Genomic DNA, 144,179 nt, shown 5'->3' with positions numbered 1-144,179 from the left:
AACAAGATAGAGAGCAGAATTCCACTTTGTAGAGTTGATTTTCCATCAACACCCTGGTCACATCTTTGAGAATAGAGTATGTTTATACAAGTAGACCAGCGATTACTACAGTCATTTCACATACTCTGCTATTCCTTTGGTAAAAGCATTCTGCTGAATTTATATCTCATTTTATGGCATAAAAACAACTAAAGGCTTCTAAATCACTATATATAGTTTTGTCCATAAGGAAGAAACTGTGCCACTGCTTTCCCTTCTTCCAAATATGGAGATTTCAGGTGGAAAAGATAGACCCTGACTTGCCCACATTTTAACAGAACAAGCATATAGCAAACCACCATCTGCGTTCCCCATCACAGTTCTATGTTTTGTAGGATACCTCACAGCAGAATCACTTCTTAAGGCTTATTTTAAATCTTAAACATTATCTTAGAAAATTGAATACAACTGAGTTACATTGTTGAAAACACAAAAGAATACAGATAAATTATGAAGGGCAGATCCTTTCCTTTTTTTTTATCAGAGCAGGCAGAAAAATTATCTTACATCATTTATACAAGATGACAAATGAAATATATTTGTCTCAAATTTTAAAGGGGTAGAGGGACAAATGTAAAAACTTACAGTAAAAGCACTACAAAGCAGCTAACAGTTTGGATTATTTAAACCTTGGTTCAGAAGAATTTATAAAAAAGCATTTCATGTGTCTTCAAAATATCCTTCCAAGTTCAGTATCAGTATTAATATTGCCATTAAAAAAATGGAGCTCAAGTAGCGCCTTCCTGGGACATCAGTCAGCAAACAAGCAGATTCAAGACCCAAAACCTTGTGTTGTGACCTCTAAACCCAATTTAATTTCCACTAGATGATTTGTCTTTTAAGGTAATAGGTCATATTAAAGAGATTAACCACTATGGAAATTCAAAGCATAGGTTAATTAGGAATAACGAGTTACATAATTTTGCCTTATGGAGCCCTGTTAGAAGTTTGGTGAGTTGGAAAACATTCATGGAGGATGATATAATCATCACATGTAAAAAATCTAATAGGCCCTCAATAAATGTGCGGAACTATTGCAGTCATTGTAGAAAATTCTGTGTGTATGGATAAAAAGGAAGTAGAGAACTGAGGTCATTTCTAAATAGTTCTGACTTTTTCCAGATATCAAAACTGAAATTTCCAGAGTTATTCCAAAAACGCTCGCGTTACCTCAAACCTTCATCTACTTCACAATAGTTTAATCCTTTGTGAGGCATTTTCAAATACCTCTGGGAAAGAGGTGAAACGGAAAAAGCCACCCACAATACTTTTCCAACTTCAGGTTACTGAAAAAGTGTTTTAGTCCTCATCTGATAATTGCTTATATATAACCTGGTTGCTATAAAATAAATTAGTATTTAGAGATAAGGAGAGGAATAGAAATGAAAGAAACATGAGTTGAGCAAGCACTAGCATCTTAATCAAAATAACTCAGGAAGGCTAAAAAGTCTATCCTCCTGGTCATATAATCAGAGTAAATCAGAAAGGGGAATACAGCTTTTCCTACCTTAAAGGGAAGAATGCAGAGTAAGAATGCAAACTGAGCAGCCTGTTTGAAAACCAAGGCCACAGAATTTATTCTTTACTAAAAAAGCATAGCATGAAGAGTTTATTTAAAAAATAAGAACAAGCCATTAATTACAAAAATGTTACCATTTGGCAAGAACAAATAATTTTCAGAATTTTACCCAAAGAATAACTAATGCTTTTATTTGGGGTTATTTTAATGACTGATTTGCATGTGCCAAGACTGAAGAGTGATCATTTCAATGATTTATTATTAATAATCCATTGCTGCCATTTGGTTTGGTAACCTTGTTTGAATGAAATCACTCCATATTCCCAATCTCTCTGCCTCCTCTTTCTCAAGGTTTGAGAAAGAAAATAATTTAATTTTTCAGAAATAGATGTAATGGGGAGTAAAATAAAATCTAAAGGTAGATGTAATGGTACTTTAGAAATGATAGACATGTGAGGTAAAACACACTTCTCCACCAAAGACAGCCAAAGACATAAAGACAATAAAATAACCAAAGAAACCAGAGAGGTTAGTTTAACACCAATTGGCATCTCTAAAATGTAATAGAAAGTCAGCATCTGATATTTGGCATAATATAGATTAAAAAGGCACGATCCATAGTTTCAGTACTTAAAAGGAAACCAATGAGCATTAGGGTAATTACAGAAAGAATGCTCAAGCACCAAGTAGCCTAGAGCAGCCCTCTCAAACATTAACAGCATATGAATCATCTAGAGATTTTGTTAAAATATGGATTCTGATTCATATGTCTGAGGTGGGGCCTGAAATGTTTGTGTCTCCAACAAGCTTCCAAGAGAGAAGGATGCTGCTGTTTGGAAACGCTTTGAGTAGCAGGGCACTATTACATGGAGTAGGAACATGTGCAGGGATGTTTTTTTGGTCCATTAGTTAACTAGTTAACCCAGAGCTGAGCAATCTGGGCAACTTCGGGCCTAAACAGTTCTCTTACTGTTATCATCCGAGGTGGACCACCACTAGACAAGAATAAAGTCAACAGGATTCTCTTGGAAACAGAAAAGATGACTAGCGTTCTGCCAAATACAAGACTGGGGAAATGACCATTTTGTAGGTAGTTTAGACTCATTTGTTTCAGGGGATTCAACTTGTTCCTAATAAATAAATCTGAGTCATATTCCATATACCCTTTCTCCTTTAAGGAACAGGGATGTCTTTTAACAGTTGGAAGAAGGGAAATTCATGATTAATTTAAATATAATCCAAGATTTGGAAAATAGAAGAATTAGAGGATTTCCAAAAAGCTGTTTGAATTTAATTTAAAATTAGATCTGATAATTTCTTGTTTTTATTAGTATTTTGTGTAAACCAAATTATATTATCTTTGCTTCAGCTTACCTTCTGATAAATAAAGTAAAAAACAGAACAAAGGCTGGTTTTGGTTAACTATGAATAGAGTTATATGAGAGAGAATGGGTATAGTTCTGCAGGTGACTTCACTATAATTCAATTTCTGCATGTTTATATGACCTACAGTTTATGCTATAATGTCAAGGAATAATCAGCGCTATCCTCCTGTCTCTTCACAAAATATATCACTGCCATAAATCATATCAGGTTGAGGTTCAAAATACATCACTTTGTTTAAAGAGGGTAACCTGTATTTGCAAAGTAATGTATTGTTGCGGTTTATTTGGGATAATAATTTTTGTCTAACCTTTGCTTGAAGTGTATACCTGCATCAATCTGGGAAATTCCAAATATTTGCATATTTGGAATTTTTTTTTTTTTTGTCCTTGGAGGTCTCATTTGTCTGCTTTGTATTACAGTACAAAGTGTTGTTTTTTTTTCATTGATAAAGGTAACTTTGGTCTAGTCTAAACCCTGTTTAAATAGAAAAAGAAATGAGTATACTCTACCTAAGCTCTTTTAGGAATTCCAATCATGTTTATACTATTGGGGAAAGAATAGAGGCTGCCATAATTTATGTGAGCTTAAGGAGATTAACCTACTTTTGTTACTCTTATTGGACTGCTTTCATTTGTCATTAATTTCTGGCACAGTGTCTTTAACAATTAACCAACAATAACAACAAAAAACACCCAAACAGCATATTTATCTTTTTACCATTTTTACATTAACAATTATATATACACATACATCTAATATGTATACATAATTAGATCTGTCACCTTTAGAATATTTTTAACAATAATAAGGCAATAATTTGGAGTACAAGAAACATCTGTCACATAGATTTTAAGGTACAATTAGGCCTGATGATAAACTATTTTTTCTTTAGTCTAATATCAGTTGTATTATCTATCAGTGCTCTAGAAGCAGGTATAGATTTTTCATGAAAGTCAAGAAACCTCGGGTAAGAATTTTTAAGAAGTCCCTGCTAAAAATCTCTTTACTGTCATATTTAGTTCAGCAATTTCTGTGATTTACATAATGTTCTAAAATACTATTTGGGTTATACAAGGATGAACTGAATTTATTTTCTTTTTTCATTTTTTCATGTTGGTGAGCATAGCAAACCTAGTTTGGAGAATAATCAAAGCTGCCTTCTGGGAACAGTGTGATAAGATCACTGCTCTACCCAGGGTGACTTAAGGGAAGGTGCTCACTAATGTGTTAGTCTTAAGCAGTCCAGTTCTGTTAGGAGCAAAAGAGAGACAGCACTTACAAACCCGAAAGTGATACCCTTCCTACATTCTCACCAATGCTGCAGGTTTTAGGTTCCCAACCATCCTACTATTTGCAAGACTTTCAAAAAACATATATGTTTTCATTATAATATATATATATATATATATATATATATATATTTACACAAAGCATACATATCCACATACATGTGGATATACACACTTTAAAAATGTACACATCTGTGTACGTATGTATAGTCATGCATACATCTGTATGGTTTACTCGGCTACACCAAGTCTTTTTGTTTACAGTTTTTTAAGTCTTTTGTTTGCTAGTTCTCTAGTATCCAGACACAGCATAGATCTTAGCATATGAGTCAATACATGGATCAGAGGAGGCATTTGCAAAGGCAAGAAACTGGAGCACAGCGGACTTCAGAACAAGCATCCAGGAGTTCCAAGAAAAAGTTTGGAAAGGGCTTCCAACTGCTAGACATCATGGATTTTGGGTTACTTTGGACCACCAATAGGAGCAGAAGGAGGGGAACAGCTTAGATAGGTGGCAAGAAACAGTCAGAAATGAATGTCTTTGAGGTGGAATTGCGATTTGCTGCTGCTTGTGCAGGAGGGGCCTGGAGAGGGAAGGAGGATTTCACCAGAACTGGTGTTTTGGCTCAACCATTGGGTGGATCCATGTTCTATTTGTAGAAATAGGAGCAAGGGCAATTGAAGGAAGAATATATATATATATAGATATATATATATATATATATATTATATATAAAAATTAACTACCATCTCTTTAGATGTGAAGTCCTTTTTTGATTGTGTCCCTTCCTACTATATCTTCATTCAGTTCTCTCAGATACAGACTGCAGATATAGATATTAGGATTTTTCCCCCTATCTTCTTGATCATTACATCAACCTTCAGTTACTTGCATCAGGGATCTGGGACTTTTTTCAGGCTTTCAGAAATCTAAGTTTAGCAAGAAGTAGGCAGATCAAATTTACCTTCCAAAACACAGTGTTAGAGTGTTGAGGTAAAAGGGCAAGCTAAAACTTCCATTTTTGTCTGCAACTTTACTGGGTCACTTTCCAGTTCCTTAGTCCTTGTGTTAGGGTGGCAGTGAGGAAGGGCCTGGGCATATTGGTTCCTAAAGGACCCTTAACTCTCCTGGAGTCTTCTGGGGACAAATCCTACATAAAAGGTACCAGAGATGTTTTGTTTTCCTTGTACATTTTCCTTTCTCTTTTCTCTCCTCTCAACACACAAACACATCCTTATCTCTAAAACAGAATTGCTTTCTTGAAGGCTGAAGGCATAGGGAGGCAGGAAGGGAAGGGTATTCAAATACAAGGTAGAAGACTTTATAGAGCAATGATGAATGACATGTGTGTGTAGGTTGTGTGTGTGTGCATGTTTCTTTTTGCACATTTATTACTTTAGGACAAATAAATGTTTTGCAATCTGCTTTATAAAAATAAATTATGTCTTTTTATTTTTTTATTTGTTAATTTTTTAATGTTTACTTATTTTTCGAGAGACTGCATGTGAGGAAGGGGCAGAGAGAGAGGGAGATACAGAATCCAAAGCAGGCTCCAGGCTCTGAGCTGTCAGCACAGGAGCCTGACATGGGGCTCAAACTCATGGAGTGTGAGATCATGACCTGAGCTGAAGTCAGATACTCAACCAACTGAGCCATCCAGGTGCCCTGAAATTATGTCTTTTTAATGCCAAATATGTCGTTGATTGATGCCATTTAAGAAATGTTTTGATTATTATTACATCACTATTCCTCTTATCCCTTTCGTCCTTCCTCCCTTCCCTAATTTTCTTTCGTTCATATTATCTCTTTCTTCTTTCTTTTCTCTTCCCTTCCTCCCCCTTCCTGCTTCCTTTCCTCCCTCCCTACCACCCCACTCTTTCTTTGTTTCTTTGTGTTCTATGTTCCTTTCTTCTTTCTCTTTCTTTCTTCCTGACATTTAGAAAATGGGTATCTGGAATGAATTGTAATATCTAATTGTAATATTGTTATACTGAATGAAGGCATTTTTAAAACTAGACTTTTGACCTTGTATATTACTTAAATGCAAAATACAATTTGACTTATAAAGTCTTTTATGCCTATATTCTATATAATAATAAAAGTTGTCTAATAGAAGTGACATAAACAGCATATTTTTAATATAGAAGAAAAATTACCTAATCTAATTGCTGTAAAAATGTAATTTTTGCCAACCATTTATTCCAGAGAAGTAACATAGCATTGGTTAAACTGAAGGGATGAAAGCAATGGCTCTCCTTCACATCCTCATTTTATTTGTATATTTTGTCTTTGACTTCTTCCCAGACTAAACAAATTCGAAGGATAGAACCACTTCTTTCTATAAGAATGGGCAAGTAAAATGTTCCAGCACTAAATTAATTCAGTCAACTGATCAAACTCAATTTCTCTGAAATTCAGCATCCCTTCCTCTAATGTTTTCCTGAAATTACATGCAGGTCGCATGTCACAGCTCTGAAGACCAGATGGCCATGATTTTCCCATAGTGGGCTGCTGCACTGTCTCAGGTATAAATTAGAGAACTCACGGAAGCACCATTTTCATCAAATTCCTAGAGATGCACAGAATTCAACTTGTGCAGCCATGTTCTGTGGCCTTACCAATTCATCCCTACCATAAATAGAACAACAACAAAAACAACTATAATTCTGATTTCCTGTTTTGATTCTTTCCACCCTCTGGTTACTTATTCTATGAGAATAGGATAATCTTTTTTCCCCCCTTGTTCCTTTGTTTCTTTGATGATGTAGGCAATAGGACCTATGATAAAATAGGATGGTTTTGTGAAAGGTCATGGTCCTTGGAATCAGATTTGGGTTTGAATCTGGCTCTGCCAGCTGCTACCTTTGTAATCACAAGTGTCTATGCTCCTCTGAGTTTCTTCTTTTGTAAAATGAGGATAACAAAACCTCCTCAGAACCACTGTAGGTGTTAAGTATATACAGTGCCTAACACAGAGTATCATAAATCCTTAGTAAATACTGATTTCCTCCTCCCTCACAGTTGCCAGTCTAGATTTGATTACTAAAACTGTAGGAAAATGAAGCATTAATAATACGTCACAAATTACCCCAAGATCACCCAATTTAACTGTAGCTGTGTCCCCAAAATATAAATATTGGACACACATATATTTTCTCTTTGTGTTTGTGGTCATAGGTGACTTGACAGAGATACTAGTGTCCTTAGGGTAGCTCGTGAGTCGGCTCCATTACCATCTTGGGGTTTCTCTTGGACCATTCCCTATATATACATTCTATTTGTATCTTCTCAATTTATAACAAGATGTTTAATTTTACCATAGTTTATAAAGGCTTTCTTAAAAATTAAAAACGTATAACTACATAAGTATTTCTTTTTTTTTTTTTTCAATGTTTTTATTTATTTTTGGGACAGAGAGAGACAGAGCATGAACGGGGGAGGGGCAGAGAGAGAGGGAGACACAGAATCGGAAACAAGCTCCAGGCTCCGAGCCATCATCAGCCCGGAGCCCGACGCGGGGCTCGAACTCACGGACCGCGAGATCGTGACCTGGCTGAAGTCGGACGCTTAACCGACTGCGCCACCCAGGCGCCCCCTACATAAGTATTTCTAAATAATATATTTAATATCTAAAAACAAAACAAATCCTAAATAAATTCCTTTCTATTCTCTAATCCTCCAAAATTTCATTATCTTACTCTCTTTTACTCTTTCCTCCAAGAATATAATCTCTTTACTTGAAAAACAGCACTAAGCATACACATTTTACATATAAACATTAATACACATTGAGCATGAATGTTATTTTTATTTTCCCCTTTTCCAAAAAGGAAAATAAGTAAATGAATGAGAAATGTATGTGTGTTTGTAAGTATAGGTAAGAACACTGTAAATTAAGAAAATATATAAAATGTGGACAAAGAACCATGCTTTACTTGATTTGAAACAACATACACACACACAAAATTATCCTATAAAAGAAATTTAAGTAGCTCAGTATTGCCTATAAATAAAATGATTCATGATATTTTATTTAGAACCTGTTTGGATAGGGCATAAAAAAGGATATTTTCTAAGCCATTATGTGGTACATGGACTTTAACATTTCTTTACTATTCTGTAGTGTTAAGGTAAACTGACTAGCAGAGAAATGAAATGGACCATGAACTAGTTAGTCTTGTTCTGACTGCAGAAACTATTTACCAAAGAATGTAAATACTAGGACCCAAATAGCATATTGACATATTATATGAAAAATCCCCAAAGAAGAAACACAAATGGCTAATAAATATGAGAAAATGTTCCATTTCAGTAGTAAACAAAACTATTCAAATTAAAATAACAATGACATTAATTAGCAATTTAAAATAAAATGATGATGGGGGCACCTCGGTGGCTAGTTCCAACTTTGGCTCAGGTCATGATCTTGAGGTTCGTGAGTTCGAGCCCCACATCCGGCTCTGTGCTGACAGCTCAGATCCTGCAGCCTGCTTTGGATTCTGTGTCTCCCTTTCTCTCTGCCCCTCCCCTGCTCACACACACACACACACACACACACACACACACTCTCTCTCAAAAATAAATAAAAATATATTAAATTTTTTTAATAAAATAAAATTATGATAAATGCACAAGACCAAAACTGATAAGAAGACAAGTTTTTAGAACATTTGCCCCATTCTTCTTTATACAAAGAATTTATCCCAAAAAGGTAATATAAAAGTTTTGTGCAAGGAAATATAACACTGAATGTTAGAAGTAACCAAAGTATTCACAATAAGTAAATGGCTAAGTAAATTAACAAACCTTAATAAATTATAAGATATAATTGTGTGATCATGAAATTAGGCATTTGTAAGAATAGGCATATATTGTAATAGTAATTAAAATTATGGTACATAATTATAGAGTATAATTAACATTATACTCTCATCAATATATTAAAGTATATGTAGGAGAAAGATAGGAAGCACAAAAATACATAATGGTCGTATCTAGATGGTAGCATTTTTTGTGAAGACAAATTTTTTTAGAGCAACATATATTATTCTTATTTTAGTGCATTTTTATTTATTGGAAGTAAGCCATGCACTATTTAAAGAAAAAATAATTTCATTAGACTTTCCTATCCTGGAAATATGCCTTAGTGACTGGCTTTAATAATGCAGTCCCTATTCTCACTGTTAGCTTAAATCTTCATATCTGATGTCTGGTCATTTATTTGGCTTAGTCTTAACACATTATAGAAAAATAAAAATAAAATGGCCGAATTATAAAGAGGTTCCACCCTTCCCTTAATCTTCAAGGTAACAAACATAGAAAGTGAGCATCAATTTCCAGACATGACCTTTCTTTCTGCTTGGACCCCCTTCATTTACTCTGCCATCTCCATCCCAGTTCACCCCCAAAACATTTGTGTTGAGCACCTCATAAGCCAAATAGAAGAGCTATTATTTAAAACTTTAACACGACATTGAGACTATTATTTGACATGCAAAACGTTGGGATTTTTATTTTGAAGTTAGTGCAGTTCATTTACTATATGGACTGTTGATGTCTGTATTTTTAGTAAGAGAAGGAAATAAAGTATGTAAGGCAAACAACAAAAATAATTAAATGAATAAAAACATGTTATCATAAAAACCCTGAAGTACTTGAAGTATCTAAAAATTCTTGTTCACATACGATTATTTGGCAGCATTTGAGCATTAGTGTTTCCTACTATGTACACCTATACTGAATACGCAGGCTAATCTGCTTAAGCATTTTGTAAGCAGAATTAATTTTCTATTTCCCACAAGATCGCCCAAAAAAAGAGCTTAAACCTTTGTGATCAAATCTGATGTGACTTAAATAATAGATGTTCAATTGAAAGAATAATTAAATATTGGAAAAGGTTTCCCATCAAGGTTGTAAAGCTCTGAAAGAGTAGTAAAAATAAGACAAACATTCAATAAGATGGATGGTTGCCTGAGTGCTATGCAGGCAGGAGGGTGGTAGGTGATTCAGACGAGCTTTTGGGTTTTCCTATATCCTTGATTCTCACAATTCTAGTATACCTGTTTCCCAGTCTCACTTAAAATGAACCTTAAATATCAAAGAAAATGGATCAGTCGACTAACAAAATGAAAATTTTTTTAAGGAATTATTGTAGCAGCATGTAATCCATTTGTATAGAGGTCACTTGCCCTTTCATTCTTTCCTTCAGAAGATGTTTAATAGGCACCTTTGTGTATCAAGCACTAATCTAGGAGCTGGGAAATCACAGAAATCCTATGTCCTCATGAAACATATATTCTAGCCAAGCAAACAGCAAAAAGAGATAAACAAAATTCATAATATATCAGGTACTGTGAAGTATAACAAACAAAAATAAACCCAGATAAGAGACAGAGAGACATGAGTACCACTGTAGTTAGCACTGGCCAGTGGTGGTAGTACCTATTTGAGAGGGGGATATGTGAGCAGAGACTGTAATAAAATGTGAGGGAGCAGGCTATGCATATATCTGAAGGAAGACAGTTCTAAGCAGAAAGAGCAGCAAAATCAATGTCACAGAGACTAGATCGGCTTCCTGTTAGGACAGAATGGGCAAGAGAGACTGGTAGCAGAAGTAAGGAGGGGGTTAGATCAAATAATGTCATGGAGCACAGTAAAGATTTTAGATATCATTTTGAATGGGATTCCACTAGAGAGCTGAGAGAAGTAGAGTGACATAATCTGCTTTGTGATTTAAAAGAATTGCTTCCGTCATTGTATGAAGACTTGGGAGTTAGGGTGGACACAGTGAGACCTTGTAAGAGGCTATAGAAATAATTCTGGTGATAAATAAAATGGTGACTCATACCAGAGTAGTAGCAACAAAGTGTAATGAGAAGTGCGTGGATTCTAGATATATCTTAAGGTATAACCAAGAGAATTTATCAAAGATCAGATTAGAAAAAAGGAGGGCATTAGGGATGATTCCAAGTGTTCTACCTTGAGCTACTAAGATGGGGGCAGCTATTGGTGATGTCCATTTGGAAGAGAGATCATGAGTTAAGTTTTTTTTTTTTTTTTTTCTAATTTTTTTTTCAACGTTTATTTATTTTTGGGACAGAGAGAGACAGAGCATGAACGGGGGAGGGGCAGAGAGAGAGGGAGACACAGAATCAGAAACAGGCTCCAGGCTCCGAGCCATCAGCCCAGAGCCTGACGCGGGGCTCGAACTCACAGACCGCGAGATCGTGACCTGGCTGAAGTCGGACGCTCAACCGACTGCGCCACCAGGCGCCCCATGAGTTAAGTTTTGAATCATGAGCTGAGTTTGCGTCTTCTATTAGGTGTCAAGGAAGTAAATGTTAAGGATATCATCTGTGGAGGTTTGGGCTAGAAGTATTAATTTGGGAGTTGCCAGTGTATAGATATTTTAAGATATGTGAAAAGAAAATTACCTATCAAGTAAGTGCAGATCTAGACGGAATCAAAGGTTTACCCTTGAAATATGCCAGCATTTAGAATTAGGGAGATGAGGAAAAACTAGTAATAAGAATGAAGATGGAACAGCTTGGGAAATAGGAGGAAAACTGGGAGGCTATATATCCTCGAGGCTAGGTAAAGGATTGGTTTGATAAGGATCAAATGATCAATGTGCCAAATCCTGTTGACAGGTCAAGTAGGATGAAAACTGAGCATGATAGGGGTTTCAATGAGGTGGAGACCACTGGAGACATTGATTAAAGCAGTTTCCATGGAGGGTAGGAAAGAAAATACAACTGAAATAAGATCAAGACATAAAGGCAGATAACAGAGAAGGTAGACAATTCTTTGGAAGAGTTTCACTGTAAAAGGGTCAGGGAAGAGAGAAGCAGATTTAGAGTCATGAGCACAAAGCTGGAAAACAGGAGACTCCTTAGGAATCCTAGAGATCTATGTTCAGAAAATAAGACAAAACATATCAAAAGCTATTCCAATAATTACCACCTTATTTGATGGAATAGTTTCTCTTTGTACTGTGCCATTATTGTGCAGACCTGCATTAATAAAAGAAGAATTAACGACAAAAAGAACTGCTTAAAGTATGCAGGTTTATTTCATGTAAGAGTACTTAGTCAAGGACATTTGATATGTGACAAAGCTCAGGCATAGAGAGAAAAGTGACTTGTCTAATGGCACACAACTATAAGCAGTAGAATTTCATGTAGGTTGTCTGGCTATAGAGCATACACTCTTGACATTAATCAATATTGTCTCTGAGGAGTAAACATGGGCCCTCCTCAACTGATCATAGAAAGTGCTGTGAAGAACGAGAACAGAACAAGGTGAGAGTGAATAAAGGGAGGAGGAGAGGCTCCCCTCATAGCGTAGCCAGAGACTCCAGAGGCACAAAACAGATCTAAGGATAAAAAGGAGCCAAAATAAGGAGTGGCCTGAGGGTAGAGTTCTCCAGATGGAAGAAATGCACATGCAAAGCCCTACCACAGGAAAAAGTTGACGTTTTCTTGGAAGAGAGTGAGGCCAACTCAAGTGAGAGTGGAAGAATGGGGTTAGAGAGACAGGCAAGGGCTGGCTCAGGTCTGGCTCATGGCCCACAGCAGGAAGGGTGGCTGCCATTCCAAGCACAGGTGAAAGATTATGTTTACTTCTTTGTGCTGGCTACTGAAAAGCTGAAAACAAAATGTGTGGCTCATCTCTCCATGCTACACAGTATTTTACAATATGCTTTTTCTTTTTCTATCCTCCTGACTTAAACTTCCCCTTCATACTCATCCGATTTCCTCTTTAACTGAAGATCAAAAAAGAACAACAATTTCTTGAATTCCTTTCTTTTTAAACACAATTCTGGGAATAACTTAACACACACACACACCACAGAAGTCTTTAAAAATATTCTTTTTCTGGTTAGAATGGGCAGACTTTAGGTTCTAAATTTGGTATCGCCAATACACAGCAGCAAATCCTAAAAACCACTTGACCTTATAATGTCTCCATTTCTGCAATTATTAGAAATGAAAAGCACAACAATGTTGTAAGGGGATAGGATGGGGTTTTAAATGAAAACAATCTTTTAAATTATATACAAATGAACAGTATTGCAATTATTATTGTGCTATAAAGCATCATGTAATATGGTCAAATCGATTTTGTTTGGATGAATACACCTGTAGTTTGGAAATAAAGTTCTATTATTTATGGTTTTGTGAAAAGGAAGTCAATTAGTTTAACAGTCAAACTCATCTGAATAAATGAATATTTATAACTAAATGACAAAATATGATCTTTAGTTTTAGTCTGCAAAAGTGATCATAAATTTATTAGCCTTTTTCTACTCTCATAAAGTGAGGTTGTAAATAAATAAATGGGGAGACTTATTTATATCAAGTATAATGGATGAAGATTTAATATCCTTAATATAAAGAAAATGGATTAAAATGAACCAAATACTAAAGTTCTAGTAGGAAAAAGTGAGAAAGTGAGAAAATATATAATAGATTCTTTCAAGATCATAACATTGACAGCATTGTGAGATGGGCAACTTCAAAAGCCATTAGTATGGCTGCAAATTGAAATTTTCAGAGAAATAAAATCTTGTAGTCTATATCAAAGGACATAAATATTTCATACAATTGACCATGGCACTTTCACATTTAGGAATTTCTTCCAAAAAAAAAAAAAAACAGAAATAGAAAAGTAGAAAGAATATAAATATGACATTACAGGATATGATTAAATAAATTATGATAAATTCATAAACTATAATAAAATCCAAACATTATGGAAATACTTAGAGAAATGTGCTCTATTTACCATCAATTAGAAATTTATAATATACTAAAGAGCATCCAAATGTATATTCAAAGAAAAAATTTTGGAAAGAACTACAACAAAATATTAACATGGCTCTGTGTAGGTGGTAGAAATATTGGTAATTGGTACTACATTCTCTTTATTTTACTTTCTAAAATATTAACAAGTACCATAAATTATTTTTATAGTAAGAAAGAAGAGTATATATAGTTAAAAATCATGAAATAACGCAAAGCAGGGAAAATATTTGAAGTTTCAAGGCCTTAACCGGCCACAATGAATTCCATCATTTGGAGGAGCCCTAAAGATAAAAATGCAAATGTCTTCATGTTCACATGCATGTGTCTGAGTTCTTGGGTACTTGTGCCTATGAGACACACATGCACACATTGTGTGTGACACAATGGCACATGGTGACACAAGACATATTTATAGGTACTTAAATGAAGAAAATAGGCTTAATTATTTTTTACAAGCATGAATATCTCAACTTCTGTTTACTCACTTTGTCTAATAATCTAATACAGGGGTTGGTAAACTACAGCCCATGGGCTAAGTCCGGTTGGTGTATTGTCTATGCCTGCTTTTGCACTGCAACGACAGAGTTGATTCATTGTGACAAAGACTTTATAACCTGCAAAACTCGAAGTATTTACTATCTGGCCCTTCACAGAAAATGTTTTCTAACTCCTGGTATAACAGTCCAACAGATCCATTATTTATCCTCTTAAGTAAAAGTTGATATTAAATTAACTGAAAAATATTTTTGAGATGATTTACATTGCATGCCCATTAGAATAAAGTCACAAATTGTTATAAGAACATAATAAATGTTTGTATGACAATATTATGTTTAAAAAGCTAATATAAAATTGTGTATATTACAGGATCAAAAGGTAACAATAACCCTATGAATAGAAAGATTAAATAAAATACATCAAAAAATTAAGAGAGGTAATTTTGAGAGGTAAGAATAGAAGTGATTTCCTTCTCTTTTTTTCTAAGTTTAGGGTATTTTTCTCAAATATGTCATAATGAATATACTTTGCTTTTACCATGGAGGAAATGTTAAGTGAATTCATTATAAAAATAGAATTGGAGACATAGCATCAAAACATCTATTTTCCACCAAACCCATAAGTTTAAAAAGGAAGGTTGATTTTTAGAAAAACAATAGGCTAAAAAATGGAAAAGCTGAATATTAAATAATTAGTTTAGAGAACTAAATGAACTAAAAGAACATGCTAGCTAGTTGGCTTTTTTGCCTTTTTGTTTTGTTTTGTTTTGTTTTTGCTAGCTAGTTTTATTATCAGGGTTTATTCTTGAGGGGAAATAGAGAAATTTAAATTGTCTATATTGGAACCATTAAGGACTCTACTGTGTAAGTTCATGTTTAAAAAAGTCAAGGGGAAGAAAGAATAGATGGATAATTCATGATCAGCAATTAACCTTCTAATTATTTGTCTACGATTCACAGTTCAGTATTTAGGTCTTAAATGGATACTTGACAGAAGCATAGTTTTGTTGCTTAAGGTAAAAAAGCTTCTACACTTCATGTAAAGAAGTAAGGATTTCCTTATTTTGCATAAACTAAGTTTAAAATCTATTATAGTTATGAGAATGCTAACCATAGAAGATATATCTGTAATACATATGAAGATACTTGTCAAACAAGAAGTCTCCCACTGGTTCACCACAGCTTAGTCCTGTTGTAATAAAAATTCAGTGCCATAACAGGTGTAGGACCTGGGTTATAAAGTATAGTAACTGCACTATGTGATTGAGGAGCAACTAATTTGCAGAAGATGCTGTGGTTGGCCCTGAGAATTAAGTAATTATGTGCAGAAGAAAATTTTACAAATGAAGACTGTCAGATGTTTTCCCTGTAGAAATGAAACTATCTCCTTATATGCTTTGAGTTAGGTTGGTTATAATGTTGGTGGAAGGTTTCTTTAAAATAGTTTTGCAGTAACTTACACTCTTCCTAGGATATATTCTGCTAAGAAAAGAGCCAGTAAAAAACAAAATACAAATCAGGCAAATACCAGTTCTCATGAATGTAAGCGAGATTTTTGGACACATATATGAAAATACAAGATTTGGGTACACAAAAGAGGTGGTAACACCTTTTTTATTATTTGGTTTGAAAAAATATTATTATATGCTCATCCATTCAGAGGATTGTGTATAAACTTATCCTCTAAGTAGAAAAAAAATAAGTCAAGTTAAAAAATGTTTTATCCAGAAGGTATAAAAGATTGATATATTTATCTTCATATACAAACATTTGCATGGATTAGTACATATATATGTATGTATAAATATAAATACACACACACACATACAAATACAGTCCAATGACAAACTGGAAACATATTTACAACTCACATCATGGATCAAAGGCTAATTTCCTTAGTGTAAAAAGTAATTACAAATTTATAAAAATTAGTAATAACTCAATTTTCAAATGTATGAAAAATATAATAGGTACTCAAAAGAAAAGCAAAATCAAATGTTTCTTAAACATATGAAAACATATTCAATCTCCTGGCTTATATAAAAAATGCAACTTAGAACTACAAAAAAATTGTACTTGCTAAGTTTCTCACATGGATATAGGTTAATAATTCTAAAAATGTTTTACATATACACTGGGGTTGAGCAAATAAGTAAACAGATGGTGGATAGTGAGGGCCAGAATAATCACACTGTCAGAGAGGGAAGTTATAGATAAATTAGAAAAGAAGATTTGAATGAACCCTTCACTGCCAGATTGGAATTGGAGACATGAACACAGACGCATGTTTACCTTAACACATGTACAGAGATACAGATAAGGAAATAATCACATATATACATATATAGTGTACATACATACATACATATACACATACAGACACACACATATTACTTAATTTGGTCCAGTGAGAGGGCCTTGAATCACTAACACTAGCAGCAACAATATACTCTGACTAGACTTCATTATTAGATAGTACCCTCCATTGAAGGAAATGGAGAAATGATGGTTTTGAGGCCGGGGCAAGGAAAATACAAGATGATCCTGGAGCATCTTGTATTAGAAAATAAGGATGTGCTCAACTAACAAAAGGTTTAGGCTATGTCAGAGGGACATAGGAGCCAACCTGAAAAACGCCCCAATGGCTAAATTTGGAAATTTTTGAGTAAAAAAAAATAATACTTTAGTGTTCGATTGATTATATCCTAAGATGTGAAACATACATGAGTCCATAATGATACAAATAAATGACTAAATAAATGAATGAGGAGCAAAAGACAAATGTGCTATCATTGCAATGCTTCTGTAAATTTAAAATTATTTCAAAATAATACGCTTATTTGAAAATGTTTATAAGGAATATTTAATAAGTGGGAAATGTTCTTAAAACGTAGACTGAAAAACTTGGTAATACAATTCCAATACAGCAAGCAACAAGGAAAATACGCTGAAACAAATCATAGCAAAACATGAATTCCTTTCTCTAATGCTGACAAATGTCAAACCATTGATAATCCAGAGTTGTTCAGTGTCTGAAGAAACAGGCAATGTCATAGAGATGTGTGGAGGTGGAAGTACAATTGGCATAAGGTGTCATGGTGGACAATTTAGCGACATTTGCCAATTGAAAATGCACCTACTAGTTTACCTAGGAATTCTCCTAATAATGTATCCTTTGTATATATTTTTACATATGGGAAATAGCATATGAACATGGAAATTCACTGCAGCATTTTTGGTAATATCCAATGTTTGCAAATAGCCTTGATGTCTATCAGTATAGACTAGAATATACACACCCAATAGAATGCTACATAGCTGTTTAAAAATGACATCATTTTATACTTACTGATATAAAAAGTCCTCCAAAATACATTGTCTAAGGGAACAAACGCAAGGTGCTGCTGGTGTGTCTATTTTGGCTTGATATACACACATTCCTGTGAGAAACTGGTGAAAAGTATTTGTCCTCTGGAAGAACTGGCTGATGGAGTATCGAGAAGGATGGGCAAGTACTTTCTCTGTACACTATTTTGTACTTAACTTTCAAAAAATGTTCATGAATTAGCCATTCTAAAAACTGAAAACTCAACATAATCTCTCTAAAAATGCAATTTTTTTTATTAGCATCCTGCTAACAAGTTAAACAATTAATATGGGATGTATTCGGAATGATACACAAGAAACTTCTAACAGTGGTTGTTCTTGAGTAGAATTGAATGACTAGAGGATAAGAGTGAGCCTTTTTATAATTGGTGTGATTTGAAGTATTGATCCAAAATATCTTTGACTACAAGATTATAATTCCCAGGGCGCCTGGGTGGCTCAGTTAAGCATCCTTCAGCTCAGGTCATGGTCTCATGGTTTGTGAATTTGAACCCCGCATCAGGCTTTGTGCTGACAGCTCAGCCTGGAGCCTGCTTCAGGTGCTGTGTCTCCCTCCCTCTCTGGTTCCTCCCGTGCTGGCATACTGTCTGTCTGTCTGTCTGTCTGTCTGTCTCTCTCTCTCTCTCTCTCAAAAATAAATAAAGATCTAATAATTTTTTTTATTCCTATTATAGAAATCAGTCTTTGGACATTAAGATGTTTTTTCTAAAAGTCTAAAACAATCTCAGTTTTAATAGCATGGAACTATGAATGAAATTAAATTCGGATAGGATTCAGGCTGGGGGAGGGGAACAGAAGAGGTGTGGTGTCTGAGTGCTCACAGGATGGTAGGGGCTTTTGATAGGGAGTCAGGAGTATTCAATAGCATGTAAGAGGAGGAAGGGCCAAGGGAAGAACAAACATGAACATTCCAAGTTACCATTAAGCTCTGGGCTAATCCTATATTGATAATCTCCCTCAAATACTTATGGAGTTCTTCCTACTTGAAAGTACTTTCCTGCTTTATAGTACTTCCACTATACATACTGTGGGGAATGTAGAAGCACACCTGAAGACCTCCAGTGAACTCTATTCTTTAATCTGAAAAGCATTGGAAAACATTTAAAATCTCACACTAATAACAATTGATGGAAACATTCCATTTTGAATTCAGAGAGATCAGGTAAGGCTTAATCCTTTTTTTTTTTTTTGTACTGTTTTCCTACTTCTGATTCTAAAAATATGTTTTCATTTGAAAGAAATGCTAAAAAATTTCTAACTGGCAAAATATTTTAAATTGAGAATGTAATACACAAGAAACACTGGGGAACTGGGTAATCATTCTTCCTTGATCAAATATATCTTTGGATAGTGAAAGATCACCCCAACACTGAAATTTTCATGAACATCTTGGGGTGTGACTATGAACAATAGAGACATCTGGAAGGTCTGTGAATCTGCTAATTACGTACTTTTAACGGAGTATGCTTTTCATCACAAGGGAGCAAAACTGGGGATAGAGGCAACCCTCTTCTGAGGTTGAGAAATGTGGTTGACTAACTCTGAAAAGAATTTGTACGTGTAGTTTGCCCTCTCAAAGAATCTTAATAGATTTTTCAGACCTATCCTCCAAGAGGCTGAGTATTTTCAAATACTCTACTCTTTAGTAAAAATACCAAAAGTTCGTCTCATAAAAGTTAGGTTGCTGCTTCCTTTCTAGAAATCTTATGGCAGAAGTCACATTACAGTCTCTCAATTTTGTGGTACAATGGCCATGTTAATAATACTTAATATCTGGGTCAACATTTAAATAATTTTCTCTTTTAAAACTCTCATACATATATCTGATCTATAATTTATCTATATTCATCAATTTACAAAAAACTAATATTGCTTTGTGGGTAGAATAGATCTTTCTAAGTAATACCTCCATGTTTTTGGTGCAATGAAATAAATATACATGAATTACATATCTTTTAAAACATAAATTGGCCTAAAAATAAAGGACATAGGAAGTAGATTCTAGGAATTACACAAAATTGTAGCAATTAATGATTTTCAAATTGAAACAGTAGATGTGGTAAGACTGTGAAGAATTGAGCACCCTTGTATTCTGATGGTGGTAGGATCAACTGGGGTAATTTAGGGGGGAGAGAAGAAATTTGGCATCTGTGATAAAAGACTTGAAAATATTCAAACCATTTATCCAATAACCTCAGTCCTAAGACTATCTAAAGAACCAATGTAGACTCTCTCATCTACATTGGCCAGATTTAGAAACAAAAATGTTCACTAAAGCATTATTTCAAATAACGAAAAAATGAACAATGATAAATCCTAAGGTTGGGTAATAGTTAAAATTACAGTATATAATTTAAGCTCTAAGTCATTAAAGCCCTATATAGTCATTAAAGTAGTGTTTTTGAAAAAACTGATAGGAAAGTGGGGGAAAGAACCAGGCTATAGTTTGCATCTATATTTCATTCTATTTTTCATATTGATACTTTTTTTGCATAAAAGGAAAAGAAACATAAAAGGAAATAATTGTGTTTACTGGCTGGGATTATGAATACATCATATATCCATTTTATTTGAAATTTTACATATTTTCCAAATTCCCTACAGTGACCACATATTTCTGTTAAAATAAAGCTATTGAGTTTTAACTTAAAAATCAAATAATTGAAGGCTAATTTAATATATTCATAACAAGCCTAAAATGAGGTTAAGTTTTTCAATTTTACTGTTAATATCCCAACAGCTGGCTAATATGCAGAAAACATATGGCACATATAAAATGTACTCACAATATCCATGTTGATTAGCTAAGATTTGCCATATCAGAAACAAACAAGGTAAAATAACATTTAATATAAGTGCTCATCTCAGTATATGTATCTAATAAAATATAAATATTTTCCAAGTTGGTATTACTCAGTTCGAGAGAACATATATAGCAATTAAGGAATAAGTCTTAATAATTGCTCTAGCAGGGGGCCATTTCTCAATTATTCTTTGCATTCTGCAGTTCTACTCTGTGCTCAGTATTCCCACTGATGCTAAGTGATTTCCAATGGTGCAGAGCTAAGGGAGAAATCAACTAAGTCCATACTCCACTTAAGTGTCCACTTAAATGCTGATATGTAGACTTATATAAAATGATGATGCTATTGTCCAGTTGACAAACTGCATGCTCTAAATTATTTTAACTTTTTCTACCTTATTTTTTTTAACCCAAGGAGAAAATCTTGCTTTACAACTCATATCCTGGGTCCTGTTTCATAAGAATTCCACTGGGGATCAAAATTATGGCCTTTGAATAGCTTTCTTCCATATAAGACTAATTGCCTTATATGGGAATCAAACCTGCAATTTTAATCTCATTAGCACCATATTCTAACCAATTTAGCTGACTCCTATTTACTTATTCAAAACCAGCAAATGGAAAATCATTTTCTTAAGCTTAATGTAAATTCACACTACTCATTTTATTCTTCCCAGCAAAAGGCTTATAATAATGAAAGATATTGAATTTACTAGACCCTTTCACATGCAGTTTGGAGTCTTACAAGAAATACAGGTACAAACTGATTTAAAGAATAACTGAATGAGCAAAGAAAATCTTTGGGAAATTAGGGTAAAATGTGACAGAGTTGAAGCGAGTAACTACTGAATATTGAATATTTGCTCTATCTAGGTAACAGAAAGCAAATGATTGGTAAGAATTCAGCAGTCAGTAACTGATACCAACAGCAACTTGTGCTTTTACAATGTTTTATCCCTCTTTGAAAGCTGGGTGTCTGTTATATTCAGATGAAAATCCAGAACAAAATCTCATGATTTACATCCAATCAATCAATCAATCAATTTCTTACTTTCCATTTGTTAGGATTTCCCAGTGTTTCGTAGTATGATGCACTTGAAGGAAAATAGTTAATGCCTGATTTTTCTCTTCTTACAGCCATAACCTTTCTCCCTGCCCCAGGAACTTCTCTTTTCATGCAAAGTCACTTAGGATCAAAATTCTATTGATGAAAGCACATTGAATCCTCTGACCAGTAAACCCCATGGCAAGGAGAGTTAGCAGATACTTGGATCAAATTAGGTTATATTGTTATAATAAAATAGTTTCTATAGACTTGAGTGTCACACAATCAGAGGTATGTTTCATAAAATTAAAGATAACGATTTTCTTCTAAAACTGTTTGGGACTAAGCAATAGACTAACATTTTGAAATGCCTGTTTTGCTTATGTAAATCCAGCATGGAGGAGCCTGTAGAATTATTCATAAATTCCTGTCAAGGAATGTAAAAGTGGATAATGATGGTAAATGGAAGAAGTTTATGTCCACTACAGAGCTAGTTTAAAGTTTCATTTTTAGTTGCCTGGTGACTGTTAAATCTTTAGAGAAATTTCCAGTTCACCTTAATTAAATTAGATAACGTAATTCATGGGTTGTTTCTGGACCACTGCTCTTCTCACTATAACGGAAATCAATGAAAAGTAAGAGGCTTACTTATAAAACAGAAAATAAAAAGTGCATATAAAACTTCAGAAGAGCACTTCTTGATTATATGGGCAGTACACCCACTGGCTAGAACTGGTTAACAGTAGCATCATGTTAGTATAAAATTTGCTGTATTTTTAACTCTTTCCAGACCAAAAACGGTTTTCCTTTGAGAAGATTTTCTTGTAACTCCTATAAAGAAACAGCATTTCCTTTAGAAAATACAAAAGCTTGCTCAGTAGGTGACCTGTTGCTGTTACTAATCTGTTATCTCTGAAGGGAAAGGTAGCTTCTATATATTGTATAATCTGATTTCCCTTTAAATGTGCAGTAAAAACATTGATATCATCTCAATGCAGAAAGTGATGGCATCATGTTTAAGCAAAGGGAAGAAAATTCATTTGAGGAGAATTTTTTATTTTTTTCCGTTTTGTCTACAAACATACCATCCTTCACATACCTGATCTCATCTTTGTCTCTGTTTCACAAAAGACAAATGTTCAATTATTTATCAAGCACTTAATATTATTGGCCTCTGTCCTGTTCATGGTACATAGATTTTAAAATATCTAAAACAACAAATTTCTGTCTTCAAACTGTTTATAATCTTGTAATGTAGATAGTCAAGAAGGTTAAATTTTATATGTTTAACTAAATATGGGGACATCTGCCTGGCTCACTCAGTAAAGCATGTAACTCTTGATCTCAGAGTCATGAGTTCGAGCCCTAAATTGGGTGTAGAGATTACTAAAAAAGTAAATTTTAATAAGTAAGTAAGTGGATGGCATCTATGACAAACAGGTAACCCATATGAGGAATGGTCACAAGATTGAAAAACGAAATAAATCTTGAAGAGCAAAAGAAAGTTATAGAGATAGACAAAGGAACACTCTGAGTATGATCAGATCGTTGTGGCTGCAGTATAACATGTGTTTGTACATGGGCTTGGTAATGCTGTTATAAGAAAAATGTTTTAAAAAGTAACAGTGGGGCACCTAAGTGTTTCAGTTGGTTGACCGTCCAACTTCGGCTCAGGTCATGATCTCACAGTTCATGGGTTTGAGTCTCACATCGGGATCCACACTGTCAGGTAGAGAGCCTGCTTGGGATTCTCACTCTCTCTTCTCTCTGACCCTCCCCTGCTCACACTTTCTCTCTCTCTCTCTCTCTCAAAAATAAATAAACTTTAAAAAAAGTAACAGCAACAACAAAATAATAATAGCTGAAGTTATATAGTTTCTACTTCATGCCAGTCACTGTTCTAAGCAGTTTACATATGTTAACTCATTTCAATCTCTTCAACAATAATGCCTTCTTCATTAACAGTACTATTATTTCCAACATTTCACAAATGAGAAAACAGAGGCCCACAGAGATTAAATGACTTGCCAAAGGTGACCCAGCTACCTAATTACAGATTAAGAATTTAAGCTTATTCTGATACTTTGGTCAGAATTCAAGATTAGAGTGATCAGCCTGGCCTTGTATGTCACAGGAAAGTTTAAAATTAATTCTGAAGGTACTATGGAAGCACTGAAAAATTATAAGCAAAAAAAATTTTAAAAATCAAATTTATGTCTTAGAGAACTTTCATACGCAGAAATATGAGGATGGTAGAAAGTAGCAGGACACCACGAAGGTAATCATTAAAGAAGTTCTTGTATCAGTCCAAACAAGAAATAAGGGCCTGCCAGAAGAAAGAGGTTGACAACAAATGTCCCTTGGAGATAGAAAAAAATTACATTGGATTTTTTTCAGCATAATTAAACAGAATCTTCTACCTCTGTATAGTATCACAGCAACTAAATAGGGTGGTCATAATAGGATGAAAGGGAAAAACCATAAATGGGCAAATATGATTTAAATTAATGGTTAATAGAAGATAAAATCCATTCTGCCTAACTTTGCTTCAGAATAGGAATTACTAGAATATGTTAAACACATATATAGGCAGACGTGGGAAATTTAGTAGTTTGTCTTGTGACCTAGTAAAGTTGGTTTTTAAAAGTCACTTGTTGACTAGAATGTTCTTTTTTTTTTAATTTTTATTAATTTATTTTGAGAGAGAGAGGAGAGAGAAAGAGAAAGAGACAGAGAGAGAGAGAAAGTGAGAGAGAGGGAGAGAGAAAGCAGCAAGCAGGCTCCTCGCTATTAGCTTGGAGCCTGACGCCAGGCTCAATCTCCCGAACCATGAGATCATGACCTGAGCTGATATCAAGAGTCAGATGCTTAACTGACTGAGCCACCCAGGCATCCCGCGACTAGAAAATTCTTTAACCATATAGCATAAAGTTATTTTAATAAAAAAAAATTTGATTCCCAAGAAAGGTTGAGCAGATTCACGAGATAAATACGTCCCAAAGAACATCTGAAATCTAAAGCAAATACACCATGCATTTTAGAAGAAAATTTTGAGGTAAACTTGCTTTATGAGGGCTTAATTTCCTAGAAAAAAAAGTAATTGAAGGTAGTAAGATCGAAAACAAAGATAATGTCAATATTCCATCCTAATGAACAAGAATGGAGGTGGCTTTGTATCCAGTACAAAGACAATGAAGAGCTGCACATCATCCTTGAAGCATTAACCTGTTGGCAGAGGCACTTTTCAGCATTTTGACTTATGCTTCACTATAAGCAGATGAGTGCTCAGCTAATGCTTCATCAGTAGGACTGTGTTAACTAACCCTAGTCAGTGGCACGTGGCTAAGGATTCCTTTGTAAACTCCAACATGAACACGAAGACAATCTGAAGAGAGCACCTTCTCCATGTCAACTGTGTCTCTTTTAAGATGCCTGATTGGCCTTAAACATACTAAAGGAAATAATAACATTTGAAGTAGATATGTACATCAAATCCATAGGTATCTAGCTAAATCTAGTTATCTTCTTACCTCCAGAGGAAAATCTCTTTTGTATCTCTGGGTTTTCCCAGCTATATTAGATTAACTCAAGCTGAAGACAATTATTTTTCTCCTCAGTATTATTTGGTTATTAAATGCAATATCATTAAAAGTGATAATTTGTAAAATGACTATATCAAAAATGGTAAATCAGTTGCGAAATTATCAGAATATTCATACTCACTTTTAAAAATAACTTTTGGTGTATTTTAAAGTTTATAAATCACAATGATGATAACGATAGCAAGATGATGATTATTAAAAAATTATAGCAGTTTGCATATGTGACCAGGCTACTCATTTACCCTTCACCTTTCTTCACAAGGGTAAAGAAACTACTTCATGAAGTAGATATGATTATTTTTTTTTTTAAAATTTTTTTTCAACGTTTTTTATTTATTTTTGGGACAGAGAGACAGAGCATGAACGGGGAGGGCAGAGAGAGGGAGACACAGAATCGGAAACAGGCTCCAGGCTCCGAGCCATCAGCCCAGAGCCCGACGCGGGGCTCGAACTCCCAGACCGCGAGATCGTGACCTGGCTGAAGTCGGACGCTTAAACGACTGCGCCACCCAGGCGCCCCTAGATATGATTATTATATACCAATGTTATGGATGAAAAGACAGTGGCTTGGAAAGTTTCAGTAATTTACCCACATTTGCACAAGTAGGAGCCAGGATTTAGCTGCTTTTAAAAAGTTTACATCCAGGGTGGCTGGGGGCTCAGTTGGTTGAGTATCCAACTCTTGATTTCAGCTCAGGTCATGATCCCAAGTGCTTGGAATCAAGCCCTGTGTGGGGCTCTCTGCAGGGCGTGGAGCCTGCTTGGGATTCTCCCTCTCTCTTTCTTTGTCTCTCTCCCTCCCCCCCCCTCTGTCTCCCCTGCTCACAACTCCCTCCCTCTCTCTCAAAATAATAATAAAGAATAATTGAATAAAATAAAATTAAAAGTCTACATTATTAGTCACTATTCTATACAGTTTACATAATTTGACTACACGTAACAAAAAATATTAGATCAAAATTACCACATAAAAACAGATACTCTGCTTTCCAGTTATCATTATTATACTCGGTCCAAATTTACTCATTTACACTCGGCTCTGTGAAGCTGGCTGGGACTCTGAACTTTATTTCTCCTTTCCCCCATGGCTTCCAATTAGATTCTTTCAATAGGACACATTAAAGAGAGATTGGAAGGCAAAAGAAAAGAGAAAAACAGTCCTTGTTCTTGTTACTACAGGGAACTGTTACTGGTCGACAATCCTCTAATGTTCAAAAATAATATTTTTTTAAAACTGCCATAAGTTTGCTCATTTGGTTCCAAATATGTATTTTCTTTTACAAAAACACATAATTGGTATTCTTTCTAAAATGTAGTAAATCTCTTTAAAAGTAGCTAGTAAAAACATACCAATTTTGAAAAATTCTCAAACTTTAAAATAAACCATGTACAGTAGGAAACAGGTATTTATTTATAGCAGCAGAAATAAGAGTGGAGCAAAAACTGTACATTTGTAAGCTGACAATACCTTTTTATTCTTTTTTTTATAAAACACTGAACTGTATGATACATTTCCAATATACACAAAGATAAAAATATAAGCCTATATATTACAGATAATTCAGTTTAATAACAGCTTGTTGATGTTCAAGTTTCCACAATGTCTCAAAATGTCTCCTGCAGTTGATTTGTTCAAATTAAAACCCAAGGGTGGAGAGGATGGGCTACATGGATGATGGACATTCAGGAGCACACTTGTTGGGATGAGCACTGGGTGTTATATGTCAGTGATTAATCACTGGGTTCTATTACTGAAACCAATACTACACTGTATGTTAACTAACTTGAGTTTAAATAAATAGATTTTAAAAAATTGAAAATTAAAAAAAGGAAAAAAATTAAAACTCAAATATGGCTTATGCTTGCATTTGTAACTAACTACTCCACCTTTCATTTTCCCTTTCTTACCAGGCAATAGAAAGTACTACTTGAAATAGAAGTTGTGATAGAAGATTTCAACTTTTACCTTTAAATATGATGAAAAAACAGGTCATTATCCTTTAAATTTTCTGCTATTTTATATATGGCTGATTACTTCTTCAGGTGTCATTTAACTTGTTCCTGAATCCCCTAAATTTTCTGTGAATTGGTAGTTACATCTGTAGGTTTGAAAAGATCCCACATGGGGCGCCTGGGTGGCTCATTGGCTAAGCGTCCGACTTCAGCTCAGGTCACGATCTCACAGTTCGTGGGTTCGAGCCCTGTGTCGGGCTCTGTGCTGACAGCTCAGAGCCTGGAGCCTGTTTCAGATTCTGTGTCTCCCTCTCTCTCTGACCCTCCCCCATTCATGCTCTATCTCTCTCTGTCTCAAAAATAAATAAACGTTAAAAAAAAATTAAAAAAAAAAAGAAAATCCCACATTATTTATTTACTTACTTTTAGCAAGAATGTGCCATAGATAGTCTGTGAATTCTTTCAAACATTTAAAGAAATAATAGGAATTATACACAATTTTTTCCCACTGAATATAATATATTTAAAATTATGCAAGTATATATTTATATAAATAACACACAGATTTCTATGGATATAAAATGCAACTTTGTGGGAAGGCTGGGTGGTTCAGTCAGTTAAGCGCCTGACTCTTGGTTTCAGCTCAGGTCATGATCTCCCACTTTCATGAGTTCAAGCCCCACGTTGGGCTCTGTGCTGGCAGTGTGGAGCCTGCTTGAGATTCACTCTCTCCATCTCTCTGCCCCTCCCCCACTCATGCTTTCTCTGTCTCTCTCAAAATAAATAAATAAACTTAAAAAATTTAAAATACAACTTTGCATCTATAATCCTCTATATGCATAAAATATTATTTAAGTTTATAGAATAAATATAATTAAACCAAAATGGGTTTATTCCAGGAATATTTTTGGTTTAACATTTGAAAATTATTTCATGCATTTTACCAGAGTGATGGAATAAAGAAGAAAAGCATGATTATCTCAATGGATATATAAAAATTTTGATAAAATTCAAAATTTATTCATGATAACAATTCATAGAACACTAGGAATATAAAGGATACCCTATAACCAATAAAAATTTTCTAGATAAGTATCTGTAGAAACATCATATTTAATAGTTGAAATATTAAAATCTTTTCACCTAATACTGGGAATGAGAAAAGGATTCTTGTTGTCTTAGCTTCTATTTCCAACTGCACTTTTAATTCAAAGTATGTCATTCATTTAACAACTTGCCCTCTATCCTGCTTCATTTGTCTTCATGGTACCTATCATTTGCTAACATATCTTATGTTTATTTTTGTATCTCTGTCTTGTCAAAATGTGAGCTCAACCATAGAAGGGACTTTGTCTTTTGTGTTTAGCACTGTATCTTTTTGGTGTACAATGATGGGTTCTCAATAAGAAACACATTTTGCATGAGTAAAGGTAGTAAGTTAAAAAATGTTCATTTTGGGGATGCCTGGGTGGCTCAGTTGGAGAGGGATCTGACCCTTGATTCCGGCTCAGGTCATGATCTCATGGTTCAGATCGACCCCTGCACTGGGTTCTGCAATTACTGTCTAGAGCCTGCTTGGGATTCTCTCTCTCCCGCTCTGTCTGCACCTCCCCTGATTGTGTTCTCTGTCTTTCTCTCTCTCAAAATAAATACACTTAAAAAATGTTCATTTTATTAATATTCAAGTCTATCTTATTGTCTTATGTTTTTCATGTCATTCATTGTTCCCTTCTTTTCAGATAACTTTTTTCCTCAACATATAATTTATGTAGAAAATTAAGAAAGTACAGAAGAGTTGAAAAAGGAAAACCTACCATTCAGCAATAATTGTTTCCTAACATTTAGATGACTCTCTAAATTAAAAAACAAATATGCAAAAATATTTTTCGCCTATCTAAAATCATGTAGATTCTTAATCTATTGCAGTTTTTATTTTCCATATATTTGTTCATTATTTTTAATAAATGAATGAATATAATAATTAACTACAGTCTATCATGTGTTGTTTTTAATGTCTTATTAAAATACACTATAGGGGTGCCTGGGTGGCTCAGTTGGTTAAGCGTCCGACTTCAGCTCAGGTCACGATCTTGCGGTCCGTGAGTTTGAACCCCGCGTCGGGCTCTGGGCTGATGGCTCAGAGCCTGGAGCCTGCTTCAGATTCTGTGTCTCCCTCTCTCTCTGCCCCTCCCCCATTCATGCTCTGTCTCTCTCTGTCTCAAAAATAATAAAACGTTAAAAAAAAATTAAAAAATAATAAATAAAAAAGTAAAATAACACTATAATAAATATTCTGTAATTCCATGATTATCACACACAGTACATTACTAAAACTAAATTTCTGAATATTATTTATTTTTTAGTAGTTAAGGCAGTCACATGGTTCAACATTTAGAAAATACAAAGTGTATTCAGCAAAAAGACTGTCTCTCATTTTTTCATTTTAACAATCTCCCCTCTCCTCCAGAGTCATAAGAATGATCAGCCTATTGTATGCTCTTCCTGATATATTCTTTTCACATATATGTAGATCTACCCATATTCCTTTTTTACATTTATACAGATGGCAGCATATCCTGCACACTGATCTGTCTCTTGCTTGTTCACTTCATATATTTGGAGATCTCTATATATCAGTATATAGAGAATATACTCCTTTTTATGGCTATATGCATTATGTTGCATAGTAACATTTAATAAATGTATTGTTAGTAAATTAATATTTACAATTTAACAATTCTACATTTAGTAAATGTACCTTTAATTTATTTATTTTTGTTAAATTAAGCATATTTCATTTTTTTTTTTTTTTTATTTACTATTTTTGACAGAGAGGGAGAGACAGAGCATGAGCAGGGGAGGGGCAGAGAGGAATGAGACACAGAATCCAAAGCAGGCTCCAGGCTCTGAGCTGTCAGCCACAGAGCCAACGCGGCGCTCAGACCCATGAACTGTGAGATCATGACCTGAGCTGAAGTTGGACGCTCAACCAACTGAGCCACCCAGGCACCCTATTGTACCTTAATTTAATTAACCATCCAGCTATCAATGGAAATTGAAGTAACCTATTCCTTTCTGATAAGCGATTTTCTTCCTATATATTTTTTTTTTTTAACATTTATTTATTTTTTGAGAGACAGAAAGAGACAGAGCTGAGCAAGGAGGGGCAGAGAGAGAGGGAGTCACAGAATACAAAGCAGGTTGCATGCTCTGAGCTGTCAGCAGAGTCCGATGTGGGGCTTGAATTCACAAACTGCGAGATCAGGACCTGAGCCGAAGTCTGACACTTAACTGACTGAGCCACTCAGGCTTCCCTCTATATTTTTCTTTATCAACAGTTTAAAAGAAAAGAGGTATCTGTATAGTCCTGTAATAGTCCTATAATTTGCCTCTGCATGAAAAGCAATCATAGTGAAAACAGAAAAAAATTGACCTTTAAATTTGAGATGATTTGAGATCCTAAAAACTAGCTAGTGCTTACCTTCACAGTTGACATATAGTCACTTACAATCTAATATTGAGCTACTTATAACTAATAGTAGGATATGGATTCTAGGCTAGACTTATATCCATTCTAATTCAATGTTCTACACCATCTCAGGAAATGATTATCACTAAGTAAATAAGGCCAGCTAAACAATACCAGGCACTCAATCTGTGGGCTTGGCACAAAATTAAGAAACTTCATTATGATTCAAGTATAGCTTTTAAATTCTGAGACTATTTTAACTTCTTCATGATTGCTGGCAATTAATCTGTAATGGAATTGTACCCACTGCGTATTAATCCAGGGAGCCAGAAAGTTCCTGATGATGAAGATTCAGTAGTTCTTTTGCTTGGTGGTTATTGATAACTCTCTGCTCTTTTTCATCAACCCAGCAGCATGCATTTACTGAACGCTGAATATGGGAAAAGCACCCTCACCTCAAAGATTTAAAGAAAAACCATCCTAGAATATAGGACAGCTATGGAAATGGAATCTATGTACAAAATAATGAAAACAAAGTGCACTTGAAATTTTAACACAAGAAGCCAATTCAGTTTTGGGTTACCAACCAGAAGGGCATCCAGGAATATAGAATGTTATTAGAGAGTTTGTATGATTTCTAAATTGGAATTCAGATAAAAAAAGTACTCTGGAGTGGAGTGGTCAGTGATGATATTATGAAGATCAAGTAGGCTTTTGAAGAATAGAAATTGGGAGGGGGCACTTTAGGTGGAGGAAATTTCTTGGAAGTGAGATAATTTAGGGTGCCATTAGGGGAAAAGTAAATGAACTACTTTGGCCAAAGCATACACTGTGTGTCACGAAATAAAGGGGAACGCGCTAGAAGTGTAGGTTGGAGATCACATTTACTATAAAGAGTTTTTATAGCCAAGCTACTGTATTTTGACATTATCACATAAAATACAGCAGCTATTGGAAGCTTTAAATAATCTAACATATTAAAACTTAGCAGTAAGCTTTTTTACTTTTTGCAGGTATTCAGGAACCAGCAGTAGCCCGGGTACTAGTCAGGTGAAAGGAAACTTCATGGCAGGTAGATAGATACTCTGCAGATCTTGAAGTATACACACCCATAAATTTTTCACAAATAATCGCTCATGAACACTCATCAGATCTATTCACTCCTTTAAATACTTATGTAATAGTTGAGTTAATCCATGAGGTTGGGGAGGAAGAAGGATTGTGAAGAAAAATGTAAGAAGTTTTAGTGGACAGTATGTCAAATATCTTAACTTTAAAAATATCTGAAAATGTTATAAAGCAGTAATTAAAATCTTATTCAATTACATTTATAGTCCTTTGGTTTTGTCCACTTTTGTTCAGGAAATATCTTAATGAATATATCCCTCGAACATTCAAATTGCTTTTTCCAGGATGTTCCCCTTCCCTTTAACTACCTTACTCCTGGATTTTCATGACCCTTTTATGGTAAGGCATGCTCTTATATGCACTCACCTCCTGTTCTTTCCTTTGCAGTATTTGTCATAATTGCATCTGTGGATAGATGGGTGAAATGTGTTGTTCAGTGTGTATCTCTACTACTAATTGGAAGCTTTCACCACCTTGTTCACTGCCTAACATAAAAGAGACTTTTTAGTAAATGTTCCTTGAATGAATGAATGAATGAACCATCTATAGTCCACTGTCTTTTGCATCTATTGTAAGAAAAATGGAATGTACAAGTGATATAAGACAAGTTTATTTTACTAGGATGCTTAAAACTTCAAAGGATTTAACACTTTAAGAATTTAGAGAGGAAATGAGACTCTAGAGCCTTGCTATAAATGTCATATGTAATTCATTTATGTACTCATCTCAAACTCAACACTACTTTGAAGGCTAAATTCCAACAAATAAGCAAGTACTTCAAGGTAAAGTCCAAGGTATGTAATTACTGCAAGAGTAGCACACTAGTGGCTCAACCTTACTGACATTCTTTTGCTGCCGTAGAGATGAATTAATATTTTGGAGAGTTGTCTTTAGGAGCAAAAGGTTTCCAAATTTGGAATAGATCTAATCAATCTTATATTTACATTACAAGTAAGAGGCAACTATAAACTGTTTCATACATGTTTAAAACATTGATTTTTTTGTAAATAAAAGGTATTGGTGTTTTTTATTTTAATTTATGCTTAAAAGTTTGAACTTCAAGGTAAAATCAAGAAATTATTTTTAGCATATTTAAAAGCTTATATGGAAAACAAAACTTGAGATTTGAAAACTAGAAATAGTTATTAGCTGCATTATGTATTAATTTTACTAAACTATGATAGAAATTACAACTTAAAGTAAAATAAATGTAAATATTTTTGAATTTTGAGTTAATAAATATTGTATTTGCTTTCATTTATACATAACAGATATATATCATAAAAAATCAGCTTAAATATACACTTTAAGAGGTTTCTACTGTTGTAAACTCAAAGCCCATTTCATTTACTTCTATGACATAATATCTTATAAAATTATTTAAAAGGACAATAATTTTAATCACTGCATTTTAATTTATTAAAATATGTTATAAAGTTGTTTACCTCAATGGCTACTTAAATGTCATTTTTTAAAGGGTGTCCTATTATTCTACTTTAGGAATTTATAACTAAGTTTCACTATTCCAGATAGTATGATAGACCTATCATCAGTGAAGAATTGTGGTTCAAACAATCAACTATTATTAAAGAGCCTATAATTACCTCACTGGGATCAATCTTCCTACGAATCATTCTTTGCAAGATTTTTCTACTCTTACCCCAGGAATAAGTTAGAATCAGCAAGTGAATTGAAAATTACAATAACATTAGTCAAGGGATTGTCAGTCATATTCATTTGAAGACCCATGTACTAGCAATGTATTAAAGAATTACTGATGCTCACAAAAATGAAGCTGTGAACAAACACTTGCTTTTATAACAAGCATAAAATGGGCATGTTTTGCTCCTCCTAAGTTAAGTTCTGTCTGGGGTCCTAGTGTGGAACAGAACTCAAATGCTTGCAGTTACTCTCATGATGAATATAGCCAGATCCTCCAGATATGGTCAAACCAAGAGAAGATGCCACAACTCATAAAACAAATATAGAGGAAAGGAATTTTCTCCAAAGATCCCATCAATGGCACAACATGGGAACTTTGTCTGATGAGTTATCATTTAGAGTAAGGAAATAAAACTGGGCATATTGAAGCCATCTTTTAGAAATGCCACTAAAGAAGGTCAATTTGCAATTTTCTGGTCATTATTTAACTAGCATTTTAACAATTTGTAAAGAATTGTTCTTGCCTTCTATTCTGTGCAACTGATGGTTTGGTAATAAAACAATCAAATTCTCAATCTGTTAAATTAAGATTGACAGAGGCTGCGAATGCCTTTGCAAAACTGCATCTTCAGTCCTGAGAGTTCATACAAGCTTTTAACAGGGACTATTAAATTGTTCCTGTGAGGCTACTGTGACATTAAGTGGATGTTTTTCCCAGAAAAATTCAGATGCAAGAAGGTGAAATGATGTTTCCAAAGCAACAAAAGCCATTGGTGGTGTCAAACCATAAGCTTGAAAGATTATCAAATATCTTCCTCTACTTGGAACTCAAATTCTTCCCTCTGAGCTTGTTTTTGTACCTGTCTTTTAGACTATTTCTTACACACACACACACCACACACACACACACACACGTTCTCCTTTTCTTGCCTTTTCTTTCTTTCTCTTTTTCTTTCTTTCTTTCTTTCTTTCTTTTCTTTCTTTCTTTCTTAGTTTTCTCACTCTCTCCTCCCTCCCTCCCTCTCCCGTTCTCCCCCTCCCCCACCTTACTCCTTTCCCACCATCCCCAAGATTTTACTTAAACTACTCTAGTAGTAGGGCAGATAAGTGAATTTAACTAAGGTATCTCCAGGTTCCAAGCCAGACATGCATTCTCACTTGGTTCACTTATTTTTCCACCCAAATTGTTCTTGTGCTGCTCTTTGCAGGGGAAGGGAAAACATAATTTCTTTCATCTTTTAATATAGAGTTTTGAGATGTTTATTTTATTTCCCTATTACTCCTGTGAAAATTAAAAACAAATGGAGATTAACCTTGACAATCCTTTGGTCAGGCAAAACCAGTTAGTCATACAAGCAAAGCCTAATTTCTTATTTCATAAGACTAACTTGACCTGGGTCATTTCTTGCTTATTCCTCTGGAAATCATAAGCAAAACTTAAACTGTTTCTCAAGGTTGATATGAAGTAACCACTGACCAATTCCCTATCATTTAAGAAAATTCTACTATTATAACCAATCATTGTGAAGAATAAGCAGTTGCTGCTTTCTCACTACATAAATTGCTTTATAACAATATTCCCCTGAGCCTCGTTCCACATTTTGGTCTGTGGGGCTGCCAGTTTGCAAATTATCTTCTTGGTGTGTGCACAATAAACTTGTACAAATTACTACTTTGGTGGCTCACTGGTTTTACTTCTATTATTTCTAAACTTTTGGCATGCCATGGCATCAGGCGTAGGATCCAAAGAAGATGCCTAATGACTCCAAGGCCTGTAAACAAACAGGTGCTGTACCTACAGAGCTTGCTGAGCTCACTGCTTTCTTACTAACCCTGGTTTTGAGAATAAATCTCTCTTGGATCCCAGTACTGCTCTCTTTGCCTTTTGAGCTCTCTGACTTTATTTTGCATATCCATATTTTGCTTAATAAAGCTTCTTTGTCCTATTCTTTCAAAAGGAGGAAAAATACATGATTCCCTGTGTTTTGGAACAATTGTTAGAAAACAAGGCCCCTCGTAGTTAAGATGACTTAGGGGATCTTAAGGCAGAGATGGGTTCAACCTGGTCTATGGTCCAGGATCTTGTGTGTTTTTGGAAATTGTAGGAGCTTTGGGAACTGTAGTAGCCATGTTGGAGAAACTTTAACTTAGATAAGTGCACCTTAAGAGGCATCCTCAAAAAAGAGGATTCCACACTTCTTAGAGGCAATGGAGTACATTCTTTGATTGGTGTTTAAAAGCTTCTAATAGACAAAATTACTTTGAAAATAGCTTTAAAAGGATCCTTGCAGCGTGCAAATAAAAAGTCTTCAGGAAAATCTCTTTGGCCATCTGAGCAGGTAACTGTAACTTGGGCCACCTGTGTGTTGTAAATATGTGATATTTTTCAAACTCTGGATATTGCCAAAACTAATTTGAAAGGAGATCAATTTAATTGGCTTAAAGAAAAACAAGCACTTATAAAAATTAAGTACTCCTAAAATTCCCAGAAATACAGAAACTAACCCAAACGTTTTTCAAGTGTAAATGATCTGGGATAATCTTTGACAAATAAAAGCTAGTTTAAGTTTGTGGTTTAAAAAACGGGAATGTCTTGAGAGTTGTAAATATTAAATGTAATGCAAACATACAACTTTTTCTACCTAGTTTTACTAATCCAATAAGCTCAGGGTATCTCTAGTTCTTCAAAATTGGTCAACAAGAAAAGTTACTTAATGTAACAGTTAGCTGTTCAATGTCTAACCCAAACATAACTGTTAAAACCAATTAATTTAAATAAATGCAAATAAAATAAAAGTTGATACTAAGTTAAACTAAATAATGAATATTCATTGAATACCTAAAAATTTCCAAGTAAGAAAAACATTAAATAATAAACATAAGTTCATCTTTTGGCTTTTTAATTTTTTTTTTTTGGCTTTTAATTTTGAGAGAGACAACAGATATTTGGGTCTATTAATAAACATGTTTTGTGCCACACGGAAAAGTTTACTATGAGGAGAAGATGCTTTTAGAAATTATGAAATGTAATTATAAATTTGCCAGTCCACAACTGCTTACTTCTTAGTTTTCACTAGGCATTAAGGATTCTAGGAGATTAGAATTTTAATTAATATATGTAATTAAAACTACTAGAAGTAATAAGGATAAAAAAAATGACTGAATATGAAAAGTGGGTAAGGAAAATAGAATTTTGGAGGGGTAAGAAAAGATATGAAGGACATGGAATGTTTTTGGTTTTTTGTAAAGGACAAAAGAAAGTAATTTTGTCCTAAAGTAATATAATTGTTCCAGAATAAGAAAGATAGGACAACAGCTGAATGGATACAGAAAATTGTAGGTTTGTGAAAAAGAAATCTTCAGAAAGGAATTTTATATGTAGTCAAGCTAAGATTGGAATACATTTATGTTAACAAGGTAAAAAAAAAAAAAAAAGAAGGGGGTACTTTTAATATCAAAAGAATACTGGTGCAAAATTATAATTTGCTTCTCTCCTTTAAAATGACAAAGTTTGCTTTAGATCATCAGTTGATCTTAATAAGAAGTTATAAACAAAGATTTTTCTTTACCTTTAATGTACTCTGCCTAGGAAACAAAGATTCTGTGTCTTATGAAAATAATTCCCTGTGCTTCATGTTGTCTTTGTCAGGTCCTGGTTTTCTTAAAGAAAAACCCAGAATCTTCTCCATTAATGGTGTTAAATTCAATAGTTGTACATACTAGTTGTATAACCATGTAACTTTGTATTTACCTCTGACATCTTTTAAGTTCACTTTTGAGTTGAATGGATAATGAAGTGTTGTCTCACAGAGACTTATGATACTATTTGATCAAGTATCTTAAATCTTTTGACATTAAAAAAAATCTTTTGACATTTAAACCTCCTCAAATCATATCTGAATGAAATTTAAAAAAAGAAAAGTTAGTTTATTTAAACTTGATATATTAAATTTCATGGGGAACATTGTCAAATAACAAGTAATGTTTAACCTTCTTAGATCATATTTATATGGGACATATATCATTAAAATAAGTAAGTTAAATTTTTATATAAATTCCTTAAAAATTGATCTGTTTCCAGCTATTACCTTAAAATATTGTAAATCAGACACACAAAAAAAACAAACTTACTTGTCAACATTGTGTGTGTGTTGTGGGTGTGTGTGTGTGTGTGTGAACTCTCACCAGATCTTTAACCATGGCTCTTTAACCATGGCTCTTTTGTCACTCACAAGTTATTGCCATAGTTGATTCTTTGAATTCAAAGACAAATCCTTGGCTTGGCTTCCTTGAAAGGCTTTTTAAAGTCTAATCTGAGATACCCTATGAAAAGGTCCAGCAAAGCACATTTAGAAGAACTATATGGGGGCACCTGGGTGGCTCAGTTGGTTAAGCATCTGACTTCAGCTCAGGTCATGATCTCACAGTCTGAGTTCGAGCCCCGCGTCAGGCTCTGTGCTGACAGCTCGGAGCCTGGAGCCTGCTTCAGACTGTGTGTCTTCCTCTCTCTGACCCTCCCCTGTTTATGCTCTTCTCTGTCTCAAGAATAAATAAACATTAAAGAAATTTTTTAAAAGAACTATATGGTTTGGACATCTGTTGGCTCAGTCTGTTAAGCATCTGACTCTTGATTTCAGCTCAGGTCATGATCTCAGTCTTATGGTCATGAAGTTGAGCCCCACAGCAGGCTCTGCACTGGGTGTGCAGTCTGCTTGGGATTCTCTCTCCCCTTGCTCTCTGCCCCCACCCTTCTCAAAATAAATAAATAAACTTTAAAAAAACAAAAGAACTATATGGCCAACCACTGTTCTTGCTACACTTTGGTAAATAACCGGGCCAAGTTTATTGAAATCAGAATTAGTTTGCAAACAAATTAGTCTTACTGTGGTTATCTTTGAAGGAAATGGGGATGATAGAGAGAAAAATTATATTTCAGTAATACATTTTTGTGGGTATCAGATCCTAGTGCTGTTAATGTTTTGAGGTTTTGTTCTACCCATAAACTGGATTGGGTCCTGAATTCTTTTAGTTTCCTCTAATATTTGGCTAGAATTTTTCAAACTAACATTTCCAGTTTTCTCCCATTCTTAAGATTTGGAATCACTATGAAACTAAAACTGTCTTTCTTGAAGTCACGCAAGCTAAAGCTGGACAACTTGATATAAACTCCTGAGAAATCACCACTCCAGCGCATGTGTGGACCATCTTCATGCCTGTTGCTATGTGGACACTCAGAAAGATCATCAGACACATTCACACTGCAAACCAGGAAAATCTGTCAGATTGTCCCTGCTTGCTCTCACTGTATCTGAGGATGCTTTAGAATCCCATATACGGAAATCTCAACTGGCTGGTTCCCAAACTCAGAAACTTATAAATTGTTCAAACTATTAAGCTGTGTTTCTCTTTTGTTTCCATAAAAACACCTCTCATTAAATTACTTGATTGTTCATCTCATATATTCCACCTAATTTAGGTGGAAGCTCACCCACAACACCATCTCCTAAATTAAGCATCCTCAATATTCATCCTGTCCTAAGTAAGCACAAGGATGTTTGCTAACACATCACGTTGTGCCTACGTAAATAACTTAAATTATAACCTACTTGAAACACTTAACTGGTTAAATCTTGGCTCATGAGAAGCTGTCCTCCAGTGAATTTTTTAATCCTTGGCTATTTTTCTTCTTATAGTCACCATATAGACCTCTCTAGTGCACTGTATTGCCTTGAGGGTCTTAAAAGCCTGTTGTCAGTCAATCACATGCCAAATGGTGTTCATCAGGATCAGACAACTAGATCAAATCAACAATAAACACACAAATGATGAATCCTGTGGTTACAAGGCCCTCTGGCCTGATGAATGCAAACACTGACATGTGATTTCAGTCTGACTACATCAATGGTAGTAACCAAAATACTGCTATACTGCTTAGTCATATTCTTAGCCTGCTGAGAGAATAACCAAAAGTGGGATTTGTTATAATCAAAACAACAGATGAACCTTGAAGATTTCCTGGGCAGCCAAAACCAGTTCAGTCACATAAGCAAAGCTTTATTTAGCTTATTTCACAAGATGAACTTGACCTGGATCATTTCTTCCTTCTGCCTCTGGAAATCATAAGCAAATTTTAAACTATTTCTCAAGGTAGATATTGAGGTAAACACTGATGAATTCCTTATTGTTTAAGAAAATCCTAACATTATAACTAATCACTGTCAAGAATAAACAGTCACTGCTTTCTCACTATATGAATTGCTTTATAACAATACGCTCCTGAGCCTCATTCCACACTTTGCTTTGAAGGCTTCCAGTTTGCAAAATTTTTGGTGTGTGCACAATAAACTTGTACTAATTACTACTTTGGTAATTCATTGGTTTTACCTCTGTTATTTCTGAACTTTTGACACTCTGTTTCTATAAAGCACATGTCTTAAGTATTTGGGGATATTACAGGATTAAAAAAACCTATGCATACTTCTGTGCTTGTAAAAATTAAGAATTCTGTTATTGATGCAATTACAATAACTAATTCAAATAAAAAGCTTTAGGAAAACTTTTACTTCTAAGTAACTACTAGTGTTGCCAGATTTGCAGTCAAATATAGCAATTCAACTCTCTTCCTCTTAACAAAATATGCCAATTTTTCTTCAGTAAAGATTTCATTTTATTGCAAAATCCTTGAGTCTCATAATACCAAACGTACTAGATTACTATTTTACTACTACTCTGACTGATGTTTTTCTCTTCCCAGAAATGAAACCAATAGTGCTATCTTTTAAAAAATCATTTCTGAGACAATGCCTTCAAGGACAAAGTGGTGATTTTTATCACAGAATATAAAATCTGGACTTTAAGATTTTTCTCATGTGAAACACAATGTAAGTACCAAACAGTCCACAGTAAAAGCAACATGCAGCTAGTTACATTTTTTTGTTTGCTAACCAATTTAGCCAAATTAATTGTGGAGTTGAGAAAGAAAAAGGCAGGTTAATTAGAAGCAATGAGAACTCATCATGTTGCAATTATGGGAACTACACAGTTCCTTTACTATAAATTGCCAGCAAAAAGAAAATATATTTAACAATGCAACTACCAGGGTGCGTGGGTGACTCAGTTGTTAAGCATCAGACTCTTGATCTTGGTTCAGGTTATGATCTCAGGGTTGGTGGGATCGAGCCCTGCATAGAGCTCCATGCTGATAGTGCAGAGCTTGCTTGGGATTCTCTCTGCCCCACCCCCCTCACGCAGGTGCATGTGTGCTCATGCTTTCTCTCAAATAAATAAATAAACATTTTTTAAAAAATGCAACTATGGGGTGGGGGTGGGGTGCTTGGGTGGCCCATTTAAGTGTCTGCCTTTGGCTCAAGTCATGATCTCATGGTTCATGAGTTTGAGCCCCACAGCAGGCTCTGTGCTGACAGCTCACAACCTGGAGCCTGTTAAGGATTCTGTGTCTCCCTCTCTGTTCCTCCCCCCTAATGCTCTGTCTCTCTCTCTCTCAAAAATAAATTAAAAACATTAAAAATAAAATAAAATAAAATAAAGTGTAAATATGGGGCACCTGGGTGGCTCAGACTGTTGGGCATCTGACTTGATTTCATGTCAGGGCATGATCTCGGTTCATGAGATGGAGTCCTAAGTGGGGCCCTGCACTTACCATGCAGAGCCTGCTTGGGATTTTCTCTCTTCCTCTCTCTCTCTCCTCTTCTCTGCTCACATGCTCTCTCTCAAAATAAATAAACATTAAGAAAATAAAATGTGAATACACATGGGAGAAATAACACACTGATTTGAATTCATAGGAAGTTATAAAAGACTGTGACAGTGGATCCTTTCCTGAGCAGGATCCTGTTTTAATAGGGGGAGAATGATGGGAATCTAGAAGGAACAAGAAGAAATAAGGGCAAAGAGACTGACCTTAAATATGAATCTGATCTCCAGAAATTTCCTTACCATCAATCCTGAAATTCCAAATAATCTCCATGACATATCACATCAATTTTAACATACTTGCCCTATTTGCTTTCTGGAATGACAAGTCTATCCCTTTTCTTATATTTAGATGTTTTTCCAGTCTTTAAATGGCTAATATCCTACTGCTTTCAAAGCCCTTTTCCTGATAGATTCACTACATAACACAAAAAGATGTTTTAAAAAGTGAATTCTAGGTCATAGCACAAGAAGCAGGAAGCATGGTTGAATGTACCAATTTTATAAATCCCTGACTTCTATACATTTTGTTATTGACATTCTAAATAGAAGTATATTGAGTCATTATTTATTGTGATGTTTTATGTTTTGTTTTTTTTTTAAATGTTTTTAATTATTTATTTATTTGAGAGAGAGAATGAGCCAGGAAGGAGCAGAGAGAGGAGAGACAGAATCCCATGCAGGTTCCACATTGTCAGTGTGTAGCCCTAGGCAGGCCTTGAACTCACAAACCCATGAGATCATGACCTGAGCCAAAATCAAGAGTCAGACGCTTAACTGAGTGCTATTTATTTATTGCTATGTTTTTTGTTGTTGTTATTTTTGTTTTGTTTTTGAAAAATTGTTTTAATGTTTATTTATTTTTGAAAGAATGAGAGAGAGCGCAAGTCAGGCAGAAGCATAGAGAAGGGGACAGAGGATCCAAAGCAGGCTCTGTGCTGAGCCCCATGTGGGGCTCAACTCATGAACTGTGAGATCATGACTGGGCTGAAGTTTGATGCTCAACCACTTGAGCCAGCCAGGTTATTGCTATGTTTTAATTTGTATGAAATTTAAGGGAGCTATTTTGCTACCAATAATGACAGGTTCCACTCTTAACCTAGGATAACCATATGTTTCTGTAAGCCTTTTGAAACCAGAACATCACCATGTGCTAGAAAAGACTTGAGTTGATACATTAATAAATACAAGCTTTGGTGATGACCTGAAGAAAACTATACTTCAGGCCAGAGAATTTCTTTTTTTTTTAATGCTTATTTATTTATTTTGAGAGGTGGGGAGGGGAATTAGAAAGCATGTGAGTGGGGGAAGGGGCAGGGAGAGAGAGAGGAGAAGAGGGAGGGAGAAAATCCCAAGCAGGTTCCATGCTGTCAGTGAAGAGTCTGACAAGGGGTTCAATCCCACAAACCGTGAGATCATGACCGGAGCCGAAATCAAGAGTCCAACGCTTAATGGACTGAGCCACCCAGGTGCCCCAGTCCAGAGAATTTCTGCAAACTGATCAATACTGCAACATTACCCAACCCCAGTATGTGGAGACTTCTTTAACATGTCAATATTGTGCCTTGTGCCTTGTTAAAAATCAGAGCAAAGGGAAGAGCAAAGGGGTAAAGAGAAGTTGCATACATCCTCAGTTTGAAGCCTAACACATTCATTTTACTCTCTCAAAGTTGTCAACACTTTTTATCAAAGATAGATTTCAAAACATTATAAAATATCTTTAATGGATTGTTGATAATCAACCTGTCTAAGATACTACTCATTCTTTTTTTTTTTTTTCCAACGTTTATTTATTTTGGGACAGAGAGAGACAGAGCATGAACGGGGGAGGGGAGAGAGAGGGAGACACAGAATCGGAAACAGGCTCCAGGCTCCGAGCCATCAGCCCAGAGCCCGACGCGGGGCTCGAACTCACGGACCGCAAGATCGTGACCTGGCTGAAGTCGGACGCTTAACCGACTGCGCCACCCAGGCGCCCCAGATACTACTCATTCTTAACAGCACAGATTTTCCATTGTTCTTGGTATAGGCAACATGACTAGATGAGCATTTCATAAAACTGTCCTCTCAATCAACTGAAACTGCTCTCTCTTGGGTCATCAATGGCCTTCATAACCCCAACACCTCTTTTCTCAACCCCATGTTTTTTTTTTTTTCTGTAATCTGTATTCTCCCTTAATCTTTTTACAACATTTGGCATCTGGGAGTCTCCTTTTTAGCCAAGCCCTCTTTAATCAGCTATAAGGAACAAATGAGATTCTGGCTTCTCTTTGACTTCTATGTCCTTATTTTCTCCCACTGACTTTAACTATGGGCATGGCCCAAGGCTGACTCCTTAATTCACTCTTCTATTTCTTTTGTCCTTTTGAAATGTAATCCAATTTGGCCTGAAGCAGCACTGCAAAGCAAGAAGATTCTTTCCTGCAGCAAAATCCCCCATTTCAGTAGTTGGTAATTGGTACAATTGAGCATCTTGCCAAGGGATAGATTTTAAATTCAAAATGTGGATATTAGCAGCACATCCCCACTTTAGGGTCTTTGCCCTTCCTTTTCCTTCTGCCTGAAAGGCTCTTCCCTCAGGGTACTGCTCTCTCACCTTCCTCAAACCTTTGCTCCTTCTCAGTGAGGCTTCTTCCCCTGACTATCCTATGTAATATTGCAAACTGCTGCCCCTACCCCCTTCACTCTGCTCAGATTTTTATTTTTCTATAACATTTAAAATTTCCAATGATATGTAATATACATTCCTTATTATATGTATTAGTTATTGCTCCTTATGCTTGTTTTCCAGATAGAATATATGCTCCATTTTGTTCACTGATGTCCCAGTGGCCTAGAACAGTGATTGGCACTTAGTAGGTGATCAATCAATATCACTCTAATTGAGCTGAAAAACTTTGCTCTTATCTTCTACTTTCTTCTTCTTTTCACTGCCAACAGCCTAGTCCAGGTTTCCTCTTGTGGTAATTAGCTAATTAGCATGCTAATTGCATTTCCTGTTCCTCCTCTCTTTAATCCATCTTCTTTACTGTTGGCTGATTTTCTTCTTCAAAACCCACATTTATCTTCTCATTATCATTTTCAGAAACCTTCACTATAAGGCCAAGTCAAAATTCCTTATTCTGGAACTTGACACCCTGCTTAGCATGACTACCAATCATGTCCAGCCTCACTTACGCCATTCCTTGGTCCACTCGAGTCAAGCTGCTATTGGCATTTTTTCTTTAAGAAGTATTTGTTGACCTCCTACTCTTGGGTCCTATGTGGCATAAAACTAATTTACTATCAGTTTAGGCAACATAAGTTAGAAGAATGTGAGTGTAAACAATGGCATTTGTATTAAAGAAGAAATTGAGTCTACAGAAGAAAGACATTTGGCAGATTTAGGCATATGTGGTCCCCATCACTGAAATGCCTCTAACCTCTACCTTTCATGTTTGGCTGGGGTGGGGAGGGAATCATATCTATTTGTAAAGGTTCAAGTTCAACTTACTCTGTGACTGATTCTCTGTCTTTCAGAAGTCATAATTCATTTTTTTAAATTTTTAATATTTATTTATTTATTTGAGACAGAGAGAGACAGAGAGCAAGCTGAGAGGGGCAGAGAGAGAGAGAGAGAGAGAGAGAGAGAGAGAGAGGAAGAGAGAAATCCCAAGCAGGCTCCACACTGTTAGTGAGGAGCCCTATGCGGGGTTCAAACCCATGAACTGTGAAATCACAACCTGAGCTGAAACAAAGGGTCGCTCAACTGACTGACTGAGCCACCTAGGTACACCCATAATTCCTTTTAATAAACATAAATAATAAATATTTTGTCTTTCCATAATATACTGATATGCCTTTCCCCCACTTGAAAAAGAATGATTTATAGACTCCATATGCCTTCCCATCCCCAAGTACTGAAAACCTCTTCAACCAGGAGGCACCCCTTGCCCCAGAACCAGGATCCAACTTGGGAGGAAGAGCCTGGAAAGGGACCTGGGCCTCAAGGGAAAGGATGGAGGGCTTACACTTTAGACTAGTGAAAGAGCTGGCATCCCCAAATGGGCCCACTGTGTTACTGACATGTCTAAGTGTTTCATTGTGTCATCACCCCTCATCCTAACATGAGGGTTACTAAGATGAGGATAATTTCTGCAGCATTTACTCTACCTTTGCCACCAATGCTTATGAGGTTCTTGTTCAAGAAGGCCCTCCCAGGTAACCCTCCTCCTAATAACAAGGGGCTATTCTTCCCCTTGTCTTAGCTTCTACTTTATTTACTACATTATATACATTACATATTCTAGACTTTTACATTATTTTTTACTTATATTTTTGTCATATATTGATTATTGCAGAAATTCTTGGAGGCATAAAACTGTCTTCCCCACAACAGTGGTTGACAACATTTAATAATCAATAAGGCTATCAATACAGCATTTGAAAAATTCAGATCTGCAGAAACTGAATCACTTGTCTAGATTCAAGAAATTGATATTTTCAAAAAGTCCCCCAAATGATTCCATTAATCAGCCAGATGTGGGTATCACTGCTAGAGCTTAATGGTAACATAATCTCAAAATACCTTTTTACTTAAAATTATTTATTTATTTATTTATGGCTAAATATTTTTTGGGGGAGGGGATACTACACTTCTATCCAACTAGAGAAATATTTTCATAGTCCAGGGATTGTTTATATTTTTGTCACTTATCAAGCCATGAATTCATAGAGAATGGGTTCCAGCAGCTCAGACTCCTTTCCTTTCCATTGGTTCTTACAAAGTGTGCCTCTCTGGAAGGAGCAGGCTGGGACTTCAATTGAACCCAAGTGCCTTTCTCCTTGGCTTCCTCTTTTTCTAATCATTTTCCTTCACACACTTCAGGAAGCTATCCATACTCTTAGAGTGCTTAATACTCTCAATATGTACATTAATTCTCTTGGCAAGAGTCTTGTCCTTAACTTGTTGTTTACAACAATGACAACAGCATTATGGGTGACAATGTAGATTCTCCCAGTCTTGGCATGTAACATCCATGGGGGGTTCCTTTTTAAACAGTGCCATTCCCCTGATGTCTACAGTATCATCTTTCTTGTAGATTGGCATGTATGTGGCCAAAGGAATCACTCCATGTTTTCTAAAAGGGCTTAGCGAACATACAGAGGGTGCCTCTCCTCTCCCCTTTGCAGCAGTCATTTCAGCAAATTACTGGCAGATGGTGAGCCCAGCCAAAAGGAAAAAAAAAATTATTAACTATTAAAAATTCATGACCAAAGGCTTCTGATTCCAGATTTTATTGATCCACTTCATCTAGGTGTTAGATTCTAGCATTTGATTTTGTGAATACCATATAATATCTAAGAAAAAATTTAGAATTCAAGACACCTGTAATTTTACCACATATACATATGTATTTTCTGGGAAACAGTCATATCAACTCTCATTTTTCTTTTGATACAACATTGTTAGATACTTTCTGTAACATCATTCTTTAAAGCAGTGAAAATATTACATTGGGACAGTGATACTAAGTAACTCAATCATTCCCCCACTTTTGGACTCTTGGGTATTTATTATTCCCCTTATAATTATAAATATTGTAACTCATACCTTTGAAATAACTCATTCATTAGTGATGTGATTACACTATATTTTATTTAGAAAATATTCATTCCATTTACTAAATACACATTTCAGTCTTTTCTAAACTTTCTAATTTTAAACACAATTTTTGTGCTGGTCTCTCCAATTAGTTTGTTTTCTCACTTTCAGACTTAGTAGCACAATCTTCCTTCAACTACACCATTGTAAGAGGCCATGAAGTTAATCTTGTTGGCACATTCTCTTGGTTCCTATATTTGGGCTGGTCTCCCTATCACTTTATCTCAGGGGGTACTTTTTAACATCAACCACACTACAGGGAGGAAAACTGTAAATGGTACAGATCAGCGTTCTTTAAAGAATTGCTTACAGGTCCTTGCAATAGAATAAACTGGGGTACTCATTAAAAGTGAAAAATCACTGATCCTTCAAATTTCTCAGATATTGAGATGAGGGGCTTAAGAGAATGAAATTTACATAAAAGCTCAAGGTAATTTTTATGTATACTGATGTTTAGAAAACCAGGCTTCCATATAATATGATATCAATGAATTTGCAACCTAGAATTAAAGTACAGTCCAACTTAAAGTACATCCTAGATTTAAGATACATTTTATTCTATTTCTCTATAAAATTTATATATATATAATCTGTGATCACTAATACAAAACAATTCCCCTACCCCTCTCCCCCATCCTCCTCCACTAGAGTGCATCGTTTTTAGAAAGAACATGTCTACTTTATCTTTGCATTTTTGTTACCATTGAGATTGTGTTTTGCACATAGAAACTGCTCATGTATTTAGTTGTTTTATTTTTTTAGCCAAATCCATGCTTTGTTTAATAGCTTAGTCTTGAACATTACACAGGATTATTTACATAATTTAAAGTGATTTCCCTCTTTTTTCCTTAAATTACAATGCTTGCCTTGTGTCTTTAGGACTTTGTTAATTGATTTCTATAGTATGTGGTGGATAGCCATCTATATAACAACATCATACATGTTCACTAAAATTCTACTATGTGTCAGGTGACAAAGACTCTCTCCTGGACCAAATCTGTGTCAGGGTCCTCTGAATCCTCTTCTCAACTGAGCTCTGACCTTGGGTTCTCTCTTTGACCTGTTTAGTGGAATTTTAGCAAGAATTCTGCTATCAGTTCAGTGAAAATACTCTTCCCTTGGTATCTTGATATTAGATCAAATTTCTCATTCTCCGCATTCCATATCTTATCATCCTGGCCTGCCTTCAGTAAGAATCCTGTTGAGTCAGTCTAAGGAGAATTCCCCTAGCCTGGTACTTTTCCATCCCTGATCCCCACCCTGATCCTTGGCTATAAATTTCTACTTATCCATGTTGTATTGGGGATTGAGGTCCATCTCTCTCCCCTTTGGAAAAACTCCACTGCCATAGTCTCTCTTGAATAAAGTCTTCCTTACGATCTTTAATGAAGCGTCATGAAAATTTTTTCTTTAACACAGGCATTGTGCTATGTTTTAAAGATAGAATCATGAGAGAAGTAGTCCTTATGCTTGAGAAAGTAGCCCTCTAGAATGGAAGTTTATCACATCAAGCATACTTACAAAGCAATATAATCAAATCTAAAGGAGAAACATGCACCAAGCATACAGAAAAATTACTACAACTTGAAAGGGCAATAAAGAATTCCTTCCTATAGATATATCTACATGGCTGAATTTAACTGAATACAAAAATTAGGAATGCCTAATTAGAAACAGCTTACCATTGTCAGAGAGTTAGCTTTAAATAACATCGAGCATGGTCTGTTCTATTATCAGGATCTATAGAATACTCATATTTCATTTTTAGAAACTATCTTTGATTTACTCTGCATATTTTCATTTTAAGGGTGTGTTATTAGAAAAGTCTTTGCCTATTATTCCTTCTTTGTATAATAGAGAATAGTAGGTATACAGAGACACACATAAATATACACTTAGGTGTACACACATACTTCTCTCAAAAAATGTACTGTCACAGTCGATGTTACCAGGGGAAAACCCATATTCTTAATAATTTTCATTGTCAGGTAAATACTGAAGAAATTTCTAGTGGCTAAGTGTTCAGAGTATTCTGGGCAGTTATGATCTTGTGTAACTAATTGTGTTAAAAATCTAAGACAACGAGAAAACACTACTCACTTATTAGAATAGCTAAAATTCAAAACATTGACAACCCCAAATTCTGGTAAGGATGTAAAGCAACAGGCATTCTCATCATTTTGAATGCACAATGATATAGCCAGACAGTATGGAGATTTCTTACAGAACTCAAGTTACTCATACCACATGGTCCAGTAATCACACTCCTTGACATATACCCAAATGAGTTGAAAACTTATGTCCATGCAAACGTCTGCAGAGAAATGTTAAGAGCAGCTTTTTCATAACTATCAAACTTAGAAGAACCTAGACGTTCTTCTGGAAGCAAATGGATAGACAAACTATGGTATATTTCATACAATGGAATATTATTCAGCAATAAAAAATGAGCTATCTAGCCACAAAAGACATGAAGGAAACTTAAAAGCTAAGTGAGATATTACTAAGTGGAAGAAGCCAGTCTGAAAGCCTATCTTCTGTATGATTCTGACATTCTTGAAAAGGCAAAATTCTGGAGGTAGGAGAACGATCAGAAGTTGCCAGGATGTGAGGGGAGGGAAAGCACATGTAATTTTTAGGGTGGTCAAAATACTCTGTATTTTCTGTATAATGCAGTGTCCAGTACTGTATGGGATACTACATGACACAGTAACGATGGAAATATGTCATTACACATTTTTCAAAACCAAAGAATGTACAATACAAAGAGTGAACTCATACGTAATGGATTTTAATAATAACGTACCTACCAATACTAGTTCATTAATCAAACAAGTGTACAATGCTTATACAAGATATTAAGAATTATGTGTGTTTTGGGGTAGGATACATAGGAACTCTCCATAGCTTTCAATTAATTTGGCTGTAAGCCTAAAACTCTAAAAGAAAGTTGTTTACCAATTTTTTTTTTTTTAAAGCAAGACCCAATACACCAAGGTTATAATACCAAAATAAACCAAATCAAATCAAGACAAAAATCCTGGTAAGATAAGACAACTTCTAGAATTGTGACCAAAGGCTATTTTATGCCAGTCTTTCACAGTGATACCACTGGACATCCCTGTTGTTGTCATTTATTCTTGAGATAATAATTATGTTGATACCTGTGATGATACTGGAATAAGGCACAGAAGAAATACCAGAGAGTATCCAGGTCCCATTAGCCTGAAACCTATAATTCTGCAGTATTTAGTCTGGGTTTGAATCAGGCCCCAAAACTGATGAACACATAATCATTTTTTAAATGACTACTAAGACAACTAACAGGACTTAGCCAGTTTAGATTGAATATTGAAATGAGGCATAAGCTGTACACATCTCAGACTCTTGGGGAAACTTGTGACTCTTAGGGCAGATTTTGTTTTATGTAAACCTCCCCAGGGCTCTAGGACAAAAGGAGCCTTGCCAGAACTGAAATGTACCTGTGGATTCTCTAGGAGAGAGCTTCTTTATCATTGTACTAACAGAAAGAAGGAGAAAATATTTTAGGTTCATTTTTTTTGACACAAAATCAGGGATACTGGTCAAGTTTTAGGTCAAATTACCTTCATGTGAAAATTTGGGATCCAAAGTATCCTATTTTTTTTTTTTTTCCCTCTAAGAAAAACTCCTCTAAATCCAGACTCCAAGCACCTGGATGCCTACAAAGCTGGGGATATTTAGCACTTTCAAAAAGGAAAACTTCTATTGTTCCCCAGCAGACCTCCCCCAAATAATGGTTTATAGATGTCCTAAGATTCAAATTGTTCAGCTGTGGAGTTGCTCTGGATCTGATTATTGGTGCGAGTTGTCTCTGGTAGTAAGCAGCCTCTGCGGTGTATCGCAAGAATATTATTCTCTTCTACGTAGGCATGCTAAGAAAAAGGCTGAGAAGCAGCTCACAAGAGAATCTTCGCTAAAGATGTTTTCATCTAAAATGGCCAGATTGGTGCTTTGCAATTCCCATTGTTTCTACATATCATCCTGTTTCAAACATAAGGATAATACCTGCCAAGAAATTATTTCTCAACATACTTCACATGAAAGGTATAAGGCTTAAGCTACTACAAAGCTAAAATCAAATTCAGAGCATCCTCATACTTCTGATAATACTGCCCAATTTTACATCACAGTTTCATTAATTTTCAAGCACTACAAAACCAAATGTAGGAATCGGCTCTTACCCTATGAAAACCTCCACTTGGTCTCAGGGTAAAGCACTGGGGTCTTCACATAATCCCTCCACTCCGGGACTGAGCAGTTCTTGAAGCGTCTCTACCAGCTCTGAGGGGCAAGAGAAATATATAAATAACCTTGGTGCACTTCAGCTAACATTAACACTCTTTTCTGAGTTCACATTCTCTTTTGCCATTTCATGATTGCCACATATCTTGCATCCAACCATCTTGTACAAAATAATCAGCATTTACAGAACATTTAACTTGGACAAGGAATTTACTTGCTTTCAATCATTTATAATCTCCCCCACATCCATCTTCGAATGGCATCTTTCTCTGTTATAACATCATATTAACTATTTTTCATGATTATTTACTTCCTTTCCCTAGATCACAATTTGATTCTGTGGTCTCATTAGTAATAGCAAATGCTTCTGCAAGAAAAGTTAAAAATTGTTAGGCTTAGCCAGTCCTGTCTGTGGCTTTGCTAAGACTGTTTTATTGCTCTACTCTGCTATGAAATAAACTAACACATTTTGGTCCCTAATCTCCTATGCCTAATTTTTTTTCTGACCTAAAAATCTCTACCAGAGCCCTAAGTACCCCATCAAGTCTATAATAATACTGACCTGAGCCAGTGAAAAAGTGTGCTCTGCCAGCATGTTCTATAAGATAGCCTTCCATCACCACAAAGTTTCAGACATTATTTTGGAACTAGCAAAGAAAATAAGCCGGCTCTGGCAGTTGATCATGGACTGCTCTAATTCGATGAATCCATTTTCTGCCGGCTTTACTTGGCAAGCCTCTTTCCACTGCCTGCAAACTGACTACAGTTCTTTGCAAACCTCCTTTGCAGCTCTACCCCAAACACCACCCTCTACACCACAAAGAATTACATGTTACTGAAAATACATTTTAAAGGAGACTTTTAGTGGAAATATCTAATTTTGGAGCTCCTTCTTAACCTCTCCAACTTGTTACACATACGTTTTTACCCACAGAACTGTTTCGAGGATAAGCGAAACCAATGGTGCAGTGCTGTGTAAAGCTCAGAGAAGTCAGGAAGGCGGGCTGCCTTCCCAGTTCTAAAATATGTCCCTCTTGATCAGCTTGATTTGTCAAATGATCTGACTATGGAGGCACACAGTACAATGATATTAGTTTGATGGTACTTCTGAACTCTACTTCTGGGAATCCTATTCTGTATACCTTTGAAATTCTAAGAGCAAATGATTAGAGAGTGGGAAGGTAGGACAATAAATCCTCCAAGGAGAGGCATACAGCAGTTTTTTTTAAATAACACAGCCCTTCCTTATTAATCTTATTACAGACAAAAAAAGTACATACTTTGGTTATGATTATACTTATATGAAGCTCTAGAACAGGCACACCACACACACCACGAGGCTATGGTGATCATTAGAACACTGGTTGTGAGAGATTAACTGGAAAATGGCATGAGGGAACTTTCTGGGATAATGGAAGAATCCTCTGTCTTGATGGGGTTAGTGATTATAAAGTAGACACAATTGAAAACCCTCTATGGCTCTGTGCTCATAAAGCCTACATTTTATTGTAAGTAAATACCATAATAAAAAATGAAAAACAAGGGACTCAAAGAGACCTCTGAGTTTTGGGATGATTTTCAATCACCTAGTCTTTATGAAGAAGTCTTTACCGCCTTCCTGGCCAGTGAAAAACAATTCTTCATTCTTCCATTTAGGTATCCACTTAACAAAGGTTTATTAAGCACGGATATATCCAGAGTTAACACAGTGGCAGTGTGCTAGAAAAAATAATGGTTAGCAAAAGAGACACAGCCTCTATTATGGAGCTTAGGGCCTGTTGGGGGAAAATAGACAATTAAAACGGACAAAAACAAAGAGTTATGGTTGTAGCTTTGAGAGAAGGACCATATTTTAACTAAGGGCTTGCATCAAAACAGAATGAACTATTTTGCTAAACCCCAAGCTAAGCTAAGCTGAAAATACTGGTGTTCACTGAGTCATTAAAAGCTGTTAGAGTGATCAGGCTAAAGCAAACTAAATGATGTTTTTCTATTAAACCAAGCCTAAATATTCTCTAAATCTACTGAATCAAAACGTCAAAATACTTTTCATGTCAAATTTCATTTGGACATTGAAGTCTTTTTGTAAAACAGAATTTAGGTCTTCCATACCCTAGGGCAACTTATAGATACAGCTGTCCATGAGGATAACATGGTGTTAAATGACCCTCTTTCCCATGAGCAAATCCCAGCTGGGAAGACAGGTGCATCTACTTCTGGTGACGGCTGCCAACAAGGGATTTGCAGGCTTTCCCAACAACAAGCACTATGCATACGCACAATAAATCCAAGCTTGTGACAGGTACAGTATTTGATACACAAACAAAGTAACCATGAATGGACCAGCATTCCAATACAAAGTACTTTTAGGTAAATACATCTCCCTCACCATCACCCCAACACACTTTTAAATGAAGTCTCTCTATGGACAATCTAATTTTTAAAGTACGTGAAAATATTCCTTTGTCTAACTGGTATAAAAATCATCTTTCTCTTTTTCATGGCTTTCTAACCTATTTGTCCAAAGTTCTTTCCAAAATGGGAGGAGTCATTTATAAGATCAGAAAGATGAAAAATATAATTTAAAAACAAATAAATAAAACATGAACCACATAATTATTGAATTTCCAAGCCTGTTAAGGAGGACTATGCTGTGGTTTATTTTGTGAAGCTGTCTACAAGAAAACCACCCTGAGTTTTTAAAGATTGCTCTATGAGAAACCTCATAGTGAGACACTAGAAATAGCGGGTGATTCAAAAATTGGCCTCGGAATGAGAAGAGTACTTTAAACCAAGGCCGTGATGGATAATGAATGTTTTGTATTTAATCAAGCATGCATCCACAACATTGCCTCTCACTGATTTCTACTGTCCTTCCCAGTCTCTGACCAGACAATTTAGGATTTGGGTTGCATTCTACCGGAAGGACCATAAATGGCCACTAAAACTCAAAAGTAACTGGAACTCTTAACTCTCTCAAAAATGAGAACTATCCCGTATCCACAGAAAATACTGTGAGCTTGTAGTTCAAACTGTGGAATGACACTTTTACTACTTTCTAACTCTGGTCAGTGACAAATTCGAAAGAAATCCTCTATTGCTAATTAGGAATTATGGTTCCTGTTTGTGTAGGCTTAACACATTAAATATTTAAGAAATGTAAATATTTTGACCAAGTAGTACATTTTATTAAATCCCATGTTTTGTTTTTTATTCCCCAAATAGCTGATGATTATAATAATTAACACAATGGAATATTTTCTTGTAATTTTTCCTTCTACTTTTCTAATTTTTACTCTACCAATCTGACTTTAGTTTGGTTTGCATTCTTTCTTCCTGCCAATGTAAATATCAGCTCCCTGGGTTCCCAGTTCTTTAGTCATTCTTTGATAGTCACTGGTATTTTAAGAAATACTTTAAGGAAAAAACGTGGTGTTGAGTTTGTGATATTTGAAGAACCTTATAAAAACTGGCACTGAAAGCTTTCTCAATCTCAATCCATAGACACATAATTGTGGTGCAAAGTTCTAGATGATTTCTAATGGTTTTTGCATTGTCATAGCTTCCTTCCCCACTCTCAAAGAGATGTCACATCATGACATTCAGCCTGCAGGCTTTGTATCCCATAAGACAAGGCTTCCCATGTGTCCTTAGAGCAAATTCTAAGCAGCTCCAAATTTAATGGATTTATTAAGTACTAAAATCTATATAACAGCACTGAAACATTTAGAATTAGTGATTAGGACTCAATTTTTCTAGAGGCTCAATTGTAGGAAATGGCTTTATTACATATGCATTCCTTAGGTAAGTTCAAAGGTATATTTACCTCCTAGTATATGCCAGTCACTATGCAAGTCACTAGGGGTATATGAATCAAACACGGCTTTTCCTCTAAAGTAATTCATAGCTTAGCCATTGATGGTAAGAAGATGTAAACATATAAAAAGATAATTTAATCTCATTTGGCAAGTGCTATGACAAATGCATACACAGGGCTCTGAAAAAAAAAATAAAAAGTAAGTTGGGCACTCAGTTTCCCAGGTGAGGTGGAAAGGACTAGGATATGTTCCATAAATATTGACTGAGCTAATTTGGGGACAACATGTGTCATCTAAGTCCTTAAGATATTTTCCTAATTACTAATGCAGATCTCATTAAATATACATTTGGTTTTGCCCTGTTTTTCATCTAATAATCTTTTCTTTAATTTTTAACATGGGGTTAGTTCAGGCAGAATTTTCTTACTTATAAAATACATATATCTATAGGCTTATTATGGTATTTAATGAAATAATATATATAAATACTTAATGCAATACCTGGTATTTGGTAACTGCCCAATTGCCCTCAAAGAGAAGCAAAAAGGAAGGAAGGAAGGAAGGAAGGAAGAAGAGGAAGGAAGGAAGAAGGAAGGAAGAAGACGGAGGGAAGTAAGGAAACGTAATCTCAATTACGTATGCATTTGCTTGAGTAGAAGGAAGAGACAAAGAAAAGCTTCTATCATTCCTTATTGAAGATTGGCTATCGTTATAACTCGCCTGGGCACACAATTTTCCACATGTAAGATTTGGGATTAGTTATCATAATTCTTCTTCCCTTAGAAGTCACTGAATTCATCCAAACAGCTGCTTAGTGTTTATTTTGAAGGGAGAGCTACAAGTTCCTTTAAGACTAAAGGCTCATGATGCTGCATTCATTCATAGCTAGAAGTCATTTCTCAAGAGGAAGAGCTGAGCTGAGATCTCCAAGGTTTCCACAGAGATAGGTTCTGTACAGTCTGCATATTCCTCTTAAATATACTGGATGGACAAATTGTGAAAGACTGGAATGGACCAAAAGAAGACTGAGTATCTTTAATGGAAAGGAGACATTATCTAGCACATATTTCTTGGCTATCTAATTCTTTTGGAGGGCAATTTTAGCTATTTTACAGAGCTGTAAATTATACATTACTGATAACAATTAAAATAATACTTATCCAAAGACCTGCAAACTCCTCTTAATGGAGAAAAAATTGATTTTTCTCTCTATTCCAACCCTAGGGGAAAAGGCCAGCTTTATATCTCTCTGTTTGGAGATTCATTTCAACATTCCTGACTTGACCATGTATGTGCAGTATTCTGAATACCCTACTGAGCCAGGTGATAACATTTTATTAGTTCCTCATTAATAACTAAGTGAAATATTTTTTTTTTTTTTCACACTTGTATAATAATTTTGAGTTTGCCCTTCTAAAAATTATCCTTTAATATTTTTTTATGTTTGTGTTTTGATTTCCCACAGTAATTCAAAAATAATCCAAGTGGTTTCTGGGTCTTTTAGACCACTATTTTAATAGCAACATATTCTCCAATGAACCCAGCATTCATATTTGTAAATACAATGGCACCAGGAAGTTGTAATAAAAACAGAGCTAGAAAAAAAAACCAGTGATGACACTGTACGAAGAGAGTTTCCATAAACAAAACATGAGAAGGATGGTCACTACACTGCACACCATGCTGTCATACGGATAAGAATCTTCTATGTAGCAAGCCAATGCCATATTCATATAGTGAACAAATATTTCATTTTAATAAAACATTTCCTGCTACATTAAAAACCAATATTGTGAAATTGAAATTCTCACATTTGTAGATTTGTATTTTATTTGTTGTTATGTTTTGTAAGAGGTATAAGCATAAGGTGTTTATGCCTGGTTTTAGGTTTGCATATTTTTTTTTTTAATTTTTTTTTTAAATTTTTTTTTTCAACATTTATTTATTTTGGGACAGAGAGAGACAGAGCTGAACGGGGGAGGGCAGAGAGAGGGAGACACAGAATCAGAAACAGGCTCCAGGCTCTGAGCCATCAGCCCAGAGCCTGACGCGGGGCTCGAACTCACAGACCGCGAGATCGTGACCTGGCTGAAGTCGGACGCTTAACCGACTGCGCCACCCAGGCGCCCCTAGGTTTGCATATTTTTAAGTAACAATGTAATAAACGTGATTTAATACTGGGGCTCAAAGAGAAGATTTTTGTCCTTGTTTTTGCTTTTCCCTTAAAAAGACTCTCTATATTATGCAAGTTTAATAAGAACTGACCTACCTACAAGATTGTGGAAAATGTATATTTTAAATTTCGCACTTGTGGATATTTAGTGTCTAAAAGATAAAGCTCTGGTGTCCTGAAAGAGTTAATTTACTGAAATCTCATGATCATCCTTAATTCATCCTGACTTCCCACCAGATCATGTACTAAAAGAAAAAAGAAGGCTTAAAATAAATGTCATTGTTAAAACAAACAAACAAAAACCAAACAAAAAAACAACCAGTCCTAGTGGAACTGTGAAATCTCCCTTGTATAGCTGTAAAATACCATTCAACTCCTCAAATTTTGATATACTATTAATTTCAATTTAGCAATAATAGAATCTGACTATGAGATTATTTACTTGCTAGCAAAGAACTATAAAGAGAGATGAATTTATGCTGTATCCAATTTTAAATCCAAGAAGAAAGGAAATATATCAAATTTCTGTCATATAAACTGATGGAGTCATTTTCTAGTCTTCTAAAAACCAGTTGCATCTTGAGAAATGATAGCTATTGGTGGACAGTAAGTTGTAATTATTAACAAAAGCACGTTTCTTTCTGATACTATTCATTTACAAGGTTCTTCTTTTTTAGAAATCAGCCTTAAAACTGTGTTCCTCGGGTTAACTCTTTTGGGGATCTAACAGTACTCTCTGTGGTGATGGAGAATGAAATGCCAGATATGGTTTACTTTACCACCAGACAGAACACATGAAGATTCTAGGTGTGGCTTTGAACATCTTGGAAAGATAAGGTTTCGGAGATTACACAGTGTGAGATGTAAGCTTGAGGATTTTTGATTTGTTGGCTCAGAAATTCTTAGTATTTAATAGATCAGGGACATGTCCATTGTTCTTTTTCACTTATTTATCTCTAGTTCCTGGCATATAGTAGGCATTCGATATATAAATTAATGATGTTTATAGCTAGAAGTATTAAACCAAGATAGTATGCTCATGTTAAAATATTGTTTTAAATGTTTATTTATTTTGAGAGAGAGAGAGAGAGAGCACAAGCGAGCATGAGGGAAGGGCAAGAGAGAGAGGGAGAGAGAGAATCCCAAGCAGGCTCCACGCTGTCAGCACAGAGCCTGATGCGGGGCTTGATATCTCAAATTGTGAGATCGTGACCTGAGTCAAAATCAAGAGTCTTATGCTTAACCAACTGAGACACCGAGGTGCCCCAAAAAGATTTTTAAAAACAGAGTCAGTGATAACATGTGCACTCAAAAACATTATTATATATATTAACATGTTAATATATGTAATATAATATATATAATATATAATATGCACATAACTAAAACACACAATATATGGCACATTTGTTGTTTTGATTTTCTTTTACCTTATGGAGCTGGGCAAACATAGATAAATATATAGTATACTTATTATTTTATTTCATTGTGGATTTCTTTCTGTAGTAGGTATTTTGCTATTAAACTAAGTATTGAGTTTTTTCAATTTCTTTTAGTTCTATTTTTCTACTATATTTAAGTGGCAAAGAGTACTTTTCTCTATGCCTCAGGATATGGTTGATTCAGAGAGAACAAAGAATCACATTTTTGGCCTTTGAGCAATTAATTTGACCTTTGTAAGTAAACCTGCAGACAATAGTCTTTAAAACCAAGGCTTTGAATTGCAAGTACCAGCAGCTTTAAAAGAAAAAAAAAAATCCAAAAGATTGGATTTAAATATCAAGAGCCAAATCCTGGAGCAAGGGTTCAGGCCTTGGAGAAAGTGTAAGAAAAAGAAGTGATGCCATTGGAGCAGTTTTCCTATAAAACAGAGAGGTGATAAAAAAAAATCCTTTTTGGACTAGAAAAGGAGAGATAGAGAAAGGAGAATAAAAAGGTATAGGTGGCCTTACTCCCTGAAACTATGTTGGGATTGAAATTCTAGGGTTGGGTGACAGAAATTCCCCCAAATATTTAGTAACTCTTGCATGCTGACTCCCCTACATCTACTCTGGAACTTGAGAAGAAAATAACCTTGGCAGTTACCCTTCACCAAACCAGCTGACTGCAGTAGGTAGAAGTGTCAACCAGGCAGATCTAGATAAAGAGAAGGCCTGAGATGGACCCCAATCCTACCCAAGCTTTCTTTAGCTCTCACAAGGTAGGGAGGAAATAAAAGAAATTTTCAAGACCACGACTGAGGAACAAATGAGAGTTAAAAGTTGGGAATCAGTGAGCCTAGAATGTTACTCTAGCTTGATGTGAGGGGATTCCATAGCTAAACAAAATTTGCAGGATGGACATTTCTAGCTAGGGGTCAGGTGGAGGACGCCGCTAAATTGTAGAGGACCACAAAGTCAGCAAAAGCCAAACAGAGTCTGGGTGTTCAATGGCAGAACCCTATGGTCCCACAGAACAACTTCCATGTTTTCAATGCCTACAGCACAGAAGCCAAATGACAACCAAGACTGCAGAAAACAGAGAGGCAACCACGGATCAGATATCCTGATTCTAGGACAAGACAAAAGAACTCAATGGGAAGAAGGCAGGGGGGTAGAAAAAAGTGGTGATACAAAACCCTGAAGTGAACCAAAAGTCAATGAATTTGAGAAAAGAGGTGCAAGTCACCTTCCACTGGCAAGATCAGATTTTCTGCTAACAATCAAAAAAGGACCAGAGAGGTGACTTACATTTACTTAGTAGTAGATAAATAAAAGTTGTTTTTCTACACACTTGAATCTGTGACTTGTTATATCTTCTCAGTCATATGTATTTTTAAAACAAAAGCTAATCAGTTTACTTTTCAATCCTACAAATGCATGGCAGACCACATTTAAATGTGGAGACTCAGTATTAGGTATAATTTTTGACATAAAATATATATGAATATTTGTGAATAGGTAACTGAAGAATAAATTAATCATGGCCAATACACATCTGGATAACACTTAGTTGGTACTACATTTTAGCCTATCACCTTACTGAATCCTCACCTATATAGTAATATCATTATTCTTATTTAACAGAGTAAGAAGTAGGAAATTGTGGTTTTAAGGAGTTAGATGATCTGCCCAATGTCTCAGAGCTAGTTAATAGTGCACCTAGGACTTAAAGGTGTGCAATACAAAATACTGCTGCTGAATCTTAATTTAAAAAGTTGTTCTTGAGCATTTGTGACAATTTTGGAAAGCTGGTTCCACACTACCCTTTGCTTTTATTTGTTGTTTACAGTTTTTATTTTCATGCCCCCGCTTGGCATCATAGCATTGTAGATCTGGAGCAGGGACGCTTTATAGATCACCTTGTTCAGTCCCCTATTTAACAATTGGTGGAATTGACTCAAAAGCACAGAGCAAACCAGTAGCTCTTCCTAAAGGAAAACCCCTCTTGCTCTCCTCTTTCCCTTTTCTTTTCTTTTTTCTTCATCCATTTTAATAATTAAAGGAGTTGGAAAGGAGAAGGGTAGTGGTATTTAGGATTATAAAGGATTGGGAACATGAGATCAGTCAATGAAGGTTGAAGTTAGAATTGGTAAAGCAAACCCCTTTACATAAATATAGTACTATAAACAATATCTGAAACTATGCTTTTAAAGAGCTTGCTAAATCTATCTGTTGTAAAGAAATTCCTTATAACGGCATGAACCGTACTATTTTGGACTTCTAAGCTTTTTCTTGCAAGGCAGATTTTTACTATTCTGAAGATCTATGTTGTATATATTTTAATATTCTAGGCCAACTTGCATAATACCCAAAATGTAACAAAATACCAATTGTATTTGAAATAATAAATAGATCTTACAAATTCCATTCACACACTGTTAGTATTTTCTAGTCTGTCATTCAAAATGTGTTTTTGTTGTTTACTTTTCAATCAGCTTACTGAAAAGGCAAGGGTGGACAAATAGAGGTACTCAAAATTGATGATTCAATGGACTGTACGTGAGGAGAAACAATACCTTTAAAATGTTGAATAGTGTTCACAAGTATCCATTCTTTAAAGTTACGAGACACCAAAGTACATTGACAAATGGGACTAATAGTTTCTCTGCAGTGGTCATCACAGAGGAATCGGTAATGCACTCTATTATTTTGTTAGACATGCACTTCTAGTGACATTATAGTGCCCATAAAATGGTCTGATAACTTACAATCAGGATAAAACTAAAGTAATACAATATAGACTTCATAAAAATGTTTCTTGGGAACTTACTCTCACATTATTGCAGGATCTCACTGCATCATCCTTCCTTCTTGGGTCGAATCATCTCATTTCATTTTTCATATGATCCTTAAACTGTTGTTACAACTATTTTTCATGTAAAGACTCAAGTACCATTATTATATATGGTCAATCATTGCTTGGCCTGCAGCATCAAATGTACAGCCAGGCCAAGGAGGCGGGCACAATAGGGACAACCTACGAGTAGGTCACATAAAGCCAAGGATGTCATTTTGTCCTGCACCTGTGGCTCTACTTGCTGACACAACTTTTTAAGCACCTTTAATTTATGTCCTTCTTTCCCTTTTTCCAAAAGGGTAAACTGCCAACCTCCTTCCCATGGACAGGGTTTAAATCAGCCCAACATTCAAAAGCACATATGTCATAAGTGGGAGAAATCTTAAACATAAAAAGCATTTGCCAGTGCCTTAGCTTTTGCTCCTCCTTTTGAGTTATGCATTAGGATTCTTTGATGAGTCCTAAAGCTTGAATAATTAATGAAAACATGGATCTGATCAAACAGTTTGAAAGTAATTGGCCAATCTGCTCCTTTTATCTTCGGCAGTCAGAATTATTTACGGAACTACAATACTTACTTAAGAGAGGCTTTCTGAAAATTCAGAACAAAGTCCTTTCTCTGTTTTTCTTTTTCTTCACATTTGGTCATCTCTCTTTCTCTTTTTTCTTTTTCTTCCTTGCCTTCTCTTCCTTAATTTCCTTCTTTTTTAATAATTCCATTTCATCAATTAACATGAAATATGGATTATAGCAACTTTGCTCAAAAAATTAAGGAGACCATTATCTCCATGAGAGTATAGAAGTTGGAATTTCAAAATTTTATTTTGAATGGGGTACATATATTTTTATATGAGGGAGTCAATTTTTTCACAGAATGTTTTTTAAGATACTACAGCCCTAAAACAGTTCACAGAACTTCAAAACTGTCCATACTACTCCCCCCTTAAAGGAAAAACCCAAAAAGCTTCAAGGTTTAACAGGACAAGAAGGATTGGACTGTGTATCTTTCAGCATCAGTTACTTTTACAAAGGTGCAGGCCCTAGAATTGAAATGTATCTGAGGCCAACCTGTGGGCAAGATATGATATTTTCTGAACTCCAGGCCATAAACACAGTACATACTTATAACTATGCCCACTGTCATTAGAAATGTGCTCAATACTTTTAGCTCTGCTGACTCTGGCTGTGCCTCCTCAAGACAGATCCCTAGAGCTACTAACTTGAATTGTAAGCACCCCCCCTCCCCCAATAGAAGCAAGCCAACTGTATACATGTCAATATTCCTTCTGATTATTTACTATCATGAGTTGGTAAGGTTTAAATTCTGTTCCCTCAGAGTTCATATGTTGAAGTCCTAACTCTCAGCATTTCAGAATCTAATCTTACTGGAAAATAGGATTGTTGCCCATGTAATTAGTTAAAATGAGAACACCCTGGGCTAGGGTGGGCCCTTAATCCAATATGATTAGTGTCCTTATCAAATGGGAAAATTTAGACACAGACACACACAGGGAGAACACCATGCAAAGATGAAGCAGAGACCAGGGTGATGAAGCAGAAGCCAAGGAATAAGAGAAATTGCCAGCAAATCTGCAGAAGCTAAAAGGGAGGCATGGAACAGGTTCTTCTTCACAGCTTTCCAAGGGAACCAGCCCCGTTAACAGTTTGATGTCAGACTTCTCGCCTCGAGAACCGAGAACACAACAATTTCTGTTGTTTGAGCCACCTAATTTGTGGCTCAAACACTTTGTTATGGCAGCCCGAGCAATTTAATACAGTTGTTAAATAAGATGATATATAAAATCTGATGTGATGTTTACAAAACATTGCATGTATATTTATTTGTGATTATGAGGAGATAAAATTTTCCATCATCCAGTAATTATATCTGAATTGGCAATTCAAAACTTTTAGAATCACTTTAGAATCACATTTATGCACTCCCTTTGGAGAGCAAACCTCATAATGAATAATTTATATTTTAACATCTGGGTCAAAATCACATCAAATTTTTGGAGTCTACCAAACAGTGAAAATAAGGAACTACAATTTAGCTTCAAGAACTGATTGAAATACTGTTGACGGCTATTTCAACTTGGGCCACATATTTATAGCTGAGATTACTGCAGGAGTAGATCCAGGTGTGATGTGGCCTGTATGTTATACAACTTTGGGATCCCTATTTAAGAAAAGAAGACAAGATTACAAGTTAAATATTAGATTCATATGGAATGAGCCCAGGTAAGTGATAGGCCCTGAAGCTTAGTCTTGATTAACTTCACCTGAAATCCACATCTGGTAATAAAAAAAAATGACAACAGAGCCCAGAAAGATTACAACCAGTTTTCACAGGGATGAAGGATATCAAGAGAATTTTGCTAGCCTATAATTGTGAAACAGAAGTACAAACACAAGGGAAGGATAGACAATGTGCTGAGACATACTGCAAATGTCCTGGACAGATTAATCCAGTCTAATTTTATGCCAGCATTTCTCTACAAGCAACTTCACTGTATAGACAATGAGTAAGACTGTGCCAATGAGAAGTCAGACCAATTAGCTGGCCACTTTGGCAGTTTAATGCTCACAGTAAGTCAAAACAGCTCCTGAAGTATGAACCAAGTGGCTGATTAGAAATTTTCCATACTCCAGTGGTGTATCCCATAGACAAGCTTCATATACTTACATCTCCATTCTGTTACATTCCCTTTCTGTCTACACAATATTCAGTACCAAGCTTTTTACAATCACCTCAAGACCCTATGCTATGGTATGTGTTTATGTCCCTGTCCGTATCCTTGCTCTCTGTCTTCTCAGTAAATGTCTTCTTACCTTTCTGCATCCAATGTTGTTTAGCCCTAGACCTTAGAATAATGGGTTGAGCACACATTTCCTTACATTACTCTCTATTACTCCTGGATAGTTATGTTCTTGACCCCATATATGTGATATAGCCTAAGAAGAGCCACAGTTTTAGAAGTCTCTACTTTTCTGTCCTATTTACAATAGCAACCTCTATTCATATTCCTATTAAATTATCTCCAACCTTCTCCTCCAGTTATGATTCACTCAGGACTTCTTTCTTCCTTCTCTGACTTGTATAATTAAATACTGTAACTGATTAGCCAAAGGCAGAACCTTTCTAGAAGAACAGTGGGGAGACAGAAAATTAAAAAACAAATAAACCAACAAACCACCTTTACCTCCAGGTGGAAGGGAAAGATGGGGAACATTCCATGTTGGTTGACAATACATTGTTCCTTCTCTTTTCAAAACTCAAATACTCTCAGAAACCCAGGAAAAATCCCCTAATGACCCACTGCCCCCTCTCTCACTATTAATTCATTATTCCTCCTTCCTTTTTTTTTTTTAAACCTCTGTAACATATCATATTTAGGAAAATATATTGAAAAAATTTTTAAGTCTATTTCTGCCAAAGAGTGTAAACTTCTGAAATCAGGGGCTCTAATGTTCTCAATGCTTAGTAGAGTGATAGGCACATAACATTCTCAGGTAATGTTTGTAAGAAAGTAAAATCTTTACAGTTTATTCCCTATGTATCTTTTCCTTGGGATCATGTTTCTTTACAACAGGATAACTGGAAATGTTGCATGCTATCTTTTAGAGTGACTGGCATATAGCAGTTACTCAATAAATGCCTATTGGCTAAAAAAAATGAATTTATAAGATTTGGGTTTGTGAATAATTAACCTCTGCAAATAGACTTTCTGGTCTGAGGTAGCACTCATTGCAGATTTCTAAATGCAGAATGTGCCTGACATAGATTTCTTAATAGAAAATGGCTTAACTATCCTTCATTTTTTTTTTTTACAAAAATTAGGAAGGACATTTAGACCTCCCTCACATATATATGGCAATTTGTCACAAAAAAATACAAAACAAATGGAAATATTGACATCACAGCAAGTGGTTGCCATTTTTCACCATGTTTCCCTTAACATTTGACAACTCTGTTGCTTTGATGTTGCCAGATAAAGACTATATACTTCAGTTACAAAAATGAAGAGTGAGGAAGAGCAAACAGTGGGCAGAGAGAAGAAAAAGGCAAAGGCTTTGAAATAGGAGGTGCTTTGAAAATTTAGAGAAGAGTAAGGATACCCAACTATTTCCTAGAATATAGACAAGGTTTGGTGGACAGGGGTAAATTTGTATAGGATCATACAGGCTATGATAAGAAGTTTGAACTTTATCCTAAAGTTTAATGGGAAGTCATTGAAAGTTTACTAGGGTGTGAGTCATCAAGCTGAGTCCACTGGAACGAAGGGACAGAGGCCACAGTGAGATTGGATTTTTTGGAAACACTGGATTAGACCCATGAGTTGGAGGGGTGCCAAGTTGGAGGGGTGCCGAAATGGAGGGGTCCAATATACTTGGGGGCAACAGTCTTTGAGAGAGATTCCTGTTCACTCATGTTAGTATCTCCCACCTCCACTTTTACTCCATACCCTTCCAAACTCTGATAGAGCAGGATTGAGTAACTAGAAAATGTGTATGTATGAATTCTGACTTGAAGTCCCATGGCAGCATCTTATCAGCATCATATATAAAGATTGCCTAATTTGTATATCCTGAAAATCTACAGCCATGTGCAGGAATAGCAGAGTCAAATATGCACTAATTATATTTATACACTGAAAACATACTAAAACACTAAACACACTGAAATTAGGTAGTTAGTATATAGCCAATCATAGAAAGGAAACAAACAGCAAAACCACTAGGAGAACCAATTATAAAAAAGAGTTCCCGACCATGGAGTACAGGAACCCTGAGCTTTCACTCTCCTTACACTTTGTCTTACTACACTTCATACCATCCCTCTGCTCTTCTAATGGCTGGCTGAAGGCTCTGGGACTCTCTCTGAGAGTCAACTGCATATTAACCACAGGCCTGCCCTAGATAGCCTCCATGAAACAAAGACCATCCATAGTTTTATGGTGACTAATGAACCATGTAAGGCACCTACCAAGAGTTCAAAGAACTGTGAACTTTTACCTGCTTCAAAAAGAGTAGGTATGGTGCAAATATTAATAGGAACATTAATTCTAAATATATTGAGTAATACTACACTGGGTAGTCTTTTATAATACTGAATAATTCTATACGTGATTGGGAAAGACTACCTCTGGTCAGTTTCTGTGTGCCACCTTGAAGCCAGTTCACTGTAGCTGTTAGACACCCTATAGTTTAGATAGTAGTCTATCCAAACTCTGTATCAGCTGGATTTCCCCAGAGCTCATTAGCTTTTGACAGGGCTGCCAAAATCTCAGTTTCTACATCTGCTCTCTTAAATCTTCAACTCCAAAACCCATCTTTCATTTTCAATGGGAGTAATTTAGAAGATGAGGTTTGATATATTGATTTTTTTTTCCTTTTCAGCTTTGAAGGGATTTTTTCCATCCCAACTTTGAAGGGATGAAACTACTCCATCTATGAAAGAATAATTTGTATATAGGAATATGTCTTCCCACCAAGGCTTAGATCTATTCATGTGGCATAAATGAACCAAATGTTGATTTTTATTTTCAAAATGCACAGATATTTAACATGTGCTAACTAATTAGCAGGACCTGTTCGGAAATAACAGTTCCCACAGGCTTTTTCAGGAAAGAAACCTGAACAAGAAAGGGTCTCTTCGTTTTGTTTATTCAACATTCTGCTTATCTATTTTTAGCAGATTCTTCTTCAGTTTTCCCCACTGGACAGGATCAAGGAACTGAAACTACATTATAATGAATCTCTTCAATCAGCCTGCTCTTTCCCACCTATATAAAGGATAACAAAATATCAAGCTGCCAAAAGCCACAAAGCCTATTTTCTATGTAGAATAATGAATCCTTAGGGCAGAGACTCTGAATGCTCCCATACAATAGCTAAATGAAATTGATCACGTTATATGGAAAAACAGGTATATATTTTAATTTTACATTTCCTCAATGCTTTTCAAATTCTTTAAATAGAAATAAGCTCCTAGAAACTGGTCTACCATATCTCACAAAGTAAAACAAAAGACAGGTGATATAACCTTATGTAATACAGTAAAGACTTCAACTTGGGCTGAATGGAACATGATATTGGGTAGTCAGTAGTATAGGAGTGGACTGTAGACATGGGGGGAGGGTAGCCTAAACTCATAAAGTGAGTTACAGTCTCTCTCCTGCTCCTTGCTCCTTCTGTTTCCAACTGCAATTTAGATAACATTAAAAAAATAAAATGGAATACTTAATAGCTTAATAATTAATACTCCATGAAGTATTATTTAAAAGTCAAACCTTTACAACTTTCAATAAATTGCAATGGATTACAAATATCTACATATTATTTACATTTTAAAGTGAAGATGGCCCAGGGGCACCTGGATGGCTCTGTTGTTAAGCAATAGACTCTTGATTTCTGATCAGGTCATGATCTCAAGGTTTGTGAGTTCAAGCTCTACATCATCTCTGCCCTGACAGTGTAGAACCTGCTTGGGATTCTCTCTCTCCCTGTTCCCTTGTTCTCTCTCTCTCAAAATAAACAAATAAACTTAAGACAGACAGACAGACAGACAGACAGACATACATACATACATACATACATAAAACAAGGATGCCGAGACTAAAATCTATTTCTCAATAAAACAAAAGGAAGAGAGAACATATTCTATTTCTATTTATTTTTTAATTGCTAGAATCCAGAAAAATGAGTTAACCAATTTTTACTATGTCTTGGATTGATCTGACAGCAGAAAATGATCAGTGGGTCCATTCTCAGGGATGACTATGTCAGTGAACCTAGTGGACCTTCTTGGCATTATGAAACTAATGGTATCAAATAACTCCCTTTGGGGTAGAGCAAGGGGTCAAATAGACAGACTTTGGGTTTGAAGATGGAAGATGTATTGCTGAGCCCTTCATTCTGGAACTCATGAATATACATCAGGATTATGATTGAGAGGAAACCCACTGTGATAGGAGTTTATTTTGAAAGTGGACAAAATGAATGTCCAGAAAACAATACTGATTTAAATCTTGAGAATCAACACTGTGGGAAGACAGTCTTTTGTTGCAGATCCCACAGAAATAATTTTATATTTCCTATTAATAAGGAAATAGGGAATACCTGACAATTTGTATAAGTTTTGGAATATAAAAGGCTAGTCATTTTAATGCTAACATAGTTTTTTCTTACCTACTATGAACTTTTAATGGTCATACATATTAATTAAAATCATGTGTTGATACCTAAAACATGAACAATAATTAGAAACTGCTTTTGGAGAGCCTGGGTGGCTCAGTCAGTTAAGCGTCCGACTTCAGCTTAGGTCATGTTCTTGCAGTCTGGGAGCTCAAGCCCCGCGTCGGGCTCTGTGCTAACAGCTCAGAGCTTGGAGCCTGTTTCAGATTCTGTGTCTCCCTCTCTCTGACCCTCCCCCATTTATGCTCTGTCTCTCTGTGTCTCAAAAATAAATAAACGTAAAAAAAAAAAAAAAGAAAAGAAAAGCAAAAGAAACTGCTTTCCAGTATAGTTTGATGTTTCTAGGAAGACAACTACAATTTGACAGTATGTTATCAGTGTCTTTGCTTTATGTAGATATATTTTTAACTGTTTTGTTTTATCATGATTGTATCTATAGCAATTCAAGATGTTATTTTATTAAGATTCAGAATGTGTTCTTATCCTGGACACATTTGTTTGCATGTACTGCTTAATGCTTAAGTGCACCTGTGTACTGGTTTATACAGACTAGTGCAAAAGAAGAAAACCATTTTAATTCTAAACATGAAATCTCCATAGTTCAAATTTTGTTTGTTTTTCCAAGATTTTATGTACTAAATATATCCTAAATACACAATATATACATAAATTTATAATAAATAAAATACATATTAATATTTATTTAATAAATATATACTAAATATATATTAAATGTTTAGGCACTATTATAAATATTTTAGAAGCATTAACTTATATAGCCCTCAAAGTAATCCCCTAAGAGAGATAATTATCCCAATTTCACAGATGAGAAATGGAAGCACAGAAAAGTTAACCCAAAGTTACTTGGCCAGTAAGTGGTAGGTGTGGGAGACTGGGTCCACTGTCCACAATTTTAACAATGCCTCCAGGCTGCTTCTCAGATACTGCTAAGTAGCTTGTCTTGCAGATTTGGCTTCTACAATTCTCTTAATCGTAGAATGAGTGTTTCAGGCTATTTCAAGAATAGCAGCACCATACTTACTCATTCTACAACTAAGAGGATTGTACCTCCATACATCACTCATCTCTTTCTTCCCAACAGGTCATCATTATTCTGACTTGTAACAACAGTGAGTAGTTTAACTGTTCCTCAACTTTACGTATGGGTTTATCATATCTGTCTACCTATCATCTATCTATTTATCTCTGGTTGCTGCAGAATTCTCTTCATTGTTATTCCCATTCCAATGCATGAATACATCTATTCCAATATGTGAACACACAACATTAAAAAAAAATCCATGCTGGGGCTCCTGGGTGGCTCAGTCCGTTGAGCACGCAACTTCGGCTCAGGTCATGATCTCGCGGTTCGTGAGTTTGAGCCCCGCATCGGGGTCTGTGCTGACAGCTCAGAGGCTGCAGCCTGCTTCGGATTCTGTGTCTCCCTCTCTCTCTGCCCCTCCCCCACTCACACTCTGTCTCTCTCTCCTTCAAAAATAAACATTAAAAGTAAATAAATAAAAAAAAATAAAAATAAATCCATGTTACCATTGATGAATATTTGGGTTGTTTCCAAATAATTTAGATGCAACAAATATACAAATATGAACGTTCTAGTTTCCTAGGGCTACTGTAATGAACTGTTCAAAACTGGGTGGCATAAAACAGACATTTATTATCACACAGTTTTGCAGGCAATCAGTAAGGCCATGCTCCTGAAATGTGCGAGGCAATCTTTTGTTGCCTCTTCCTAGCTTCTGGTAGTTTGTGAGCAATCTTTGGTGTTCGTTGGCTGATGCATCACTCTGGTCACATGGCTATCTTCTTGTGTGTATTCACATTGTCTTCCTTCTGTACACATCTGTCTCTGTGCCCAAATTTCCTTTACATAAGAATACCAGTCATATTGGATTAAGCCCACCCTATTGACCTCACTTTCATTTGACTACCTGTGCAAAGATTCTACTTCCAAATAAAGTCACATTTGGAGGTAGTAGGGGTTAGGAATTCAACATTTCTTTTTGAACTCCTAACAAAACTTTTGAACATATCATATGTCTCTTTCTTTTTAAGGTTTTTAAATTTATTTTGAGAGAGAAAGACAGAGCAGGGGAGGGGCAGAGAGATCAGGGGAGGGGCAGAGACAGAGGGAGAGAATCCCAAGCAGCAGAGAGCCCCACATGGGGGTCCAATCCACAAAATGTGAGATCATGACTTGAGTTAAAGTCAAGAGCCAGATGCTTAACTGAATGAGCCACCCAGATGCCCCTATCATATGTCTTTTGATATATATGTCAAAATATATGTATTTGGTGACCATTTTTTCAAATCTACCACAATGTTATAAAGAAATACATTTTTTTTTTAAATGTTTGCTTCAGGTGCAGAGACCTTGCTAAATTTACTTACTACTCTAATAACTTTTCTGTAGAATCTCTTATATTTTTCATCTACAACTTGTCACCTTTTTTTCTAATCTGCTCACATTCATTCCTTTTCACTTTATTCACTGGACAGTTTCTAGTACAATATCGGATAGAAGTGGCTATACTGTATCCTTGCCACTATATTAAGTGAGGTAAATATTAAGCATCTCATCATTAAATATAATGTCATAAATATTTTGTCAGACTGGGAAATCTTTCTCATTACTAGTTTAACAGCTTTACTTTTTTTTAACTGTGAAGAAATGATTTTGATCAAATTCCTTTTCTATATTAGTGGAGATGAATATGTCTTTTCTTGTTTTCTTTTGTAAGTTATATTGATTTAATTTTTAAATCTTGTGCCATTGGAATAAGCCCAACTTTATCATTTGTGTTATCCTTTTTATGTATTATGGAATTTGGTTTTCTAATATTTTGGGTAAGAGTTTTTGCATTTATGTTATAAGAGAGAATAGTCTGTAATTATCTTTTCTTGTAAGGTCTCTGTCAGATTCTGATGAGATTTGATTACAAAACCATCTTATAGTCTATACTCAAAAGTAATTTATATTGAAAATTGTTTAGCATAGACCTAATGTCATAAAATCTCTTTTCTACAACATTATAGTACCTTAACTTGTGAAAATCAGTAGTCTACAGAATCTTCCCAGATAGGCATCATTCCAGAAAGCTAGGCTCTTTCACAATTTCATGGCTCTTGAATCCCTCACTGAATAATAAATGACATCACTATTTGTCCCTCTCAACGCCCTTACTGATATTTATATATCTTCCAAGCGCTTATCACCAATTAACCCATTATATGTATATTTGTTTAGATGTTTATTAAATGTTTATTTTCCTCCACTAGACTATAAAATGCATGAGGTAGGGTCTTTTGTTTACCGTTATAAGGGTACATGTTATGCCTTAATAAGTGTCTAGCACAAACTAGATAAATTTGTGGAATAAATACATTATACTATATACTCTAGATGGTCTATACATATGTATATTGTATCAAGTTTATACAGTAGATGCTGAATTAATTTGCTTAATTGCTTTTTTGCTAGTTGTGGAAAACAATTTTGACAAAATACAAATCCTACACAAAATAGCATTTTGAGTTAAAAGCCACTTTATTCATCTCCTTATTATCTTTATCTTTGAATGGCCTTCTGCCCCCATCCTTTGCAAGAAACACAACCCTGCCAAGTCAGATGTCATCATGTCAAAACTCTGGCTGACAGGACAAAACAAAGACTCACCAGCCAACATTTTATAATATAGTGTTTATGAACTTGCAGGAATAATAACTCAAAGAAATAAAGCAGTCTTCTTTTTGAAAGTCTTTTAAAAAATTAATGTTTATTTATTTTTGAGAGAGACAGAGATGGACAGAGAGCAATCGGGGGAGGAGTGGAGAGAGAAAGGGGAGAGAGAGAGAGAGAGATAGAGAGAGAGAGAGAGAGAGAGAGAGAGGAGAGAGAGAGAGGAAGAATCCAAGGCAGGCCCCAGGCTCTGAGCTGTCAGCACAGAGCCTGTTGCAGGGCTTGAACCCATGAACTGCGAGATCATAACCTGAGCCGAAGTCGGATGCTTAACTGACTGAGCCACCCAGGCGCCCCATTCTTTTGAGAAACTTAATGTGACATTTTTGTTTTTTACTGTTTGCTCTGCTAGGTAATATTATAACTCAACATGGTTGCTGAGGACTATTTAGGAGTTATCAAAACAATGTCTGAGAGAGGCCCTACATTAAGTAGTAAGCTAAGAGAATACCAGGGCTTCTGTACTTTTCATTTTCTTCCCAGGAGAACAAAGAATAGTTGTAGATTAGCTCAGATAAAGATAGATAATATTAACGAGGGCTTGAGTGGGTCAGTGGGCTTTATACTCCTTTCCTTGCTAAGCATGCCTCAATTTTCTCTTAATTCTGCCTTTTCACTGCAGAAGGCATTCCCTATCCCTACTGGTCATTAGATTGACTAAAGGGAATTATAGATGAGTTTATAACCATCCAGAGGCCTAATGTCACAGCTCAGTGTTAGTTTTTAATATGAAGGACCATGATAGCAGTTAATAATTATATTAAAAGGGTACACATAGCCTACTAAGACCAAGTTAATAGTTTTTTTTTTTTTAATTTTTAGGGGTGCCTGAGTGGCTCAGTCATTAAAGCCTTTGACTCTTGGTTTTGGCTCAAGTCATGATCTCACAGTTTGTAAGATCGAGCCCTGTGTTGGGCTCTGCACTGACAGCACGGAACCTGCTTGGGATTCTTTCTCTCCCTCTCTCTCTCTGCCCTTCCTCTGCTCATGCATGTGTGCTCTTTCTCAAAAAAAAAAATTTTTTTTAAACCATCCTACTTAAGATATTTCTAAATAACATGCATATTGTTTTTAATGTTTATTTATTTCTGAGAGAGAAGGAGAGACAGAGCTCAAGAGGGGAAGGGCCAGAGAGAGGGAGACACAGAATCCAAAGCAGGCTTCAGGCTCTGAGGTGTCAGCACAGAGCCCGACACGTGGCTTGAACCCACAAACCGTAAGACCATGACCTGAGCCGAAGTTGGACGCTCAACCGACTGAGCCACCCAGGCTCCCCTAACATGCATAATTTTAATACATGCTGCATATATCCATATATGATTATCAAATTCATTCTTCCCTTTTTTGATATCTTAGCATCTTCTTTCTTTTCTTAAAAAAAAAAACCAAATCCACAGTTCCTTGAACACATTAACAAAACTAGAGTGTAAGTAACATTTCCTTTTGAGGAATTCAAGTTTTCCTGAAATACAAATTTTCTTTGACTTATGATGGGGTTACATCCCAAAAAAACCCACTAAGTAGGAAGTATCCTAAATCAGGGCACCTGGGTGGCTCACTCAGTTAAGCAACAACTTTTTTATTTGGCCCAGGTCATGATCTCAAGGGTTTGTGAGTTTGAGCCCCATGTTGGGCTCTGTGCGGACAGCGTGGAGTCTGCTTGGAATTCTCTCTCTTCCTCTCTCTGCCCCTCCCCTGCTCACAGGTGTGGATGCACTCTCTGTCTCTCTCTCTTAAATAAATAAACATTTAAAAAAATATTCTAAATCGAAATGCATATCATTAGCCAGGGAAAAGATCACAATTCAAAATTCAAAGTACAGTTTCCACTGAATGTGTATCATTTTTGCACTATCATAATGTCAAAAAACTGTGTCAAACTATATTAAGCTGGGACCGTCTGTATTTCAGTCTGATTATAAGAGATGGGGTTGCATTTATAGGAATGTGAGGCTTTCTGAAGATGACACACTGAAGTGTGACTGAGAGCAACGTATTTTCTTGCCTTGAAGCAAAACCTATGACTGACTTTAGAAGCAGCAGATGATTTCTGCAGGCAATGTCATTGAGCTTTTTTTTTTTTTTTTTTTTTTTTTTTTTTTTAAGAAAGGTTATTGTGAGAAAGGCCCTTGGAGATGGAAGGAAATAACCTCAGTGAAAGGAGGGAGAAAAATCCAGTCAACATCTTCATTGAATTGTCAACTTTCCCTTTAGGTAATATGAAATTATTTTTTATCACCTGCCGCTATTCTCTTTTATACTGTAATCTCAATTACTGGGCAATGTCTTAGATAATTAAAAATAATGTATATTTGCTCTTTGGAGTTCTTTTTGAAGCACATTTGAATAGACAGATCTTTGATCTTGTTATGAATACTTTATCCCACATCAAAAACATACACAAACCCAAAGTTCAAGAGACTGATTTCTTTTCTTAAATACCTTCCCCTTTCTTAATACTTGACTGTTTCTTAAATATTTTTCTCTTCATATTCCAGAATGGAAAGAAAATCTTAGATTCATACAAAGGACGAAAATAGAGTAGTTAGCAGGTACCTCCTAAATAACTGTGGCAATATGTTGTCTGGAAATACTAAGTATATCTCTACTTACCTACCTACCTACCATCTATCTATCTATGCTTATAAGACCCTCCCTATGAAAAACTGCAATACTTTGAAATAGTATCTTATTTATGTAAACACATAAAGAATTGAACAAAATGGACCACAATGCCAATACAAATTTGAAAAATGTTCTTGTGATCAATTATGCTATGAATAATACATGAATGAAAAGCAGAGTGTTGACTTTACGTTATATCATTGTAATTTCCATTTATTTCACTCAGCACCTCATGTCTATTGGATCATCTATTTCCTGCAATGATCCCCTGAGTCAGTATTTCCATTCATATCCATGTCAGAGATTTGGAAGTGGGGCTTAGGAAAAATTAGGTAACTTAAGGTCACTCAACCAATAAGAAAAGCTGAGCTTCTAATTTAAGATTATCTGACTTCGGCCCCTACTGCTCCCAGGCAGTGTTGCCCTACTCTATTTTATATCGATGAGTTCTGATTCTGCTGAACAGATAAGTACTGGACACTATTAGAACTCAAACTATATTTCTCCAGAAATATACATTTTATCCAGAAAGAGGCTGGATTATATTTTTTTTTCTTATTTGGAATGTCATAGAACTTTCAAATGACCAAATAAAATCTTTGACAGGAAACAATAATTTTAACTTCTTACAAGTAAAAAAATAGTCCATTCTAAATAATATAAAGAAGACTGATGACTTAATTGAGGCCCAAAACTTGCATTTCTGTTGTCTTTATTTTCAGGTTATCTCCTTTAAGAAATAGCTGAAGCAGTGGAATAGTGCATATGATTATCACCCAGATCCTTTAGGATTTCCAAATCATTATTTTAAATAAAAAGATATCCTTTAAAAAAAAATCACACAGGACTCTTGGTTTTGGTTATTAGTATTGAATTCCTCATATAAATCATTTAAGCAGACTGTGTTTCAGAAAGCCTCTTTTAGTTGGACTTTTCTTAGAAATTAAAGATTAGAGATGGAATACTTAAGTTTCTTGGACCTGAGTAAGGCAGAGCCTTGAAAGGATGGCCCAACCCAAAGCTCAGCTTGCCTTAGCTCTTGCAGGTCCTCTGGGTTAAGCCTTACAAAAGACGTGAACTGTGGTTCTAAAATGTCACATCTCATCTTCCTGCTTCCTGTCTTCCCAGTAAATTTTTAATGAATGACCATAAGTCTCTTGTTTTGTTTTTACTTTCTAAGGAGCTCAAATCACATTGAGTTTATTCTCATATTTCCTCATGTATTTGGTCTCACACTTGCCATTTTCACATCATTTACTGGGTTACACTTAGAGAACTTCCAAAACTCTAAATTCCATTTGTACAGAATCTTAAAAGCACTGAACTCCATCAGTGTTGGGATTTTTGTTGGTAGACTTCTGAAACATGCTGCTATCACTTGATCACATCTGTATGTGCGATGGTAGAGAGAATGATTATGGGTGCAGATATTAGACCCAAACTTCCTGGATGCTGGTCCTTAAACTATATGATCAGGAGATAATTTTCTTTCTACTACCTAAAGTTTGTGGTAAGAATTATATGAATAATCCATGTAAATTACTTAGAATAGTGCTAGCATTATTAAACACTAAATAATTACTAATATATTATTAATATTATAAGGGGGAGCTGACTGTGTAGGCTCATGTACAGAACCTTACACTTCTTTCTAATAGACTTTAAAAGGCATTGAATACTACTATGTTCTTGATGCTGGTAGAGGTTACAGAGGACAAAAATAAAGCAAAATATTCTGTTGTTATAGATCTTAAAATTTAATGAAGGTAAGATGTTATTGAGAGAACAATAGCTTTCCAATTTTGCCACAAAAAATATGTATAATAGATATCAGAAAAATAAAAAGTAAATAAAATGGAGCAAGTCATTAAGAATGATTTTGCAAAGAAGATAGGACTTAAGTTGTGCCTTGAGGGAAAGGCTTATGATGTTTTCCAGCAGCTTAAGTGGAAATTAAACATCATTCATAAATAAATTTGCATTCATTTTATTATTAACATGCTCAAAAAACTCTGAGGAAAGTGCCAGAGAAAAAAATTATATGGCAATTATCTTGTTGTTATATTTGAAATTTTGTTCCCTGCATAAGGTACTTCCTTTGATACCTTCTCATGAAATATTAGAGACAATATGCAGGCAGAATGGATTTCATTAGTTATTTGTTTCTTTTTTTTTAATGTTTATTTATATTTGAGAGAAAGAGAGCATGTGAGCAGGAGAGGGACAAAGAGAGAGGGAGAGAGAAAATCCCAAGCAGGCAAAAATCCCAAGCAGGCTCTGCACCGTCAGCAGTGAGCCCGATGCAGGGTTCAAACTCACGAACCATGAGATCATGACCTGAGCCAAAGTCAGACACTTAACTGACTGAGCCACCCAGGTGCCCTTGTTTATTTTTCTTAACATATCATTATGTGCTAAAGCTTATTGTGAGAAAAGCTTCTATTGAAGGAATCCTTTGAATGGTAAACATGATCCAGTCAACTGCACTTAAATTATTATTATTCCTGTCTCCTCATTGAAGTTAATGACATAAAATTATACCAATCTTTGGATATCAGATGGTTTTCAACTCCTCTCTTCCCTTCAGTGCCCAAATCCAATTCATCAGGTATATTAGTTTGAAGATGGATACAGTTGCCAATTTTTAGGGAGAAAATAATATGATTATGGAAAAGAGGAGTGGATGGAAATCAGATTTCCTTATTTTAATAGAGAAGTTTAGGTAGTCCAGAGACAGGATAAAGGTTTTGAAATGGCTTATTACATTTGCCATTTTCCCTCAACATTTGAGTCAGCAGAAAGCATGGGGAATGGCCTAAGCCACTAGCTCTGAAACTTTCTGGCAGAGTCTACTCGTATTTGAGCTGGCTTCTACCAGCTCACAAGAGCTGATTATTAACTTTTTGGGAACACTGTGAAACAGTTGTTAAAGATGATTATTAAACATTAAATTATATAATTTAAAATCAAATGCTTAAAAGTAAAGGTAATAAATGCTCAAAACCTAACAATTTCTAGTTATTACATTTTACTATATGCTTGAGGCTATTTATACTTATTTTTAGGGTTGAAATACATTACAGTGGCATGCATTGTGCATCCACAGACAAGTGGAGCCACACTGGTAGCCTGACATCTGCTATGGGGCAGTGGAGAGGTATAATATTTACACTATGCAAACTGACAACCTATAAGCCAGAGCGATTTGCCCCCAGACACCTAGTTGCTAAATATCTTATATTACAACCTAGTAGCACACATATATTTACACATGCAGATATCCATTTGAATAAAAATTTCACACTGCTGCACTCTGTTTTCTACTACTTTATTCTCTCTACTAAATCTAATACATTTTTAAAAAAATTGGTCATGATTAAATAAAGCAACTTCTATAATCACCCTTAAGGAGCACAATCCAAAGTATGAAAAATCAACCACTCAAATAAAAATGTATCTCATACAACATATACTCCAAGAAATGACATTTTACAACTTTAATAATTGACTACACATAATGCTTTTTAAATTATTCCCTATCAAATAAGTATACTTTATATGCTTTGTGTGTGGTTGACTTTATGGCTGTATCTATAATGCACTTCACATCTCTTCAATTAATTAGTAGCTGTGTAGTTTGATGCTTTGACTCCAACTCTAGATAAGCTTCTGATTAGTCAAAAACAGTGGTTCTCAAGTTTTAGTGTGTACAGACTCTTCTGGAGGGCTCAATAAAATTGAGATAATAAAATAAGATTGCTGGGTACTCCCTCAGAGCTTCAAATTCGTTGGTCTAGAATGAGGCCCTAGAAATTACATTTCTGCAAATTCTCTGGTGATACTGACCCTGCTAGTTCGGGGACCACACTTTGAGAAGCAGTGGACTAAGTTACTCAAGGTAACCCCAGTGCTCAGTGATTCATTCAAGATGGGCAGCTGACACCAGGGTCATTCCCCTGGTGATAAAGATTTGTCCAAGAAATAGGTGAATAATCGATTTCAGACCAAAGACATGTAAGGGCAGGTTTGATGATGGCTCCTGGGATAGCAACTTCAATTATGGGCCAAATTTTGAAAGTCACTCTGTCTGCCTTTGATCTGCTTATAAATGTGGAACAAATTTATAAAGCATTTTATAAAGAGACTGATGATGAAACCAACACACAGAGGAGGCAGAGCTACAGAACAGAGAAATGAACTTGCTTCCTGAACCACCTGTGAATTTATTCAGTTAATAGACACCCCTCCAGAACTCTCAATATTTAAGCTGATTTGAATTGAATTTTCTTTTCTTTATAGTGAAAACCATCTTAACTAATATACTTATATCCTTGATGAAGCAAAGTATTTAAAAATCCCTAGAAATATACCTGAAGTCATTATGCCTTTTATAATAATCTCTATGAACTGAGATATTGCTGTGGGGACCCTCCATAAATGGATGTAAAACTGACATTTTGTCTTGTCACCATCAAAAGTGTGCACATCAGGAATTCCATCAGGAATCTGCATTTTGCATTCCAAGAAAAAAAAAGTCAGCTGAGTAAGTGAAGTTTCTCAAATAAATGAAAACACAAGTATTACATATTCTAACAAAACAACTTAACCCTGAATTTTGCAATGCTGATTTCTTAAGATATGCCCTGTCCTTTGCAGATATGATATTCATTTGAGGGGGAAAATGCTACTTTCCAACCATAAACAGACTGGACATAAAATTGGTAACCTCAGACATTTTGTGAGGTTTTTTTCCATTGGACTTATATTTGATGACTCAGTCCTTCTGAAGTCTGATTCTCTTCCAGTGGTTTACTACCGAAATGTCTTCTTTCTTTCACAAAAATGTTTCTGTCTCTTAGCCTTCCTTTCATTTATTTACATTTTCTAGACTAGGGGTTAGCAAACTATAGCCCATAGCTCAAATACAGAGCCTTCTCCCAGTCTGTACCTTGCCTTTTCACTTTCCCTGTGGTGCATTTTGATGAACCATTTTAATATGGTCCTATTTATCTTTTTTTATTCTTTAATTATTGGTACTTTTTGATTCCTATTTAAGAAATCCTTGCCTACTCTATGAAGATTTTTTTAATGTTTTCTTCTGCAAGTTTTATTGTTTTATTTACCAGATATTGCTGAATTTATACCAGATGTAATCTGAAATTATCTATGGTTGTTCTATATGCATGGTATGAATTCGAGGTGAGATTCATTTCACAATTTATTGAAAAGACCAAATTTTCTCTATTATACTGTCTGGTCTCTTTGTCATAAATCAGGTGATCATAGATGTTTGGCTGGACCACAGTTTTAAGGGAATGTGACATGTGGTATTCTATGATTCTACAGATATTAAGAGTATACCATTTAGAGTGATCCATTAAGAATAAAGGACTGAATTCTGCTTTAAGAAGAAGGAGCAGTGGCATTTTTTCTGCTTTCTTAAGGCCCACCAAAATGAACAAATACATGTATTTTATACAAATAAAAAAAATAAGGAACTTGCCTCATCTTCCAAATGATATTATGTATGTTTTTTCTAAATTTAGTGAAACTTGCATATAAGGGAAATTGCATAAAATTGCATAATCTGGGAAAACACTGAAAGCTAACCTTGATTCAGTTAGAATTTTCCCTAAAGGTTAATGTTATCATTCTGAGAGGTCTAATATATGAGCATATGTTTTAGATGTTCTCAATCTAGGGGATTAATAGGGTATAGAAAAACTATGGAATGTACCATGCATGGAAACCCATGGGGGGATGTTTCAATTTGCAAATGTTGAACTTAGATACATTAAATTCTTGCATGGTGTTAATAAATTGAAATAAGGGATTGGTATTTTGAAACATGTTCTCCAAAGGGAGATTTCTCTGACTTGTTGTTCTTTGTTTGGTTTTAGAGAGGTACAAACTGCAGGCCTCTGTATGTGCTTCTGGATCCTCGGGGGTGGGTGCTAAAAACTAACATTTAAATACTCTGATTTTCTTATATGAAAACCTGGTATTACAGTACTAACTGCCATCTCACTTTATTTTTTTAAATTTTCTTTAATGTTTATTTTTGAGAGAGGGACAGAGTACGAACAGGGGAGGGGCAGAGAGAGAGGGAGACACAGAATCTGAAGTAGAACCTAGTCTCTGATCTGTTAGCAACAAGAACCTGACATGGGGCTCATACTCAAGAATCCGAGCCGATCATGACCCAAGCCGAAGTGGGACTCTCAACCGACTGAGCCACCCTAGCGTCCTGCAACTGCCATCTAAAGAGATGTTCTGAGTAGCAAATGAGATAACAGGACTTTTGTTTATTACTATAAAATCCTATTCAAAGGGGTTATTATTTCTAACATTGCTTTCCTCTCTTTGCATATTCAGTTTTCCAGGAGAACAAGGTTGACACTTGGCAGATGGTATTTACATGATGCCTAAGTCTGAACCACATCTCTCTGCTGTATGAATTGTGTTTGAGAAATTGGTTTGGTTTCTGAACTTTTAAGGTGTTTTTCCTTCCATATAGCTCCCTAACTTCCTTTTTGTTTCTTTTGTTTCTTTTTTTTCTTTGTGCAATGATGATGTTGATTTTAGGTCTTCCACAGCGTAGCAGGTAATGGAAAGACCTTGGGGAGGGCTGGGATGGATGTAGCTATATGTGACAGTTAATTTGATGTGTCAACTTGACTGGGTCATGGGGTGCCCAGATATTTGGCTAAACATTATTTCTGGGTGTGTCTGTGAGAATATTTCCAGGTGAAATTAGCATTTGAATCTGGACTGAGTAAAGCAGATTGCTCTCCCTGATACCGGTGGGCATCATTCAATCCATTGAGAACCTGAGTAGAACAACATGGTGGAGAAAGGGAGAATTCCCTTCCTCAGCTTGACTGCTTGAGCTGTGCTATTAAGTCTTCTGCCTTCTGACTGGGACTTATGGTCTCTTCTCTCCTGCTTTTCAGGTCTTCAGAAATGGACTGAACTACCCCACTGCCTTTCCTGGATCTTTTGCTTGAAGATAGATCACGGGACTTTTCAGCCTCCATAATCATCACATGAGCCAATTTCTTAATATACATATCTTTACTATGTTAAAAACAACAAATGTAACATACATATAGAGAATACCTGCCACTCTCCAGGCCAGATTCAGGCTTCACCCCACTTTCTGAGGATCTAAATATTTTAGTTTTGTTGATTTTGATGGGTTTCAAGATAGGGGAGCAAAATAAGAATCCCATCACTCCATCATACATGTGTACTATTGGCTCTGTTCTCTGGGGAAAACTGATTAATACACTATCCATTTCTGGGCTCTATTGCCATATGTTATGGCTTCTTTAGAAAGTCAGGGCTGGTATCTCAAGCCAAGTTAATATTCCACTAGCAGATTCTTGGCTTTGTCTGTGATTTACACACATACACACCCACACATAATATTCCTGTTATTACATATAACAGTGGTTCATCTGCAATTGTGTGTCAAGTATATACAAATATCACATAGATAAAAAATCTTAGGTAATTTTGGATAAATATCTGGTATGAATAAGTAAAACTCCAACCATGCAAGATTCTAGTCTAGACTATTTTTATTTTTAAAAATCTGTAATTTGTATGCCAAACAAGTAGAAGCTGAAGCTCATTTAAAGTCAAGGTAAATTACAGCTGTTACTTCAACTGATATATCAGTCCTATCATTCTGACAGAGAGGAAAATTCAATTAGTCTGACAGAACTTCACAAAGAAATTCTGATTACTACCTCTTTCCTTTTATATGTCTTCAAAATGATACGTTGTTAAAACTTCCATTGAGTTTAATGGTAGTAAAAGTTTACCCCCTCCAAAAAAGAATAATTCTTGGTCAGCCATTTTCCCACTTAAAATAAAAAGTCAAATGCTCCACTGGCACTTGTCCAGTGCTCAGGTTGAAGTGCCTTTGTAAGAACGTGCCTTTGTACATATCATTTCAGTTTTACGTTAAACACTTTTTCTAAATGACAGAAAAATGTAGTACTGTTCTATGACCCTAAACTAAAATACATTCTACTCAATCTCATTTCAGTTTTGTCTGCAAATATTACAGCTATTGCATCAACTTGGTGAAAATTAGCAGAATATATACTGTGCATTTCATGTATTCATCTAATTGATTCTGAACAAAAGATTTAGGAAATACAAAGTCAGCAGGTGTGTGTCAAAGAAGAAACCCAAAAAGTGGGAAATATAACAGAAAATACATGTCATATACAAAGAAAATCTACCCTAAGGCATGAACTATGAAGTGAACCATGGAGGTGATGTTGAAATGTCCACTTTTAATCAAGAGGACTATGAATTTTGGAGAGCTGGAAATACATGATTCAGTAAACAGAAATAAACAAAGTATAAGTCTTGCGTGAGCTAATACTAAAAATATGTTTCCAAGAATGAAGAAGAATACCAGAGGTGGGATAGTCTGCCTTCGTATACAGACAGTGGGAACTCAGAATGCAAGAATATAGGAAATGAAGAAGGGCACCAAAGGGGTCTACCTGTACACTACCCCCTGTCTCTCAGGTGTATCCTTTCATGAAAGGATACCTAACAGACTTGATGAGGTTAGCCGCTTGGTTATTTAACCCCTTCTTTTGTGATTTCTACTTCCTCAGGTGAGCCACCAACTTCATATTGGCTCCCCATGTAGACATCTCTTCAGGAAGGAGCATGGTGATCAATTGACATTGGCATCTGATCTATTTTGCAATGTAAATCAACGGTTCTCAATGTGGCTGAATATCAGAATTGCCTGGGAAGTTTTAACTATGGATGTCACTACCACTGCAGACCGATTAAATCAGAATTCTCTGGAATTGGGGTCAATTCTGTATATATTGACAATCTATATGTGAATCTCACAGTACTCAGGGTTAAGAACCAGGGCAATCATTAAGCTGGAAATTTGGCTTATACATCAGCCTCTTATCTCTTTGGTTGTTGTGTGTTGTCTTTTCATGATCAAATTCTGTGAATTGACAAAATTGAGATTTTGGATTTGTGAAGCTGAAGCCCAGTCTCGACACCTTGTGCTACTCAGGGTATTTTTCTGAATCAGCAGCATTGGCATTATCTGGGAGCTCTTCAAGAAATATAGACTCTCAGGATATATAGAATATATATAGGATATATAGAATATAGAACCTACTGAATCTGAACTTAGTTGATTCTTTTTTCCCATTTAAGTTTGAAGAGCGTTGTGCTTTAATGTTTCTCAAAGTACAATTCTTATATCTGCATCTCTAAATAATACTAAAAGTGTACATTTCTGAGCCCCACCCAGACTGAACACAATGAGCCCCTGACTCCACAGGTAGGCAGCTTTCCACTGTGACTACTTTGTCACCTCTCTCTTTCATCATCAATTAATATTTCAAATACTCCTGAGAGACGCAGATAGCCATGATTACGCCTTGTTTACAAAATATGAACTATTTTAAAATTAATCATCTAGTCCAAAAATACTAGAAGAGTGGCAATTCTTTCTTTGATAAATCTATGCTGTTATTCAGTCCCTTAGAAACCAGCATGGCAATAAAAGTAGTTACTAAAAAGGAATAGGAATAATATTTTTAAAAAATATTTTACATTTAAAAAATTTGTCATTGAGTTATGGTTATTCATGCAGCTGGCAGAGGCTCTATTTAGAAGAAAATAAACCATCCAGCATTCATGTGGAATTGGTCATTCTACCACAGCATTCTGAATAATGTATGAAGGATCCAGGGAAGATTAATTTGAATGAAAGAATATTCTGAATAACTTTCACTTTTTAACTCACATCAAAATCGAAAACAATATTACTGCTAAATCACATTCATTTTTGTTTTCATTCTGAAGGTTGCATGGCTGGGAGTCTCTCCCAGGAAGAGTGACTTATTTTAGAAATTACCCAGTGCACATTTGTTTTTCTTCTTCTTTAATAGATAACAAGTCCCTAAATGGTTATGTTTTTGTAGAGCAAGGGAATAAAAGATCCTTCTATTATTTAAGGGAAAAGTTTAAGGTGGAAAATACCTGCTTATCAATAAGAGTCCATCATCCTGATCCATTAAGTACCTCAGAAAGGAAGAGCTACCACTTGGGAATGATTTGAAAACAAGCTTTGCAGATACGATTGCCTCCAAACACAACTGCTTGATAACAGAATAACTGTGTTTAGGATGCTATGCTATGACCGTTTTCCAGTAGAATTCCCACCTTAAATCATATATTTAATGCTTACTTGTTTTAATAAGTTATAAGATGCAGATATGAGGAGGAGTCATTGCCATTATTTGCTAGTAGTAGCAAAAGAACATTGATTCTTTCCCCTTCTACACCCTGGCAATCTCCTTTGTTTGAGTAGGAGGAAAGCATCTGACTGAATGTTTTGATCTGGAATTCAGGAAGCAAAGGCAATGCAGCTGATATTCTTCCTGAGTATTTCTGCTTCTGAATGTGTTATCTTGGCAGATTTTCAATGTATCTCCTCAGTAAAAGTTAACAAATGTGAGAAGGAGAAGTCATAAATAACAAAACATCCTACTTCTACTATCTGCAAGTAAAATAGTTCAGAGAACTGGATATCAGAATCACAACTGTTTCAAATGATTATTCTGTAAATATTACAAGACATCTTACATTAATATAAAGAGGTACCTGCTGTTTAATAATCAGATATCTAAATCCAATAATCTGAGTTATTAAAACCCGAAGGGCATCTGTATATTTGTTCTTTCCTAATTCCACTAAAATGTTAAAATATAAATAAAAGTAAGAATAAATCCAGTATACTAATGATGAATGAGAAAGAATGCCTATCAAATCAAATATTGGAGAAATTCTGAAAAATAACATATATATGTTATGAGATTGGTGGAAAAGCCAAGCAAAATTTAAGAAATCACAATAGTTTAAAAACAGAACTGCCAAAAAGTGAGTGTTTTAAGAAGACCCTTGTTACAAATATAAGATGAAGCAGTAGGAACTGGGGGCAATCAGTGGACCCATTAATAAAAGGGCTGTACAAATCTGTTTAATTCCCCTGCTCTCAGAATTGCTGGCTTCAGAGTTCAAACCAGCTAAAAGTGAAAGAACAGCCAGCTCTCTGTTTTAACAATAGAACAATCTGCCTCCAGAGAGTCATACTCTGGGTGCTAGAAACTAAGTCAAAAATGGAGTCATGCTCCAGGCAACTTTTAGCTTTCTTCATAAATGGTGAAATTCAACTATGCAGAGCATTTCATACTAGAATCCATTTGACCAAATACTTTCCATCCAAAGCATGACAGCCAGGGATTCTCTAATCATAATACCACTATCCTAGGCCTCTAGAGATAAATAAGCCCAGTCTAGCAACTAGAAAAGGTCTACCTACATTCCATCCTTTATAATACCAATGACCAAACATATCCAATTAGAATTCTCAAAAAGTAATCGTGATCATCGTTTTTAAAGACTCAACAAGAAGACTGAATAAAATAATGGCTAAGGCTGGAAGGGAATAGAGAAAAAGCAAATGAAAAGATTAAGTTAGGGACAGAGAAAGGTGAAAGAAGAAATTGTCAGAACACAATGCAAAAGGAAAGGCAAAAATTTGAGAGAAAAGCTATGAGATATGGAGAATTGATTTAAGATGTCCAATAACCAGCAAAATGGCCATTCCAGAGAGAGACAACAGAGAAAATGGAGAAGAAATAATCAAAGAAAATAAAAGCCAATATTAAAAAAAAAAGAAAACACATAGACCAAGAATATTAAGAACTGAAAAAAGAAAAAAAAATCATTAAAACCATATAGAAAATGTTCTTTCCATAAGCAAAAAAAAAAAAATCTTATGTTACGCTTTTAAAAAAATGTTTACTTATTTATTTTTGAGAGAGAGAGCGAGCAAGAGTGAGCACAGCAGAGGACAGGCAGAGAGAGAGGGGGAGACACAGAATCTGAAACTGGCTTCAGGCTGTAAGCTGTCAGCACAGAGCCTCACATGGGGCTCGAGCTCATAAACTGTGAGATCATGACCTGAGCTGAAGTAGGCTACTTAACGATCTGAGCCAACCAGGCGCCCCTATGATTTTAACCTAAAACATGAAATTTTAGAAAAAAACAGCAGTATCTCTAAGATATGAGGAATGAGGAATGCAAACTTCAAATCTTATGACCAGTATTTTGAATTCATTTTTATATTCATAATGTATTTAAAACCTCAAAATATTATCATGGGCATTTAATAGTTTTTCTTGCTGATATCTGTCAAAATAACAAAACAAAACAAAAATACAAGAGATAAAAGACAGGTAACCTAAGATATAAGGAAAACATTTATTTAATTCCAAATAATTATTTATATTGTACCTGTGAAATATACTGTTTTTATTACCTAAGGATTCGTAATGCAAATACATAGTATAATATACTGCAACTAAAATTATGAACAGTTGCTACAAAATGTGAAAGTAAATAGAGAGGAAAAATAAATACCTAAAAAATTTAGTAAATCTTTGCTCATTCACAGGAGAGGTTACGATTAGATGTGTTCACTGATAACAAATATATGTTTAAATATGTCTATTAAAAATTTAAGGGAAGCCCATGTCAGGCTCTGCAATGAGAGTGGAGCCTGCTTAAGATTCTCTCTCTCTTTCCCTCTGCCCCTCTCCTCCATTTGCATTCTCTCTTTCTCTCAAATTCTATTTTTTAATTTAAAAACTTAAGTGTATTTTTTACTACTAGGGAAATAAACTAGAATAAGTTGGCAGAAATAATACCAAAAGATATCTGTAATTTTAAATACTAATTCTCAGATTAGGCAAAGTGTGTGTATATCCAAACCCAACAGCCTACAAAATAACACAAATTTGAAAATAAGGTAATATAACATATTAGGAAAACATTAATCAAAAACAAGCAGAGTTTATAATATTGATGTGAAAATTAGGATTGAAAAAAATTAAAGTGGTCTAAGATAAAATAAATAACAGAAACCTTTTGGATCAAACAATATAGCTTTAAAATATAGAAGGAAAAACTTGTTAGTGTAGAAGAAACTTGACAAAACAACAATCACAATGAATTTCACACTACTATCTCAGGTATCAGAAAATAAAAGCAAAACCTATTCAGGATGTAAGGATTTAAATAAGAAAATGAACAATGTTGATACATATATGTATATACATATGCATGTAACATATAATGTGCATACAAATTATATACAATGTATAATGTATGTATAATATTATTATAGTATATGTGTATATTTATATATTATATATGTAAATATATAAAACGTACATGGCATATTCAAAGGGCAGAATAAAAAGCAAAATAAGGCAATTGTTTTTCATGACTGCTTCTGAAAATTCACTCTTGAGGGCAAGTCTTTTTTCGTCCTTGGATAAAATCTCAGGCAAATCCCATCTCTCATTTGTTCTATTTTAGATAATACAAAGTCCTTCTGTATGCTCTAGATGGAAACATTTCAAGGAGAAAGATGGGCATAGTTACTACTCTGTTGCCCCATTTGAAGCTACTCTCTCTGTACCCACACCAGTTCACTGGAATGCCAATACTCTGAAGCTGGAAAGGTTGTAGAGATTAATAAGGAGCAGAGAATAGCTCCTTAGATGAAAAGAGCTGTAAGCTGGATTCAGTTCTCTCTTAGCTTGGTATATGTTATATGCTGACTTGTACTTTTCAGTGTACTTTGTGGGTTCCATGAAGGATATTCATTGGTTGGAATCTCTTGCTGAAATTTTTGATGTAGTTTCCAGGGGGCTGATGATGGTGACACCCCCAACCCCATCACCACCATTGCACATTTTGGTTCTCAACAGTCTGAGCCCATGAGAAAATCTCTTTTGGAATTTTACCAAAACTCCAGGTTGTACTCTTAGGAATAATACTAATAAGAGAATTCCACACAACTCTCTGTGCATATATCCACAGGAAACATGCATTTTTATGTCTTTGAGAAAGCGATTATTCTCAAAAATCACAGCCTTCTACTGGGCTTCTGTAAGAAACTTCCATTTCTTGTCCTTTGGTTCTTTCAGGCATCTGAATGATCTCTTTGAAACTTCCCTCAATCTATTTGAGGTTAAGGTTAGAGAAAAAGCTCTTCCCTTCCCCTGTCATGTTGAATGTGGGGATATGCCATAGCATTTCAACAACTTTTTACAAAGACATTTTCTCTCCAATCTCCTTTCATCTTCTCTATCCTCTTTTACAATTGACCAGTTAGCCAAAAGTTGAAAACCTCCTATGCAAGGCATATGCAAATAGTCTCATAACTTATTTTAGAACATGGGAGAAATTGTCACCTATTGTTTTCTACTTTGTCACTTTGGCTTCACTAGAAACTACTACTAACACCCCATTAAACATCCTGTTTCACAGTGAACTGGATTAGGGACAACAGGTCTACTCTTCCAGACTATAATTTTCCAATGTCTATTAAGAATCAGACATCAGCAATAAAGATATGAATTTCTCTAGCTCAGGTCATGGAAATCATTTCCCATTGAGAGTGAAGGCAGTCTGGGACTCAATGGTGGCATCAGTACTCTTGGAGAAGAAATGGCTAAGCATTTGGGGATTTCGCTGTGGCTGAGTAATGTGTGACACTAGGAAAATCTCCATTACCTCCATCATTTCAAGTGATAAAGAAGAAAGGCAAAAGCTAGTTGAACAGATGGACTAGACCTACTTCCAAGCCTTAAAATGTTACTTGGGTAGTGAGTTCATAAGTAATGTGTGGTTCTCTAGGTTCAAGGTCAGAAGATAAAATTGGCCTTACTCTGTGAGTATCTCCCTGCTTTTGAGAACATCATATATATGAATGGGGACATAAATTTTAAAACTAATCTAGACAGTGATTTCCACCCCCTATGATTGCAGAAGTTATCAGATCCAAAAATGGAAAATTTGTGCCTTCTGCTTCTGGCAGAATGTCCTACCCACACAGGCAGCTTAACTTAAGGACAATTCATACAGGACTCATTGGAATTAGTGTTCATAGACTTTCGTGCTTAAGTAGGGAATATACTTGCAATTGCTGAAACACCTCACCTTTTAGGTCCAATTTATCCCACTCAAAATCAGAAGGCATGAATGAATGCTCACTTATCACTATAGGAGTTAGTGACTTCATGGAAGGTTTCCAGAACCCCTTGATGTGGAAAGTGCTCCACCTAGTGGGAGTTCAGATATCCAGAACCTTCTATCCCTCAAGAGAGACCCTCAGTAAAAGATTAAATGAAAGTCTACTAAATATCCTGGGGATACATTCCCCAAGAGAAAAGAACATATACAATGTTTCTCCATAATGCCACCAGGACCATGCCATTGTTTCCCTTCATTTTTAATATTAGGGAACACATCTCAGCTGCCTTTTATTTCTTTATTGACTTTTATTTCTTTATAGTATGAATGATGAAGACTATATATCCAGAAACCAGTGTGCTGCTAACCTCAGGGACAGATTTCAAGAACAATACTTCCAAATATCAATGTAGTAGTTAGCCTACAGTACTGAAGCAGAGAGTATGTTCCTGAATTGGAGACTGCAAGGTCAAAGCAAAATGGATGATTAGAAGCCCCACCGTATCTCTCATATTAGGGTGTTAGAGATTTTACCTGTATGCAAACAGAAAGATGTGAGTGGGTTACATTCATTAACCAAATATTTATTGAGTAAATGCAGTGTTCTAGGACCTGGGGATATAGCAATGTAGTTTGTATTCCAGTGAAAGGAGACAGACAATACACAAATATATTAAATAAATAACAAATAAATATATAGTAACATATAAACATAGTGTTCTATGTGATGATTAAGAGCAATGAATACAATTAAATCAGCATAAAGGGATAGGTAGGTGTTAGCAAAGGTTAGACAGGTTGGCAAAGGAAGGACTCCTAAATAACACATTAGTAGAGACCTGGAAGTAATGAGAGCATGTCCTATAACATGTCTGGGGAAGAGTGTAGCGGGGAGGGAGTGGTACAGTAAAACACCTAGGGCGAGACTATACTTTGCAGGTTGAAGGAAGGGCAAGGGAGCCAGTGTGAGTAGAGCAGTTAGCAAAAGGAGAAATGGAGTAGGAGAAGTCAGAGGAGATGTCAGGGGCCAGATGGTGTAAGTCATTACAGGCCTTGTTAGGCACTTTGAATTTTATTTTGAGTGAGATGAAGGTTTGAGCAGAGAAGTGACATTATATAAGTCATTTTCAAAGGATTCTTCTGACCACGTAGAGTACACAGGGTCAAATGTTGGACAGGGAGATTAGTTAAGTGTTACCGTAGGAGTCAAGATGAGACGTAACAGTGGCTTGGATTAAGGGAGCCTGTGTGTGAAACTATGTGTGTGTGAGGAAGAGATAGAGAAAGACAGAGACCAAAATGGAAAGACAGAGCAATTCATATCCATCCAACAAAGGTGACCTATTCTTTTCCAAATAATTATAGACATTTATAAAATAAATCATTTAGTAAGGTATCAACTCAAACTCAATCAATTCCAAAAAGTAAAATGCAAACAGGCAACATTCTTCAATCACAATGAAATTACACTAAATATTAACTGTGGCAGACTAGACAACAAATCTAACCCACCAGAAATTTTTAAAGTCTCAGTATAACTTTTAGTTTATTATCTAACAGTCTTTATTAAACTAGAATCCATGGGACCCTGGGTGGCTCAGTCAGTTTAGTGTCCAACTTCAAGCTCAGGTCATGATCTCATGATCTCATGGTTCATGAGTTTGAGCCCTGGGTCGAGCTCTGTGCTGACAAATCAGAGCCTGGAGCCTGCTTCAGATTCTGTATCTCCCTCTCTCTCAGCCCCTCCCCACTCACACTCTGTCTCTCTTTCTCAAAAATAAACATTTAAAAAAAATTTTTTATAAAAATAAACTAGAATCCATGTGGCCAGCCCCTTTTTTGCCCAGGTATAGAATAAGAATGTAAAACTAGGAGGCTACATTTCTAGGATATATGTTTTATAATTTTTCTCCCGAGTCCAGGCTTATGATTTCTCCCCCATACCCTGTCTTTCAGTATTTAAAAAAATTTATACATCTCTCTCTCTCTCCTCTCTCGTCTCTCTCTCTCTCTCTCTCTCTCTCTTTTGGAAACTGTATGTTTTTAAAGTGCCTATCTCTCAGTAAAGTCTTTCCTACATTCTTTCCTATTTTACATGTTACTAGAATTCAGAGTTTTCTTGTGCATACCAAGGCTAGAGCTTAACTAAAGGTCCTGCCACAGTGATTAGAGAAAGGGGGCTGCTCTCCCATGTGAATCTGCTAATGTTTTTTAAAGGACAAATTATCAATGGAGGCTGTTCCACAAGGATTTCCGACATAGAGTTTTTCTACCATGTGTTCTTTGGTGTGAATAAAACTGAGCTCTTTAGCTGACATCTTCTCCACATTCATTATATTTATATAGTTTATCACCCTGTGTTAATTCTCTGGTGTCTGTGTACATGCACACTCTGAAAGAAGATTCTTCCACATTCATTTACATGGTGTCTCTCCAGTATAACATTTCTGATGCTAAGGATACAGTATAAATTGAAGGCTTTCCTATAGAGACTTTATGGTTTCCCTCCATGAGTATGAATTCACTTATGTTGCTTGAAGAATGAATGGCCACTGAGGCTCTCTCACATTGATTACAGACATAGGTTTTTTTCTCCCATGTGAGTTCTTTTTCCGGAAGAAGGAATCTTACTGGGGGAGACCATGTATTTCATGCTGCAGAAGCAATTTAGTGAAGTTAACACTGGAAATCTATTATTCATAGAGCATCACTTGCAGAACATGTGAGGATTCATACTTCATAAAAGACTCTCGGTGTCACAAATGAAGGGATATCTTTAATGATCACTCATTTCTTAGCCAACATTAACAATCTCACATTGAGGATATATCAGTCCTAAAGTAAAAAGGGTAAAAAGCACAGTTAGAGTTCACATCAGAATATTCATACTGGGAAGATAATAAATGGCTCTTCAGAGTCCAAGGGGGATGATGGTAGAGTCAGAGGATCCTGAACTCACCTCATCCCATTGACACACTATTGCAACTGACTCTGAAAACTGGCAGAATAGATCTTCCACAACCAGACATAGAGGAAAGGCCACATCAAAAGGGGGGGAAGGGCAAAGATGTGGTCGGGAACCAAACCACGGGGTAACTAATCACAAATGGAAGGGCCATTGTAAGCACAGAGGAGAAAGATCAGACTCCACACAATGCTCCTCAGCCCTAGGAACCTGCACTGGGAAGACAAGTCCCTATAATGTCTGAAACTAAATCCCCACTCTTAAAGAGACAGCATGCTAAATAAGTTGGCTGAAGACACAGCACAGAAGCAGCCATCTGAAAAGCACCTGGGAAATACTATAAGGAGATCTATTGATTAATCTTACTTTTTAGGCTGGAGGGGCGGGAATCTGCAAGAAACTTCTCTGGGAACAAAAATGCTGGTGGGTGCCATTTTTCTTGCCCTCCCTCATCCTAGATAGCCAGATGCTGTGGGAGCTAGTTCTGACATGCTGTATCTACCATGTTAGTATGTCCTTCCCCAGCATTCTCCTGTAAATCTGCCCCTTTCAAACCACCTGCCAGGACAGGCACCCTTCTGAAGTTGCTCTTTCCCAAGCACACCTGGCAGGCAGCCCCTGAACAGGGAGGGAGATAACCTCACACACCAGTGTTTGGGCATTTCCTGCAGCCAGGCCTCTTAGCTGGATGTGCAGTGAGCAAGTGCTGCCCTTTGGTATGCGTGTAGCTGTCACAGACACTAACCGCAGACAGAAAGGCTGGGTGTTGGCCTCAACCACAAGCAAGCCTATGGTGGCTACAGCCATGCTTCTCAACAGCATGGGAACAAACCCTTCCCAGTGTACCAAAGCAGGCAGTGGGTTATTATAGCCAGCTGGTCTAAAGGCCAACCCCACCCACCAGTGTGCGCACAGCAATCATGGTTCAGCCACAACAGTAGGGCATATGCAGCCCACACAGGGAACACTTCTGGAGTGCCTGGTTCTGGTGATCAGTGGCATTACATTACTGGGCACAACAGAATCTCTTCTACATAAGGCCAGTACTTTCAAGACCAGGAGAAATAGCTGATCTATCTAATACATAGAAACAAACACAGAGAGCTAGACAAAATGAGGAAACAGAGAAATATGTCCCAAATAAAAGAATATGACAAAAAAATGAAACAGAGAAAAACAATATACCTGATACACAGTACCAAGTAATGGTCTCTCAGATACTCATCGTACTTAAGAAAAGAGTGAATTAGGGGTGCCTGGGTCGCTCAGTCAGTTAAGCGTCCGACTTCAACTCAGGTCATGATCTCATGGCTCGTGAGTTCGAGCCCTGTGTTGGGCTCTATGCTGACTGCTCAGAGCCTGGAGCCTGCTTCAGATTCTGTGTCTCCCCCTCTCCTGCTCACGCTCTGCCTCTTTTTCTCAAAATAAATAAATGTTAAATTAAAAAGAAAAAGAATGAATTAATTCGGTGGCAACTTCAACAAAAAGACAGAAAATATAAAAAATAACCAGTTGGGGGCACCTGGGTGGCTCAGTCAGTTAAGCATCCAACTTTGGCTCAGGTCATTATCTCATGGCTCTTGAGCTCGAGCCCCTCATCGGGATCTCTGCTGTCAGCACAGAGCCCACTTGGGATCCTCTGTCTTCCTCTCTCTCTTCCCCTCCCCCGCTCATGCAGCTGTCTCTTCCTCTCTCTCTCAAAAACAAATAAACATTAAAAAAATAACCAGTTGGAACTGAAGAATACAATATATGAAATGAAAAATACACTAGAGGGAATCAGTAGCAGATTAAAGGATGCAGAAAAATGGATCAGTGATCTGGAATACAGGGTAGTAGAAAACACCCAAGTTGCACAGCAAAAAGAAAAAAGAATAGCTTAAAAGACCTCTGCAATATCAAGCATAATAACGCTCAGATTATAGGTATCCCAGAAAAAGATACAAAGAAGGAAGCAAAACTTATTTAAAGAAATAATGGCTGAAAACTTCTCTAATCTGGGAAAGGAAAGAGACATCAAGGTCCAGAAACACAGACAGCCCCAAGCAAAATGAACCCAAGGAGGTCCACAGCAATAATAATTAAAATTGCAATGATTAATAATAAAGAGATAACCTTAAAAGCATCAAGAGAAAATAGTCATATACAAAGGAAACACCACAAAGCTATCAGCTGATTTTTTAGCAGAAACTTCACAGGCCAGAAGGCAGTGGCACTATTTATTCAAAGTATTAAAAGGGAAAAGGACCTTACAACCAAGAATACTCCACTCACAAGGTTATCATTCAGAATTGAAGGAGAGCTAAAGAGCTTCCCAAACAAAAGTGAAGTTCATCACCACTAAACCAGCTTTACCAGAAATGTTAATGATACTTCTTTAAGTAGGAAGAAAAAGCCATAACTAGAAGAAAATTATGAAAGGAAAAAAGTTTCACTGCTAAAAGCAAACTTGTACTAAAGATAGATTAATCACTTATAAAGGTAATATGGAAGTTAAACACTAAAGTAGTAAAATCAATTGTATCCACAAAAATTAGTAAAGGGATACATAAAAAGACGTAAAAATATGACTTCAAATACATAAAACATGGAATGGTACTAAAAACTTAGTGCTTTTAGAATGTGTTTGAACTTAAGTGACCATTAACTTATTATAGACTGCTATACACATAGGTTATTATATATGAAACCATTGGTAACCACAAACAAAAAAATAATAGATACACAAAAAATAAGAGAAATCCAAGCACAACATTAATGAAGGCCATCAAACCACAGGTAAAAGAGCAAGAAGAAAGGGACACAGAAGAACAAAAATAACCTGAAAACAATTAACAAAATGGCAATAAGTACATACTTATCAATAATTACTTCAAATGCAAATGGATTACAAGATACAAAAAAAGATATAGGGTGACTGAATGGATAAGAGAAAGAGAGAGAGAGACACTTATATATGTGCTCCCTAAAAGAGACTCACTTCAGACCTAAAGATACATACAGACTGAAAGTGAAGGGATGGAAAAAGATGTTCCATGCAAATGAAAGAAAAAAAAAAAAGCAAGATAAGGAAAAAAAAAAAAAAAGCCAGGATAGAAATACTTATATGAGACGAAATGGACTTTATTTTATTTTTTCAGATTATTTTTTTAATTTTTAAAATTTTATTTTAGAAAGAGAGAGCACATAAGTGGGGGAGAGCACAGAGAAGCAGAGAGAGTGACAGAAAGAGAGGGAGTGAGAGAAAGAGAGAGACAGAAAGAGAGAATCTTAAGCAGGCTCCATGCTCAGTGCAGAGTCTGACATGAGACTCAATCTCAGGAACCTGGGATCATGACTTAGGTCAAAATCAAGAGTCACACACTCAACTGACTAAGCCACCAGGTGCCCCCAAATAGATTTTAAGACAAATACTGGAGCAAGAGACAAAGAATGGCATTACATATGACAAAGGGATCAATCCAACAAGAGGATATAACAATTGTACCAATCTACACAACCAACATAGACGCACTAAATACATAAAGTAAATGTAAACAAATATAAAGGAGAAATTAACAGTAATACAAAAGTAGTTGGGCACTTAAACACCTCACTTACATCAATGACTAGGTTTTCCACACAGAAAATCAACAAGGTAACAATGGCTTTGGATGACACATTAGATCATATGGACTTAACAGATATATACAGAATATTCCATCTCCAAACAACAGAATATACATTCTTTTCAATTGCACATGGAACAATCTCCAGGATAGGTCACATGTTAGGCCAGAAAACAAGTCTCAATAAATTTAAGGAGATTGAAATCATATCAAACATATTTTTAGATCACAACTGTACAAAACGAGAAATCAATTACAAGAAAAAAATTGGAAGAAACACAGACATGTGGAGGCTAATCAACCAAAAGTTAACAAAGAAATTAAAGAGGAAATCAAAACAAAATGGAGACAAATGAAAATGGAAACACAACAGCCTAAAATTTTGGGATGCAGCAAAAGCAGTTCTAAGATGAAAATTTTTAAAAATACAAGCCTCAAGAAACAAGAAAAATCTCAAATACATACTTTAAATTTATACCTAAAACTAACTGGAAAAACAAGGGCAAACAAAACTCAGAGTTAGTAGAAGAAAAAAAATAAAGATTAGAGTAAAAATATATAAAAGAGACTAAAAAAACAGAAAAAAATAATGAAGCCATGAGCTGATTATTTGAAAAGATAAACAAAATGAAAAAAAATCTCTAGCTAAACTCATTTAAAAAATAAAAGAGAGAAAGAGAGAAGACTCAAAGTCAGGAATAAAGGAGTAGAAATGACAACTGACATCACAGATATACAAACAACTTTAAGAGGATATTACAAAAAAATTATATACCAACAAATTGGACAACTTAGAAAAAACTGATAAATTCCTAGAACACACAATCTTCCAAAACTGAATCAGAAAGAAACAGAAAATCTGATTAGACAAATTACTAGTAATGGAATTGAATCAGTAATCAAAAATCTCCCAACAAACAAAAGTCCAAGACCAGACAGCTTCACAGTAAATTCTACCAAACATTTAAAAAAGAGTTAAAACTTATTCTTTTTAAACTAACTATTGCAAAAAAAAAAAAAAAAGAAGAAGAGGAAGGAAAATTTCTAAATCCATTCTATGAGGCCAGCATTACCTTGATATCAAAAGCAGACAAAGGCACTACAAAAAAGAAAACTATAAGCCAATGACCCTGATAAACAGATACAAAAATCTGCACCAAAACATTAGCAAACCAAATTCAATAGTACATTAAAAGGATCACTCACCACAATTAAGTGGGATTTATTCCAGGGATATAAGGATGGTTCAATGTTCACAAATCAATGTAAGAACATCACGTTAACAAGAGGGATGATGAAAAACATATGATCATCTCAATGGATGCGGAAAAAGCATTTGACAAGATACATCTGTTTATGATAAAAACTCTTAACAAAGTGAGGTTAGAGGGAACATACTTCAGTATAATCAAGGTCATATATGTTAAACCCATAGCTTACAGCATACTCAGTGGTGAAAAACTAAGAGGTTTTTCCCTAAGATCATGAACAAGACAAGGGTATCCATTCTCACTACTTATATTCAACATAGTACTGAAAGTGTTAGCTACAGCAATCAAACAAGAAATAAAAGGCATCTAAATTGGTAAGGAAGAAGTAAAGTTTTCACTATTTGCAGATGATGTGATACTATATATATATAGAAAGCCCTAAAGTCTCCACCAGAATTATTAGAACTAATAAATGAATTTGGTAAAGTTGTATGATACAAAATCTGTTGTTTTTGGGGTACCTAGGTGGGTCAGTCGGTTGAGCGTCTGACTTCGGCTCAGGTCATGATCTCACGGTTCATGAGTTCGGGCCCTGCATCGGGCTCTGTGCTGACAGCTCAAAGCCTGGAGCCTGCTTGGGATTCTGTGTCTCCCTCTCTCTGTGCCCCTCCCCCACACACGCTCTGTCTCTCTCTGCCTCTCAAAAATAAAGAAAACTAATAAAAAAGTTTTTTTAAATAAAAAAAAATTAAAAAACCAAAATCTGTTGTTTTTGAGCAGCAGAAAGAGAAATTAAGAAAAAAATTCAATTTACAATTATACCAACAAAAAATTAAAATATTTAGAAATAAATTTAACCAAGGAGATGAAAGACCTATACTCTAAAAACTGTAAGATACTCATGGGAGAAACTGAAGATGACACAAATAAATGGAAAGATATACTGTGCTCACAGATCCGAATAAATAAAATTCTTAAAATGTCCATACTAACCAAAAGGAATCTCTACGGAAATACCAATTTCATTTTTCACAGAATTAGAACAAAAAATCTTAAAATTTGTACAGAACCACAAAAGACCCTGAAGAGCCAGAGCAATCTTCACAAAAGAAAACATAGCTGGAGGTATCACAATCCGATTTCAAACTATACTACAGAGCTATAATAATCAAAACAGTATGGTACTGGCACAAAAACAGACACATAATCAACAGAACAGGATGGAAAGCCCAGAAATAAACCCATGCTTATATGGTCAACTAATCTATGACAAAGGAGGCAAGAATTACAATGAGAAAAAGACAGTTTCTTCAACAAATGGTGCTGGAAAAACTGGACATCTATACGTGAAAGAATGAAACTGGACTGCTTGCTTTCTTACACCAGAGGCAAGAATAAACTCCAAATGGATTAAACACCTAAATGTGAGATGCGAACTCCTAAAAGAAAACCTAGGCGGTAATCCCTTGGATATGAGCCTGAGCAACATATTTATGGACATGGCTCCTCAAGGCAAGGGAAACAAAGGAAAAATAAACTACTGGAACTAACCCAAACAAAAACTCATACTTCTGCCAAATGACTTATTATTGGAAAAAAAATGTAGGATAAAGATAGGTATTCTTGGAAATATTGAGTCCAGAATTTAGTAAAGTGGTAAACAACTAAATAAATCCTCTTCAGTATATTTGTACTTGTGATGAATATTAAGCAAAGTTTTTGAAAAAAAAAACTTTTTAAAAAGTATATATGTCTTAACATTGCTTTTATTTTGTTAAACTTTGCTTTCTAATTAAGCATGAAGGAGAAATGTTTTGACTATCCACTACAAAAGAAAAGATCAGTTTAATATGGTTTTATTGAAATCATCTAGGATTACAGACTCAGACATTATGTACTTTTGATTTCAAAAATCAGTCACGACATTTTCATTCTACTTGGTAAGGTAGATTTGTAATTTTAAGAGTTAATCCTTTTTCATTGCCAGTTCTATACCACAACATTTCCAGTTTGAGATTCTTTATTTTCACAGATTTTGTTGTTTGTTTGCATTTCAGGAAAGGTACAGGGATGGTACATTTTCTAATCTCATGGACAAATAAATTAGCTAAATTTAGAGTTTTTAAATCATAGTGTTTTCCCTCCAACACTATAGGATGGAGAAATAACTATTTCCTCAACAAATAAGTTATAAGGAAAAAAGAATGGTTGAGGACATTTATAACTTAAATTACACTTTAGAGACTAAACCAAAAATTTGTGAATGTATTTGGGATCTTGATTTGAACAAACCAAAAGTAAATATATAAAATTGGGGAAGATTTATACACTGATTGGCTATTAAATGATATTATAAAGGTATTTTTTTAGATATGGTAATGATTTGTTATTATTCAGTTCTTTTAAAAGGAATGCTTATAATTTAGAGATATGTAATGATGTATTCATGATCAAAGTGATACAATGTCTTAGAATTGCTTCCAAGATTGGGGTATGGGGGAATGGGTGGAGATATAGAAGAAACCAGGTTGGCATGAGTTGATAAATGTGGAGCTGGGGGGGGAGAGTACATAAGGTTTATTATACAAGTTTCCCCATGTTTGTATATATTAGAAAATTTCCATAATGGAACAAGAAGGAAAAAGCCTAGTTATTGTTTACTCTTTTCTACAACTGTAGAAGACAGATCTGAGTATACTGTTGCCCCGGCAAGAAAAGTGTTATTTATTCACTATTTCTTGCCGGAATGCTTGTTGGATTCCTTTTGCTTAAATTTCAATAGTATTACCATGTCTTATTCTTTTAAAATGAATTCTATAAATTTTGTTAACTATTAAATTACATCCTTAGCTATGGAATATCTTCTACTATGTGTTTTAGTATCATTTAAAAATTTTTTAATTTATTTATTTTGAGAGAGAGAGAGAGAAGGGAATGTGGGAGAGGGGCAGAGAGAGAGAGAGAGAGAGAGAGAGAGAGGAGAGAGAGAGAGGAGAAAGAATCCCAAGCAGGCTCTCCTCTGTCAGCACCAAGCCCAACTCAGGGCTCTATCCTATGAACTGTTGAGATCATGACCTAAGGTGAAATCAAGAGTTGGATGCTTAACCAATTGAGCCACCCAAGTGCCCCAGTATCATTTTTAGTATGTTCTGATTTCTTCAGCAATTCTATGCTGCTTTCCACACCACTCATCTTTTTTCTGTTCAGTTAAATGTTTGTTGTTTTTATTATCATCATCCACATTCTGAGATCTATAGCACTCATTCAGCTGCCTGTTGTATAGTTCCTGTTCCTAATTGGTTTTTAAAACATTTTAAAATTCTTCTATAACTTCATAACCTAATCCCTTATGTTACTGATCTCTCTTCAAACACCTGCTTGCCTCTCTCTTCTTTCACCTTTTATCTCTTGGCTTGTATAGTCTATGTTTTCTTCCTTTGTCAAAAGGACAAAGCAAATAGAATCTGAAATTTCTTACTGTATATATAAAATCTTTTTCAAGAATATGTTTCTGGATGCTGATAGCATCTTTATTCATAATTGCACAAACCTGGAAGCAACCAAGAGTGCCTTTCCATAGGTGAATAGATAAATAAACTGTGGTACAACCAGACAATAAAGTATTATCCAGCTCTAAAACTAAATGAGCTATCAAGCCACAAAAATACATGGAGGAAATTTAAATGTATATTAGTAATTGAAAGAAGCCAATCTGAAAAGACTACAAACTATATGGTTCCAACTTTATGACATTCCGGAAAAGGCAAAACTATGGAGACAGTAAAAGATCATTTGTTGCCGGGAGATGCAGGGGCGTGGGGAGAAATGAATAGGCAGAGCACAGAGGATTTTTAAGGCAGTGGAAATACTCTGTGATACCATAATGATGGATGCATGTTATTCGTTATACATTTCTCCAAACCCACAGAATGTACAACACTAAGAGTAAATTGTAATGTAAACTATGGTCTTCGGGTGATAATGATGTGTCACTGTAGGTTCACTGAATGTCACGAATGTATCAAACGTGGGGAGTGTTATTAATGGGGGGAGACTATGTATGTGTGGAAGCAGGTGGTATATGGGAAATTTCTATACTTTCTGCTCAATTTTGCTGCCCTAAAAAATAAAGTCTATTTCTTAAAAATTTTTCCCCTCTGCATCTTGAATGCTTTGTGTTCAATTTTATTATAAAATCTTTTCATAGGCCTCTCTTTGAATTTCTTTATTTTTCAAAGATGGCAAGGCCACCTATGTCTATTATTTCCCGTGAAAACAGGGCAAGAGGATTCTTCTTAGGCCTCCTCATTTTCCACTTGCATGCTGTCAGAGGAATTCTTTCAAAGCTCGAACTGGAGGACATGCTGCTAATGGGCTGACAGTGTGTAAGAGGACTCGGGCCACTAAGGCTGTGAATGATCTCAGCAGGCTAACTCCATCTCTGCATGCTTTCTCCTTGGTTTTTATTTTTTATTTTAAAAAATTAAGTTTATTTATTTTGAAAGAGGTCACAAGCAGGGGAGGGGCAAGAGAGAGAGAATGAGAGAGGGAATCCCAAACAGGCTCCATGCTGAAGGGCCTGACAGAACTCGAACCCACAAACTGTGCAATTGTGACCTGAGCCAAAACCAAGAGTCTGATGCTTAATGGACTGAGCCACCCCGGCACCACTCTCCTGTTTTTAAAGAAGCCTCTGGGTCAGTAGCTAAATTTGGTGAGACCCAGCCTTCTTTCAGGTGCACCAATAGTCTTATTTCTTTGGACCAGTCTTACTAACTTTCCAGCCAACAAAGCCTCCCACTCAGTATCAGGCTACCACTATTTCAGATCAACAGCTCCTAAAGCCCTAATACAGTTTTATCTTGGAAGTGACTGGAATGTTCCCCCAACTCACTGCAGTCATTGTTACTGCAGCCTTTCTGTTCCTTTCACCTTTCTGAGTTTCCAGCTTCAGTGCCATTATGACATATGACCTATGGGATCCATGTAATTCAATAGAGCCCTACATAGGGTTTGCCTGGTCAGTTCCTCAGTTTATTTCTCCAAATCCAGTAAGGGTTATGTTCTCCAGGATATCAACTGCAAAAATTCCTATAAGAAAAATCCTTCTCTTTGGAGCCAGTGATTTACAAATAGATTCTTCTTTATTCATGCCCCACTCACGCTGATTGTAGCAAAATGTATTTTAAGTTAGTGGCAGGTTTATGGGTTTCCTTAAACCTTAGTTTCCAGCATTGTTCCAGATTTCCCCCTATTTTTATATTTTCTAGATATTTTTCATAGAATGGAAGGGGATACTACACCTGCCAAAAATTCTCAAGCTATCACCTTTTCCAGAAAGAATGGCCACATTTTAGATAATAATTTTAGGTGCTCTGAAAAAGCAGTGTTTTTTTTTTACCCATCTTTTCTTAACAGGTGTGCTTGAAACTGCTTTTGACTGATTTGAATGCAAACACCTCTATCACCACAAACAGTAAGTTGCCACTGATGTGCTTTTATTATCTCAAAGTAAGAGAAGTCTCAATAGACAATTAAACATCATATGCAATTATTGTCAGGACAAAGAATTAAGGACTAGTATTCTAAAAGCAAAAAAAAAAAATCTCTATTTGAGGGAGATGTCCTATAACACTTAATCGTCTAGTAAACATCATATCTTATAGAAGGTTAACCCACATAGCTACTCAGGGATGCATTTTTGCAACTTAATCAGTCTTGCTGAATTCATAAGGAATTTATATTACTTGAAAATTAAAAGTCTCATGGGTCTGTTAACGAAAAGTTTCTACGTTAGGTGACTGGTAATACTCCTTTGAAATTTTGCCAGGTCAAAGTTATTAGAGCAATGTTCCACGGAAAAGAATTTGAGGGCCTTTATTTTTCTATTTGTGTTGTTTTCTGAGGAAAATGTTTACCCTGTGTACTCCCTCACCTTCTTCTTTGTGAAGGTGGGATGATTATCTCTTCAAGTACAATTCTTTTTTTCATTTTCCTTTTAGATCATTAATTATACCATCCACTCAATTGACTATCAAAGCACATGGGTTTTCCCTAAGTAGTAGTGTAAAGAACATGACAGTTTCATGCCAAAGAATTCTCTGTTGTCCAAATATTATCAACACTGCTGCCGTAAGAAATAACTTGGAAGGTTGCCTAAAGGATAAGCAGTTCATTAATTCCTCCTAATATCCTAAATTTACCCTTGCATTAGTTAGACCATCAAAAAGCTGCACACTTATACTACATTCTTTCAGATCTTCATTGAAGTGCTTCTTCTGAATTACAGTTTGGGGATATGCCATCACTTTGCTCCCAGGAAATCAGTATTAACAACAACAGTGATAATGTTGATGCTGATATTATTTTCCCTGTGACTGGTACTCCCACAGTCTTCCCCTAGCACCTCTAGGTCTTTATCTAGTTGGCATCAACTCAATCCTTCCATTTGCTGATCAAAAACTTTGGGGCCATCACTGCCTCCTCTTTTCCTTTGATATTCCACATGTAATCCTTCATCACAGTTTGTTGCCTCTAATCTCAAAAAAAAAAAAAAAAATCCAGATGATGACCAGTTTTCACCTCCTCCACTGCTACCATCATGATGCAAGCTATGATTACTGCTCACCTGAATAAACCCAGAAGCCTCCTGACAGAGGAATCAGGTGGCCTCATTAAAATGCAAGTGAGATCACATCACTCTTCCGCTCTAATTCTAGTAGCCCCCTCACATGCAGAAATCAAGAAGGTATTTACAAGGTCTTACTGGGTCTGGCCCCTCATCAGCTCCCTGGCCTCATCTTCTGTCACTCTCTTCCTCTTTCCTTTGCTTCAGCCAAACTAGTCCCCTTGTTATTCCTTAAACACTTATGAACAGCTATTCTGCTCCCTCTGTCTGGCATGCCTTCCTTCACATTAACTCATGCCTTCTCGCTAACCCATTAGGAGAGGCCTCTACCAGCAACCTTATTTAAAACTGAAACCATCCACACTTACCTTTGACACTATTTGCCCTCATTCCTGTTTTTTCCCTGTATTTATGGTCTCCTACCATGCTATGCATTTTACTTAAGTATTTTGATTGTTGTCTGCCTCCTCCTAGTTTAATTCAAACTCTTAGCAGGCAGGGATTTTGATCTGTTTTCTTCATTGCTGCATCCCCAGTGTCTAGAATGGTGCCTTGCATATAGTAAACATTCAATAAATATGTGTTGAATAAGTGATTATGAAGAAGAATGACAATATTAGAAACTAACATAAGTTGCCTCTTTGTACTGGACAGACAACATCTTTATAGGAATTATTTAGGCTCACAGTTTTATAAACTGGGTGCTTTTGTTCTCCATCAGAGGAAACTGAGGCCTTCCATAGGAAATACTTAACTGAGGTCACACAGATGCAGTGGCAGAGCTGAAATCCAAACCAAGTCTCTTCCTCCCCTAAGTCTCCACTTTCTTAACCACAACATTGGACTTACTTTCATCAGAAATGCAATGACATTTGATTGTGTGTGTGTGTTATTTTATGTAGATGGCACTATTCACTATTTGAGACAGTTTCTCTGTTATGTAGATGGAAGAAATTTCAGGTCTCAAGGACGGACAAGCTATGTTGGCTCATTCTTCATCTTTTGGACTCTATGAAATGTCTAAATGTTTATGTTTCCATTTGGATTCTTGACTAGGAAACTCAGAAATTTAGAGCTAAGGTTTAGCATGCAATGTTGGGTGCTAATCTTAACCTTGGATTTATACTATTTTCTAAAATCCCCATTCTCATACACATTCCAATTTCCCTTGTTATGTACTTTACCTTTTATAGTATACAGTATTTGTATAAACTCCCCAAATGCATTTCAGAATGAGAGGGCATGGAGATAGATACATATATTTATAAATTAAAGAATTATGTTCTCGCACCAAATTGCTTTGGCCTCTTATACAACTACCTATTCTTTAGTTGTCCTTTAGTACTATGTTTTCAGCTTTGTATTGTAGGTGAGATACTAAAAGGAGCAGCCATGAAACAAAAATAGCATGCAAGTATTTCTTGCTTCTGTTTTCCATATGCCTATACCCTTAAAAAAACTGCAAAGGGGTTTGTGGAAGAGGGAAAGAGAAGGAAGAATGCTCTTGTGAGTGAAGAAGGTGGGGGATGAGGGAAAGCAGAGGAAGGCCAATGAAACCAAGAACGACAGAGATGGGTCCTGTCCCTGACACTTTTGCAAACCTGAGTTTGTGGACCTATATATACATAAGCTGCTTCAAGCTCCTTTCGGAACCAGTCATAGTCCAAACTAACCAATCAACCCAATAAAAAATAAATACAGAAACCAAAAAGAAAACATGCAAAAAAAGTGATATGAATGAAAGATAAAGAATTCAGAATTAGAATGATATTATGTTCAAGGTTTGAAGTATAATCTTTAAATGATATTCAAATGATCTTTCTATTGAATATCCTGGAGGCTGAATTAAAATCTGTTGTATCAAATTTCTCTTTCCTGCAAGATGCATTATACATCTTAATGTAGTTGTGAGGAACAACCAATAATTTAATGTGAAGTACTTTATTAGTCTAAGTCCTTGGTAAATAGTGGTTACTATTATTAATTATGCATTTTTAGTTCTGTACTCTGAATTTTGAAACATGATCTTCCCCTTATTTGTTTTCCCCTCATTTGTTTTCTTTCTTTTTTTTTTTTTTTTAGCTTTAAAAAGTGGTTACAGCACATGGGGAACTGAATAATAATGATCACATCATGTTCTCAGTTAATGTGCATTTTACTACCATTAAAGTAGTCAAGAAAATATTGGTCGCTTATATGTGTAGAACAAACACAACTTGCAAACTCATTACAACCTTTTGAGTGTCTTTCCAGCTCTACTTCCAGAATAATTCTGGGGTGTTACGTTTGCAATCTGGACCACTTCTATTAAGCAGGAAGTGCATATTCCCTGAATGGAGGGTCACAGATAAAATCTGCTTTTCCCATTGCTGCTATCAGGATAATCTGTCTTTGGTCCTGGAGCTTTTGTAGAGATGTGAGATCAGAAAACGTAGTTACTATGGTGCTCTCCACTTCCTGGTGCCCATAAATCTCTTTAAAGAAAACTAAGATCCACTGTAAAAGACAGTGGATCTTAATTCCAAAATATCTCATAAGATTTCCAGCTTGCAAAAAATACTGGAATACATAGGGTCTCAGGCAGTTTACAGTGTCATTTTAAAATTTTCTTTAGATAGCTGAATTTAAAGATTAATTAATGTTCTGTAAAGGCTTTTATAAGAACTTAGAAAGTACTTAAAGTTTTAGGCCTAAACTCTCTTACTTATTTATAGAAACTCTAGAGGAGCTATTGCAGTGAAAACTGGCATTTTTGTTTATAGTTTCCATGGTATGTGCCTTTTACAAATGTTAACATTTATAATGTCATATTATATATTTTGTGAGATTCAAAAAAAGTCAAAATTCCACTAAAAAAGAAAAAGCTAAATTCTTCAGGTTAAGGTCAATCTGTATGTAGCCTCATAAATTTTTGATAAAATTTTCACTTTTAAGAAGTTGTTAAGAAGGAAGATTGTAGGGTCTAATCTCAGTCTAATCTAATCTTAGGTTCTTAGTTTAATTGGCTTTCAAAAACTTCTGCATCAATCTCAATCTTTCATCAAAACCTCCATCTGAACCCCCTCTGCATAAAAAAACTAATGATTCATTTTGCGCACAATTTAGCTCACATCAGGGTCAGTTAATACTATTAAGCCATGGTCTCATCTTATTCACTCTACTGCAGCTAGACTACGGAGGGGGAAAGTTAGAAAAAATGTATTATGACATGAATAGCCAATGGCCTGAAGGAGAAGAAACCTGAAACCAGACCAGGATGGAGGAATGAGCATTTTCCCCTTAACTGTCTTGACTGGAGAGACATTTAGAGAAAAAACACTGCAGTATTAGAGAGAAACAAGACTGGCATTTCTGGCCTCTAACACTGAGATTTACCTACACTTAGCCAATTCCCTTTGGTCGCAGTGGCTTCATCTGGATCATGACATAAAGGGTTGGACTACTCGACAGTTGACATTAATATTTTATGATTCCAATAATGACTTGATAAGTATAATATTGGTTATCAGAAGAAAATTATTAGAGACCTGTGGTTAGAGATATATTGTAGTTAACAACACCATATTGTGTATTTGAAAGTTGTTAAGGTAAGATCTTAAAAGTTCTTATCGGACACAAAAAATTGTAACTACGTGAGGTGAAGGATGGTTCAACTAAACTTACTGTGGCAAACATTTTGTAACATATACATATATCAAATCATTATGTTGCATACTTTAAACCTGTACAATGTTGTGTGTCAATTTTATCTCAATAAGGTTGAGGAAAAATGTTACTTTTGCCAGTAGCTTCTTGCATAAGAAGTTTATGATCAATATACTGTCCAACTGTTTTAATGGTAGATATAAATTGAATTTCTACCTGTTTTACTTTTTTATTGTGAAATATATTTATAGCAGAGTATACAAACTTTCATAGAGAGTTTAATCAATATTATTATAACAATCAATCAGGTCAGGAAGTGGAACATCATTACAACCAGATACACTCCCCAGGTCATGCAAATTTTTCTAACCATAGCTCTCTCTTTCCCATAGAGATAACCACTCTCCTGACTTTAGAGCACTAATTTCCTTACCTTAATCATGTTACCCCTATTTACTTTACCTAAACAACATAGTTTTGTTTCGCCTATCTTTGAGCTTGTACAAATGGAATTGCATTTTGTGTTCCTTTGCGATTTTCAGTTTTAATCAATATAATGTTTGGAAATTTTATTTTAATTGATGTATAATATTCTTTCATATGACCATACCATGTTTTTTTAATCCATTTCACTAGTGAAGAACATTTAGGTTGAATCCACTTCGGGGCTATATTGAAGAATACTACTATGAACATAATGCATATTTATTGTGCTGCACATAACCATACATTTCTCTTGGAGATATATATAGATATGTATATAGATAAGAGTGGAATTCATTGTCACAGGAGATGCATATCCTCACCTTAACTGGATAATGCTATACCATTTGGCAAAGTTGTTTTGCCAGTTTACATAATTATCAGCAGTGCATGAGCATTCCTGATAGTTTTGTCACTAATTGTGTAGTTTGTGTAAATTATACTCATTCACTCATCCATCCATCATTCATTCAATAATTTTTAACATTTTCTATGTCCCAGTGAGTGTGCTAGGCACTGGGAACATGAAGATGAATACAACAGACACAATGACGCTGTGTCCACTCTAAACTGAAATAATGATAAACAAATCCTGAGCACCCCTCAGGATTCAGATTTCCATCAGCACTCCAGTGGGTCAACAAACTATGAACATGATTTTTCAGGAAAGATCCTACTGCAGAGGTAAAGAATCTAGCGCATATCATCCTGGTAATGATTAGAGATCATATTCAACAGCAGTTCAAGTTGCTTCCCTTCTATTCTATTGGTTTGATATGTGCATCTTATTTGAGGACTACTGTTCTTGCACATCACAAGAAATTATTCCTGTATTGTTGCTTTGAGGTTATAGGTTACATGTCTTAGCTTGACAAATTACTGATGGAATGAAGAAAAGGTGTCTCAAAGCAGCAACAAATGGTATATTATGCTTCATGTCGGAATAATATTTAATCAGTTCAGTTTTTAAATAGGACCTCTTTTATTTCATTTAAATTCAATGGACACACTTTTCTGAGTGCCTCTGTTTTTGCATATGCATCTACTGTGCTCATAATTACAAAATTAGTGCATTTAAATCATGTACAAAGTCACCGAATCATTATAGCTTTGGTACTCAGATACAAATGTACATTTGTGTGCATAAATGTAGAATGAAAAGAAAAAAAGAAACCGAGAAAATGTGGCATTGAATATCAAGTAAAAGACTGCACAGCACAGCAATTCTCTTATTCCCACACTAATTTGCCAGAGGAGTTAATTCTGGTGACCCAAGTTTGGCAGTGGTCCACACAGCATGCAATTGGAGAATTATATGTCATCTGTAGAAGTATGAAAAAGTAATTTTCCTCAACTATACTACTTTATGCTATTCCTAATCCTTTAAACATAAATGCTTCTTTTAAAAATAGGTGTGTTTTTTTTCCTTTGGTGAGATTCATTTTTTAATAATCTTTGGTGGACATTTAAACCTCTATAGCATCTCTTAATTATTTAATGCAACTTGTCACTGCATTACTTCAAAAAAAAAAAAAAACATGAAAAAAGAATGAATCACATACAAAATAACAACCAAAGCAGTTGTAGCCTTCCCATATAGCTTAATGTATAAGTGTCAACAGCCAACAGAAAATGTGAAGCTCACGGTTTTGGATTCGCACTCAATACAGGACACAAACAAGTAGGGTTCTGTCTGTCATGGACAAATAAAGACTGCAGACTTTGTGAAGTGCTTATCACCGAGAGCGGTTTGCCAGTACTGTTTACAGTCACAAATACAAATTATTTACCGCAGCATATTAAGTAATAGGGTAGATTTATAGTAGCAGGAGAGGCTGATAAAACCACTGGCAAGATGCAGCTTGTAGAAATAAACAAATTAACCAGAAGGAGCAGCTGGGGAAAGAAGTGCAGGCATATGTGTGTGCATTTGGTTAAAATGCAATGTTGACTTCAAAATGACGGGAAAAGAATTCTCTTCCTTCTCCTATGCTCACCCTAAGGCACAGAATCTAAACAGGATACTTTCAAATTTCATTGTCTGTCTACTGCTGGAAATCAGGTGTAGTATATGTAAGCCTTCTACTATTGCTGTTAGTCTGCGATCTTTCATAACAACCCCTTTGGCTATAAAAGGCAAAGGCTGTTACAAGAGTGTGTATTTTCATTGTCAGCTACAGAAAAATGAGCAGGGAATGAGAGCCCTAGGACTTACAGACTTGCCTCAATCTAAATATGGCTTGCAAACTATTTTTGCTCTATCATTTTGGAAATCACTACACACACACACACATGCACACACATTACTGTAGAGAACACTTCTGAAAGTTTCAAGCTAAAAAAAAAAGGCTCTTCCTTGGGTTACATAATTTTAATTATGTCTTCCTTCTGGCATTTTAGCAGGTGGCATTTCAGTGATCAATGAAGCTGTGGCATCTGCGCTTCCTTGTATATTATGCTAGTCTGCCAGTCCACTGATCTAGAATTACATTATTGTCACCATCATTTTTAGATGCCTATAAAAACCAGGTCTTCTGGCACCTTTCCTCATTTTTTAGCACGAGAGTTATCCCGGATTCCCTTATATTTTATTCTTAAGAAAACATTTTTGTCCCCCAATTCTTTTTCTTTGCCTCTTTGGCATCATTTAAGATCCTTACATTTATGGCATGTGCAGCAGTCAAGACACATTGGAATAGACATGCCAAAACAAAAACACTTAACCTAATCAGGCACTTAATAAATTGTAGTTGAATGACTAGATCCCAATGTGTCTGGGAAATATGGCATCTGGACATTTCAAATCACTTCCATCCTGCATAAAGACACTTTGTATATACCTTTGGCTTTGGTGTAGTGTTGAAAACATGTCATGTCTACCGCCTCATCTGATCTTCACAGTATTCTTATAAAGTAGGCAGGAAAGACATTCATTCGATGTTTATTGAATATCTCTTATGTGCCAGGCACCATTTTTGGCACTAGGAATAGTGAAATAAATAAAGGAAACTTCTCTGTTTTAAGGAAGAGGGATAGTGTTCTAGAGGCTATCATTGCTCATCTGTAAATGTGGAAACATAAGTTCAAAAAATTAAAAGTTAACCCGTGGTAAAATGTTGGTTCCCAGGTTACTCATAACACTTCTTCAGATTGGTGCTAATTGCTGCAAAAAATGATGATGACAAACTCTGAATGGAAATAATTCGGTTAATCTGAATGGAGATCCTCAACTTGGACTCGACAATATAGCATGTGAACTTTTAAAAGACTCTTTAAAGGATTTAAAATTTTTAACTGCACTGGGGAGAAATACTTTTGTTATATGTATCAGATTTATTGCATAAACTGCTTCTGGTAAGTTATGAGCAGAAAGCAAATAAATCCTTTCTCATTAAGTCCCCTTCAGTCAATCGCTATAATATCTTTCTTCCTTTCTTCTTTGTATAGTTGTTTCTGGTATTTCAAAGATTAGCCCAGTTTAATGTAATCACTCATTCAGGTGAAAATTTCTCTTTCTCCTGGCTGAAGCCTGGACTCAATACCCCCATATGAACCGGGGCTACAGTCAACTTCTTTACTCCCCACCTCTGGCTCTTTTAGACTTCTCCCCCATTCACAGTGCTCCCTCTTGATTCCTCAGGTATGAGTGGGGAGACAAAGGAGAAGCAAAAAGAAGATAGGTCTCACTTGACTGGTATAGGTATAACCTAATATTGGGACCCTATGGATTTGGTTAACCAAATGCTGTTTCTTTTTTTTCTTCTGGGATGCTTCTGAGGGATTTCAGACTCCTGTTGCTGGAGGTCTTCTAGCTACAATCCTCTGACATGGGCAAGTCTCTTCTGATTGATGAGTCTGTCTTTCCTCTGTCCTGTTTTGTCCTTTGTCCACTGCAAGACAACTTAAGCCTGGCTCTCTTCTGTAGAATCCACATCAGGTTCATGGAAAAAATGTGCTTTTGCCCTGCCAAGCTCTGGAAGGAGAGGCCATTCCTAGAGTGCTGCTCTTAGCTCTGCTCTCAGAGCTGACCTGCCTTGCCCACCTGCCAGCCACTGACCTTTACACTTTTATAGGCATGAATCAGATACCCATAACCTCATCCCCCAATCTCTAGGAGACTCAAGTGAAGAATGCCCAAGGTTCCTCTGGAATTCTCCCTTACTTGGCATGAAGTGAAGGAGAAAGAACCCTCTTCCTCTGCACTGAAGATAGGAAATGCAACAACATCACATCTAGCTTGTCTCAGAAGAAATCCTGACTATCACACTTCATCAACCCATAGCCAAATGGAGGTTGTGTTGGTTGGCTCGAACTGCCATTATAAAATATCACAGATAAACTGGTTTAAACAACAAGCATTCATTTCTCACAATTCTAGAGGCTAGGAAGTGTAAGATCAAGGTATCAGCAGTTTGGGCTCTATCTATCTATCTATCTATCTATCTATCTATCTATCTATTTATTATTGAAAGCAGTTTCAACACCCAATGTGGGGCTTGAACTCAAGACCCTAAGATTAAAGGTCGCATGCTCTACCAACTGAGCCAGCTGGGCACCAGGTATCAGCAGTTTGGGCTCTATCTATCTATCTATCTATCTATCTATCTATCTATCTATTTTTGAAAGCAGTTTCAACACCCAATGTGGGGCTTGAACTCAAGACCCTAAGATTAAAGGTCGCATGCTCTACCAACTGAGCCAGCTGGGCACCCCCAGATTTGGTTCTTGGTGAGAGCCTTCTTCCTGGCTTACAGATGGCTGCCCCCTTGCTGCATCCTCACAGGAAGAAAGGCGAGGTGGGGAGAAGAAAGGAAGGAAGAAAAAGAAAGAACATACTACTTTCTTGTCTCCTATGTCACTAATCCCAACACGAAGGCTCCACCTTTATAATCTAATTACTGCCCAGAAGTTTGATCTCCAAATACCATCACACTGAGCTTAGGGCTTCAATGTATGAATTTTGGGGGAACACAATTCAGCCCATATCAGAGGCTGATGTGCCAAAACTCATCAAACCACCTTTTGGTCACCCCTTTTGAAGAACGGTATGTAAAATTTAGAAACTCAATTTATGATGGAGGTATTTAGACTCATTTTTATCAGTTTTGTGAATTCCTCTGACATGGTGAGATAGGAAGAATATTTGAGCACCCTTTTAAATATAAGAATGCTTGAAAAACTAACCTTGATTTCATTTATAGAGATTTGTCTTTTCTTTTAAATACTAATATTTGTCTCCTGTTTGCATTTGCTTTATTGTTTTATATTCCCCATATTTTTCACATATATAAAAATCATTTAATTCTAGAATAAATGACCTGTCCAATAGAACTTTTGGTGATGATGGAAAATTCTGCTCTGTCCAATATGGTAGCCAATATCTATCTTTGACTATTGAGTACATGCAATGTAGCTAATGCAATTAAAGATTGGAATTTATAATTCTATTTAATTTAATGAAAATTTTCATTAATTTTTAATTAAATTTTCATTTAAATTAAATAAAATTAGAAAGTTAATTAAATTTAAATAGCCACGTACATTTAGGATCTACCATATCAGATAGTATAGTACCAAATTACTAAAATTTTGATCTCTACTTCTTTTTCCTTATATAGTAGTATCCAGAACGATGTCCTACTTATAGTACATTATATTATTCTACTCAGAATACTGAATGACTATTATTTCATCATTTCACATTAGCCAAAATTAGCACTTAAATATGTCTAGTTTGTGATATTAGAAAAAGCCACTTCCATTCAATAATATCCCAATACCAAACGATGTCCCTTTCTATTTGCTACCACAACTATGCCTATACTTTTTCTATATCATGCAATAAAGTGATTTTGGAAGGTAGGACTTAACAGTGTGCATTCTTTATTCTTCAAAGCAGCAGCTTTAGAGCAATGACTACATATGTTCTGAGACTCAGTACTACCAGAACAAGGATACAATGGTTCGTATGGTTTCCAAGGTCAATCATCATGGAAAAGATGGATTGCAACAGCCATCTCAGGCATCAGCTATTACAAAACACTCTGGCTTATGGATCTTTCCTTGCTTTGTTGAAATGTACAATGTCTTTATACAAACAAAACCATACAACCTTTGATAACTGCACTTTATATTGAACCAGCTACTTCCAAAACTTACTAGGAGCCCCACATTACCATTAGTTAACCTAGCAAATTTTCAGTATTTTTGCTTATTATTTTTTGTAGTTACCATTTGCTAGTTTGCCAAAACATACAGTTTCTATCCATTGTTCACCAGTTCAAGTAGAATATCACTGACACCAAGCTTCAGTGAGTATGCCATAGGCACATTTCCAAGATTTTGTTGGCTACTAATTCTGTCCTTTAAAACAATTGGTGGCACAGAAGTAATACTGATGCCAATGCATAGAGGTCATATGTGAATTCTGAATCATTTATACATCTCCAACAGCCCTTTAAACTACTGCAGAAAACTTCCATTTGTTCTAGAACTTCATTTTGGAGTTATGCTCTAAAAGATGGAGGGAAATCAGATATCAATTTTCTGGGACTACTCTTCTAGGAGAAAACCCATCAAGTTTATATTTCATAGGCTTTTAAATCTTCAGAACAAATTCTAAAGGAAAAATATGTTCTGATTGACACCAACTATTCTGATTATAGTAGTGGTTTTAGTCCACATTTGTAACTTCATATAATGTGGTATTATTGGTATCTATTGGGAAATAACATTATTATCAGACACGTTGGTTTTGACACAATCAGATCCACGGGACTGTTTCAAACTAAAGATGGTGAATAAAGCCAACAGACACTGAAAATAGTAAACACCATTATCAATGCGTATTGTCAGAGTTGAAGAGGCCATCAGATACATCTTGGTGCATTAAAGCACTATAACTCAGGTACGATTTAAATTCTTCATTCTTTGAGTATGAATGATGATATGAATAAAGACATTTTGTCCTAACTTCCCCCTAAAGACCATCCTTGCTGCTTTATCGTGTATCAGTCTTTTACATTTTCCAAAATCCTATGGTACTTCTTGCTATTACCTGATTTGGCAATTTAATGCCTTCTAGTATCCACCTCTCATATACATATTGTGTTTATGGACAGAGGAAATGCCTCAAGCATTTTCTATATTTTTCACAACACCTAGTATGACTCTAGGAATAGAATGCATCTAATAAATGTTTGTTTATTTGTAATAAGTATAATGCCAACCATTTGGGGGGACGAGAAACTAGATTTAAATATTGCTATATTTTACCAGTAGTGATTAAGGACTAATACCTCATTTACTCAGGTAAGGTGCTCTGCGTCTTACATAAGTTTGCAATTGTCTTTTTTGTGTGATCATATTTGAAAGCAGAGTAGCTCCCAAAAGGTTAATTTCTGGGGCTTATTAGTTCTTTATTCGATAAAACTATGAATTTCCTTTTCTTTTAGATATTTTTTCAGAGCTGTAGTTAAGCTTTTTTTTTTTTCCCATTTCTTTGTAGTATCTCTAAACCAGAGGGCACAGAGTCTCTTTCTAATTATTTTTTTTTCTGGAAACGTTAAGAAAGTTGTTTAACAAACAGAACCATCTCATTCCCACAGGGAAACACTAACCAGAGGCAAACAAAGCACCCAGTGGTGAGGTGGTATCTATGCTACTTATCAAAAGCAAACACACACTCCTCTACAATGGAGTGAAAACCACCACAGCAACTTCACCCCTCAGTCAAGCATTGTGCATCTGTTCACTCAGATGGGTGGAAAAGAAAGAGGAAGAAAGAAAGAAATTGGGAAAATCGTTTCAGTTGTGATCTTTGGTAAACTAGCAGTCCTATTTATGAGGAAAAGTCAGGGAACCAATATTAATTACAAACTCTATTCCACCATTGCCTTTAGCATAGTTGGGAAGCTCTGGAATATTAATTATTTAAGGTATTGGAAGACAATGGAAAATGTTCGGATGTTACTGAAGCAACTGGCTTCTCTTCTGGTAAGTTTCTTTCAACACCATATAAAAAACATGACCTCTTCTTTTTCATCATCTTTTTCTCATACTCATGTCTCACACCCCTACCTTTGCTTCTCTGAGTGTATTGAGGACATTAGACTTTGCAACAAGCTCTTTTCCCCAGGTAAGTCATTGTTTTTTTTTAAATGTTTGTTTGTTTGTTTACCTATTTATTTAATTTATTTTTAATATGAAATTTATTGTCAAATTGGTTTCCATACAACACCCAGTGCTCATTCCAAAAGATGCTCTTGTCAATACCCATCACCCACCCTCCACTCCCTCCCACCCCCCATCAACCCTTAGTTTGTTCTCAGTTTTTAAGAGTCTCTTATGCTTTGGCTCTCTCCCTCTCTAACCTCTTTTTTTTTTCTTCCCCTCCCCAAAGGACTTCTGTTAAGTTTCTCAGGATCCACATAAGAGTGAAAACATATGGTATCTGTCTTTCTTTGTATGTCATTGTTTTTAAACCCACACCCAAGAAGAGAAAGTGAAAGAAAGTAGTAGTCAGAAAGTTAATTCACAGTTACCTGGAGATCTGAACTTTCCAGAAGTGCTTAAAAATCATGGGGACTGAGAGCTATGTTCAACTTTGGGAGTCAATGGCACAATGGAAGTAAATATAAGCGATTTCCAAAATTGCTTTCAATCAAAGCAGCATAAAGTGGACTACAAGACAGAGGTTCAAAATGGAAATAAGTCACATGCAAATTCTAAGTGAATATTAAAATATTGCCAAATCTGTCATTTTCAAGAGCTAAGAAACTCTTTTAAATTGAAGAACACAATATGACTTTTGCAACACAAAAGATAGTGCTTAACATCATAAATGCATTACTACTGTTGCAATACATTGAACTAATTATGCCATGAAATTCATATTGTACAACTACTGGATCAAGATCTGCACGATGTTTATTGTAGCATCCAAGTCACCAGTGCAATAGGAAAACTGTTATTTTTAACAAAAACTATTAGCATTTGTTTGAGTAGTTAATACTTTCAACAACCATGATACTTTGTGATTTATTGGGCCTAATGTGTTAAGTAAAATCATGAAACTATTATTCCTGAGGTCACCTCAATGGTAGGCCAATGAGTCCTAGAAATTTCCAGGATAACCCTAATAATACTACATAGCTTGCTTCAACTACTTCTTAAGAGAGCACAGTTCTTGACTTGGCAATTAACTGACCATGTAAATTTGGCCAAGTGACATAACTCTCAGACGCAGTTTCTAATCTACATAAGAGGGGATAAGACATATCTTTCTCATTGAGTTGTTACAAAATTAAATGAGATAATGCATATAAGACTCAATAAACATTAAGTCTCAATAAACACTCAATAAAGATGGACTTCTTCCTCACTTAAAAAGTATTAAATGTATATTTGAAAAACATCTGCTAAAAAATTAAAACTAAAGATTGGACTGTGCATATACCTGAGGGAATATACCTCATACTCCTCATACCTGCGGCTGCCAAGATTGTTATGCAATATTTGTGAGAGTCTGGTGAAAGATGAAAGTATATGTGAATGGATCCATGGCACTGTCAACTTATTAGTGGAATTAAAAGAAGTTGTTGATTGATGGTTTTCAACAGCGATTACAGCAGCCATTACCCTAGGTTCATAAGAGTGAGTATGCATTCATTTAAAATGTAATGAGTCTTTAACATATCTTATGTCTTTAAGATTTCACAGTTCATATAAATGGCTTTTACGGAGAAAGTCCACTTTATTTTTCTGCATTGAGATCTAAGATTTGGCATCTTTAATTTATTGTGGATCTTACAGAAAGCACTGAACCAAGAAGAGGACACATGGTTAATTATGTGTCACTTCAGGAGAAATGTAACACACAATGAACAAAAATGACTTTCATAAAGTGTATATTATATTCTAATTGGTTACTTGCACCTTACAAATTAAAGATAATTAGCAAAAAGATATTTTTGCATCACAGAGCTGTTATGTCACTTGGCCAGAATTATACAGTCAGTCAACTACCAAGTCAAGATTTAAGCTCAAGTCTTCTTGATTCAAAATTGCTATTCATTCTATTTTCTGTGTTCTCTAAAGAATTTGTAAGAAGAAATGGGTGGTATGGAGGGTTTTCATGAAAATTGCTAGAATTACATTGAATTAATTAGTGAATTAATTCAATTAATACTGAATTAAGATTGGGCAAAAAATAGTCTTTATTGTCTGTATTTGCTATAAGAAAGGCAAGGCTGCTTTGTGAAAACTTGAATCTCTCCCTTTGCCTTTAGTTCCCTTATTTAGTGAATAAGTTTTACATTTAACCTATATCAGGGGGTATTGTGAAATTAATTTGTAGAGCCAATTTGAAAAATTCATGTTAATAAAAATATTTTAAAGCATGTACAACAGGAAGACCAACCTATCCAAACAGATATTGGCAATACACAATAAAAACAGAAATTATAACAACTTGGTATATTATCTATCAATAAAATCTTTACCTATTCCAATTAAAAAAATTTATTTAATGTTTATTTATTTTTTGAGAGAGACAGAGTGTGAGTGGGGGAGGCGCAGAGAGGGAGACAGAATCCGAAGCAGGTTCCAGGTTCTGAGCTGTCAGCACAGAGTCCCATGTGGGGCTCAAACTCACAAACGCGAGATCATGACCTGAGCTGAAGTCAGATGTTTAATTGACTGAGCCACCCAGGCACCCCTACTTATTCCAATTTTTAATTAGTGTTACCCATTCCTAAAGTCAATGAATGCAATAACCTATTATGTAAATGAAGATAAGATTTTAAAATGATGTTGATAAATAAGAAATCAATGTAAGCATAATGTTCAGATATCAGTGGTAAGTCATTCTCATTCTTCCTTCATCAAAACTACTCCTTAACCTGAATGGCTTCCATTAACCATAACTGATTAGACAGGAAGAAGTTGGCTATATCTTTCCTACTCTGTCAGATTATCCATTCAGATTTTTTTAAATTAAAAGAAACATAAAAAGTAAAACCATTTTAATTTTTAGTAATTTTTCTTTTCTTTGTTGCTTTTTTGATTTGTTTCTTTTGAAACCATTTCCAAAGATTAAAATAACTTATTATGCTTGGAAAATCTAGAGCTTGGTTAAAGAAATATAAAAGATTGATTGTTGAGACATTCCTATTACAAGTTTTATACCTGAATGCTCTTCAATCATTCTGAGAACCACTCCCTGCTGGAAGTGTGCTGCAATAAATACCTGAATAAAAATGATCTTGGTAATGCACTATGACAGAGGAGTAAACTAACGACCTAAAAGAAATACGTCAACCTTTTTTAAAAAAGGACTACAAAATTGGGGCGCCTGGGTGGCTCAGTCGGTTAGGCGTCCAACTTCGGCTCAGGTCATGATCTTGCAGTTGGTGAGTTTAGCTCTGTGTGACAGCTCAGAGCCTGGAGCCTCTTCAGATTCCGTGTGTGTGTGTGTGTGTGTGTGTGTGTGTGTGTCTTTCCCTCTCTCTCTCTCTCTCTCTCTCTGCCCCTCCCCTGCTTGCACTCTGTCTCCCTGTCAAAAATAAATAAACATTTTTTTTTAAAAAAAGGACTACAAAATAGATTTGTGACCATTAACATTTTTGATTATCAGCCACAATAAAAATACATCTCACATCTTGATCAAAAACGCACATACATTAAATCACCAACCAGTACTTTCCCTCAGCTACAAAAGTGTTCCTCTTATTAGAAGAAAGATATTGATATATTAAATACAACAATAGGGGTCAATAAACTGAGTATAGTTCTTAAATTTATGGCAACTACAATAATAAAGTTAGAATGAGTATTTTTTATTATTTATTTATTTATATTTAAATTCAAGTTAAATTCAAGACTACACAATGTAGTCTTGGCTTCAGGAGTAGAATCCAATGATTCACCTCTTACATATGACACCCAGTGCTCATCCCAAAAAGTGCCTTCCTTAATGCCCATCACCCATTTAGCCCATCCTCCCCACCTACCCTCCAGCAACCCTCATTTTGTTCTCTGTATTTAAGAGTCTCTTATGGTTTGCCTCCCTCTCTGTTTTTATCTTATTTTTCCTTCCCTTCCCCATGTTATCTGTTGTGTTTCTCAAATTCCAGATATTAGTGAAATCATATTATACCTGCCTTTCTCTGACTTATTTCGCTTAGCATAAATCCCTCTAATTCCAACCACATTGTTGCAAATGGCAAGATTTCATTTTTTTCATTGCCAAGGAGTATTCCATTGTGTGTGTGTGTGTGTGTGTGTGTGTGTATACCACATCTTCCCATTCATGGACTTTTGGGTTCTTTCCATAATTTAGCTATTGTTGATAGTGCAGCTACAAACATTGGGTGCATGTGGCCCTTCAAGTCAGCATTTTTGTATCCATTGGGTAAATGTCTAGTAGTGTAATTTCTGGATCATAGGATAGTTCTATTTTTAATTTTTTGAGGAATCTCCATACTGTTTTCCAGAGTGGCTGTACTAGTTTACATAGAATTCATAATTTTTAAACCATCAGGAAAAAAAAAAACCTTCAGCTATTCTAAGAAAGCAAAAGTGAATAAAAATGAAACAAAATGATATATAAAATTGAAATTATGGACAAAAAGACAAAGCTAAGTACTAATAAAATAGCAATTACAATATATTTACATAACATAAAACTAAAAGACATAGAAACTATGAGATGAATTGTATACAAAAAGATACATCAGGCACATATGAACCCAAAGAAAGCTCCAGTAATACTAGCATTTGGAAGCACAGAACTTTAGGCAAAAAAAAAGTAATAATAATAATAGAGTACAAAGAAAGATGTCATATTTTAAAAATGAGGAATAGATGGAGAAGATACATTTATCATAAAGACACATGTATCCAACAATAAATCTTTAAAATACATAAAGGATTAACTGACAAAACAAGAAGTGATAAATAAAAAATTTGCATTAAATATTTTGTCATACCCCTTTCAGAAAACATAAACCATGCAAAAACAAAAACAAAACATAGTTATACAGTAAACCTCAACAACAAAAACCTTTATAACCACTGCTAGGTTTGAGTTATCAATCATATATGAAATTCTGCCTCTCAAATCAGAATAAACAATCTTTAAGTATAAACATTTACAAAATTGGCCATTTATTAGGTCAAAAGATTCTCGCAGTAAATTTCAAAGGATCCACACAATGCTGACTATATTCTACCATTTTTCTTCCATTCTCATTTATTCGCTCCCCTCCTTCTCTCTCTCTCTCTCTCTCCCTCTCTCTCTCTCTCTCTGGCTCTGTCCCTCAGTCCTTTACACTATCTGTAAGTTTCACTGTGGTTCAATCTACATACATATAGAAAAGTGCACAAATTGTAACTGCACACTCAATTAATGTTCACAAAGTGAACAGATCAGTATAGCCAGTATTACCAGAATCCAAAAAGCTCCTTACTTATCCTCTTCTAGATGTTATCCTTCTACAAGGCTATCCTGATTTCTAATACAATAGATGGAATCATATAATATATACTCTTTTTTGTTTGATGTCTTTTGTTTATCATTATGCTGTGAGTTCCACCCAGTTTGCAGATTTCTTATGTTTTATTTTCTTCTCATATTTTCAGGTATTCAAATATATTGCAATATATTTATGGACATCTGAGTTCTTAAAGGTATTTTCAGTTCTAGAGCTTCCACAAAATATTTGGTGAGGAAATGTACACTTTTTTTGGGGGGGGGGTTCTATGTTAGGTATGGAATTACTATAGGTATGGAATTACTAGGTTATAAGGTATACGTATGTTAAACTTTAGTAAATAACAGCAAACAGTTTTCCAAAGCGCTCGCATCAATTTGCATACTATTTCTCAATGTATGAGGTTTTAATTGCTTTACATCCTTGCCTACACTTGGTATGGTTTTTCTTTTTTAAAGTAGCCATTTGGTGAGTATGTATGATACTATGTTACAAATTCAATTTTTGTTTCTATAATGAAGTTGAACATATTTTCATATTTCTATTGATCATTTATATATTCTCTTTGACAAAGTGCTTGTCCAAGACTTTTGCTCATTTCTACATTCAATTGTTTATGTTTTGATTATTAATTTGTAGAACTTCTTTACATACTCTGGATACAAGGCCTTTGCTAGATAATAATATTGCAAATATGTTCTCCAATTCCATGGCTGGGTTTTCCCACTACTTGATATCATTTGATGCACAGAAATTTCTAGTTAAAATGTGACTTGGTTTACTTCTTTTTATTTTTCTTCATTTTTTTCTACATGGTTAATGCTATTTATATGCTATTTAAGTAATCTTTGCCAGCACCATTTCATGAAAAGATTCCCTTATGATTTTTTTAAAAAGCTTATTGTTTTGCCTTTCACATTTATTTCTACAGTCCATCTGGAATTGTTTTTTGTTTTGTTTTGGTTGGTTTTTTGTTTTGTTTTGTTTTGTTTTTGTTTAATGCATAAAGTATAGTCAATATACCTCTATTTTTTTAAGAATTTACCTTTTCTAAAAGTGGGTCATAACTTTAAATATTACCTTCAGTTTTGAAGCAGATACTGAATGGTACCACCAATATTAAATAACTTTCAAAATAGCTTAAACCTAGGAATGATCTTATAAAATTCAGTGTTCTTTCAACAATGGCATGGTGAAGTGTTTTGGACTAGAAATCAGGTGATATTTCATCTACCACAGCTGTCAAAATGGAAGCAAGTCAGTTTCTGGACATCGTTCTTCTCAGCCACAACATGTGTGGCTTTTGATCCAGGTCCCTACCTAAGATCTTTCCTTCCAATTACAACCTTTCCCCTTCTTGAACATCTTTATGCCATCTTGCTTGCTTAAAGGCAAGAAATTGCACTGGGTACCCATTTTAATGATGACTTTAAAATATTTCAATTATGTTAAAACTTAGCAAACTGTAAGTATTTCCCCAAATACCATCCATCCTTACACAACAGCTGCTTTATTTTCCAATATTTCTTTCTACTTTTTCTTTCTACTTATTTATCTATACATGTTTACATACTTCACTTATTCAATCACAGTTTTTTAATACAACTCTACTATTTAAATCCTTAGAGTGTGCAATTCACCATTGCTGTCTCAAGGTTCTCTGGATAATAGTCATATTTGTTCACTTCATGATCTTTATGGGAAAGTTCAATGTAAATCACAGCCAAAAGTGAAATAAGGTTTAAAAAAAATGGGACTGAATCAAACTACACAATACATTTAATATATTACTTTTCATATAAAAAGGGAAGGCATGAGGAATCCAATGATTAAGTAATTTTATAGCTTCAAATACACATACACATAAAATAAAATCCTTTGATAATGCAACAAAGACAATCAGATTTTCTTTATCTTGATTTCATCCTGCCTTTAACATGAACTTGCAGATGATTTCCTTATAAGGAATAATACCTCCCCAGCTTCTGACCCATTCTGACCCAATAATAATACCCCAGGAAACTAGGCTCATTATTAAAAAAACAATTACTATAAAAAGAGTACTATTTGGAAAATAATGATTACACTGTAATAGTTAAAATTAACAACCCTCAGAAATTCAATATCCTTTAAGCATTCCTAACGTAATAAATTGGGTATATAGGATTAGTAGTCATTTTAAGTGATAGTAATTATTTAGTAACACTCATATAGAATAAAATATTTGCTCCTGATAACAACTGAAAGCTACCTTATACTTCTAGATATTTAAATAACTGCATTGGTAAACTGCACCTATAAGAAATCTCAAGAGTTCTTATTCCATAAAAATTATTGTAGTAATATGATGCTTCCTTATCATGGCTAAAATGACACAGTCATGTAATACAGTCACTCAAATGGTCATCTTTCCTGTGTAAGGAGAACAAGTGTGTCATTACTATTACTGGGGACAAAATGATTAAAACATTGACTTATTGACATTCAAGGGTTTTTCTTCCTCTGCTTATAACAGCTAAAATGAGTTTATAAATTACCTGTGTGTGTTACACACATGGTTTGAAAGCTGCTCTTTAGCTGCCACAACCCAGTGGAAATAAAAGGACAGCAATTAAACAAGCATCCTAATTATCATAAACTCTGAGGAATATGTGAACAGAGTGCCAGGAGGCATTCATTCATTTTCATGCCAGAATGTGCTTTATTTAAGCATAGTACAAATCACCAAAGCATTTGAAATCTATGCTAAGGTAAGACATTCTTGTAAATGGAGATGTCTTTGAGCAAACTACCCTGAGTGAAGAATGACTATGCCATCTAACATCAATTTTCACTGTGAAAAAAAGACTTACATTATAGTGAACATATTCATACTGACTGTGATGCATCTTCACAATTTCAAAATAATTAGTCAAGCTGGGCATATCAGCCAAAAACTACTAGGCAAACAAGTTGTATTAAACAGTGAAGAAACAAAACAATAAAACAGAACAACCTGTTAATTAACTGAAATTTTCTCTAGTTTAATACTTGAATAATCACTAATCGCAAAGTAGTCTATTTTATTTTTTGTCAACTCTGAAAAAGTGCTTTCTTATATTGCCTTGAAACCTTTTATGTATATCCATCTGTCCTTGCCTCTTGAGACCAAGGGGAAAAAAAAGAATCTAGTTGATTTTCATGAACAGACCTTAGCCTTTACATATTTAAAAAATAAATCATGTCCTCCCCTTACATTCTCCTCTTCCCAAGATAATAGTCAACTATTCCACATCAACCTGGTTTTAGGCTCTTTTTGACTGAGCTGTATCCCTTATGAATATGTCCAGTCTGTCCATAATGGTGTGCAATATTCCAGTCAGACCATTCCAGTACAGATTAAGAAGGGTTTCTATGTGCTGGCTCTAGCTATTCTTCATATAGCCATCATCAGATTATGTTGGCCACATCATAATATTGAGCACATCACTCTCTGGCCTCTACTGACTCAACCAAAGCTACATTTCTGCAAATCTGAGTCATTTTTTTTAACATGCTCTATTTAGCCACATCGTGCTCATTATTCAGAGGCAAATGTAATAGGTGGAAGGTCTTCCCATTATTCCATATTATGCTTGTTAGAATATTTTTCATGTTCATTGCAGTATCAGAACTGCATTGCTAAGTGCTTCCCAATATCTTCAACTTATCTTCCAAAGTCTCATGCCATGGAAATGTGACTAACTTTGGTGTAGAGGCCACTTTTAGGCAATAGGCTTGAGCAATGGAAACTTGAGTAAGGTAAAGGGCCCACAGTGACCACTGGACTGAATGCAAACAGGCTCCTTAGGTGACCCACCTCACAATACCCACTGGCACCAGCTGACCAATGGGCTACTTACAACCAGGCATAGGCACCAAAAAAATAAAATTCCATACATTCCCATAATTCCTCACTTTCTGCCTTAACTACAGCCCCCTATTATGGCCTTCTGGCAGTCTTACCTTTGCCCTCAGGGCCCGCTGCTCCCTTGCAGTGTAATCAATAAATTTCTATCTCCTTTGTTCTGCCTTGGGTGATTTCTTCCATTGCCTGTGCCACAAGCTTCCACAGGATCAGGTCGCCCCACATTTGGAACTTCAGAAATCTGACTTTATGACCCCTGTCTGCTTGTCAACTTAAACATCATGATAACTTCCACTTTTCACAAGGGTCTGGTCACTTCCGGTGGCATAATGACTAAGAGCAGAGCTCTCATACCAGATGGCCTTATTTTTAATTCAGTTTCTGCTGCTTATTAGTTGTGAGGAGTTAAACTCCTGATGTCTTCTTTCTTTGTACAATGAAAATGATAACAATATCTGCCACATAGTTTGTGAGGATTCATTTGATTAAAATATAATTGGTTACTAAGAAAGCTTCTAGTTCATAGTAAGTCTTAGGTGATAACCTATTAATTTGCAACCCATTTGTTGTATGTAGCCCATTGGTCAGCTAGGGCTTATGGATATTTTGAGGTGAGTCACCTAATGGGCCTGTTTGTGTTCAGGCCCAGTGGTCACTGTGGGCCCTTTTACCTTACTCACATTTCCATTGCAACCCATTTGTGGGACTCATCCAGAATAGTGATCCTATTATGTATTCTGTCAGACAATAGTTTTTCAGAAATTATTATACTTATGAATCACCTTCCTTAAATGCATATTTTCATGTCCCATCTGATTTGTTAGTTCTTTTGGCATTTTTATTTAAAGTAGGACATATAGGCACATAAGACAAATCGAAGAAATACTTGTTACACTTCCGAATTTTTAAGTTGGTGATTTTCTATTATTCATAAAGATAAAAATCAAGCATGGTTCCTTATGAACTTTTTCTAGAAATTAAAATTATTTTACCCTATTAATGATAAAATTAATTAGTCAGCATTTTTAACAATTCCTTCCATTTACCTCCCCTAATGAAATTACTTATATGTATTTTTATTATTTAACTCCTAACTAATTCCTACTCAAATTTATGCTGTTGTAATTTCTCAAAAGTCAATATATTTTTAACTTCCACTCAGAACTTTTTGCTTCCAAATTAGTGGCTTTCTCAAGCCATTTATTGCAACAACTCATTCATTTCCATTTAATTCATTGCTTTTAATGAGATTCTACTCCAGTTATGAAATTCAAGCCTAAATAATCTTCCTCAGTTCACAGAGTTTTTCAAAGTCATTCAAATTTGTCCTCAACACTGTGTCTTAATAAGTATTAACCCATGCATAACACACTATTAAAATGTGACTTTTTCCTACTCAGTTTTGGTTAAGGTATGAAGGCCATAGGTGATGCTGGCAAAGAGAATTCTGAGTGATCATCCTGACTGCTGAAATTTGAGAGGAGGATTGATTTGAAGAGAACTAGCCTAGTAGTCCATCCCCTGAGGCATAAAGGCCAAGGAGGTGTTATCTTCTAACCTCAAGCAAAAACAACAGTGAATTCTAAGGAATCACTCAGAAAATTAGATATGCATGCCCTACAGTTATGGATGCAGTGGATAGTGAGAAGGTCATTGTTGAAAGAATTCAGCTAATGAAGGCAGGCTTTAAGCAAGAGGACCCCAATGGTAAGAGCTTGTACTGAAGCTGGGGGCTCAGGAGAATCCTGGCAAAGGAGAGGTAATGCCCATCCCAAAGCAGTTGCAGAGAGAAGGACCCAAGAATCCAAGAGAAGAGAAGATTCTTCACAAAATTCACCAAAGTCCCCATGAGAGAGTCAGTTTTACACATTTGCTAAATCAGAGAATATAACGTAATCCTTCCCTTGCTTTCTTCTAACTCCAGTTGGGCTGAAAATAGGTTATCCTGATGAGAAAAGAGGAAGAAGAAAAAATGGAAGACTAATTTTAAATGAAGTTTAAAATTCTTTATATTATCTGGACCAAGCAATGTTAATTGTTTAATCAAGACTCTTGGTAATTTAAAGTAACTCTTGGATTGGCCTGGGCTTCTTCAGTGGTAGGAACATACTGTCCCTCATCAAACAGATTTAAGGGGACAGTGGAAGGCAAAAATAATGGTGATTTCTAACTATATCCCATGAGACTTGCCTACTCAAACTGATTATATATGTATGCATGAAAAAAAACTACTTAAAAAATAGACTGAAGCAAAATAAAATTCTCACTCTATATTAGTCATTGGCAAGTCTGCTAGAAGTCCTAGCTATTGGATTGAGTATAAGAATTTCCTATTTAATTCAGGTCTATGAAAGTTTAGGTTGCACTTTCTGTTTCCTGACTGAGATGGCAATCTTTTGGGATAGATTTCCTACACAAAGCCAGATTTTCTAGTAGGCTCTTCATCCAATTAAGCTATTGAAAATGTGCATCCTGTTCAGTTCAATATGGCCAAATTGCTACACAAGTTTCCCTCCAGGCCTTTCCAAATCCCACTGAATTGACAGTGAAGATGCATAAAGAAGAGTATAAATCTACAACAGCAAAGAAAACAGAATTGAAAGGGAGATCTTTAGTGAATGAGTTTATAACAAATTTCTGAAAATGGTGTATCTCCAGGGTCTAGTAAGGGTACAGGAACCCACAGTGCCCCTGTCCTCAACCCTAGTTTAAAAAGCCTAATAAAGATTCAGCTAAAAACTCAAAAGTGAAAAGATATGCTGCTAATGGATACAACATAATGGTAAAATTTATATCACAATGTAAAAGGAGACAGGATATGCAAACAAAATATAGAAATAAAGTCTTCACAGAAGAGATCAAATATCTCACTAAAAAGATTTGAAGAAAAAGACAGAAGAAACAGAGGGTAAGAAATTTCCCAAAATGTGACCCTCCAAAATTACATAGCATTGAAGAAAGTAAGTTGAAATAGCTCACCTACTTACAAGCACAATAGATGAGGCAGGTCCTATTCTAATACATATTTATGAAATTTCACAATTCCAAGGAGAAAGAGAACTTACAAAGACTTAGACTTACAAAGACTAAAAATTAGATCTCCTATAATAGAGTAAGAATCATTTTGCTATGACTTCTGATGAGCACAAATAAGTGTTAGATAATATGGCATGTGCAAATTTTAAGGGAAAATGATTTTGGATAGATAATCTTATGTCTAGTGAAGTTATTTACCAAGGATAAAGGTACCATAGAGAGAAGTTCTAATACGCAATTATCAAACATTTATTTCTTTGCTCTTCATTTCCTGATTTTGAGAAGCTAACTTGAGTATATATTTTAGCAAAATGAGGTTCAAACAAGATGGAATAATGTATAAAATCCCAGGATACAGTGCCTCTAACACAGAAGAACATCTAAGAGAAGTCTCATAATGACAAGTGTAAAGCATGCCTAGAAAGGAAATAATTCACTGTAGAGCAGAAGATCAAGGACTATGGGAGGGATCTCACTGGGAGAAAAGAGAATCCCTATATAATGTAATTGGAAAAACAAATTTGAAGAATAAAAAAATATGTTGCTTCTATAAACCAGTAAAAACAAAGGCAATAAAAAATCTCAGGAAAATTGAAAGCAAAATGACAAATGTTAAAATACAAAATAATTATATCACAACTCTAAACAACTGAAAGTAAAAGAAAATAGAATGAAGAAGAAAGGGAAAGAGAATGAATATGAACCATCTGGACTTGATGCTAGAAATATGTACTTTCAAGTGACATAGGTGTTATCACATTATACCGATCTATCTTGCTTCATTTATACCTTAGAGAGGAAAAAAAAAAGTGTCTAAACTTTGTTTTATCCAATTCATTTATACTTATTTTATAAATAAACAACTATTCTGACTTCCAAGAAACAGGAAACATTTCATACATTCTAAGGGACACTGGTTACTTGTTTTAAAGATGATTCCTGATGAGTGGCTTTTGACTCCATTACTACTATGTCCTATTCCTGCTGGCCCATGTGTTTCTAGACTCTCAGAGAACTGTGGCTGACTGTGTTCTGTTATACACCTAATGAAACCACCTAATGAAAATTCTGCCCTGTCATAACTGTAAAACTGTTTCTGGCAGTCATGGCCATAGCAAGTTTGCCACATCTAGAGTTGCTCAAACTGCTGGGAGCTATGAACCCTATTGATTGATAACAGTCAGTAAAGTCTTAGTTTATGAAGGTCTAGGTTGTCAGATGTTACCTTGACATTAGATATACTGGTTTTAGAACAGGATCCCTAAAGACAGAGCTCCAGCAGGGAAATGCAACACCTACTACAGGATACAGGTTGTTGTGGATGAAAACTCAGCTTTCTTTGTTTTATATTCACTATTGGTATAACTCCCTATATATAGTAGGCACCCAAGATATGCTTAAACAAAGAGGGGGAGGGATAAATTAGTGATTGAGGAAATAATATTCTGACCAGTTAGTTTAGTCAGACCTATAACCTTACTGAACATTTCTCTCATGAATACCATTAGTAGGTATTCCTCACATGAGTGCTTAATACTTCAAAATGTAAATTGAAGTTTACTTTTCATAAGACTTTCAAGTGCAACAATTGTTTTGTCCTCCATTTCACCATTCTCCCAAATCTATATAAAATAAATGTAAGACTTATACCTGGCACACATTAAACACTCAGTAAAGATTAGCTGTTAACTATTATCATTTTTTAAGAGTTAGAGAATAGAAATAGAAATAAAGATTAAGGTAGAGATAGGTATACCACTAGCAATAGAGGAAAGAAGGAGAAAGGGAGAAAGAAGAAAGGGACTGGAAAGGCAAAATCAAATCAAATACATTTCTCATTACCTAAAAATTTAGAATTGCTAAGCCTGGAATAAGCCTGTGAAGATCTAAAACTTTTGGTCATTCCTTGGAACCAAATCCATTCAATTTGCATAACTAGTAACTTTTAACGTGAACTGACTTTGATTGTCTCTTCAAAGACTGAACCATAAACTTTGTTCAAGTTACTGAATAAAGCACACTATTTATAGTTATATATCGGTGAATTGGATTTCAAGTACAATTATTATTATTTTCTATGGGCAATACAGATTAATTACTCCACAACACTCAAGGTACAAGAAATAACATACTACTTTGCTTTTGTGCAAATCAAATCTAGGGATGAAGCCATACAACTTGACTAACAGTAAGTCCAATATCTTCCTGCATTCTTTCTTAGATTATGGCAGAACCTACAATTACACTGCCTGGAAAATGGGGGAGAGGACATTCTGCTCATTGATCTGCTGTCTTAAATTGGTGAAAATGTTCTTAGAATATAGTCTAAGTTCTTTCCACCCATGGAACAAAATCTAGAACATGAGAAAACAGAAGCATGTAGGGGAAAACAACTTTGCATCCTTTAAGTGATAAATCTAAAATATCAAGAGAAGACAGCAAAATATTTCTTAATAACTCACTTGTTACATGTGCAATATGAAACATTTGAGTAGAAAATGATCACTGCCCACCCCCCCACCCCCCCGCCACCAGTTCCTTCCCATTCCCTTTCTTAAGTGTCCAAGAGTGTTTGCATTGAGGGCTGGTCAAGACAATTAGAGAGCCAGTGAGAATAAGATGTTCCAAGAGATTTCAAAATATTATTAATGACATCTCAATACAGTGCCTTCTGAATCCAGAGGTGAAGGTTTTACCCTCACTTCAATAACTTGAGAATCATTTAAAAAGTTTTTCATAGTTGCCCCAGAGAATGTGCTCAGAATTTTAGATTCTACTTCGACTTGTACTCTTAGGTAGTAAAAGGAAGGAAGGCTAAAAAAAGACAAAAAGGACATAAGCGATGTAAGAAGTGGAAAGCAAGGAATGGAAGGACAAAGTAGGAAGGAAAAGAAGAGAAAAAGGGAGAGAGGGAGGAAAACAGCAAGGAGGGAAAAAATATAGGAAGGAAGGAAGGAAGGAAGGAAGGAAGGAAGGAAGGAAGGAAGGAAGTTCAATTTAAATAAAAGATGATTAATGATACAACAACCAGATTTCACATAGGATTGTAACAAACACAAATCCTATTCTAAATATCATATTGCCATTTATAAAGGGTACAATTTCAAAGTCTTTTAGGAAGTCTCGGATTTGAAGACTTGGCAGATTCTGATTAAGATTGTTTTTATTCAAACTTTACTTTGGCTTCAAACCATTAGCAAATATGAAGCCTCTTTATTTGAAAAAGTCCTATAAAATCATTGTAGTAATGGCCCTAAAGATGTTGAGGACTTTGCTCATTGAATTACAACACGCCATTTTTATCAGGGCCTTACGAAGAAATTTCTCCAGTTTGCAATAACAAGTTGTACTTTATCTTTTTTTCCATATATACTAAAACATGTAAGTAATGATATTACTTTTTTATGCTACATTTTAGAAAGGTCACAGCCATACCTGTGACTCTTCATGGGCATGTCCTGAATCTTGTGTACACCCAGGTTTTATACATCTCAGCAAGCTTGTTCTTGTGTCCTTATGCATTGTCTCAAAGAAATAGTGTCTTATTGCAAGTACAATATCACTAAGGTAAAGTTAATTTATATCACACATATAATTTAAAAATCACAACTAAGTATAATTTATATATGTTTCCTTCCAGAATGTTTAAAATAAAAACCAAAACATGCAAAGATAAATATGGCTTCTACACATACACACACAGCTTATATGCATATATAATATATAAGATATATCCCCCCTCATCCCAACATTTGCTTTGATTAAAAGGATAGATTTTATCCAGAAAATGTTTCAATCTAGAGCAACTTATTTTTTTGAAATTTTTAGGTAACAAAGGTTTTAGACCACTTAATGTAATAAATTCTTTGTTCCTCCAAATACTCATTTCATTCCAACACATACAGTACAGCAAAACAAACAAAAAAAAATGTGTTGCAGAATAAAATTTATAATGATATACTGGCTTTTACATGACTAATCTTAAAATGAAGAAACTTTTAGATTCATAATAATCAACTCTGTTTCCATTCAACTGTTTTCCATGAGAAATTCAAATCAAATTATGCTAAACAGCAATTAGTTATAAAGTCTTCAGAGGAATTATTTGGTTTTATTTCCAGTAAAAGCCAAGACTTCATAAAAGCCATTAATTAGTGTATCTTTTGTCTCAGCAGGGAAACTAAGAATTGAAGCCCTTGAACTTCATTTAACCTTCAAAAGTGTCTCTGCAGGTCCAACTTGAAATGCTATAGAGGAGTGGGGGTGGGTGACAAAGGAGAGAAAATATCTAGGAAAACCAAAATAAAAATGTTTTTAATGCAGTTTTTTGGACACTAGTTAAAGCATCCCTGCCAAATTGTAAAATTCCTCTTCTTTATTACCCAGTAATGTGTGCAGCAGACATTTCTGACTTTGACTTCATCTCCAACTCCCACTCCCATTACATAATTTTATTTTTATATTTGTTTGATTTTTTTCAAGAAGTATGAATTAAATATTCAAGGAATTTTCAGTTTTGTACCAGAACTCATCTTTATAAAGCAGTTTCATATGGACCCTCAGTATTAGTTCCTATTGCTATTGTAAGAAATTACCACACACTAAGTGGCTTAAAACAACTGAATTTATTATCTTTGAATTCTGGAGGTCAAAGGTCTGAAATCAGTTTCACTGAGCTAAAATTAAAGCTGTCCACAGGGCTGCATTCTTTCTGGAGGCTCTAGGGAGGAATTGGTTTCTTTGTCTTTTCCAGATTCTTATTGTCACTTGTATTCTTGGCTTGTAGCCATTTCCTCCATCTTCAAAACATATTACTCTAATCTCTGCCTCCATCATCATATCACTTTCCCTACTAACTCTGACTCCTCCTGTGTCCCTGTTATATGGACATTTGTGATTACATCAGGCTACTCAGATAATCTAGGATAATCTCCCAGTCTCAAAATATTTAACTTGAGTACTTCTAAAGGTTCCTTTTTGCCCTACGAAGTAACCATCACAAGTTTCAGGGATGAGGACAAGGACATAACTGTCATTATTCAGCCTACTATACCCATCCTCTTGTCCCCAAAGATTCACATCTATCCCACATGCAAAATACATTCACTCTTTGTCAATATCCCACAGAGTCTAAATAATTACAACATCAACTCAAAGTAAAAAATCTCACCTAAATACCAGCAGCTCAAACGTCTTCATCTAAATAATCTAAATCAGGTACGGATGACACTCTAGGTATGAGCCATTCTGGAGCAAAACTCCTCTCTATCTGCAGACTTGTGAAATTAGAGAATAAATGATCTGCTCCAAAAATACAATAGTGAAGCAGCACAGGAAAATAGTTGTAGACATTCCCATTCCAAAGGAAGAAAATGGAAGGGAGACAGGAATCACTGGTGCTAAGCAATGTCAAATCCAACTGGGTAAACTCCATTAGGCTCCAATGCCTGGGAATTACCCTCTGTGGTTTACAGTTCTGCCCTCAGAGACCTTACTCCACCTGTAAACCACTTTATTCCTGATTTCCATGGTCAATGAGTAGAGAATATTTGGTGGCAAATATCTATTTTCAAGGTTAGAAGGAAAATATCTATTTTGCCTAGCACTTAGTAACGAAATGAAACAATAATGATTTTTTTTAATGTATAATGTATAAGTGTCCCCACATCAAATTGCTCCCAGCAAAAAGTCTGCTTCAAAGTGTACCCAAAATAAAAAAAAAAAAAAGAGAGGGAAAGACCCTTGTTTCAGTAGGGCTGCATTAAAGCTGCTAGTATCAAAACACATCTACTAGAGTAATATATTAAAAAATTCTGCTACAGTTATCTACACCATTTCAGAAATACAGCAGAGTAAACCTTGTGTAATGAAACATTTTGTTAGGGCAGTTGTGTTTCTGAGCTAAATGCAATGATTACTTTGGGATAATCTAGCTTCTGTGATGACAGAGAAAATTTAGAACTGCCAAACCTCTTCTGCATAAGATATAGAAAACAAAGTATATCTGACTTAAAACTATGAATTTTAAATTAGTAGATGAACTAGTTAGTTCTAAATTTTTTTTCTGACCCCAATTTTTGCTGGATACAACTTCATTGGAAATCTTTATAATTCACAAGATTCATTGTTATAAGGTACACACTAAGGCAACAATTTATTTTGGTATTTACTTTGGATTAACTTCATGGCTAAAATTGAATATGAAGAATGGTCTATTTGCTTCAGATAAGAATTCTAACCAGAACAAAGTTGTGGTGTCTCTGAAATGTGACCCATCTCTAAATCTAATTCAACAAGCTAGCTCCAATAATGGAGGGGGAAATTTGGCCATATGACATAGGTAGAGCAATAAGTTATAAAAATTAAATTATTATAATGAAATATAACGATAAGGAACAGTACTGTTCACTCTATATCCAATTTAGAATAAATTAGAACAAAGTCAGACAAGTGGATCAGGGCTCTAAAGCATGAGGCATGTTCTGGTCTATTTATTACCTTAAACTCCCTCCCTATGTAATGAGTATTAAGAGGTGACATATGTAGGCCTGCAGTTGAAAAAAATACCACATTATGTTGAAAGATTTTGTCGAAATGACCTCCAAATTGTTACACAGTGGATTTGTGTCTCACTGAAAGCAGGGCATCTTTACTGAGCGAGACAGAATAATCCCTAATTTCAAAAAGATAAATGTAAGAAGTTGAATTATTTTCATAATCATATATCTTTTTAAAAAGTCTTATACAGTAGCATTATTTTTAAGAAAAGAAGATTGACCTTTGATTGTTTTGTTTCCTGCTATGTCTTTGCTTCGTTATGTGTTTCTGTCAGGAGAGAAACATGTAGCAGATCCCTGCTACCTTTAATGCCATCTTCCAACCCCAGATCCCTGCTCTCAGCACCCATAATCTCTCTGTTCTTTAACATCTTGGTGTTGCCCAGGTCTGCTTTAATAAACCTTGGTGCTTAGAAGGATTTCTACCAGGTCCACATATGGTTATAAAACAAACAAAACACAAAAGCCACCACTAACAGAAATATTTATTAATGGTTCACTTTCAGCTCAAAAATGTATAGCTTTTTCAGAAGTGTTCATTCTAAAGGAGAGTGTGTTATGATATATCCACCAATATCATATGGGTTATAAATTGCTTCTGGCATGGCTGATTTTTGTTGAATTCATATAAAAAATAATACATTGAGTCAAATAAATATACCAAAATGCTGCTTGTTATCTTTAAATTTTAATGTTCTTTTGTGCTATTTTCTGTTGTTTTCAAAAAAACAAAAACCAAAAACCAAAAACCTAAAGTTAAGACAGAGTAGCTACTTAAAAATATTTATTGACCAAGTAATTTTAATTATGTCTCACTTGATTTTCAATATGATTCAACTTTAAAACATCTCAGTATAGGTTTTAAAAATTAGTATCTATAATAATTCTGTTAATTACAATCTTTCCTACCACAGATAATACTGAAGTCATGACAGTTGAAACTGTATTGTTTTTACCTTGAGTTGAAAATCTAAATCGCCTGAAGCAGTTTGAAATATAATGGATTACACTGTTGTGTCCAATGGGTTTACATCCTAAAGGAGAGCCGAAAGAAGCAAATCAGTAGGTTGAAAAAAAGACCATCTTATGTGGGGGATTTTGGCAGGGCAAGGGGAGATGTAGCCTTTTTTCAGATTCTTTCATACTCCCAACCCTTTTGTCCTTGAGATAAAGCTTCCTAAATCAGAATTGTTAAAATTTTTAGAGAAAGAATTTGAAAGGACAACTCGCTGAACAGAGAAGAGAGATTTCTGGTCTAGTTTACTTGTAGGCCCAAAGGGGAGAAGAGAAGAATAAGGTCACAGGAAAGTAACAACAGTAGTCTGCCTGGATAGTTAGTACAAATGCCACAAAAGAATATCACGTGCATAAAAGTGAAGAATATGGAGTTCTACAGAGACCAAAAAGTCAAGTCAGATAAGTTGTAGGATACAGTCAATATTTAGTTACTTTTAAAATGTATGCACTTGCTAATCAGATTCACCCTCACCTTATTCAAAGTGGGATAGTAGTTAAGTTTACATATTCAACAGGTTTTTACTGCAGGACTTCATTGTCCTAGGCTCTGTTTAGGTGGCAGATATCACAAGTTGAGACAAAGTAGATAACATGCCTTTCTTAGAAAAGTTACAGTCCACTTACAGTAGGGCAGGAAAAAAACCCTAAAATTGAAGGGGTAACAGGGATTCTAAATTCTCACAGACAAAGAGCCAAAAGACATAAATGGTAGTTGGGAGGAGAATGCAGAAAAACAGGAAACTTTGAAAACTCACATTTGCCATAAAAATCTATTAGATCATGGGGTGCCTGGGTAGTTCAGTGGGTTAAGCAGCTGACTCTTGGATTCGGCTCAGGTCATGATCTCACGGTTTGTGAGTTTGAGCCCCACATTGGGCTCCACGCTGACAGCACAGAGCCTGCTTGGGAATCCCTCTCCCTCTCTCTCTGCCTCTCGGCCTCTATCTCTCTCTCTCTCTTAAAATAAATAAATAAACTTAAAAAAAAAAAAACTATTAGATCAGGTTAATCCAGACTGAGCCTTAGCAAAATTACACCTATCTAACAAAAGCTATCATTGAAGCAACCCCAGTGGCTGGAAGAGCATTCATTATTCTTTCATCAGTAATTCCCATGATTCACACAAGTGTTCTTCATCAACTGATTTATTGGGCCAAACATTCAATATTATCAGGTAATTCCAACTCTTATCAAATCAGTGGAACTGTTATGTAAAGCTTTCTGAATAATAAGTGAGCTATAATAAAGAAACAAAAACAAGTCCAGGGAGCTCACAGAGTTAAAGAATGATCATAATACAGTAACCATGGAACTATAAATAAAATTGGCACATAAATGTACTGTTATCCAGTTCACTCACTCATCTGCATAGTATTGCTGTGTTCTGAGGAGACATAACTTCTATGATACAATAAAACTACTTAGTCATGCTGATGATAGTGGATAATAGGACAGAGAGTATAATCTCCATCTCTGGGAGGCCATCAACTAGATTCCTTCATATAATATCCATATCCCTCTCCCTTCAATAATCTGAGGTGACAGAAAGGAGAAATTTTGTCTAAGAGTGCATTTTGTAGTATATTTCAGAATAAATATAGACCTTTTTCATCCTCCCATATATAAAGTCATTTAAAATGAGAATGATGATCAAAATTTATATGCTGAAAAGTACAGAATGCTTATGAAAGAAACTGAAGATGACACAAAGAAATTTAAAAAAAAAAAACATTCCATGCTCATGGACTGGAAGAACAAATACTGTTAAAATGTCAATACTACTCAAAGCATTCTACACATTTAGTGTAATCCCTTCACAGAGTTAGAACAAACAATTCTAAAATTTGTATGGAACCACAAAAGACCCCCAATAGCTAAAGTCATGCTGGAAAAGAAAACCAAAGCTGGAAGCATCACAATTTCAGTCTTCAAGCTATATTACGTGGTATTGGCAACTGGCACAAGAACAGACACATAGATCAGTGGAACAGAATAGAGAACCCAGAAATGGACCCACAGATATATGGCTAACTAATTTGCAACAAGCAGGAAAGACTATCCAATGGAAAAAAAGACAGTCTAGGGGCGCATGGGTGGCTCAGTTGGTTAAGCTGCTGACTTCAGCTGAGGTCATGATGTTGTGGTTCATGGGTTTGAGTCCCGTGTCGGGCTCTGTGCTGACAGCTCAGAGCCTGGACCCTGCTTGAGATTCACTGTGTCTCTCTCTGCTCCTCCCCTGTTTGTGCTCTGTCTCTCAAAAATAAACATCAAAAAAAACAAAAAAAAAAACAAAAAAACAAGAGAAAAGATAGTTGCCAGCAAATGGTGTTGCAAAAACTGGACAGCAACATGCAGAAAATGAAACTGGACCACTTTCTTATATCATACACAAAAATAATTTCAAAATGGATTAAAGACCAAAACATAAGACAGGAAACCGTCAAAATCCTAGAAGAGAAAACACATAGCAATCTCTTTGACCTTGGCAGCAGCAACTTCTTTTTGTTGTTGTTTTTTAATGTTTATTTTTGAGAGAGAGAGCGTGAGAGTATGTGCGTGCATGCTAGTGGGTGCTCAACACCCCAAAACAACTAACCAGTGAATAAATGGGCAGAAGACATGAATAGACACTTTTTGAAAGAAGACATCCAGATGGCTAACAGACACATGAAAAGGTGCTCAACATCATTCATCATCAGGAAAATGCAATTCAAAACCATAATGAAATACCACCTCACACCTGTCAGAATGGTTAAAAGTAACAACTCAGAAAACAACAAAAGTTGGCAAGGATGCAGAGAAAGGGGAACACTTTTGCCTTGTTGGTAGGAATGCAAACTATGCAGCCACTCTGGAGAACAGCATGGAGGTTCCTCAAAAAACTGAAAATAGATCTATCCTGGAACCCAGGAATTATACTAGTAGGTATTTATCCAAAGGATACAAAAATGCTGATTCAAAGGGTCACATGCAACCCAATGTTTATAGCAGCACTATCAACAATGGACAAACTATGGAAAGAACCCAAATGTCCATCGACTGGCGAAGATAAAAGAAGAGGTGGTATACACACACACACACACACACACACACACACACACACACACACACATATGCACAATGGAAAATTTCTTGGCGATCAAAAAGAATGAAAACCTGCCATATGTAACAATGTGGATGGAACTAGAGTATATTATGCTAAGCAAAATAAGTCAGTCAGAGAAAGACAAATATATGCTTTGACTCATGTGGCATTTAAGAAACAAAACAGATGAACATAGAGGAAGGGAAGGAAAAGATAAAATAAGATGAAAACAGAAAGGGAGGCAAACCCTAGCGTTTCAACAAAATGAAAGTTGCTGGAGGGGAGGTGGGTGGGAGGATGGGCTAAATGGGTGATGGGCATTAAGGAGAGCACTTGTTGGGATAAGCACTGAAAGTTATAAAAATGGGATGAATCACTAAATTCTATTCCTGAAATCAATACTACACTATATGTTACTAACTTGAATTTAAATTTAAAAACATCTTAGGAAAAAAAAAGAAAAATAAATAAATAAAATGAGAACGACGATTAGGAAGTAACATAATTAAAAAATAAGGCGTATCTGGGTGGCTCAGTCGGTTAAGCGTCCAACTTTGGTTTAGGTCATGATCTCACAGTTCCTGAGTTCAAGCCCCGCATCAGGCTCTGTGCTGACAGCTCAGAGCCTGGAGCCTGTTTCAGATTCTGTGTCCCCCTCTCTGTGCCCCTCCCCCACTCATGCTCTGTCTCTCTCTCAAAAATAAATAAACATTTAAAAAAATTTAAATAAATAAAAAGACTTCAGATGTTCTCTACATTATGGTTGTTAAAGCAGGAGGGCCAATGAATGTGTTGAATTAAAAAACCAATAAGCAAGTAGATTGACTCACTAATTCATTTAGATATTTACTAAATGCTTTCTCCACTTCAGACACAGATTCCTCCCTCATAGAAATCAGTATCATGGTCCACATCCTAGCAGGGAATACATTAAATACATAGTTACAAGTGTCATGAATGACACTGAAAAAGGATCTTAAATATGGAAGATTTCTGCATTGTGTCTGGGTAGGGAGGCTGAGGGATAGAGGGAAAGAACATAATCAGAATTTCCAGAAAAATATGGGGATGAAGAGAAGGTAGTGGTATGTTTAGTTTGATAAAGCTCCAAAGGTGATGCACTCCAACTGAAAACCTCTGCTTGGAGCCTACATAAAATTTGAGAGCTTTAAAGAGAACCTTCTGGGGCGCCTGGGTGGCTCAGTCGGTTAAGCGTCCGACTTTGGCTCAGGTTGTGATCTCGCAGTCCGTGAGTTCGAGCCCCACGTCGGGCTCTGTGCTGACCGCTCAGAGCCTGGAGCCTGTTTCAGATTCTGTGTCTCCCTCTCTCTCTGCCCCTCCCCCGTTCATGCTCTGTCTCTCTCTGTCTCAAAAATAAATAAAGGTTAAAAAAATTTAAAAAAAATAAAGAGAACCTTCTTCCAACTATACTTGGTGTTCTATCTCCATTAGCAAAGAGGAAAGTAAGAGAGGAAAGAAGTAAATTATTTTGGTAGGTGACAATAAGTTAATTTTCTTGGTGTACCATTACTGGCTATTTCTGGAAGTGGCAAAATCAGGATCATATTCCCTGGGAGCAACTCCTGATCAGCTACTGCCTCATTTCTTCTGTATCTTTGTAGCCCCCCCATACCTGAATCAACCATCTAGCCCCACCTGCACACCAGTCTAGCTCCAGTACCCACAATAAATGCTAGCTGGAGCAGCAAGAATTTGAAAAGCCTTCATCTTACCTTCTACTGGGACTTGGAGGCTATCAATCGACTAGTCTGGGACCTACGTAGCTGATATTATACCCTATTTCTTCCACAATGGCTCAGTGTGTAGATCTGGGCTTCTGCCTTAATATGACTGGTGTCCCCTTCAGAATGGAGCTATTTCCAGAACCTCTTCTCTTGTTCTCTTGCTAACTCACCTGGCCATTGCCTTTTTCTAGGTGGCTGGACTTTGCTTTTCATGCCTCTGATCTCTGCTTAGGGTCCTTTTGTAAATAAGCAAATTTCCTACAACCACCACATAATTCCAGCTCACTGTACAATAACCTAGACTTTCCCATTTCTGGGCCTTATTCATGCATGAGATATTGATGTTGCCCCCTATTATGCCTTGAAGTACTTGCTGGACGTCACTCAAGGTAGTATCAGCAAGGTGATTAATTCTCACAATTTACAGCGGACACTCTTGGTGGTTCTTCTTTTTATTTTTAGGGTAGTTGCTTCCTAAAGGCATGACTGTTATTAAAACTGACTCTGAGGGGCACCTGGGTGGCTCAGTCAGTTAAGCATCCAACTTCAGCTCAGGTCATTATCTCATGGTGGGTTTGAGCCCTGCATCAGGCTCTGTGCTGACAGCTCAGAGCCTGGAGCCTGCTTTAGATTCTGTGTCTCCCTCTCTCTCTGCCCCTCCCCCACTCATGCTCTGTCTCTCTCCATCTCAAAAGTAAATACACATTAAAAAAAAAAGTTACAAACTGACTTTGAAATAATAAAATGGCACCAGGTCACTGAAAATCACCTGGGTTCCACCAGTGGTTGTTCATTGACATCTTTTCCTTCTGCTTTCTGCTGAATAAAACTAAGGTCTATACATCTGAATTTGTTCTCTGACTTGCAAATAGAACTAGAATGCTTAACAGACAAAATCTCAAATTCCTCGTATTCAATGCTTATGTGCTAGGAAAAAATAATTTAAGACTTGTCTTCACCGTCAAAACTATTCACGGGCACACCAGAATCACAGAATTAAGTCTATGACAAGATGTTCTTATATAATATATTGGCTCTCTCTGTAACCAGATTGTGACTTCTTCCTGCCAGCCAAAAAGCTGATATATTCTTGGAAATGTCTCCTACAGAATTGTTTTTTTTTTTTTAAAGATAATTTACACTCTAGGAAATTATTTTGTCCACAAAAGAAACAGATACATTCTCCCTTAAAGGACAAGACCCCACCCTCCATCTTTCTCTTGTATTTACAGACATCAAATTTGCCAAATAGCAGTGTATGGTCTGATTAGAGAGATGGCTCTCCCTGTTTCTATGGGAAGTATTGCTATTGTATTCTTATTATAGAAAAGAAGTTCTCAAGGCTGGCTGCACACTAAATCACCTGCAGAGTTTTTAACAAATCCTTGTAATACCTATGCATCACCCCCCAAGGACTGATTTGAATGACCTAGGAGGGGCCCAGGCAGTGGGATTTTTTTTTTCCAAAGCTCCCCCCAGGCAATTTTACTGTGACCCAGCATTGGGAACCATGGCTACAGCATCAGTTTGTCTCTGTCTTCCCTTGTTATTGAGCACTGGAATCCTGGGTACCTTTACAAAATATTGATCTCAGGTATTTTCACTTTCTAACTCCCAAGTATTACCTTCAAGCCTGCCTAGATCAGGCACAATAAACTTGAATGAGGCCCAGAGGAGAATCAGCTGCAGGGTGACCATCCTTCTATCTTAGACCCCAGGAGCCTTCCTGGAGGTTTCCTCAGTCTCTCTCTGTCTAAAGCTTTGGAACAGATGGATTGTCTTAACCAAAATTTTGCTATTTTTAATTTTTTTTGATAATTTAAGACAAGATTCTCTCCTCATGCTGCGCAGAAGCCTTCAGTGGGTCTCACGGCAATCTTAAATCCTACCAAGTACAGATTATTCCTCCCTCCTCAGTGAATTACCTAGCACCAACTCCATCCTCCCTTTATTTTGTCATATCTATTTATCTCATCATCTTGCATCCCCCAATAAATGCAGGATTTAGTATTCTTTTTAAAAAAATTTTTTTAACGTTTATTTATTTTTGAGACAGAGAGAGACAGAGCATGAATGGGGGAGGGTCAGAGAGAGGGAGACACAGAATCTGAAACAGGCTCCAGGCTCTGAGCTGTCAGCACAGAGCCCGACGCGGGGCTCGAACTCACGGACCGCGAGATCGTGACCTGAGCTGAAGTCGGACGCTTAACCGACTGAGCCACCCAGGCGCCCCAGGATTTAGTATTCTAATGCCTCAGAATTCCCCTCCATCTAAAATGTTCCATTTAATGTTGGTGACAGAAGAGCTATTTTTCTGTCCAATGTCACCTGCTATTCAAAAATATTCAATATTTGTTTCATATTTTTATTAAGTTTTGCTTAAATGTCATTAGTAATATAATAGGTAACATCCCATTAAATTACATATGTTCCTTTCAAATGTGCTTTAATGCTATCACAAAATAAAGACTGAAGTTTGAAATACAATGCTCTATATTCTGCCAGCTGGAGAAAATAAGGCAGGATTAGCCTTTTGGGGGGAGGGTTGGCAGTGGAGATTTACATTATTCTTTTGTTTTCCTTTTTCAAATAAAATGTCCACAGTATTATATGGCTTAGAGTTATTTGACCTAA

At 35.6% G+C, this 144,179-nt stretch overlaps 1 pseudogene; it reads right to left on the bottom strand.

The window, feature by feature from the left end:
* Nucleotides 1-45,994: 45,994 nt before the first annotated feature.
* LOC115519863 lies at nt 45,995-143,243 on the bottom strand (annotated as a pseudogene).
* Between the last annotated feature and the right edge of the window lie 936 nt (nt 143,244-144,179).

The sequence above is a fragment of the Lynx canadensis genome, chromosome C1 (assembly GCF_007474595.2).
Source record: "Lynx canadensis isolate LIC74 chromosome C1, mLynCan4.pri.v2, whole genome shotgun sequence".
Lineage (NCBI taxonomy): Eukaryota > Metazoa > Chordata > Mammalia > Carnivora > Felidae > Lynx > Lynx canadensis.
This window is presented reverse-complemented; position numbering and strand designations above follow the sequence as displayed.